Genomic DNA, 144,179 nt, shown 5'->3' with positions numbered 1-144,179 from the left:
AGTACAATTACCTTTACTCTACATTAACAAGTTAAGACATTATGACACACCTGTGTCTGATCTCCCACTGAATCAATTGACATTCACTTGACTTTCAATCAACCAAACAGGAACTACGTTGTCATAGTCACTGGATAAAAGGTATGTTTTCTTAATAACTACTTTTAAATACTTATTGTGACATTTATCACTACAAATGTTCTTGGAGCAAGGACCTTCACTCTTTCACCTTCGTTAATCAGAAAGTTATGAATGCAACTTTTGGTTACTTTATATTAGCAAAGCAACAATAACGTCTTTGCACCTGTCATTGCTTCTTGCCCATACTGTGGAGGGTAAAGTTTGCGTTGACAGCTCAGCCAGCCCACAGATGCAGAATGCTGTGTATACAAATATTCTATTAAAAGAACCTGGATTTAAATAAGAATTATTGTATAAGGCAATAGTTCTGAATTAGAGTCGCGAATGTGGTGCTGGTAAAGCACCACACTCTCAATTCTGATCTCCAGCAGCTGCAGTCCTCACTCACTCAAAAGTTCTGAATTAACTAATTTGGAGCTGTACAAGCTCCACTTAATCTGACAATGTAACACAGTCTTAGGGTGGAGAAACAGTTAGTTTTACACAAGATCCTAGTTCAGAAAGATGTGACATACCTGGCTGCTGACAATTATAAATTACTTTTAATGAATGTTTATTCTATCCATTGCCAAAATGCAAAGTGTAAAACAAGTGCCTCTTCTTCTTAAGACTTGATCAAACATTATTCTCTGCCACTGATAATTAGACGCTTAAACTCACACTCAGCATAGAAATGAAATCTATCCCCATTATATGCCTGCAGTGGTTGGTAACAAAAAAGTTCAACTAGAATGGTCAGGAGTAGGGAGACTATTATTTGAACACAAGACATACATATAAATAGACTGTTCCATATTATCATGCTCTATCATCTAAGATCTATTCCGCATTCAACATGCACATACATTTCTGATGCCACAATGTCAAACGGCCACATGTTCAGCATTTGTTATTATCACTGCAACATAAAGGGTTAATGTTAAAATATAAGTAAGATATTAATGTTGTCAATAATGTTAAATCACAGGGCTTTGAGAATTACTGAGCAACGGTTCTTTGCAGAAGCCTCACATTAAGTCTTATCCTTTGTATACTTAGAAGATAAGGTTCAAGAAAAGGTAATATTTCTGCATATGTCGAGAGCAGACAACAATTACTGACTATGATAACAGAGTGAGCTGATGCAGTGGAGGTTCTACCAATAGTTATGTAGACATTTTTAAAAATTAAAACATTTTTATAACTGCTTCACTCCTTAGAAACTGAGTAGTTGTTTTTCTCAGTATCTGTTTTTCTATTCAGGTACAGCAAGGCCTGAATCAGTGCACTGAACTTTAAAAAGCTGCCTTGCATCTACTACTGCAGACCGGAATATCTGAAGTCTTCATATCAGGCTGCTTCTATAGCAAGTCCTTTTGACATTCTCCCATTTTTACAGGTTGTAGAGAAGGAGGGTTGAGTGGAAGCATTGCCAGGCAGGTGCATTGGCACCTTCGCTGTGTCTGCTTCATCTGTCATTATGTCATTACAGGGTCAAGCATTCCTGCATATGCAGGAAGTCACCTTCATAGAGAAGAGCACACTTCCCAAAAAAGCCTTCGTATAAATCTAAACAGTGCTGAAGTCATATCTGGAACATACATCTACCACTGACATTCAAGGTAACTGTTAACTTGACCTTACAATCCACAGATTGCAAACAGTAGCAGGTAGTCCCATCATATTATAAAAGCAACAACATGCAGTTGCAGCATACAGAGAATACAGTTTTCCGTTGTGGTAAACATTTAGCAATACAATGGCAAAGAGGTTTTGGCATCATGCAGACATGAGACAGAACACAAGAAACCATCACCATTTGCAAGCCCTCTGAAGGAGGTAAATCTGCACAAATGACCGACCACTCCGTAAGACTTCTAAGACTGCCAATGATTAACAAAAAAAAACAAATGCCAAATTCTCACAATGCACAACAGTTATTTGTACACATGCCTCACACATTAAGCAAAAAGATAATTGCAGCCGTTTACCACAGGATCACATTAACTTTATGGAGTTTAGTCGACCTCATCTGAAAAAGTCTCGGAACAAAATAGGGTGTAATTCTTATTTTGTTCCTTATTTCCAAAGTACCCATCTTCATTTGTAAGTATCTCTCAAGACATCTCCATGGTTCTGTAGCTTCTATTTAATCTATTTAACTGTATATTGGAAAATGGTTGTTCCCAAGAGATTTCCTGTTTATCAATTGTTTGTGGATCAAGTGAGGTGGGGGGGGGCGGGGGGGGGGGTGTGGAGAGGAAGAGGAACAGCAGGAAATCTAGGAAGCAATCCTGCTTTACAGAGATGAGTAGAAATGTAAGAAGTCTCTCAGTCTCCACATTCTCTTTCCCGTGATGATCTTGCAAGGTTCGTTTTAGCATTATCGATAAAAAACCATTTCTAGTTTTTGATAATTGAGTCAAATAAACCATTTGTCACTGCAGGTGCTCCTACATCCCATACCCAGAAACAACTGGTTAAGTGTCAGCAGAATATTTTATAGAGGTTCACAGACTCATGGTGGGACTGAAACAAAAAGCAGAACACCCTGTGATTTATTATGTCAGAGTTGGAAGATTGCTGAACACCATCAATGAGTTAGAAAATTATGACTTCACTGCTTTGGTGGAAATATTTTCCATTTCTGTCGACAAAGAAGAAAGTTTAGAGACTGAGACCCTGAACAGTTGCAAGGAAATATAAAGAAAAGGCTAGTCAATGAAAAATACACCCCATTTAAAATTGTATCACAGCTTAGTGAAAAATTAGTGATAATAGATTGGAGTCTATAGTAAAATTCTCAGATAACTCAGAAGAGACAAGGTGAAGTGGAATATTTGACCTTGTTGTCCTCCATTGAAGAACCTCCATTTAACAATAATGAAAGTCAGAACTGAGGAAACAAACAATTGGTTTCACCATCCAACGAATAGGATTCTTGACCCTGCTCATGCATACAGTATAGAAATATGAGGTGAATCCAAAAAAGGTTCAAATCATTAAACAAGATATATGGTTCCATCCTTGATTACTTGTGAATAGTCAATAAGTTAAATAAGTCAATAAGTTAAGCTCTATGCTTAAACCTTGATGAATTGAAAACAAATACCCACTGAAACAGATGTATGACAGGGAGCATACAATTCCATGAATTTCACTACTAAGAAGAGAACAGTAGTGTCCAGGAACACAAGGTACTGTAAAGAAAATAACGCCATCTCAAACAGGAATGATGTCTTCTGCAAAGAGAATCCCAGATCATCAAGAAGATAATTTACGACCACTACCTTCTACTCAAGAAACAACCAATGTTCCAAGTCCAAAAAGATCACCTTCCGGGAAAATACTGAAACGTGTGCATTGTCTGAATTTGTGGAGACTTGGAGGGAGATTAGGCAGTGGTAAACATAATTATATAAATAAGGTATTATAATGATGTAGCTGAAGAAAAGATTGGAGGCAGGGACGCTAATTTGCATATGAATCTCTACTGGTCAAAAAGATTAACAGGTAATGAGCGTCATTAGCATCACCTACTGTGATAATAATATGAGGACTGGTAGAGAGAGTGACGACACAAGTAACTATGGGGGCTTGGTGGCTCAGTGATTAGCACTGCTGCCTCACAGTGCCAGGGACCCGGGTTTGATTCCACCCTCAGATGACTGCGTGGAAAATGCATGTTCTATCCATATCTTTGTGGGTTTCCTTTGGATTCTCCAGTTTCCTCCCACAGTACAAAGACATGCACATTAGGTAGACTGGCCATGCTAAGTTGCCCATAGTGTCCAGGGATGTGCAGGCTAGGTGGATTAGCCATGGGAAATGTGGGGATATACATATGGAGTAGGTCTGGGTGGGATGCTCTTTAGAAGGTCAATGTGGACTTGACGGGCCAGACGGCCTGCTTCCACTCTGTCTGCTTTCTAATATACAAATTTTGTGGGTGTCCAACCTTGGACTAGGTCCTCCAAAAAGACACTGTAATGATGTTTACCATTTCCTTCTAACATGTGAAGAGTTGCCAAGTTGTAATAAACCATACCTTGTTTGGAAGAAGAAATCCTTCTGGTTAGATCAGAAGGATTCTATTCTCATCTAAACCAGACCATGTGGTCCCTGGAGAAACACACAGCTAAGTGGTATTAGTGGCAACACATACAAAATGGGTCTGGAGACCAATTTGAAGTGACATCACTAGAGGCCTGAGAGCAGTCTACCATCCACTTCCTCAGTTAAAATTGGTGAGTACCCCAAGAGACAAAAGAGGCAAAACATACAAAATTTTCTCTCAAATATAAATCAATAAATAAGCAAACACTTCTGCAATAACACCATGCAACATAATGGCTATATACAGCAGGGTTATCAAATGTAATCAGAGCACACAAACAATTTATATCATCTTTTAAGCTTTGAAATTCTAGCATAATTGCTAAACTATATATAACCAAGCACATTCCTGTTGTTAAAACAAAAACGTCCATGTAGCAGGTATTCAAACCATATGATTACACTTGACAAACAAAATGTGATCCACTGGGAGAAAAAGTACCATTCAAATGAGCTTAAGTTGTTTTTTTAACTACAAATGTAAAATAAACGATTGCATCATATAACAATCACTTGAAAACATACAAAAACTCAAAACATCCCATTGATCAGAAGCACACATTGCTAGCATCATACTGGATATTTAATGTGTGCAATATTCCAATCTTATAGTTTTACATTTAGACCAGAGTTTCTGCTGAATGCAAACATATTGCTGAAATGTGTCAATAAAGGTACAAGAAGTGATTATTGTAATGATTTCAAAGTCTCAATTGAAACAATGCGAACTTATGAATTGTCATAAAGTGAGGAGATGTATCTCAAAAGCCCAACATTTTGGGTCTTCATTAAAAATAAAAATTAGGGCCTAATCATTGCTACTTTGATGAGAAATTAATGGTAAACATCTTCCGACAATACAACGTTCAACCACAGACAAACTCAGAAGCATGCACGGCAAGGGACCAGGATACCTTTGTTTTTTCCCTTACAAATGCCATCACTCGTTGCTTGGTTTGTTCCTCCTGTGTTTTGACAGACAGCTTTTCTAGCCGAACCAGATGCTTCTCCTGTGACCGACAATCAATGTGTGCATTAAGAAACCTCTGTCGTTGATCTTGAGCCTATTCAGGCATAAAAAAGATATAGATTCTGATGCTCATGAGTACCAAACATGGTACAAGAGTAATTGCTCTGTTGTTCAATGTTTTAACATAAAGCTTAACTGCACTATTAGTCCCCTTTCTTTTATCCTAGTAAACTGTACAAATGCAAATAATTCTTGCTGGTCTGTAGTGCTATTGACTGAAAGTACTTTCAGCTATTTTATATGCTCAATAAAAAGATTATTCACTGGACTTCTTGTAGAAGAAAAAAAAACAAAAAGGAGTTTATTAGTGGATCGCTCTATTCAAATTTTCTCAGTATTTTTCAATGAGTGCACCACCAATCCTTAATTCCAAATGATCCACATCCGTAATTCATAATTAAATTTGCAGCAAAAATACAGGAATGCAATAAAACAAGCAATGTACTAAATTGATATTTTTAAGGTAAGTTTCAATAGTCATTTGAAAATGGCAAGAATTATTTTGTTGTGGGGTGCTGAGAGATGACAGCACAATAACAGAGAGGGCTGAAATGACATTGTTATTTAGTTCTTAGCTCTGACCTGTTCCAGTGAAAGGCTGCCAACCATAATCACGTCATCTTGTACGCTCTCCTCGAACTGTTCAACATAAGGAGGGATCGTCTCACTCTCCACCTCCTGCCGCAGGCCCAATATATTGCTGTGAACTCCAGTGCTTTCACGCCCCATGCAAGCTCCAGTGGTTTCTGTCATTAGATACATGGAAAGTGCTCCTGAACACGTTACACCATGGCTTCTTTATGAATTTGACCTTTAGTTAGAGCGCTAGCCTCAAGAGCTCCACGTATTTAAAACAACCATTACATTTTCCCCTGTTAAATTCTTCACACAAAGTGCATTACATTGTACAAGATAGTTATGAAGTGATGTGGACTTGTTCTACGTATACAGGGGAGTAGAAATAAGCATTCTCTGAATAGACAGCAGAATCCTCGATAAAAACTGGGTTTAAAATTCACCTAAGAGGCTGAAATATTTTAAGGGGCATTGTTATCTCTCAAAAGTCACTGTACAATTCTTCCCTCTGTTTACAGATATTCATAATATAAAAACACAGGTCATGTTTTAGACTACACGAAGACAGCAATCTCAGAGCTCTGCTTGGTTGTGACATGTATTGCCATGGACATGGATAGAAAGCTGTAGGGCGGTGGACAGCAGCTATTATTGATATTGATTCCTCCTGCGCTGCTTCTAGGTACTCCTGTCAGAAGATTTGCTATCATGGATTTTTAACGAGCTCATTCTGGGGCAAATAGTGTGCGAGGTCCAAGAGCGGAGGCCACACTGGATCTGGTGCTTGATAATGAACCAGGCCAGGTCTTTGATTTAGTTGTAGGTGAGCACTTTGGAGAGAGTGACCATAATTCAGTTACGTTTAGTTTAGTGATAGAAAGGGATGGGTACAAGCCACAGGTCAAGAATTATCGATGGAGCAAGGGCAATTATAACGCGATTAGGCAAGAATTAGGACACAGAATGGGGTAGCAAAATGCAGGGGATGCAGACAATGGAAATGTGGAGCTGGTTTAAGGAACAGGTATTGCATGTCCTTCATAGGTATGTCCCTGTCAGGCAGGGAGGAAGTGATAATGTAAGGGAACCGTGGTTTACTACATAAATTGCACCTCTTATTAAGAAGAAGAAGGAGGCTTATGTGTTGATGAGGCAAAATGGTTCAGATGAGGCGATGGAGAGTTACAGATCAGCTAGGAAGGATTTAAAGAGAGCGTTAAGAAAAGCAAAGAGAGAACATAAACAGTCTTTGGCAAATAGAATAAAGCAGAATCCCAAAGCTTTCTATTGGTATGTGAGGAATAAAAGGATGATTAGGGTAGGAATAGGGCCAGTCAAAGACAGAAGTGGGAAGTTGAGTGTGGACCCTGTGGAGATTGGAGAGGTGCTAAATGAACATTTCTCATTGGTTTTCACTCATGAAAAGGAGAATATTGTAGAGGAGAAGAATGAGGTACGAGACATTAGACTAGAAAGGATCGAGGTTAGTTACGAACAGGTGTTACCAATTCTAGAAGGAGTGAAAGTAGACAAGTCCCCTGGATGGGATTTATCCGAGGATTCTCTGGGAAGCTAAGGAGGAGATAGCAGAGCCCTTGGCTTTGATAGTTGAGTGGTCATTGTCTACAGGTTTAGTACCAGAGGACTGGAGGATTGCAAATGTTGTGCCCTTGTTCAAGAAAGGCAGTAGAGAGGACCCAGGTAATTATAGATCAGTGAGCCTTACGTCTGTTGTAGGAAAGGTTTTGGAAAGGATTGTAAGAGGTAAGATTATAATCATGTTGCAAGTAACAATTTGATTTCAGATAGTCAACATGGTCTCATCAAGGGCAGGTCATGTCTCACAAACCTCATTGAGTTTTTTGAGAAGGTGACCAAGCATGAAGATGAGGGCAGGGCAGTTGATGTGATATACATGGACTTCAGTAAAGCCTTTGATAAGGTTCCACATGGTAGGTTGTTGGAGAAAATGCAGAGGAATGGAATTGAGGGTGATTTAGCAGTTTGGATTAGAAACTGGCTTTCCGAAAGAAGGCAGCGAGTGGCGGTTGATGGAAAATATTCAGCCTGGAGTATGGTTACTAGTGGTGTACCACAGGGATCTGTTTTGGGAACATTGCTGTTTAACATTTTTATAAATGACTTAGACGCAGGCATGGTGGATGGATTAGTAAATTTGCAGACGACACTAAAATCGGTGGAGTAGTGGACAATTTGGAAGAATGTTACAGGTTGCAGGGGGACTTGGATAAACTGCAGAATTGGGCTGAGAGGTGGCAAATGGAGTTCAATGCAGCTAAATGTGAGGTGATGCACTTTGGGAAGAATAACAGGAAGGCAGAGTACTGGGTCAATGGAAAGATTCTTGGTAGTGTGGATGTGCAGAGGGATCTTGGAGTCCATGTACATAGATTCCTGAAAGTTGCCACCCAGATGGATAGTGCTGTTAAGAAGGCATACGGTGTGTTAGGTTTCATTTGTAGAGGGATTGAGTTCCAGGGCCGCAATATCATGCTGCAACTATACAAAACGCTGGTGCGGCCACACTTGAAATATTATGTACAGTTCTGGTCCCCATTTTTCAGGAAGGATGTAGAATCATTGGAAAAGGTGCAGAGGAGATTTACCAGGATGTTGCCTGATCTGGAGGGAAGGTCTTATGAGGAAATGCTGAGAGATTTGGGTCTGTTCTCATTGGAAAGAAGAAAACTAAGAAGGGATTTGATAGAGACATACAAGATGATCAGAGGATTAGATAGGGTAGACAATGTAAGTCTTTTTCCTAGGAAGATGATGTCAGCTTGTACGAGAGGGCATAAGTACAAATTGAGGGATGGTAGATTTGAGACAGATGTCAGAGGCAGGTTCTTTACGCAGAGAGTGGTAAGGGCGTGGAATGCTCTACCTGCTAATGTAGTCAACTCAGCCACATTAGGGAGATTCAAACAATCCTTAGATAAGCACATGGATGATTTTGGGATAGTATAGGGGACAAGGTGAGAATAGTTCACAGGTCGGCGTAACATCGAGTGCCAAAGGGCCTGTTCTGCTTGTATTGTTCTATGTTCTATAGGTGACTGGCAACTTGCCTACCTAAACCTCATGTCTATACCCTTGGGTAAACTTTGTTGTCTTCGAAGTTACTGTTCAACTAATTTGTTAGGATCTTCTGCCTTCCTGACCATCAGAAGATGTGAAATATTCACACCATACCAATCAAAACTCTTGCTTCCAGTCAAAATCCTAGGGTATGGCTACTAGTGTGCACAACAAGCTACTTGACCTCAGTATGGAGTGTTGGATAATTGTAGAACACTGGTTGTCCCTACACACACTCCTCTTGATGTGATTCTGTAGCAAAGTGGGAGGTGAAGCGTACTAACTCCCACAAATACCTCATGTTTGTTTACTGATGTGCCATTTATTTCATGCATTCTTATTTCATGTTGAACAATGCCGGGTCCCAGTTAGATTTTGTATCCCTTAATTATTCAGAACAAATACAGGATTTGTACTTGAGCTGATCAGTGGAAAATAAAAGTTTTCTAAGACAGATAAACAGAAGGCATCTCCAATCCTTGGATGGGATAGGACTTGACAAGACACTGCCATCAACATAGCTTTCTTAACCACGAGATTCATAGTCTTCATCACTACCCACCTAAATAAACTTGAGGAGCATGAGACCAGTGTGGTGCACATTGCTGGTGTGACTGATACTAATAGACATGGCAAAGCAAGCAAAGGATTGCCCCTCTGAAGAACTGAGCGATTTCTGCAGAGCAGCTTTAATATATAATACTTCAGATGGGAGGTTATGGATGCTGCTTCTCCTGAAATTATCCAATGACACTAAGCTTTAAATGGTTTTCCGACCACGGTACACTTTAACAGGTACAACCAGCCCACTGGCACATTTCAAGAACAAGTTGGAGGATGATAACTGCAACAAACCATCACATCTAACCTCATTGTAAAAGGACTTTGAGCTTCTTAAACAACAGGTTGCTGAGCTCCTGAACTACAGCAGAATAAAAGCACACTGGCAATGACAATTTAATGCTCTGTGTTCATGATCTTTAAGCTGCTTTTTCCTAAAATATCCAATGACACCGATCAAGTAAAATTGGCCAAATGTTCTCATGCATTTGATTCTGATGAAAAGCCATGTACCATGCCTCCACAATCTAAAGCTAAATCGTACTGCAAGATGTCAAACACAAGCTGTTATTCTGTCACATTATTTGTATTTATACGAGAAATGGATTTCAGAGAAAGTAATTGTCTGATAGTCTTTGAAATGAGCTCAACACAGCATCTGGCATAATATCAAAATATAATTCTTTTTCAGATTACAGGATTATGACCTTCTTCCATTTCCTTTCCCAAGCACCCATCAAAAACAAAAAAAGGTGAATGATTTGTCAGCAACAATATTACAAATCCAAGCTCCAATTATATAAGATTTTGAACTTGCATGTGATGGAATGCAGTTTTATGACCAAATCTAAATACAGTATAGTACACCTATAAGGAATCATTTACACTGGAGGTGATTTTTACCAGTTGAAATATTTTCTGAACAAGGGAATACCAAAGAATAAAACACTAACGACCTTATCCTTCCTTCATTATAGAATGATACCTCTTTTACCTGCCATGGTTCCATCGGTAACATTCTTATCTCAGAGTCAGAAAATGATGTTACCATCCCACTCCACTGCAATTGTGATGGAGCACTTAGGACTCTCTTCTAAGAGGTACCGATTCTTTTGCTCAGCATGTTCCTATCATGTTGATGCCTGCTCTTTGGCAAGGGTTGCACAGAGAAATTCACTAAACCTCACCCCGATACAGTTTCCCTGAGATTTATTTGCACCTAATTAGAGGTAAGTCATGTCTTTAGCCCTTGAAAGCTCCAGAAAGTGGCATCACTGTGTTATGCCAAATTTGTACAAGACCACAGTTGGAATATTGTGTACAATTCTAGGCTCCACAATATAGCAAATGATTTAAATGCATTGGAGAGAGTGCAGAAGTGGTTTATGGCAATTGATCAAGGGATGAGAAAGTTCAGTTCTGAGAACTGGTTGGAGTGACCAGGTTGGAAAGTGGCTAAGAGAAGATCTGACAAAAGTTTTCCAAATCATGAGAGGTCTGGATAGGGCCAATAGAGTGAAATTGTCTCATTTGCAAAGTTTTGAGAATGAGATGGTACAGATTTAAAGTGATTTGCAAATGTAGGAAAAGTGATTTGAGAGAAAGCTATTTCTTACATGGAGTGATTTGGATTTGAAATGCACTGTCTGGATGTGTGGTGGAGACATGAGATGGGACTTACTATCATCTGTAAAATTAAGGTCAGCCAAAACCTGCTATAACTCACACCAAGTTCCTTCACCATCATCCATGTACTCACTGACGTTCATGGATTCCCAGTCAAGCATATCTTGATTATAAAATTCTCCTCTTGGTTTTCCAGTTCTTCCTTGTCCTCAACCATTCTGAACTCAGTAATCATTTCAAACCCACAATCTACCAGGATATCTGCACGCAACAATTAGCACCTCCTGGGCATCCCAGTTTTAATTCGTCCATAATTAGTGGCAATGCCTTCAGCTGCCTGGATCTTAAGCTCTAGAATATGTTTACTAGTCCTCTCTGACTTTCCTAACTATGACACTCTTTAAAACTACCATAATTGAACAAGTTTGTTGTGGACATCTGTCCTAATATTTCCTGTGATTTTTCTATCATATTTTGTTTTACAATGCCCCTGTGAAGCATTTCTGGACATTTGACTGTGTTAAAGGGTGCTGCGTATATTGAAGTTGGTTTTGTTTGGACCACCCTTTTTGTGTTTGCGGTTATGTTTTACTTGCATCACATTTACACACATCATACAGCGCACTGGGTTGCAAATGAGGAGTCAATACACAAGAGTTGGAATTTGGAAAGGAAAACCTCATAAAGATTATTTTGAACTGATTGTAAGACGCATGCGTGGCATTGCTTTTTGTTTTAAACAGTTCATAGCAGGGTGAGCTGTCAGCCAAGATTCTACCTGGTATGCCTTCCTCCAGGCTTTCTTCTTCATCTTCCAGAAGCTTCAGTAGTTTTAGATAGAAGTCCATGTCATCATTCTTGTCTGGTGCTGAAGAGCAAAAATAAATTAGCAAAGAACCTTTTGCAATAACCTGTGCCTCACCCCCCTGACTCCATCCTCCCCCAGCCCCCATGTATATCTGCCATATTTGTTTTCACCCATGTCAAACATAGTCTGATTTTATCTTCACTATTACCAATGACACAATACTAATGGGAATTCTTTGCCCTGGAGTTCAAATGTGTTATGATTATATACAGTTTAATGTTGCAACATTTTAATACCTGCATTCTTCTAAAGCATGCCAGCACTGTGCTCAAAACGTCAACACTAGAGCTGAGGCAAGTCATTCTTCCTGGATGTTTTGTGTGCAGATGTTTTTTTAAAAAAGTTATTTTTTTCAAAAATAATTGGCATGGTAGCCCTGCAATAATGTTATCAGATCCTCAAAGCATTCCTGGATAAAAGGAGTTTGCAACACCACAAAGAACTGTCTAGCATCCAGTGACCAATGTAATATTTAAGCAGGATTAAATTTAATTTAATTGTCCAGCCCATAATTCAGGGGACCTGAAGAGGAAAATTGCCCCACAGAAGCAGTCATGCTCCCCCAAACATTTTAAGTGACACAGTAGAAATTAATTTATATCACTTTTTATTTACTAAAGTGCATTCATGATCCAAACGCACAATTTAGCATTAATTGCAACAAATTATAGAATCAAGATGCACATAATTAGGCTGTCATCATACATAGGTCATGATTTGAGTTCTTTAATTAGAATGAGAAGCCGCCATATATCTTCATATTTAGTATAGGATGATGTAACCATACACTTGGATTTCAAACCTGTTGTTGCTCGTGTAATGCACAACCATTTTTACTTGTGGGTGCACAGTATTTAATAGACATGACAGGCTGGGAAGTTACCCTCAAGGCATTTTTGTACTTAATAATGGACAGAGGAAGTATACTAATGAAATCGAATACCTCTGGAAAATGTGCAATAAATTATGCTATCAGGAAAGAGATGGAAAAATGAAAGACATGTCCTTTTGGCAGAGCCCATTGGTAGCAGTATATAGAAAAAACAGTATAGCAAACTTTGATTTATGCAAATCACTCCCAGAACCTCAAGTTATTGTTTGTGACTAGAAGTACGACAACTGATATGGTAGTACAAAATGACCCCAGAGGAGAAACCATTTTCTTCTAAGTTTTATAAGGAATGTGATCAAAGCATGGAAACTGCAGCATGATGGTGCAGAAGTCACCCACTAATTATTAAACCTAGTTAACCACAATTATTCAAACTTATTACTCGGTTACATAGTATTTAAAACAAAGCACAGCTATTTAACTATTACCGTAAATGACAGCTTCTAATGCATCTACTAGTTTCACTATATCACAGCCTTACTTAATTTAATATTACTAGCCCCTATCCAACTCATTTCAGATTGCCATTTTGGCCCATCATAAACATTACAGAACTGGATGAAGAGTCAGGATTGTGTAGTCTAACTTTCCCAACAAGACCAGAGCAGCATGCAGCGCCATCCTCTCATAACATGGATTCAGCGTGGATATTTTTCTCGTGCAGGAGGAGATTTATGCGACACCCTGCTTTTCTACAGCTGAGCTGGGGATGCTTGATTCCAATTCTTGGCACCACTGACTGAAAACAATCCCAGCATGTGGAACAATTTCCAGCCATTTAAATTAAAATATATATCAATGGCCTTTAATGTTTAGTTTCATTTTGTTGCATACAGTCAAAATTTATCGATGACCGTGCCTGTGCACATCTTAAAGGGATGGCAGTTTGTGCACGGAGCGTTTGTCACCTGTGCAGCATTTTTTTATATTGTAATAAGGCCATGCATCCACACGGTTAGAAAGTAAGAAACAAGTTGCTGTTCTTTCCTCTGTCAATTACTGCATTCTGCAGTGCTATGAGTCTGAACCTCATCATGCAAGGCATTTTAATCCTAATTCCAAAATGTGTTTTTTTTTAGAAGCAGACTTTAAAAGGCAATACAGAGACAAAATAACTGTAGATGCAAATTGAGGAGAATTCTGTGCTGGACCAATGGGATATAACACCTAAAGTCTCAAAGAAACTGAACAGACTGATCTGTGATGTCTTGTGCTATAAAGGCACAAGGGGCTGTCAACCACTTTTTGACAACAAGCCACTTTCTATGGATTATGCCCCTAACTGCAGACACGTTGTGCATTTTCCCTTTGAAGAATGCACACAGACATGGGTTAAAAAAAACCCAGCTTCAACTCTACTGCAGTCTACGAGTAGGACTGAATATTCTCATGTGTACCAGCCCGTGTTTGAACTCTAGTATGCTGTGAAGGTCACCTGTCAGAAAACTATCTACTAATTAACCCAATGTGGCAGTTTAAAAACATTCTTTCAATCCTAGTCCTGCAAAGGGGCTCTATAAAATCAGGACTGAGGACCTTCAATCAGCTTACAAGACCAAGAATCTCAAAAATTAACATCAACACAACTAGCCACCTTTACTGTAACAGGATGGGACCATTTGCCACAGCAGACTCTCCACCGATGATTAGCCAGTGCCCTTTGTACATCGAGGACGCTTAGCCGGGGACCATTGGCCACTGAAGACGATTCGCCACCGCAAGTAAGTTGTATTTTTTTAATACTGATGGTAGCATTTACTTGTTTTAATAACCATTTATTTTTGTTAATAGATTTTTTAAAAATTCAACAACGTTTAAAATGTTAGAGAACAAACATATTTAAACTATATAAAATTGTCATTATATTGGTTAAGATAGTGTTTGTGTTGCATTGTTCTTGAATACGGTGAAAGAAATTGTTTGGAATATCTGAGAGGAATAGCGCATAACTATCAAATGAACTAAAATTTCATTGTTTAATATTAATGTGAGATTTTACTGCCATTATAAAGATTTTAAAAATATATTTCCTTTTTCTGGTTAAAGTTTGTAACTCATTTTTATATATAAACCAATAAAATGATATTTATTTTACCTCTTTTTTATCAATATGTAGTATGTAGTTGTCTAAATAAAGGGGACCGAGAAGTATGAAAGAATAGGTGGGAGGGAAAACAATCAGTACATATAAATATATATTTCCAGTGGCAAGTAATCTCCAGAGGTCAAACGATCCCAGTGGAGAAACACTGGTGGTGAACTGGCAGTGGCTAATCATCAGTGGCGAGTCTGCCGTGGTGAATCGTCACCGACCCTACTGTAATGGCAGTTACGTTCAACTATCTGCTATTCACAAATACTTCAGAGACTGATTCATATATCATATTTAAAAAATTTTCATCTTTTTGGATTCACCTCTTATTTCTAATCTGTGTGCATGTGCAGGGTCAAGAATCCTCCTGTGTCCTATGAAGACACTACTCTCTCAGACCTTGAGGATGGGAGCAACTTGATTTGCTGATTTAATTTATAAGTTTGAGGTAGAGCTTACTTTACATTTTTCAAGTGGCTGGTAGAGCAATTAAAATGGCCAGTCCAACATTGAGCAAGTTTTCAGGGAAAGGCCACAAGATTGGCTCCCTCTTGCCTGAGAAAAGTGCCACTGGTCATGAGGCAACAAAAAACAAGGCCACCTTAAGTGGGAACCAGTTGGTATACTGACAAAATTTCTATTCCCTCAGGAAACAGGTTGGACACATGAACCTGAAACTTGAAAGGCTTAAGCAGCTTGCTTTTGACCAGTGGGTACTAGCACTTATACAGAGATTTATAAACGCCTCAATGGAAAAATTTTCCATGAGCAGTGTAACAATTCCATTCCGATAAGAATCCACCTCAAGGAACAAAGTGTGACTTGGTCGAGACAGGCGTCCACAATGGCCGATGATTATGAGCTGATCCACAAGCCACTGTTTGAAACCCTCTCCTGGTCATCCCCTACCAACTGGAAAGGAGAGGGTGAGAGGGAACTGAGCACCCATGGTAGACAGGGAAATGCTGGGAGCCTTCCTCAAGACAGAAAGGATGCTGTTGAGAAGAGTGATGAGGTCAAGAAACCTGCCTGTGGCCATATGGGAAAAAAACCAGGAGAATTTCCTGGGGCAGACACAGCCTGTCTAGAGAATGGGAGCCAGTCAGATGGCATAGCTGACCAGGCCACAGCTGTGACCAGACTGTAGTTGCAAATACCTGCAAAGGTACTCCTAAGAGTGAGGATGAGATTAAATAAATCCCTGTCAGTTACTGAGAATTTCAGTCTCGAAAGGAACAGTAGCAACATTTCCACAGGGTGAGGTGATCAAGTGTGCAGTGATACTAAGGAATACCAGGACCAGCCAAACTCTACTGCTGCAAAAAAGCATGGCCTTCCTGCTAAAGACGGCGGTAAGTGCCAAGGTGCTGGAAAAAGTGATTAAAGATGGGTACATGCTCATTTCTTTATATTGGGTAAATTTGAAGTGCAGCCTGCTGTCAGGCCCAGTGGCTATGAGACTCATACCTAGTTTGCCTGTGGTCAGGACCGGTCTATTCAATAGCAACAACCTGCAGGATCAGAGGTCATATCATCCCCTGTGGTCTCTGCAAAGCATATTGACATCTCATAGAATCAAACTCAAGTCTCTGGCACTGTGAGGCAGCAGTACTAACCACTGAGCCACCATGCCATCCAAAGAAGTTTTATATTTAACTTAAGGTCAGGGACACCAAACAACTACAGGAGAAAGTACTTGAGCTGACCATGTTGTCATACAGTCCATGGCCAGGCAAGCTCAGAAAGTGGGACAGAGCTCGGACTGTGAGCAGAAGACCTTGTAGTCTGCTTCTTTGAAACCTTTTCCTGGAGTCTAGAAGTCCCCAAGGAGGTAAGAACTTCATTGGTAGCAGCCCAGCAAGCTGATCCACTGCTACAAAGCCCAACTCAGAGTGCTCACACTGAAGCTGGGGCAGAAGCTGCTCCTGAATGTTACTATAATAAAATGAGGTGCTGATGTGGAAATAGAGACCCTCTCATATACCTGCAAATGAGGTGGGGACAGTGATCTGCCAAGTGGTGGTGCTGTTGAGGTACCGTGGGGAAATATTATGGCTAGCACACAAACCTCCAGTGCCTGAGCACAAAACCCACACCTGCACCGCCTGATACTTTTACTGGTCCCAGCTCAGTAAAGATTTAGTGAGACTTTACAGAACCTGCCACAGTTGCCAGCTTGTGGGAAAACCCCAACCTGCAAAAAAACCTGCGCCGATGATCCCTGCGCTGGCATTCGGGGAACCACCTAACAAGGTGTTACTGAACCATGCTCAAACAAACTGGAGCTATTAATATAACCTTGCCAGCTTGAATGTCGCTAACCAGAGGCTGTTCCAGAGAACCATACTGTCTAAAACAGTGGAATAAAGGGGTCTTGCCCGAAACATCAATTCTCCTGCTCCTCAGATGCTGCCTGACCTGCTGTGCTTTTCCAGCAGCACACTCTTAACTCTTGTCTAAAACAGTGGCAATTGAATTGCACCAATTCTTCACTTGGTACAGCCTGCCCTTAAAGATCCAATTGGCTCAGGGCTCAGATTTCACATCCAAAATATTCCAGGAAGTTCTCAATAACCTGGGTGTGACCCAGTGGAAGTCTTCAGTCTCTCACCTGCGGTCACAGGGGGTGCTGGAATGGCATTATCAGATCCTAAAAACAACATCAGGATATACTGTCATGAGTATCCCCATGACTAGGATAAAGAATGGGACCTTCTGTTTTTTACTATAGGGAACTGACCCAATGAGTCCACTGGGTTCACACTATTTGGATTAATTTACAGGCATCAATGGTACAATTCCCTATTGTACCAGGGCGTTGAGGAAACAGACTAGAGAAACCGGAAGTCCTCATCCAGACAAGGGTGACCTAGTCACAAAAGGCGAGTTCACTAGGACCTTAGTTACCTATCTAGGACACATGATGGTTCAAGGATGAATACTGCCCAGGTCTGCATAGGTATAAACAATAGTACCTCATTCCCACAACAAACAGAAATTCATAAGGTTGCAGGAAATGTGTGTGTTCTACTGCATGTTTGTCCCATCCTCAGTACAGTGGCTGCACTACTGACAGACCTACGACAGAAAATAGCAATGGTCATATTGACTGAGAAATGCCAAACTGCTTTTGAAATGCCGAAGGCCTTTCTAATGACTGAGCCTCTACTTGTAACTGCAAATTTTGAACAAACATTTAATGTAGCCAGCAATGTGATACACCTGAGTAGGGCTCCTTCAGGGAAACAAATCCAGAGTAGGGACTCTAGTTGGGTACTTCTCCAACCAACTAAACAAATATCAAACCTGATACTACACTGCAAAGAAAGAAGCCCTCAATGCGTGACTGGCTCTTAAACACATTGAGATTTAGATTAGATTTCCTACAGGATGGAAACAGGCCCTTTGGCCCAATAAGTCCACACCAACCCTCCGAAGTCTAATCCACCCAGATCCATTCCTCTACCCTACATTTACCCGAACTAATGCACCTGAACACTATGGGCAATTTAACATAGCCAATTCATCTAACCTGCACATCTTTGGATTGTGGGAATAAACCAGAGCACCCAAGGGATACCCACACAAACATGGGGAGGATATGCAAACTCCAAACAGTCAGTTGCCCGAAGCGGAAATCAAACTCGTGTCCCTGGCGCTGTGAGGCAGCAGTGCTAACCACTGAACCACCGTGCTACCCAAAATGGGTACATAGTTTATATTGACCACAACCCATTAATTTTGTGGAAATGTTTAAGACCCAAAGGCTGGACTATTCCAATGAAGGGGATTTCCTTAACTGCACCTACTTAAAAGTCAACCACATTACCAAGAAATCAAATGTAATTGCAGACACCCTATCCACAATTCAAAGCAGTCCAGTTAGGATTGAAAAGGTAACATTGACTGAGGCTTTTGTTGGATAAATTCAACACTTTTTCAATGAAATTGAAATAAATCGGATTTCTTCAAAGCAAATATTACAATGTCAGGTCGGACCTCAAAATATTAAGGGTGTTTTAGGTCTTAATTCAAAAAATGCCTTTTTTAAAAAAAAGAGGACTGCAAGGGAGACAAAATAACTGCAGCTTTTAATTATTTGAAATGCTTTGTTGGACCAATAAGATGTTACACTTAAAAGTGTCACATAAAGTCCAGACAGACTGGACTGTGATTGTTTGTGACTACAAAGATAACAAGGGGCTAATAACCCACTTGCTCAATAGCAAGCCACCCCCTGTGGATTATATCCCAAACTGCAGATATACTTTGTAATGAAGAAAGGCTAGACAGGCTAAGTCAGTATCCTCTGGAGTTTAGAAGAGTCAGAGGTGACCTAACTGAAACATACAATGTCTGAGGAGACATGAGCAGGTGTAAGTGGAAAGGATGCTATCTTGTGGGTGAATCTGGAAGTAGGGGTCATAGTTTAAAAATAAGCAGACACCCATTCAAGACAAAGAGATGAGTTTTTTTATTTCTCTCAGATGGTTGTGAGTCATTGGAATTCCTTTTGACTAGAGGTAGTGGATGCGGAAGCTTTAAGCGTTTTTAAAGCTGAGGTAGATAGAGTCTTGATTTCCAAAGGAATAAAAGATTATCAGAGAGATTATGGAGAAATGTAGGGTTAATGTTAAAGTCAAATCTGATCATATTTTGTGAATGGTACAGCTGGGTTAAAGGGCTAATTCTCTCATTCCATGTTTGTACATTTGTACGTTTGTTCATAATGTTCCCTTTGAAGCATGTACAGAATCAGAGTTTAGATTACTTACAGTGTAGAAATAGGCCCTTCAGCCCAACATGTCCAGACCGACCTTCTAAAGAACAAGCCACCCATACGCATTCTCCTACATTCACCCCTTCACCTAACACTACGGGCAATTTAGCACGGCCAATTCACCTAACCTGCACATTTTTTTTGGACTGTGGGAGTAAACCGGAGCGCCCGGAGGAAACCCATGCAAACACGTGGAGAATGTGCAAACTCCAAACAGACAGTTGCGTGAGGCAGGGATTGAACCCGGGTCTCTGGCACTGTGAGGCAACAGTGCTAACCACTGAGCCACCATGTCACCCATAAGCCACCGTGTCACCCAGCTAATAAAAGGAATCAGGGCAAAGGAATTTCATTCAGCCTACAAAACCAAGAATGTCAAATATCAACAATCAACTCCGACTGTCAACGCAATGGATCATCTCCATTGTAGTCGTCACAACATTCAACTATCTGTTCTTCTCAAATAATTCACAGACTGTTTAGGTATTTTTTTATGTTTATCTTTTTGAACTCAACTCTTATTTAATCTGTGTTATGTTACCAAGTCTTCTCATGTTCAGTGATTAATAAACTCACTCTTTTTATGAATTCAAGAAAGCTGGCTCCATCTAAAATTGAAAAGCCAGTTTGAACTCTGTTGGCATGTATTGATGGGACTGAATGTTCTCACATCAGTCTGGGTTCAAACTTCAGTGTGTCAACTGAAAAGCTACCCCTCGGGATCCCTGTGTTGCAGGTGAAGGTACTCACTCACTCTACATGCTAGAAGCCAGCAGCCTGACAAAAGAAAGTCTCTTTCTCACTCCAAATGCTGCAACATAGTTAATAAAAGGAATCAGGGCAAAGGAATTTCATTCAGCTTACAAAACCAAGAATGTCAAATATCAACAATCAACTCCGACTGTCAACGCAATGGATCATCTCCATTGTAATAGCCACAATATTCAACTATCTGTTCTTCCCAAATAATTCACAGACTGTTCAAGTATCTTTTTTTTAATGTTTATCTTTTTGAACTCAACTCTTATTTAATCTGTGTTATGTTACCAAGTCTTCTCATGTTCAGTGGTTAATAAACTCACTCTTTATAGAAATTCAAGACAGCTGGCTCCATCTAAACAGTAGGTTCTTTTGGATTGGGAAAAAGATTGCAACCAATTGTTTGAATGGGTGAATAAAGTGGGCAAAGTTCAGCTTTTCTCATCTAGAAGTTCACAAAAAACCAAAACAACTGCAAATGCTTGAAATCAGAAACAAAAACAGAAATTGTTGGAAAGTTGTTAGATGCTGTCCGACCTGAGTTTTTCTAGTTTTTGTTTCTGGAAGTTTACAGTTTGGGGTTTCTGACCAGATCCATAATGAATTGGGGAGTCCTGCCTCAGATCTGATCACCAGAATTTTTCAGCTAATTATTCTTTGTCATGTCTCAGGAAAGCCATTTTTTTCTTCCAAATTTCAACGTCTGTAAGTTGCAGCTGCTTTTCAATGACCTCAGCCTGTATTTCTGAAAATCAAAATCAGCCAGAGAGCAATGTTACTTAGAAGAAGCGTAATCAGTATCATTAAACAGCAAATCAGATTTTCTGTTTGTCTTAAAGAAATCATCCTATTAGATCCAATGAATTAGTCAAAATCCTCTTAATGTTCAGAAATTTCTCAGACGATTTATCGGTTTTGTTCTCAGCCTGAAAGAATGAGATGGTGGTTAATTAATGCAACAAGAATTAAAATTTGGGCCAATTTCATTCATTTTTAATGCCACAGTTTTCTAAAACACCATCTAACAGCCTCGAGAAAATGGTCAAAGAGTTTCATAGGAAGACATCAAACACCTCAGTTTAATTTAAAACATGAAATGAATCCAATCATCAGTTTAGCTTAACATTAAATATATTAATATCAGACTACTAACACATAGCATGCTTTCAGTTATCTCACACATCTGAAGTGGCACATTGGAAATACACTTTCAGCATTAAGTTTTAATAAGAAAACAAGTTATGATCCTAAAACCGTAAAAGTAGGCTAGACCACAAACGGTCATTCCCATCTCATTAAAGTGATTTGAAGAGAATATAATGACAAGAAATTACATACTTAATTCACACTCATCTTCTGTGCTGACCTCTATCCTACACTGCCTTGGGTCTATTCCCTCATACATCTGTAGGTCAAAGTAATTTCTGCTGTATTCATTTCCTGTGGAAAGCACATGAAGTAAGGGTCACTGATTATTAGAAGCACATGAACCAAAATGTTAATTCTGAAACTGACACCAGTACAGCATGTCAGTTTTGCTACCTTGTAAGTTTTAGATTCTGTACTTAATGATTCTCACACTGCGTTCAAACTCAGTGCCCCATTTAGCAAAACAGGAACAGTCGGAGAAGACAATCTTTGAAAGCAGATCATAACTTGCAGGATGGAAATAAAAAGCCTCAAAGATGAGAAGGTTGAAAGGTTTGGTATATTCCTGCAGTTTTTTTTTCCAAGTAATTTTCTAACATCAATGATTTTCAGTAGAATCTATACCATTCCATTTGCACCTTATTGGTGTCTTTCACTTGCTTCATGGTCATTCAGTATTATTTCATAGGACACATTATTTTACTGGCAACTGTTTCCGCTGTGGCCTCAACAATTTCACCCTGAATTTATCAAAGATCAACTGTCTTTGGACAAGAGTCCTCTCGCCATCTTACAGACAGCGCCAGCTCTCAGATACCTCCTCCACCTTCCCCGGACCATGACCCAACAAAGGAACACCAGGCTACTGTGTCCACAATGGTCACTAACCTCATTTTATTTAGTGATCCCTGCCCTCCACTGCCTCCAAACTCATAGACCCCCAGCTCCATACAGCTCACTGCTACCTCCTTCCCAAAATCCATAACAGGACTGCCCAGGCAGACCCATTGTTTCTGCCTGCTCCTGCCCCACTGGCCTCATCTCTTCCTAGTTGGACTCAAGTCTCTTCCCCAGTCTCTTCCCATTTACATCCTCTGACACTTTATTTCTGTATCAGAATTTCCAGTTTGCGGGCTCCAGCCGCTTCCTCTCCACCATGGATGTGCAACCCCTTTACACATGCATCCCCCACCAGATGGTCTCAGAGCTCTCCGCTCCTTCCTGAAATAAAGATCTGAAATGACCCACTCACCACCACCTCCTCTGCCTGGCCCAGCATGCCCTCACCCTCAACAACTTCTCTTCTAACTCCTCTCACTCTCTTAAGTTTGGACGGGTGGCCATGGGTATCCACATAGGCCCCAGATATGCCTGTTTTTTCATGGGGTATTCCTTGTTCCAGTCCTATTCCAGCCAGCACCCACAACTCTTTCACCAGTATGTCGATGATATCATCAGTGCTACTTCCCTCTCTCATTCGGAATTGGAAAGGTTTTTGAAACTCACTTCCAATTTCCACCCATCCTCACCTTCACCTGGTCCATATCCGATTCCTCCCTTCCCTTCCTTGACACCTCTGTTTCCATTTCTATGGAGAGCTTGGCCACCAATATCCACTATAAAATTCACCAACTCCCACAATTATCTAGATTATACATCCTCACACCATGCGTCCTGGAAAGACTGTAGTCCATTCTCCCAGTTCCTCAGTCTCAGTCGCATCTGTTCTAATGATGCCAACATCAACATGGGGACCTCTGAAATGTCCGCCTTCTTCCCCAACCAAGGATTCTGCAGTGCTATGTTGGCAGGGCCCTCAATCCTGTCCAATCAATCATCCGGACTTCAGCCCTCACTTCATCTCTTCCCTTCCACAACAATGACAGGGTCTGCATTGTCCTCACCTACCATCCCACCAGCATCCATATCCAGAGGAACATTAGCTGGCATTACCACCACCTCCAGTTGGAAGCCATCACCAAATATATTCCTCTACCCTCCCCTTCCTTGTCCGCCTTCTGCAAGGACCATTCCCTCCAGACGCCCAGGTTCACTCCTCCTTCCCTCCCAACAATCTCCCACAGCTACATGGCACGTTATCCTGCAATCATAGAAGATGGAACATCGGTCCATTTACTTCCTCTCTCCTCAGTTTCCAAGTGCCCAAATATACCTTCCAGGTGAAGCAGAACTTTACCTGCACTTCACTTAATCTAGTCTACTGCATTAATTGACAATGTGATCTCATCTACACTGGGGAACTGAAGCATAGACTGGTTTACTGATACTTCACAGACTCCATTCTGTCCACAAAAAAAAAGACCCTATGCTTCCAATTGCCTGCTGCTTAAACACACCACCTTGTTCCATGGCTAACATCTCTGTCTCAGACTTGCTACAGTGCTCCAGCAAAGCTCAGCACAAGTTGGAAGAACAGCAATTCATTTTCCGCTTTGGAATTCTACAGCCTCTGGTCTCAATATAGAGTTCAACAATTTTAGGGCATGTGGTACCTTCTCCCCTGTCCTTACCCCAACCCTCTATCCCCCAACCCCCCCAACCTCCACCATTCCCCCCCCTCCCCCACCACGCACCAGGATTTGCTATCACATGGTCTTCCATTACACACAACCCATTGTTAGCTACAACAGTCCCCATTAGCAGCTATTCATTTTCCTCAGCTGACTGTTGGCCACTCCTTTATCCAACTGTTCTTCTTTCTCTTTGGACTCTATCTTCATGTATCATTTACTTACTACTCCCCTCCTCCCATCCTATCTTCTGTATAAAAAGCAACATTTCCATAACTGCCTCAGTTCTGCGGAAGAGTCACTGGACCCAAAATATTAACTCAGATTATTTTTGAATCCACAGATGCTGCCAGTCCTGCTGAGCTTTTCCAGCATTTGTATTTTTGCTTCAACTTTATTTTCACTGGAAGTAATGTTTCCTAGGTATGAGCACTTTACATTTGAAGTGAATGAGCTTCATGATTCGAGCATTCACTTTGTAATGGGCCCAGCTCTGCCAGACACCGCAACCAGAATGCCATCAAAATCCAAGCACAGTCTGACAAATGAATGGACCTGAGTCTCAGAATATTACTAACAACTACTTAGCCACTGAAAAGGTGAATTTGGTCCAGAATTAATTTTAATCTTTAAAACCACAAAAGACTGCTTTGTATCTGCAGTGCAACCATTATCTTTGTGGTTTAAAATATCTTGACCTTTCTCACTATGCTGAAATACAATTTAACTGATCACTTGAAGCTTATATAATGGAAGAACTACAACTGAAATCGTGCAGCTTGGGACACTATTGATCAGCTCTACACTTAGGCTGTACCTGGTTTCTTTACAAATATCATTCCAATATTACATTTCCCATTGTGTCCATGGCATGCCTCTGATATTAACTGGCTGCTGGAGAGATCTGAGCTCAATTTAGCATTTACCATGCTGCAGATCTCAAAACACTTCTCAATCTGATCACGCAAGCACTGAGCTGGGAGAGCAGCATGACGACATTGAGTCACCACGCTGGTGTCCCCTGGTTGCCTAGAGACATGCAGGGGCAGATCAAAGACAAATTTGGATTGTCAGGCCAGTAGCACTGTATTGGTTGGTGATAACAGTGGAACAAAAACACAGCAGAACTTTTAAAATTATGCGGCAAAGTTATTGTTTCCGAAAGGGCTCTTTGAGCAAATTGAGAGGAAAAAAAGTGGTCCCTGGGTCAACCAGGGCATGTAAGTATAATTTCCAAACTGTGACCTCTAAATATTGTACAAAAGCAGGTAGATGTAAACAACCACCAATTTTCACATATCAATAGCGCTTTTGAAGGTAAAGTGCATCAAATCTGTTATCCCACACAGCTGCATTCTGGACTCCAGTCACAAAATACATAGAAGCAGTAAATAAGGGTTGTAGAAGTCACGTTGCTATCAGGACTCAATAAAGAAAAACAAACCGAAAATCCAAATGTTTTTAAAACTTCATTTCTATATCTGTCAACGAGTAACAAGTGCTTCAGAGAGGCCAGGCGGCTAAATCCAGCTGGGAACTCCTTCAGTCTGTGTTCTAATCAAAGGCTTATGTACTGTAATAACACCACTAAGCTATTACATCTAGCACTGCTGTTCTTCCCAGTAGGAAACAACCCTTGCTGTCTCTGCTGCAAAACAAAACAGTCTGCTCTCCTAACGGCAGCCCTGCATACTTGCATTCAATTAAAACACCACTTATGTCTTCACCATATGCTGAGTGCTCACGTTACTGACTTAAGGATGGAGTGGCTTTTAATGCACACGCAATCGTTCATATTTTCTTTTAAGTACCATTTTGTATCTTTAATGGGAATTAATTATGTTAAAAATTAATGTTAACTTTTCAAAACATTTCTATTTCCTAATGGGAGCTTTAAAATTGCATCGTGAAATCATTGCATTTGAACAGTTCTGCATAGAATTCTCAGCTCAGATACAGGCCATTCAGTCCAACACTGTCTTCTTCCACCTAGCTGTTTGAAATTACTCTCCGTCACTCCAGGTTAACACAAGATGTGCTCATGGTCCTGCAAAAGCAATACAGAGAGCAATTTCACCCATTATTGTTGAGCACATATACACGCTACCCACAGCAAATTTAAGACTTTGCGTATAAAATAACTCATTTGTTACTGAGGCTGTTTTCATGAACTAACAGGTAAATGCAGGAAACCCAACAATGGGGTGGAGTGACTGGATGCAAATGCAATTTTGTAACAATGTTGGGAATGTACAAATAGTATCAAAAACCTAGGAATATTTTTAAATGTTCGAAAAGTTAATACGAAACTAAAACAAAATTTGGAGTCAAAGGACAATTTACATTCCTAACAACAACCTGATATTTTTGACCAAATATCCTGGAATAGTGCACCTTTAGAGAACACACTACAGCAATATGAGCAATTCTGAGAACAACTTTGGGGTTACCAAGAATCTATTCAGGTATCATATATTGGTGAAAGCAAATTTTCTCTTGCTTTGTGGTACATGCAGTGGTTTGGTGCAGACGTCTTTCAGATAATCTTTCTGAAATTCTCCATCTCTTCAATTGTTTTAGTGGCAATTTAAAAATAATATTTTGAATTGGTCCTATTACTTAGTAATCTGGGTGGTCTTCTCCACGCTATCATCGCTCTTAGAAGTGCAATAGCATGGGTGCAGTGAAATTGACTGAATGAGAACATTGTGGATTGAAACAGCACACATTCTGGAATGGAGCTGTCGTCTGCATTAAGTAACATGTTCTTGCAAGATTTAAAGGTCAATAGCAGCATCATGGGCCAGGCAGCATAAGAAGGTTTCTCCACCGCAAATGAGAAATTTGGTTGTCTTGGGAAAAGCATCAAATGCATCTGATGCATGACACTTGGCGATCCTGGTTTCACAGAAGCTGATGGAAAAGTGAGGTTGCAGGTAGCAGGGTGACATTTTTCTAACACTGACAGGAAGTTGAGCCAAAGAATAAAAGCAACAGCAGAAAATGGAGGAAGGCAACAGTGCCAATTCCAAAGCCTGGCATTTTGTGTTATTCATTCAGAGACCATAGGTGTCACTGGCTGGGCCAACAGCCATTGCCCATTCAGAGATGCCCATTCTAGTAAAAGTCCTACACACAATATCAGAATTGTTGCTTTAAATTGTTAATGCCTTAATTGTGAGTTGCTTGATAGCATTGGATGCCTGATAAAGTAACAGAGGAATTGGGTGAGAGCTGTATAGTTCATATTATGCATCAGTATTTTAAAACATATTTAATAAAGTACCATAAATTAGGCTGGTTAACAAAATTGAAACCCATGTAACAAATGAAGCAACATAAGAGATAGAAAATGTATTGTGCTGAACAGCTGTTGTTTTAACTGCAGTGAAATAGAGAGCAGAGTTCATTAATGGTCAATATTAGGACCCTTTACTTTTTGATGTGCTTTAGTGACCTGGACTTCAAGTTACAGAGAACAGTTTTGGAATTTGTAGAAGGCACAGAACAGGGAAGCACAGCAATCAAAATAGTAGGACACAGCCAGTCTACTGAAATGGCAGCAGGATGGGAAGGGGGAGGTATATTGCAGATAAAACACAGGGCAGGTGGATACATTTTGGTAGGAAGAAAGGAAAGACAAGACAAGGTTAACAGTCGAATTTTAAAAGGGTGTGCAAGAAGAGTGAGAACCGACTGTGCTTGTGCACAAATCTTTGAAGAAGGTGGAACAGGTTTTGCTTAAACAAAAGGCAGCTAGTAATGCACATTGGATCATGGGTTTTTAAATTGGAGACAGAGAACAAAATCCAGCGATCTACACCAAACCGATCTAAAACACTAGTAGTAAAAAGTGAGGTCTGCAGATGCTGGAGATCAGAGCTGAAAATGTGTTGCTGGTTAAAGTACAGCAGGTCAGGCAGCATCCAAGGAACAGGAAATTCGACGTTTCGGGCCAGAGCCCTTCATCAGGAATGAGGAGAATGTGCCAGGCAGGCTAAGATAAAAGGTAGGGAGGAGGGACTTGGGGGAGGGGCGATGGGGATGTGATAGGTGGAAGGAGGTCAAGGTGAAGGTGATAGGTTGGAGTGGGGTGGAGGCGGAGAGGTCAGGAAGAAGATTGCAGGTTAGGAGGGCGGTGCTGAGTTGAGGGAACCGACTGAGACAAGGTGGGGGGGGAGGGGAAATGAGGAAACTGGAGAAATTTGAGTTCATTCCTTGTGGTTGGAGGGTTCCCAGGCGGAAGATGAGGCGCTCTTCCTCCAGCCGTCGTGTTGTTATGTTCTGCCGATGGAGGAGTCCAAGGACCTGCATGTCCTCGGTGGAGTGGGAGGGAGAGTTAAAGTGTTGAGCCACGGGGTGGTTGGGTTGGTTGGTCCGGGCGTCCCAGAGGTGTTCCCTGAAGCGTTCCGCAAGTAAGCGGCCCGTCACTAGCGCAGCATGAGTTGGAAGAATGTGTCCAATCAGTCAACGACCCATCCCACCCCAGTTATACTCCCTTCCACCCTCTTCCATCAGCAGAAGATTTAAAAGTTTGAATACATGTACAAACAGATTGCCGAACAGCTTCTTCCCCACTGTTATCAGACTTTTGAATGGGCCTCTTAAACATGAATGCTGATGTCTCTCTGCTTTGGAGATGCCGGTGTTCGACTGGGGTGTATAAAGTTAAAGATCACACAACACCAGGTTATAGTCCAACAGGTTTAATTGGAAGCACACTAGCTTTTGGAGCGTCGCTCCTTCATCAGGTGATAGTGGAGGGCTCAATCCTAACACACAGAATTTATAGCAAAAATTTATAGTGTGATGCAATTGAAATTCTACATTGAAAAATTGATTGTCTGTTAAGCCTTTCATCTGTTAGAATACCGTGATAGTTTCACTTCTTTCATGTGTAAATCACGAAACCTTTTTTTAAAAAGTTGCATTCTCGGGTTAGCTGTTAACAATGGTGATAGCTAGACAATATGTTGAAGGAGTTGGCCCCGTGTTATCTGTCTATTCCATGACGTTTAGATTGATTCTAATCTAAAAAGTGAGATAACATGAATTCATGCAGTTTTTGAGCTCAAAGTTCTATATGAATACATGCAGTTTTTGAGCAAAACACAATGTAACCTTGCAAGTACAAATTCACCCCACAAAATATATGTTTGCATGTGGGTCTTTGTCTGTCTCTGTGTGTCTGCCTGGGTTGGGGGTTGCGAGTGTGAGAATGTGTGTGAGTGTGTGTGTGTGTGTGTGTGTGTGGTGAATGCAGAGAGTGTCTTAAGTCTGTGAGGGGTTGCATTGTGTGAGTGTGGGAGTGTGTGTGACTGTAAGGGTGTGTGTGGGTGTCTGTGTGCGTATCTGTGTGTATGTGTGTCTGTGTGTATAGGAGTGTCTGTGTGTGTGTAGGAGTATCAATGTGTGTGTATAGTGCAGTGGTGGTCACCTGTAATGTGACATGAACCCAAAGTCCCGGCTGAGGCCCTCCCTTTGGGTTACCGAACTTAGCTATCAGCCTCTGCTCGACCACTTTTCTCTGCTGCCTGTCCCGAAGTCCACCTTGGAGGATGGTCACCCAAAGGTCCGAGGCTGAATGTACTGGACCACTGACGTGTTCCCTAACTGGGGGGGAACACTCCTGTCTCTTGATTGTCATGCGGTGCCCATTCATCTGTTGTCGTAGCCTTTGCTCGGTTTCCCCAATGTACCATGCCTCCAGGCATCCTTGCCTGCAACGTATAAGGTAGACAACGTTGGCTGAGTCACATGAGTATCTGCCATGTACAAGGTGGGAGGTGCCCCACGCGTAATGGTGGTATCTATGTCCACACTCTGACACGTCTTGCAGCGCCTACCGTGGCAGGCTTATATGGAGTTGTCCTGAGAGCCGGGCAGCTTGCTACGAACAACGATCTGTTTGAGGTTTGGCGGTTGTTTAAAGGCAAGTAGTGGAGGTGTGGGGAAGGTCTTGGTGAGGTGTTGGTGGGCGACACAGTGGCACAGTGGTTAGCACTGCTGCCTCACAGCGTCTGAGACCCGGGTTCAATTCCCGACTCAGGTGACTGACTGTGTGGAGTTTGCACGTTCTCCCCGTGTCTGCGTGGGTTTCCTCCGGGTGCTCCGGTTTCCTCCCACAGTTCAAAGATGTGCGGGTCAGGTGAATTGGTCATGCTAAATTGCCCGTAGTGTTGGGTAAGGGGTAAATGTAGGGGTATGGGTGGGTTGCGCTTCGGTGGGTCGGTGTGGACTTGTTGGGCCGAAGGTCCTGTTTCCACACTGTAAGTCTAATCTAATCTAATCCTCACTGATAATGTGTTGCAGGTCACAAAGAACATGGCCTTCTCAACAGCTATAACACTGTTCTGTTACCCTGAGGCACTTGTATAGTATGATCTCCTTTAAGCACATAAGGCAACACTTTGGTACAGGCAACAGTAATGAATCAAATTAATTTTTTTAAAAAAGTCAAATCACATTTTATAAAAGGGACATGAAAACTTTGGAGACAGTACAGAACAGACTTATTAGAATAGCTGCAGGAAATGAGGGATTAAAATTACATGGATAGACTGCAGAACCATTGGATGGTTCTCCTTAGAGTGAATTTGATGTAAGTATTTGAAATAATGCAATGGTTATATAGAGTAAATAAGGAGAAACTGGTCAATGGCTGGTGGCTCGTTAACTTTAGCTAACAGATCTAAAGTGAATGGCAAAACAACCAGAGGTAACACGAGGAAATACATTTTACGCAAGTGGTTAGGACTTAGGGTGTAGGTTTGCTCGCTGAGCTGTAGGTTTGATATCCAGACGTTTCATTACCTGGCTAGGTAACATCATCAGTGGCGACCTCCAAGTGAAGCGAAGCTGTTGTCTCCTGCTTTCTATTTATATATTTGTCCTGGATGGGGTTCCTGGGGTTTGTAGTGATGTCATTTCCTGTTCATTTTCTGAGGGGTTGATAGATGGTATCGAGATCTATGTGTTTATTTATGACATTGTGGTCAGAGTGCCAGGCCTCTAGGAATTCTCTGGCATGTCTTTGCTTAGCCTGTCCCAGGATAGATGTGTTGTCCCAGTCGAAATGGTGGTTTTTTTCATCCGTATGTAGGATTATAAGGGAGAGAGGGTCATGTCTTTTTGTGGCTAGCTGGTGTTCGTGTATCCTGGTAGCTAACTTTCTTCCTGTTGTCCTACGTAGTGTTTGTGACAGTCCTTGCATGGAATTTTGTAGATGACGTTGGTTTTGTCCATGGGTTGTACTGGGTCTTTTAAGTTTGTTAGTTTTTGTTTAAGAGTGTTGGTGGGTTTGTGTGCTACTGGGATTCCGAGGGGTCTTAGCAGTCTGGCTGTCATTTCTGAAATTTCTTTGATGTATGATAAAGGTGGTTAGGGTTTCTGGCTGTGTTTGGTCTGCTTGTTGTGGTTTGTCCTTGAGGAATTTGCGGACTGTATTTTTTGAGTATCCATTCTTCTTGAATATGTTGTATAGGTGGTTCTCCTCTGTTTTCCGAAGTTCATCTGTGCTGCAGTGTGTGGTGGCTCATTGGAATAGTGTTCTGATACAGCTTCATTTGTGTGTGTTGGGATGGTTGCTGGTGTAGTTAAGTATTTGGTCAGTGTTCGTCAGTTTTCTGTATACGCAGGTTTGTAGTTCTCCGTTGTCCTTTCTTTCAACTGTGACGTCCAGGAATGCAAGTTTGTTGTCGGTTTCTTCCTCCTTGGTGAATTTTATGCCTGTGATGGTGTTGTAGATGATGTTAAATGTCTCTTCTATCTTGTTTCGTTTTGTGATGACAAAGGTGTCATCTACGTAGTGGGCCCAGATCTTTGGTTTGATGGTTGGTAGGGCTGTTTGTTCTAGTCTTTGCATTACCGCTTCCGCTATGAAGCCTGATAGCAGAGATCCCATGGGTGTGCCATTGGTTTGTTTGTAGATTATGTTGTTGAAGGCGAAGTGGGTGGTGAGGCACAGGTCCACTAGCTTCATGATGTTTTCGTTGGTTAGGACTTGGAATATAATGCATGCGAGGGACATGAAAACAGGTGCATTAGTAGCCTTTAAAAGAAGTTTGATAATCAGTAGAAGGATAATAATTGCAGTCACATTGGTAAAGAGTGGAGGTGAAATTAACTAGAGTACTTCTTGAAACAGATGGTACAGAGCTAGATGGACAAAATATCCTTTAAATGTGCTGCACTATGCATCTGCCTCACAGTTAGGGAAGCTAAATTGGTTCTCTCACCATTCATTCTCCAGGGTGAGGTGACCTACAATATCCATGAGATATTAGTGACAGGTAGAAATCCCTTTAAAGAGTAAACAGTGGAGCTCTGTATAAGGCAGGGAACAAATGGAAGTGAAGAGGGAAAATAGAAGGGCAGGTGACTCCTGTGGGCTTCAATTTGCAACTTGCCACTCTCCATTTATTCAATTGCATCTGATACTAAAATATTAACAAACTAAATAATGAAACCCTCCTCTCATTTCCGAAAGTAACATTAGTACAGTTCAGTACAGAGAAATCTCAATACATTTGTTTCTGAGATGCTAGGATTGTCTTATGATGAGAGATTATGTACATTAGGCCCATACTCTCTTCACTTAGAGGAATGAGAGGAGATCTCATTGAAAAATTCAATGTTCTGAAGGAGCTTAACGGTTGCTTCCCCTGTCTCAGGTATCTAGAACATAGAGATACAGTCCAAGGATAAAGGTTAACCATTTAGAATTGAGATGCAAAGAGGTTTCACCAATCAAAGGACTGTGAAGCTTTGATATTCTCTAACCCAAAAATGGTTGTGAATGCTCACCGAATATATTGAAGGCTGGAATAGGCAGACTTGCTGGAATAGGAAGCCTAGAGATAGCTGGGACAGTAGGTTGGCACATGAGATTGCTACATGAAAATATACAAAAAGGTAGACAGTCAAGCAATTTCCTATAGCAAGAAGTAAGGAAATGAAGCTGAGAAATAAACTTCATTGAATGCATAGAAAGTAGTGCTGGGCCCTTTAAGTCCATTTACACCCTCAGGGGATATAAACTTTCTATAGGTGTGACAGCTGCAAAATGTAAACAAGGCAGAAAAAACAAAGGAAAATACACATAAAACATCACAATATTATGGCCCCCATTATTAAAATTGTTGGGCAACGGTTGGGAATGCTGGCGAGCCAATTCTCTAAATGTTGTAAAATGCTGGACCCTGTCCACCTGAAGTCAGGCAGTAGAAGAAAAATCAAGGTTAATGGATTCCAGAATCCCCACAATGTGGAAGCAGACCATTCAGCCCATCGAGTCCACACCAACCCTCCAAAGAGCATCCCATCCAGCCCCATTCCCCCTACCCTATAATGCCGTATTTCCCAAGGCTAATCCATCTAGCCTGCACATCTCTGGACAATACTGGGCAATTTAAAATGGCCAATCCATCTAACCTGCACATCTTTGGACTGTGGGAGGAAACCCGAGCACCTGGAGGAAACTCATGCCGACAGAAGGACAACATGCAAACTCTACACCAACAGTCGCCCGAGGCTGGAATCAAATCTGGGTCCCTGGTGCTGTGAGGCAGCAGTGCTGATGAGTGAGCCACCATGCCCCCTGTGATTTGAATGGATCACTCATATTTCAGTGTTTAATGTTCACCATAAATAGAAAAACTCTTCCTTTTGCCTCAGGTGCTGAAACATAATTTGACTGATAGAGCTCTCTCGAAGATCCTCAAGTAGCACTGTCATTCTTACTTTGTGTCCTTTTTAAAACCAGGACCACAAGTATTAAGGCCTACAAAATCAGCTTTAATTGTCTGGCCACTGTGTCCACATGGGTGAACAAGGTGCTATTCTCTCAACAGTCAAATGGCCAGGGTTCCAGGGGAAGAGAAAGAAAATGCTTCAAGGACAATCTGAAGTTCTCACTGAAGCACAACAGCATTCAATTGAAAAGACTGGGAGAAATTTGCTACCAATCATTCAGAATGGCAATAATTTATCCATCAAACCGTATCATACTTCAAGATCTAACAGCTTTATAATGAGGCAGAATGGTGGCAGAGGAAGAAAGTAAAGGATTTAAAATCTTGCATTCTTGATCCCATTACCTCATGTGACCTTCTATCCCACATTCCCAAAATCAGCAGGTTGAATATTGACCTTTACAGCCACATGAAGACACATTGACAAAACTCACAACCGAGTTAACCTCCTCTGCAAATCAATAAATGGTTGGCATCAATGAATACTGTATTGGTCCTACTTTGTTTCATAGGGAGAAATACCAGGGAGACTTTTAGTTATTATAATTCCCATTTTAGAATCACAGAAATGTGTAACGTAAACACAGACATGATGCTTGCAACAGATCGTTGCTGGACAACCCACTACTAATCCCATTGACTTGGTTCTCCCCTACATTTAGGCGAAAGTGAGGACTGCAGATGCTGAAGATTAGAACCAAGAATTGGTGCTGGAAAAATACAGCAGATCAGGCAGCATCTGAGGAACAGGAGAACTGACGTTTTGGGCAAAAGCCTTTCAGGAATGAGACTGGGAGCCTCGGGAGTGGAGAGATAAATGGAAGGGGGGTGGGTTTTGGGGTGAGGCAGCTGAGAATGAGATAGGTGGGTGGAGGTGGGGGGGTAATGGTGATAGGTTTTTCTAGAGAGAAGAGAATGTCTCTCTTAAAAGCTGCTCCAGTGATCTCAAACTCAATCTTTTCCTAAAGCATGCAATGTTCCAATAACTCTGTGAATAAAGGAACGTCATCTCATCTGTCTCCACAAGTTCTTAGTAAATGTTCTAGATCAATAAGTCCTTATCATCAGATCCCCAAACTGAGGAAATACCACTTGCCCAGTCACTCCATCAAAATTCTTCATTTTTTAAACACTATACAAAATCTCATCTTAATATTCTCTGATCTGGCGAAAATAGTTCCAGGATATCTCAACTCTCTCATCATATCAGGATTTTTTTGAGATGGGGCTAGTTAGACCAAAAACCTAGATAGAAGAGCTTTGGGAGAGGTGTTTAAATCAGAGGCTCCTCAGTCAAGTATCTGGATCCCTGGGGGGTAGATGCAGAGAAGGCACTTAACTCCTGAACCTGGTTTCAGCTGAATACATGGGTTGATTCTATTTTGGTGCTTGTTTTCTGGTGCAGACTCAATGGGCTGCTCCTATGTCTAAGAGTCCAGGTTTTCACTAAAGGAGAAGTAATGTGTCACCAGTCACTCGATACTGGAGAAAGCATTTAAATTTCAAAAGCTGAATCTTAATGAGGCTCACAATCTCATTAACATATTTAACCTCATGGCACACCTTTTTGGATCAGGTTGATCACAATGAATTTCTTGCTCAGCTAGAGCAATGAGTAGAAACTTTAAGGACATGTTGCCAGTGTTGGAGGATTTGAGCTACAGGGAGAGGCTAGGGCTGTTTTCCCTGGAGCGTCAGAGGCTGAGGGGTGACCTTATAGAGGTTTACAAAATTATGAGGGGCATGGATAGGATAAATAGACAAAGTCTTTTCCCTGGAGTTGGGGAGTCCAGAACTAGAGGGCATAGGTTTAGGGTGAGAGGAGAAAGATATAAAAGAGACCTAAGGGGCAACTTTTTCATGCAGAGGGTGGTACATGTATGGAATGAGCTGCCAGAGGATGTGGTGGAGGCTGGTACAATTGCAACATTTAAAAGGTATTTGGATGGGTATATGAATAGGAAGGGTTTGGAGGGATATGGGCCGGGTGCTGGCAGGTGGGACTAGATTGGGTTGGGATATCTGGTCGGCATGGACGGGTTGGACCGAAGGGTCTGTTTCCATGATGTACATCTCTATGACTCTATGACGAGTTCGGAAGGGGAAGGAAAATTTCATTTCATTTCACCTCCTCCACAGCAGTGATCCCCAACCCCATCACCAAAGTCAACCAGCACCTGACAAAAACTCATTATTAAGTTCAAATTCAGCCGTGTACTTAGCATCTTTATTTATAAACGCAAAATGCTTTTGCCTTTTTTTTTGATATCTTTATCTACTCATATTTTACAGTGTTCTGTAGCCAACCGAGTACATGAACCCACACGCACAATCTCCCAGACTTAAATATTAAGGTAATCCGAAGATTAAATGCAACACTCAGAAAATGGATCCCAATACATGGGAAAAACACAACCTTGGGCAGACTCAAATGGAGAAGGCATCAAATGATTTTGTCACTGGAGCAAAACAGAATCAAGACTCCTTAGCAAAAGTGAGTGATGCCTTCCTCCATCCTTCCATCACTGACTTCACATCTAGAATTGCAAGCGGTCACACATGACACATCAACCGAGTTATTCACTATCATTAGTACCTTTCCACTGAAGGTGTACCTACTTTCTCATTTTCCTCTCAAAATATATTATCTCGCATTTCTTCCCACAAATCTACAATAACCCATCTGCCATTTTCTGTCCCATTCGCCTATGTCCATCTGAAGCCTTTGCTGTTAGCTGAATCCTCAACTGTTAGGTTTTGGCAAATGTTGATATTGGACTTTTTATGCCAAACTTCAAATCATCTATGGGTACCCAGAACAAAAGGAAAACTGAAATCCTTTAAAGATAAATAGATGGGAAGCATAAAGGCCATATGGACTGTACTAAAGGTAATCCGGAAGCTGACAGAGATAATAGAACAACAGGTACATACACATTCATAAAACTCAATTGCATTGCAGAAACCTGAAACACAATTTCCCAAAATACAGTCCCACAATAAGATTCTAATGGCTTCTTATTGAACTCTGCACTATTAGTATTCCCTTTTTTAAAAAAGACTTGAATTTCTATAGCACCTTTCATGACCACCAGATGTCTCAAAGCACTTTACAGCCAACAGAATACTTTTTGACATGTTGTCACTGTCGTAATGTAGGAGTTGCAGCAGACCAATTTGCACATAACACACTCCCACATAAACAGCAATGTGATAAAGAGCAAATCCTATGTTTTTGCGGCACTGATTGAAGAATACACGTCAGCCAGGACACCTTCCTCAAAATAATACTAGGAGATCATACCCAACTGAAAGGGAAACGGGGCCTTACTTTAAATCCTAATCCAAAGGTCAGTACTCTTGACAGTGCAACATTCCCTCAGTACTGCGCTACAGCTTCAGTACAGATTTTATAATTAAGTACTCAACAGCATCTTGAACACTCCCCAAGTCAAAGGAGTCAAGTATGGACAGCAGGCTGGAAAGTGGAGTTTAAGTCAAAGGTCAGTCATGACCATTGAATGGTGAAGCAGTTTCAATAGGCCGTATGGTTACACTCCTCGGTTCATACAAACCTTCAATCATATTTTGCCTAATATTGTGCAACATGGTTTCACCTCACAAACATTCAATTATTTTTCATAATATTATAATATTCTGATAACGGTAATTCAATTTAATGAACTCCACAGAACAACGCAGAGAAACACTGGGTTCTAACAACATCGCTGGGTAGATGTTACTTGCATTTTATTAAAACAGAGCAGCAATGTGCGAAAAAGACCAGCAAGAATAAAAAAACTCAGTTTCCCACTGGTAAAAGTATCATGTAATAATGTGGCCTTGCATCCAATATTAATGTGCTCTAACAATATTAGAAAATACTGACATTTTCAACTAGCTTCATTTATACTAAGTTTGTAGTTACATGGCCCCTCTGTAGCCACAGAGAATGGTTTGCAGCATCCATGGACATGAACCCCACTCCTTTCACACACGATAAAGCTCTGCCTGTGGGTACATACATCAAGTTCCATTCCTCGTCACTAAATCTAAGATTTCTCCACTGCACATACAGGTTCAGCCACTTTGTCAGAACATTTTTAAAATTGAGCTTAAGTTTCTACATTGCCCAGGAGGTCCAGTGAACTCCCAGAGTACTATTTCAACTCATCTTGACACAGTATTGGAGTTGTAGTCCATAAAATGTCAAGCCCAAGGGGTCTAACATTGCAACATCCTGAAATCAGATCAGATCTTGATTCTGGAGTGATATTGTCACATTTCACAGCACCACAAAGCTGACAGTATAAATGCAGCCTATAACTGTCACAGTATGAGATGACACTTATTCAATCTATCTTACTTGTGGGAATATTTATTGTATCACACCACTGTTAGTGACATACCTTCTATTTATCAGTCAGAAACACATTTACACTGCTGAGTATTATTTTCAAAGGGAAAATTTAATTGGATACAAGGAAAATAACAGAGATAGTATTTCTTGTCAGCCATCAGTTGTAACTAATTTCTCTTTTTGTCCTTCTTCAGATCAAAGACCAAACCGAAAGTCAGATCTGCTGAATAAAGGGTACTTGCGCCATCAAAAATGGCACAATGCATTAATTTGGCAGTTGTTTTATTAAAACTGGAGTTCCTTCCCAGCAGGAAGATGACTCCACTGCTTGGTGTACTTCTTAGCTTCCAGAAGGTCTGTGTTAGAGGAATATTGGAGATGGAAGTTTAAATCCTTAGAGGAAGAGAAAATATGTTGGACTATTTAAAATAAACATGAACAATTCATAAAATGGCCAGCTGGACATTATTTCTGCCAAATTCACTCCTTAATTGACTAAATGAAGCACTTCTGGATGAATCCAGCACTCATGTTTTATCAAAGCCTCAAATTTCAATAAACTAATCAAAGAGTATATGGAAAACATTTTCAAAGCATTTGCAAATGTGCTAGAGAATCACTCCACTGTATCATATCCAATTTTCATCCATGCAAGAACATGTGTGCTTAAGAGTTTTGTCAATGTAGGAGTTCACCTGTATAGTTTTGACATCAATCACCCACACTGTAAAATTGATCATTATCTCTTAGACTGGTGCTGAATGGTTTGAAATAATGTTTTTGATTTTTTGCAAAAGAAAGAGGCCCTAATGCAGCTTTCAAAAGCTGTTCAGACAATCTTCTAACATTAGACGTTCCTTATGCCAACATTAAAAGAATCTATTTGTTGATGGGGTGTGGGTTTTGCTGGCTAGGCCAGCACTTATTCCTCATCCCTATCTGTCATTGAGTGGGTGGGTAGTGAGCTTCTTGAACCACTGGAGTTTGTTAATGTGGGTACATCCACAGTGCTATTCAGGAAGGGAGTTTTACAATTTTGACCAGGCAACCTTTGAACGAAGAGTGATCCAGATACAAGACAAAACTTGGAGGGAGCCTGCAACACGTGACTTGGGAGGGGAACCAGCAGATGATGGTGTTACCATGTATTTGCTTCCCTTGTCCTTCTAAGGGGTAAATGTCATGGGTTTGAAAGGTAATGCAGATCTGGCATTGAGCATTTATAAGTGGTGCCCACTTCTGCCACAGTGTGTTAGTGATGGGGTGTAAATACAAAAGGTGGTGGATGGGATGCCAATTAAGCAAGCTGCTTTGTCCTTGATAGTATTGAGTTTGTCTGCGTCACTGGAACTGCCCTTATCCAGTCTAGTAGGAAGTACCCCCTCACAGTCCTGCCTTATAAAAGGTAGGTAACCCTCACAATGTTGACAGTAGGGATTCAGTGATGATAATGCTGTTGAATGTAAATGGGAGGTGGTTAGATTCTGTCTTGTGGTAGATGGTAATTACTATCCAGAAAATGGAGGAAAGAGATTAAGGAATGTATTACAGCAATATGCATAATACCACTGTTTCACACTATTTGTAGAAACATATGTAATTGAGCTATGAACAATTATTCAAATTAGCTTTGTCAATATTGTGTATACATCATTTATAGGAAGACTACTGTAATGTAATCAGTAAGGTACCTACTTTTGAGTATTATGTCAAGATCAGACTTATTAGATAATGGTATATCATAGAAAACATCTGTTAAGGATTACCTTTTGCTACTTTGGTTTCATTTTGCTGTTGGAAAAAGGATGTTTCTTTTTCATTATTCCATTTTAGCATGTGATTTTTTACTGACAGTTATGATGAACAGTACACATCTTCAAGTCAGCATGTCTGCCAGAATTCACAAACAGCTAAAGTGTAAAACCATGACAAATTTCACAGTGCACACTGACCGTTCTTAAAAGAGAGTAATTTCTCACAAGTATGATCTAAAACAATAGGCAGCATTCAGTCATGCCTTTTCTATTGCTTATGTTTCTCAAGGAAACATAAACATTTGAAAACTAAAAGGTCTTTTTGAAAAAAAAGTACATTTTTGATAGATTCCTAATCTGTAGATTAATATAGCTCATCAGATGACCTGTCACGGTTCAGCATATTTTCCTTTAGAAGGAGTAAGCCTTTTTAATCCAATGATTGCACTTTTTATCAGTTTGAGATGAACATTTTGGCAAAATAATTAAGGGATTTGGTCTGGAAATAAAGGAGAACTAAAGTAAGCTCTGTGATTAAGGTCATTTGAAAAGGTGTGTGAAGTTAAATGCAGCTATCTAAAGGGTTCCCACTTTCATCATCTCAATCACAAGGTGCTTTTTTAAAGAATTAGTTAAGAAGGCTGAAGGCAAGGTATTCAAGATCAAGTATGCTACTGGTCAATCTAAGGAAGCTTTTCTTCCATGTTTCCAAGTAGAATTCCTGAACATATCCCAAGTTCCAAATGATTTGCTCTCATTTTGCAAGTCGCAGAATGGGAACTTGTTCCAACATATGAAGTTGGAATGTGAGGTTTAGACACGGGAATGCAAGGTTTAGATCAAGAACAAAACTACTGTCAGTCACTGTGAGGATAATCAAGACTGAAGCCTCACCTCTTGCTTGATCATAGGTTTGGAGCAGGAGTTTTTGTCGGTGAACTGCAAGGGTGCCATTGTGTCTGTCATGTCTAATTTCTTTTTCTGTTGAATTATGATATGCTGAAAGGTTTCTGGTGCTGATGTTAAAAGCAGGATTTTCAATGCCTTCTGCAGCAGATCTGTTGTCTTTTACTGCATCCGTCAAAAAAAAACAAGGAGGTCAGGGTAGCACATTATGAGAAAGTACATTACAATGACAACCGGGAAAAATTTCTCCCCCTAATTCCTTTTACATTCCCTTATCAAATATGCAGACAAACACATCATCCTCAAATGTCACCAAAACACAATTAGGTTAAAATTAAATCTGAAGCTTAAAAAAATAAATGATTAAAATAATTACAAATTGCGCCCTGACATGCAAAAGCAAAATTTAGCCTACAGCCATTTGTCTGTAATTAGTTAATTAATCCTTACACAAATTATGAGCAATAACTCATCAAGCAAGGCTCACCCATCAGAAATTCAGCCGACTTTGATTTCTTCTGCTTAGTTTGCTTCTGAGCCTTCTGCTGGAACTTCTTGAGGGAAATTGTTAAATGAATAAATTAGCTCCAGAATGAAGATCATCATTTATGATCCACAACTAACGTCGTATTTTAAACACAGGACAACAAGGAAATGTCATTTAATTTACATCTCTGCTGAAGGGTCAAACATTAATTGAACAACAGGAGTGGAAAATTTATTTCAAAAATAGCCCCAAAAATAAAGTCCTTAATAATGAATACATAATGAAGGTCATTGGACTTCTTCAATCTGTTTTTTTTTATTTGTACAAATATATAAAGGCTTAACATTTAAAGTGTTCCAAATGTGTTAAGATTTTTAAATTGTGTGTTCCAACTGACTTGCTCGAAGGTTTTCTGGTTGGTTTTTTTGCATCTATTTCTTGGTGCCCGCAATTTGTAATTAATGAACCTTTAATCTGGTCATTGATCATTAAAGGCCACTTTCCATTATAATACTTCTGAATGCCTACTCAATATTCTACTTTCCCTTCAGCAGGCTCTGCAGAATTATTTGTGCGGCTGTTCCTTTCAGGCATGCATTGGAACTCAAATCACAAAAGTATTTCTGCCTCAGTGTTATTCTTCATTTCCAAAGCATCACAATGCTTCCAACCAATCGATGGTATCAGTTCCTAAACTCAGAATACACATTCAGCACACAGATTATTGCCTGGAACACAGACTGTGAACCATAAAAATGCACTGCTTCTGTACCAACTCCCAGTAGCTAGTGTTGAATGCTGTGATGCTATTGCTTAAGGTCTTTTAATAAGTTCTCTGTGTGGGCTTTTTATTTTTCCTGTTTTTTTTGGGGGGGTGGAAGCAATTTATAAAGCACTACTTAGAGAAATTTTCTGAAAGCTTGATAAGTGGCACACAGATGGGTCAAGATTACAATCTTTTAATTCCCTTCCATGGGTTGGAAGATTAGTACTTTCCTCATGTGGTTAGCTGCAAAAAGAATTTTAATATGCACTCTTCTGGCATTTTAACATATCAGATTTATCATTATAAATTTTTGAAATAAGCAACTACAAATATTCTTTGTGGTGAATAACATAACATACAAAATAAAAGCCAGTCAGAACGTTATTCATTTGATCATGCTTTGTCAGGTTGACTTTTCAAATACACAAGCTCCATTAAGCATACTTCTTCATCCAGTTTCCCTTTTATTGTCTTCAGACTACTGTCTCACCCAGTCGAGAACAGACATGGAATCATCAGCTTTTATCTCCATTCCATTACTGCCAGCCTCTCCAATTCTTAAAATATGCTTTGAGTCAGATGTACGTTGAACATAGCAATTCTTTAATCTTACACAAAGTGAACAAGCATGAAAGCTGACAAGCAAAAATCAAAACAGAAATGCACATAACTTCTGAGAGAGAAAGATGGGTTCCGTTTCTAGGTATCATTCTCATATTTGAGTATATTCCTGATCCCACACTTTCAGAATATTTTGTTCTTCATCAGGGCATATTTGTCAATGTGTATCCAATTGCTCTCTGTGCCACATCTTATGATATGTGCACAGTGCTTATACAGCAGCTCACTGATTAAGGTTAAATAAGCCTCTCAGTAACAATACCCAATGGTATGACCATGGTTTATCCACCTGCTTAAAGCTGCAACTCACAAGGAAGAATTTAGGGCCTCATCAAATGCTCAATGGAAATGTGTGCTCTATTGAAAGGATTCTGTTGCAAAATGGAAATCATACAAAACACTTCTACCCAACTCTCACAATGTTCCATAGCAACCATTATGGCATTCTAGGAAATAATTAATTCATTAATTAAAGCACTTTGAAATATTTTGAGGCGATATATAATTTATTCATACCTATATAAACAGAAATTACCTATCAGCTGTGAATGAATATTTAGAGATGCATTGGTACTGTAAATATAATGGTCATTAAAAATAAACACACGTCAAAAATTTCATCTATTTAAATGGAGACTTGAAATGTTAATTCTTAAGCATCTACTGGTTGCTAACTGGGAAACACATTACAGTAATCTCTGCTTTCTTATGTCTGCAATGATTTCATGGAGATATGAATTTATAAACAGAAAAAAAAGAACAGGAATAAATAGAACCCAAGAAACTTGCATCAAGGAACCAATAAAACAAATGTGTTAAACAGGAAACTGGTAATAAAATTCCAACAACCACTACAAAGAGAAATATTTGTTTGAAAGTTTAATGGCTTTAATGGTGGAACACCCATTGCACACAAATGATGGGTCTTGCAGTAATTTCAGTCATGGTATGGCATACCTTCTGACTATTTAGAAATAAAATACATGAGGGGGAAATGCTTGCTTTGTAACAAAAATTCGTTTATAACCAGTGACAAGTAAAATCTATGAAGTTTCTAAAAGAATGTGATTGTTGTCAAAAGGAATTTGGACACAACAATGGCATGTTCAGTTCTGGTTCCACTCAAAGCCATAGCTGAAGGCTTTGGGAAAGCTGCTGCAAGGCTGGTGGGCACAGACCAGCAAGGCAAGGAATTTTGCATACTGTACGGATCATCGCTCAGTTCAGGGCAGTCACATTGAATCTGCAATCAACCAATTGTGCTTCATGAAACCGTCAGCCCCAATTTATGTCTAACTGTTTTCTTCTGCCTTGCTGTAAACAAGCTCCGCTCTGAGCTGTCTGCACTGCCCTTATCTGCTTACAAAGATCACACGGACAGACCCTATCAACAGCTCAGGAGCACAACATAAAGTTACTGTTTCCCGACAGCAGTCCATGTGCAAATTGTAAGTCAAAGAGAAGAGTAACTTTGTAGTGGCATAAAAATTAATTCATTTGAGCCATCCATATCTTGGTTTCCAACCCAGGCTGGCAGGCCTTACATCAATAACATTGAATCAAATTAAGTTGCTCTAACTGTTTCTGCAAACAGAATTCTTGCACTAACAGGCAAAACATGTCAATCTGGATTCAGGTCAGTCAGTGAGTCAGAAACTAAGACACCTTTCTGTGTGGATAGAGTTTATTAACTGCTCAGTCTTACAGCTCCTTTCATACAACATTCCCATCTGTTTCCCCTTTACTTCTACACAGTTGAGTATTTAATATATTAACCCCAATCGTATGCCCAATAACTTGCTACGTTAATAAACCAATGCGAATGATTTCCATTACTGCTTTTGAGAATTAGTAGGAGAGGCAGTAGACCAAAGTTAGTTACATCTAAAGTTTTCGTCTGTCTTGATTTCAAAGCTTGCCTTCAAATGACTCCGGTTTCTCAGGTAACAGAGCATGGAGAGGTAGAGCACAGGCGGGTTTCTGCAATAACTTCACAGGGAACTTGCTACTCACAGCCACTCCCTTCAATCCTCCTCCACAAGACTATTCAACCTTCCTTTTGAGCATTAACTACTGTTTTGGCACATTAACAGAACTGACCATTTCATCCCCCAGTCAGAGAGCTACCCTGTCAGCATTTGTTTACAACCAGCCAATCAAATTAAAGTTTCATATGACTGTAAAACTAGTAAAGGTTTAGAGTGGTGCTGGAAAAGCACAGCAGGCCAGATAGCATCCGAACAGCAGGAAAATCGACGTTTCAGGCAGGAGCCCTTCATCAGGAATGATCCTTGGATGCTGCCTGGCCTACTGCTTTTCCAGCTCCACTCTAATCTTCAATCTAATCTCCAGCATCTGCAGTCCTCACTTTCACCCTGTAAAAACAGTTCAGCCCTCTCACGTGTCACAAGCACTTACAACAGATGCTGCACCCACCCAATTCACACAGAACTGGAAAATTGCCCTTCACACTCAAGACTACCTGCCCCCACCCCCATTCCTCTGAATGCCATTTGGAATTGGCCCTGTCTCACTAAAAGTGAGTCAGAATCTTATTAAATGAATCATATCCAACAAAATGTGAATCTTAGCTCAATAAGAGTGAGGCTCTTAAATCCAAAGCTTACCACACAATTGTCTCAGCTTATTAATTTTGAGTCTTTTTCCATTAAATGTGAGGCCTATCCTAACAAATATCAGCCCCATTTCACCAAATTTGAGGCTTATTTCACAAAATGTGAGGCCTACCTCACTAAGTACACTGAACAAAAGTAATCCAACAACAACTGATAGACGGAATTCACTGATTCTCTGTCAGGATAGAGATGTGGTCTTGGTGTGTTTTGGTTTCTTATTGAAATTGGGTGGTCAGCACTGCTACCTCTTGGCACCAGGAATCTGGGTTCAATTTCAGCCTCAGGCAACTGCCTGTGTGGAGTTTGCACGTTCTTCCTCTGTCTGCATGGGTACTCCAGTTTCCTCCTACAGTCCAAAGACATGCAGCTTAGGTGTATTGGCCATGCTAAATTGTCCACAGCAGACAGGCAGGAGGCTAGAAGAACACAGCAAGCCAGGCAGCAATCGGGATGTGGAGAAGTCAACGTTTCAGTGATAAATTGCCCATAGCGCCCAGGAATGTGCAGGCTAGGTTGATTCACCATGCTAAATATAGGGTTTCAAAGTTAGAGTGTCTGGGTGGGATGCTCTTTAAAGAGTTGGTGCAGACTTGAAAGGCCGAATGGCCTTTTTCCGCACTGTAGGGATTTTATGAAATTTCCTAAGGTAGACACAGAAAATAATGACAAACAGGCACTGCTGGAGAAATTCAACAGCATCTGTGGAGAGAAAGCAGAGCTAATGTTTCAAGTTAAGTAAAATCTTTCTTCAGAACAGGAAAAAGGAAACTGGCTGATCTTGTGATACTTTATGTGGTGCTTGAGCAAGACTACTTGCATTACCATTAGTCATGTTTCCTTGCACTTTGATGCACAATAGCAACATTATACAGTAATAATATAGTTAATGTATAAGGTATGCTGCTTAAACCACCTGCTGTCCTCAGTAACAGCAATCCCTGAACCACTTCCAATAGTCCCTTCAGTTTGTCTATAACAAATAAGGCCAAGTGAAGCATCAGAATTCTTGATCTGTTTGGGATTAAATGTACTTTCTTTTCAGGGCGCTGGTTGAGTGTGGATTCTGTGCCAAGACAATTAAGAATTCAGCAACATCTTTAGTGACAATTGCCAGACATATACGTTTTCCTCGGCAAGTCACAACTAGCACCATTTCATTCTTAACAAACCTTTTCAAAGCAACCAATTGCAAGATGCCAGCTTGAACAGGATATCAATTTAGGTGGTACACTCCACTTTTATCATAGCATAGTGCATATGCTATATGCACAGAATTGCAAGCAACACTGAGCGTTTCTTTAGATTGTTTGGAATATGATGTAATTCACAGTTAAGGGGCATAGTGACTCAGTGGCTAGCACTGCTGTTTCCCAGTGCCAGGGACCTGGGTTCAATTCCACTCTTGGGTGACTGCCTGTTAGGAATTTGCACATTCTCCCCAAGTCAGTGTGGGTTTCCTCCCACAGTCCAAAGATATGCAGATGAGATGGATTGGCCATGATGAATTGCCCATAGTGTCCATGGATGTGTAGATTAAAAATGGAAAATGCAGGGTTACAGGGATAGGGTGGCTATCTTTGGAGTGTTGGTGTAGACTTGATGGGCTGAATAGCCTGCTTCCACACTGTAGCGATTCAGTGGCTTTTTAACAGTGCTGTAGGCTGAAAGCCTAGTAAAGACGGTGGAGTGTTACTTTGGTCAGTACAGCAGCTGTGCAAAGCCACAACACACAAGCTGTATGTTTAGCTTTACTTGATCACAAAATATATGAATCTAACTCAAAGCACAACCCTATGCTAAAAGAACATTGTGGGTCCTGGACTAGAAAGTTGAAAAGTCCTGTTTTAGTACAAGCATTAATATAGCACATTGCAAACAATGTCTTCCCAACCTGTGAATATATTGCAATCCTTCACTGACACAAATGTCTGTGGAAAGTATATACAGTGTGAACTGTCAAAATCTTATTATTAATTTATGACCAAAATCAAAATGGCATTTATATCTCAGCACCTGCCAGTATTGAAATTAATGCTTCAAACCAGTTCCTTTATTGGCAATTCATATTGCCAATTTTTTTCTTACATTTTAATTGCCAGGATACGTTTTATGCATGTTTTAAGCACACTGGTGCACAACCAGTAATGCTACTTTGACTGTGAGCCCTTCCCTCACAATTCTAATAAACCTAAAGAAAAGATTCTGGTATTGGTGCTGATGTACTTCAGACTGAGAACAAAATTTAAAGGATGCAGCCATGCAAAATTCAGTACTTATGTAGTTGGTGGGAATATTTTTTGGCTTTTCCAAAAGCTGAGCAGGGGGACCAAGGCTTACATATAAAAAAAAGTGAAAGAAAACTTGAGATAAAAGGTAGGAAATAGAGTGCATGAACAAGTAGCTAAATTTCCCAGCTCTCTGACTCCTGTACAAGGATAGATAAATGGATTTGGCACTTTGAAGAGTAGATACAATGAGCAGTGGTATACCATTGCCCCAAGATGATAATGCATCTTAAGTGGAAAGTTGTGCAGGGGTGAGTAGGATGTGTTGGGAGAGGTGATGGGTTCCATTGTATGTATAACACCAACAGGATTTGGTACCACAGAAAATGAGAGTAGGAGTAGGCCATTTGGCCCTTCCAGTCTGCTCCACCATTCAATATGGTCATGGCTAATCATCCAATTCAGTATCCTGTTCTTGTCTACTCCCGACACCCTGTAACCTTTTGAAATATATTTAAATCCTTTGTGAAAACATTTAACATTTTGGCCTCAACCACTTCCTGTAGCAGAGAACTCCATAACCTCACCAGTCTCTGGGTGAAAGAATTTCTCCTCATCTCATTCCTAAATGGCCTACCCCATATCTTGAAACTGTGACCCCTGGTTCTGGACTCCCCGGTCAACTGAAACATCTTTCTTACACCTGGGGACGGGGAGTCCAGAACTAGAGGGCATAGGTTGAGAGTGAGAGGGAAAAGACATAAGAGAGACCCAAGGGGCAACTTTTTCACACAGAGGATGGTACGGGTATGGAATGAGGTGCCAGAGAAAGTGGTGGAGGCTAGTACAATTACAACATTTAAGAGGTATTTGGATGAGTATATGAATAGGAAGGGTTTGGAGGGATATGGGCCGGGTGCTGGCAGGCAGGACTAGATTGGGTTGGGATATTTGGTCGGCATGGACAGGTTGGACTGAGGGTCTGTTTCCATGCTGTACATCTCTATGACTCTATGACCTGATCCTGTTAAAGTTTTATAGTTTTCTAAGAGATCCACTCTCATATTAGTGACTCCAATCACTACAGTTCTAGCCCATCCAGTTTCTTCATATGTCAGTCATGCATCCCAGGGATCAGTCTGGTAAACTTTCATCACAATCCCTCTATAACCAGAATATCCTTCTTCACATATGGAGACCAAAACTGCACACAATATTTCAGGTGCACTCTCACCAAGGCCCTGTGTAACTGAAGTGAGACATCCCTGCTCCTTTACTCGAATCCACTCGCTATGAAGGAGAATTTACGAGTTGCCTCATTCACTGCCTGCTGCAGCTGTATGCTTACCTTCATAAATAATGTCTCTGGAGATGAATGCTGTTCTAACAGATCAATGATGGAACAACTAATGTTGATGTTCCCCAACTCTGGCATCCCAGTAACTGGTTTAGCAATGTTAATTGTTCGATCATAGAGCTGATGCCTGAATTGAGGTGCATCAAAGGGTCAGAGAATGTATAACATGTAGTAGAGCTGCTCCAGCCAATCCACCCTTTCTAATTCTGGAACCCATCACATTTGATTTTTGGACTGTTGTGTAGGTCAGAACACTGGCCCCCAATTTCAGCCAGCAATCCACACCGTGGTAGCTGTCAGCCAGGTCAACTGTAACCACACTGTCTTCAGGATTGGAGAATTGCTTCTAGCAGATAGCAGATGTGTAGTCTAAGTCAGAAGTCATACGTGCAGGATGAAGCAGGGACAGAGGTAGGAAACATGAGGAACGGGCAGCACATGGGCTGAAGGAGCAGGAATCCTGAATAGTGAGCTACAACACAATAGAAGCAACCGCAATGAAGACAGCAGCCTAAAGTCTCTGACATTGTTGAGGAAACAGTGAGAAGAATTGGAGCTGATACACCTCTGGAGACTAAGCAGTAGTTTCTGGACAGCAGTGAAAGCCTACCACCCCACACTATCTCCTCAAGTCTGAGAAGTCCTGAGGTGCAGGGGATACCGAACAAGATCTGGATCTAGTTCACTCATTCAAGACAAATTAGTATTACAATTCCACAAGTGCTCCTGCTCTCTAGCTTGTTTCTTTGCTCCATTTTAAATCCAGTTTTCACCTCAAACCCCCTTACCAAGATTGGGATTAGGGTTAAGAGAGAAAGGGTCAAGATCACTAACCATCTGTCAAGCTAAATACAAGGCATTCTCTGCTTCCACTGTTTAATAACCAAGTCTGCAACACAACTGACCTAAGACCAAGAGTTGAGCTCTCTAAACATTGTCTTGTAGTCATCCATTGTAAGATGTTCATTCCTTAAACAGAAACTTTTATATGAGTGTACTTACAAATTTGAAAAGAGGGGAAAAGATGATCACCATGCTTGAACTTTCATACATTCCATATGCTTTAATCTACGGATCCAATGCACATTCATACAGAAGCAAAAGGTAAAATGATATAAATGCACCTCATAAAACATGCCCTTTAGACAGCTCTTGTATTGTGCTAGGCTATTTGGTCTGAGAAGCAGTAGTTTCGCAGAACTGGCTGCAAGCCAACTGTGCAACAACAAGGGCTTACCATAAACTGACTGTCAAGAGATCTGCTTTTACTGAGTCATAGGGGTTTTATTTTCAGCTCGCCACACAAGGCTTTGCATTGCTAGGAACCAATGACACGAAGGTGGATTAATCATGCAAGGAAAGATCGCAATACCGAATATCCATCATGAAGACGAGAGCTTATCAATATTCTAAAAGGATCTCTGTAACACTCCTCAGCTTACTTGCAGTGTTGTTTGAGTGAACTCTTCAGCCTGAATTTCCCTACTACCTGGGTGCTTTTTCGAGGACCAGCTCATTCTGATTCACTTCCATGCCTTGCCTTTCGGGGTCACAAGCTCCAAGGTAGAAATATGGAGTTATAAAACTGTGTCTCACACCTTAAGACAGGCACACTTGCTCTCCCTGGTCTCCCCGTCTATTCGCATATAGTTCTAACTAAGGAATCGTGCTAAATTATGAGCCTCAAAAGGGTGTTAGGTGAAAAACCTTTTTATGAAGAACTGCTTTAACTCCTGTCACTGACAACCCAGAAACAGAATTCAGCTCCTGTTCCAGCCTCTAGACCATACACAGTCTCTCTATCTTATTACAGCATCATTGGGCAAGCTAAAGCAGCAGCTGTTGCATTGCTCCCAGCCCTCACCACTCCCCCTACCATTACCAACATTAATATGGTAGTCACCTCCCACTCCCCTTACCACCTCTCTTATTCTCCCCCTCCATTCCCCACCCTGGTTGCCCCATTGCACCCTCCCTTTCCAAATCATCTACAGTACGGAAGCAGGCCATTCAGTCCATACCAACCCTCCAAACAGAATCTCACCCCCTACCCTTTCATTCTACATTTCCCATGGCTAGCCTGCACATCCCTGGAAACGATGGGCAATTTAGCATGGTCAATCCAACTAACCTTCACACAGAGTCATAGAGATGTACAGCATGGAAATAGACCCTTCAGTCCAAACCGTCCATGCTGACCAGCTATCCCAACCCAATCTAATCCCACCAGCCAGCACCTGGCCCATTTCCCTCCAAACCCTTCCTATTCATATACCCATCCAAATGCCTCTTCAATGTTGCAATTGTACCAGCCTCCACCACATCCTCTAGCAGTTCATTCCATACATGTACCACCCTCTGCATGAAAAAGTTGCCCCTTAGGTCTCTTTTATATCTTTCCCCTCTCACATCTTTGGATTGTGGGAGGAAACCGGAGCGCCCGGAGGAAACTCACACAGACACGGGGAAAAGAAAGTCACCGGAGGTTGGAATCAAACCCAGGTTCCTGCACTGTGAGGCAGCAGTGCTAACCACTGAGCCACCAAGCCCCCTTCATTGTCAATTACTTCACATTCCAATTAATCTTATGAAACACTCCATGTTGTCTGCCACTGAGTGTGGCCCTGCCCTTACTGGGAGATTCTCTTGGTCACTGGTGTAACAACAATAAATGCATGTTGGAGACTGGAAAAATGAGCAGAAAAATCAGCATACATCTAATTTTTAGCATTCTTGGAATTAAATACTTCTGTGGAAAGATAGAGTGACAGGTGTTGTCAATGATCCAGTTTCTACTTGGCTGTATGAAGGGGAGAAAGTGACGCGACAACATTCTTCTTTACCAGATGGCATCTTGTTTATTCAAGGGTCAGGAGCCTCGGCTTTAGGCCATGATGTTGCTATTTGCAATTTGGAGAGGGCAAAGAAGCAGGCAGGCCTCACGTGTACCTCAGCTAAAAACCTGAACTATTGGTGTTATTCTGAACCACATGTCAACTAGCTAGTCAACTGAACAAACTCTTCCCAAACCAATATCCAGTGTTACTGTGCTTGTTCATTCTGACTGTGCTTTGGAAACTCCTATGCTGTGATGGTTTGTTGGCAGCTTTCGGAGCTCTACCTGTTGCACTGTATTTATCTATTTTAATTTCGTAGTATTCTTTTGTTATTATGTGAGATTAGCAGTTCAAAATTAAGTAATTCAATATCCCAGTGAAATGATCATCCATTGTGGCATCAAGCATATTTGAATTACTTAATTTTAAACTGCTATTCTTAGGTAAAAACTAAAGAATACTATGAAATTAAAATAGATAATACAGTGCAACAGGTAGAACTCCTAAAGCTGCCAACAAACCATCACAGCATAGGAGTTTTCAATGCACAATCAGAATGAACAAACATAGTAACACTGAAATAAACCACAAATCCCTTTACACTTTTTCAACATATCATTTATATAGACAGTATTATGTTCCTACATGCTTTGAAAATGCATTTTCTCTACATATTAATAAGAAACTTAAATAGCAGAGATTAAGACCGCCATTGAAACAATGGATAGGAATTTGGTACAACTGCATTCACATTTCAAAAGCTAGAGTTGCAAATAGTCCTGTCTACTCCACAATATCAATGGCCAATTCATTGTTTCCAGCTTTAATAATAAATACCAGTGTTGGCGTTGCACCATTTGTACCAAAAGTGCTCGGGAAAGGACCAATCTGCCAGAGTCACTGGTCTCGGAACCTACCTGCTCATATACTGTTTCTTCTTCCATTGGGAATTCAATTATCGTATACACTGCATTCGTTTATCCTACAGATCACAGAAATCCTACCTATAAATTAGAAAAAAAACAAAGTTATATTTACATTCAATAAGATTAAATTCTCCTTTCCATGTAGTTTTGTTAAACTCTTTTCAGGAAACTTCTTTTCTTCCTACATAGAGGCATTAATCATCTCATTATTCATAGAATCATATGGTATAGAAGATGCCTTTTGGCCCATTAAGTTGGCACCACAAACGTCTCTAGACCCACACTAGTCCCACTTTCCAGCACTAGGCCCATAGCCTTGGACGTTATGACATTTCAAATGTTCAACCCAGTCATTTTTAAAGTTTATGAGGTTCCCACCTCAACTACCCTCCCAGATGATGCATTCCAGGAATCTCTCTGGGGAGGAAATATATTTTCCTCAGATCCATTCTAAATCTCCTGCTTTGGCCTTGAAAGTATGCCCCTTGTTATTGAGCCTTCAACTAAGGGGAACAGCTGCTTTCTATCCACCCTGTCCCGGTCCCTGTCCCTCATAATCTTATACACCTCAATCACATCTCTCTCTGACCTTCTCTGCTCCAAAGAAAATAGCCCAAGTTTATCAAACCTTTCTTCATAGTTAAACAGCAACACCTTGATGAATCTCCTCTGCATCCTCTCCAGTCCAATCCTATCCTTCCTATAGTGTGGTGATCAGAATTGCGCACAGTATTCCAGCTGTGGCCTAACCAAAATCCTGTACAACTCCAACATAATCTCCCTGCTTTTATAACCTACTTGTTTGCCTGTTACTGCCGTGAGACTCACTGTTCTGTAATTCCCTGGTGTATCCCTACCAAACTTCCTGAAAAGTGGAGCATATGAGCTGTCCCTCAGTTTTTTGGCTTCTCCCCTACGCCTGGAGAGGAGTTAAAACTTTGTCAAATAATTTCCTCCCTCATTTCCCACAGCAACCTCGGATATAAATCTTGTGGACTGAGGGATTTGCCCATTTTTAAGTCCACCAAAAACCTCCAAACTTCCCTCACTTCCTATGTCAAACAGCTCAAGAGCCTCACAGTCCTTCGTCCCAAATGTGTACCTACATCCTCCTCTTTCAAAGCGATAGATGTGAAGTGCTTATTTAGTAATGCCCTACCAATGCCCTCCAGCTCCATGCACATTTTGCCGTCTTGGTCCCTATTAGGTCCTACTCTTTCCCTGGTTATTCTTTTCCCCTTGAAATACTTGGGATTCTACCTAGTCTTATCCTCCAATGTCTTCTTAGTTTTCTTAAGATCTCACTGTACTAGGGCATCCATTGATTTGCTCCCTTTGCACCTGATAACCGCATTTCCTTTCCTTCTTATTCAGTCCTGAATATTTCCAGACGGCCAGGGTTCTTTGATCTTGTTGCTCCTACAAGTCACACTAAAGAGTACATGTTGGGCCTTTACTCTTCATCTCCTGCTCCTCTGATGCTGCATGACCTGCTGTGTTTTACCAGCACCACACTCTCGACTCTGATCTCGAGCATCTGCAGTCCTCACTTTCTCCTAGTCAACACAAAGCAACCCTAAAATGAAGAGATCCCATGGCAATATTTTGAAGATGAGTCCAAGAGTTCTCTCCACAGTTCTGTCTAATCTTTACACCTCAACCAACATCTAAATTCTCATTACTGCACCGTTGATGTTTGTGGAACTTGCTGCATGCCAACTGGCTACATATTGCAGTTGTAAATGACTTCAAACAGTACCTTCCTTGACTGTGAAACACTTCGGGAAGCCCTGAGATCTTGAAAAGTGCTGCTTAAATACAGATATCTCCATTCAATGTAGAATCAGTGAAATTCTCTGTGAAATTCTTGAAATTGCAACTAGCTTGTATATATTCTACCAGGAAAGCTGTGTCAGGTGCACTCAAAAGGTATCTGGATATTCTCTGCAAATTGATGCAACATGTTACGTAATACTTAATGTATGTAATAGTTGGGAGACTTACAAATAGCCTCAATAATTGTAGGCTGAGGATCAAACAAAATAAGTAGGTTCTCCAAAGCCTTTTAAGAACACGAAATAAGTATGGCGTGCTGCAAATCAGAAACAAAAACAGAAATTGCTGGAAAAGCTCAGCAGGTGTGGCAGCATCTGTTCCTTAATCAACATGTAAGAATCAAATCCTTATCACACTGCTGTCTGTAGGAACTTGCTGTATATAAATTGACTGCTCAAATTCAAAAATTATGTTTGATGTGCTTCAGAAAGTTTTTAATTGGCTGTAAAGAGCTTTGAAATATGCTGAGGATCTGTTAGAGGTGAAAGTCTTTTTTTTGAATACATGGATAATGACTTCCATCAGGAATCCATGAACTACACTGAGTAAGGTTATGTTCAATGCCACACCAAAATCAGAGTTTGCACAGAAACTCATCATGAAACAGCGACCTGACTACCTAGACTGCCTGGAGAAGCATGCAGTGAAGTCATGGATTTTGCACTTCATTCTGAAAAAGGGGAGGATAGTTGAACTGCTTAGCAAAGAAGACTAAGACGTTGAGGAGTAGGATGAAGATGAAGCTTCGTTACTCTGTCATTGCATCACTTGTGAGGCCAGCATGTGTTGCCCATCAGTAATAAAAAGGTGACAGAATAATGTATGCTCTGAACATACAGGTGGTGAAGAGCAGAGGAGAAACAGGAGTCTTGCCTTAACAGCTCAATGAGATCACTGAATTCCTTCCAGATTGATGCAAGTGGATTTGATGTTCCTGGCATTTACCTACTCCCCCATCACTAACCACTGATTGCCACACAAGATGCCAAGGCACCCTTCTACCCTAAGGATAAAATGGTAATTCTTTCTTCCCAGGGAGCTTCTGTACCTAATAAATAGTGCAAGGAGAGCTGACAGCTTGCTATGCATATTAACATAAGGCACGCTTTCCAACTTTGTACATGCCTCTTTATCGAACGCCTGTTTTTAGCACAGCACCAATTTTGTCCCTGGCAATAACTCAGCCGTCGGGAAAAGACACACAAGAGAAGCTGCAAAAAGAAATGAAGAATCCAGAACACTTTATATTATTATTAATACCATCTAGGGCTCCTTAAAGAGCTTATGTTGCATTTTCTTTCCAACACAGCTACAAGCAGCAGCCCTGACTTTGGCAACAGTGTCAGAAGATAAATGAGGCAATGCTTCTACCTTTGCGGGATCAAGACCTGACCTAAAGAAATGCTTCTCCTCCTTATCTCTGGGAATGACTACTGGCTGCTGCACTTTTATTTCTGGCTACAGGCAGGCTGAGTAAGTAGATCCACAGGTACAGAGCGAAAATTATGGTCATCTACTTGCCAAGGTTTCTCAACCATCAGGGAATATTCAGCTGCCAGAAATGAAGACAATCTGTAAACCTACACCAGTTATTTAGGTACAATCTTGTACAAGCCCTCCATGACTTTAATCAGAAATGGAAAAATCCATCCAGCAACAATGACTTATATTCAGATAGTGCCTTCAGTACAATAAAACACTTAAGGCTTTCCATAGAAGTTGCATAAAACAAAAATAAAGCACTCAAACTCATAAGGGAGTATAACAGCAGATGGGAAAAAGCTTGGTAAAAGAGGTAGGTTTTTAAAGGAGCCTGTTTAAGAAAGAGAGCGAGGAAGGGAAGCAATTCCAGGGCTGAGGGCGAGGCAACTAAAGCCAATGGTGAAGCCATATTCAACAATGCTCAAGAGGCCAGAAGCACAGGGGCATAGAGCGCAGAGGGTTGTAAGGCTAGGGAAAGTGACTGAGTTGGGAAGATTTGCTGCCACGGAATTTTAAGACCAACGCATCACTTGACTGACCTCCGGTCGCCATTGTGTTCTGTTCTGACAACCAATGTGTGGGCAGTGAATGGACTGTTGGTGTGTACACATTTCCAGCAGCCCAGAGGGTGCTGGCTCTCCATGACATTGTTGAGATGTTGGTGCGGGAAAAGTACATTCATCAGGAGGGGATTCTAGATAAACGGCTTTTGCCCGAAATATCAATTTTCCTGCTCCTCAGATGCTGTCTGACTTGCTGTGCTTTTCCAGCAACACACTGTTGACTCTGATTGCCAGCATCTGCAGTCCTCACTTCCTCCATGACATTGATCAACCTATCTTGAAGGCAGCCATGCAGGATTTACAGCACAGATGCAGTTTCTGGGCTAGGAGGGCCACTATGTTCTATATGCCTCTTTGCTGCTCCGATTGCTCCCAAAATCACTGATGGCCAACCTGGCTCTCCTACCTGGGGCCTGAGCTAGTGCCTGGTCTCTGCAGTCCTAGGAAAGCCGAGACCTGGGCCATTTCTTCCTCAGCCAGCTGCAGAGCTATCACTCTGAGGTGCTCATCATATTGTCCAACACTCTCTGTGCCTAGGACATTCCTCCCCCCCCACCCCAAGGTGTGAGTATCTGAGCCAGTGTGTGGGCTGTAGGTGGCAGCCGAGCTGATGGTCCCTCAGAGGTCTTCGAACTCTGATCTTCAGAAGTTGAGGATAGCTCTTCGATGGGAGCTGGGTATTTCCCTGCAGTGGTCATGGGCAAGATAGTGAAACATGCAAGAGAAAGAGAAAGAAAGAGCGAAAAAGAGAGAAAGCGAGAGAGAAAGCGAGAGAGAAAGAAAGAAAGAGAAAGAAAGAAAGAGAAAGAAAGAAAGAAAGAGAAAGAAAAAGAGAAAGAGAGAGAGAGAGAAAGAGAGAGAGAGAGAGAGAGAGAGAAAAAAAGAAAAAAAAAGAGAGAGAGAGAGAGAGAGAGAGAGAGAGAGAGAGAGAGAGAAAGAAAGAAAGAAAGAAAGAAAGAAAGAAAGAAAGAAAAGAAAGAAAGAGAGAGAAAAAAAGAGAAAGAAAGAGAAAGAGAGAAAGAGAGAAAGAGAAAGAAAGGAGAGAATATCATGGCCAGTGGTTAGAAGTGGTGTGCAATGATTGAGACTGGCTGTGGGGTTAATGTGATAGTTGCTGTGGAACAAAGAGTGGTACATACACATTTGGCAGGGCATGAATATTTCTGCATTGCCATGACAGCAGTCCCAGTGTTCTCCTTTAAGAGTCAGGATATTGGGCACCACCCTACCTGAGGCTCTTTCTGTCCTGTTTTACATGAGCAAAATGAGTCCACTTAGTGAAATTACAGTGTGTGTGCTTGGCTGTGAATGTGGGCATGTGTGTGGGGGGGGGAACCCCAGAGAGAGAACGCAGGCTTAACGGTGCCTATTCAGGTGCACAACAGGCTTTGAAAAAAAAGGAGATGGACACAAGGAATGCCTGTATTTCACCAGATATCGGCTGAGTGGCAAAATATAGTGTGGGAACGGTATGTGGTACAATGGGGCAGAAATCAGACTTTAGAGACACTGAAGAGTAAGAGTAGGTAATTAATATGGCAAGTGAAACAGAAATTGCTGGAAAAGCTCAACAGGTCTGGCAACATCTGTGAGCAGAAATCAGAGTTAACATTTTGGGTCGAGTGACCTTTCCATATAACTGAAGCGTTAACTCCGATATCTCTCCAGATGCTGCCGGACCTGCTGATCTTTTCCAGCAATTTCCGTTTTGTTTCTGATTTACAGCACCCGCAGTTCTTTTGGTTCTTAACTAAGGAGGCAAGTTTGGTAAGATAGGGCCTCCGCCTCATGGTAAAATAAAACCCATGAAAAAACTTGCATAATTTGGACTGCTGAGAAAAAAAATCAGCCTAGAGTTTCTGTTGGTCTAACACAGAATGCACAACCTCTCCTCTGCCCTCATTGACATATCTCACTTCTCCAGAATTGAAAAATGTAAGGGTTCACTCCTGACTCATTCAACATGCTGCTTTGAAAGAGCAACAACCAGTCAGTCAGTCATTTAATTCCACAACACCAGCAGCCCCGGATTTCTGCAAAACCAGCCCAATTTAAAGCAATTCTGTAACACAAACATCAGAGTATAACAATTAAAATTGCAATTCACCGGCAGAGACTGAATAATGAGGTGTTAATTGTTCATCTAAATGAGTCAGTTCAAAAGATTAGCATTTATAAAGGTGTAAAAGAGCCATCATGTTCTGCTTTTTAAGTATGCATTATGGATTAAAAAGCTACAATGAAATTAGATGTTATACTTTCACAGAGCAGACTTCCCATAAAAATTCTCAGAGAGATTTTTTTTCAAATGTAAATGAGTATATACAAAGTGAAGAAGGCTGCAATACACAGGGCCTGAACACAGAGAAATATTGAGCATCTTGCTGATATAGTATTCAGCTAAAAGGTCATCAACATGTAACCTTGACTCAATTTCTCTCGCTACACAGGCTGCCTTACGTGTTGAGTAATTCCACCATTTCTGTTTTTATGCTTTATCAACCTGCTCCTGCTGATTTACACCATTGTGGTACATGCTGATTCAGTTAATCAATTGTGTGAAGAACAAGCAATACAATTTACAAAATGATAATACATGAGATTTTTCTCCCGTATTTAGTGCCTGCAGAAAATGAAGTGAAAGTCAAGCGTAGGTAATAAATCTGACATCATCACACTGATTAGATATTTTTTAACAGTGCAGAAAGCGTATTTTTTAATAAAGTATTCAATTATCCTAGAACTTACAAAATTATTCCTATCCAAATAAATCTTGTGCTCTTCATGAGAATGCCTTTCACATATCCATTATGCTCTTGAGGTAAAATGTTCTTCTCATTGCTAATCATATTTGGGAATTGAATCCTATTCAAGATCTGGGATCACAGTCTAGATTAAATAATCTCTTCATATCTGCTTTCACTGTATCATATACCTTTTCAGTTTTCTTGATCTCCAACGAAAGCCAAGCTTAATTCTTTGATCAGCCTTTCCTTGTCTCGAGGCCAAAATCTGGTGTACCAAACAGCTGGTGGGAGAACCTTCCCCACACAAACTGCACCAATTCAAAGACTGGAGGGTTCGAGTTATGGGAAGAGGCAGAATAGGATCGGGTTATTTTCTCTGGAACTTTGGAGGCTGAGGGGATGACCTTATAGAAGTTTATAAAGTCATGATGGAACATTGTCAGGATGAATAGCCAAGATCTTTTTCCAGGATAGGGGAGTCCAAGACTAGCGGACATAAGTTTAAGGTGAGAGGGGAAAGCTTTAAAAGGGACCTAAGTGTCAACATTTTGAGACAGAGGGTGGTGCATGTGGAATGTGTTGCCAGAGGACATGATGGAGACTGGCATCTGGATGGGCATACGAATAGAAAGTGTTTAGAAGGATATGGGCCAAATGCTGGTAAATGGGACTAGATTAATTTAGAATACCTGTTCGAGTTGGACCAAAGGCTGTACATGTCTATGACTCTATCCTCAAAGGTAACTTCAGATGAACAATGTTTGGTCAACCCTGTGAATTTTTTTAAATAAAAAAAAAATCCACCTCAAACACTTCAAATTCTGAAAAGAATATCTACTTCCAATCTATTCTCACATGTAAATAGCATTTCAGGATCAACAATGTATCACGGTCAAAAACAAAATTGCTGGAAAAACTCATCAAGTCTGGCAGCATCTGTGGGGAGAAATCAGAATTAATGTTTTGGGTCCAGTAACCCTTCCTCAGAACTGATGGTAGCTAGGAAAAAGTCTTTTATGCAAAAGGTTGGGGGAGTGGGGGGACGGTTGGACACACAAGAGAGAGGATTGCTATCAGGCTAGGAGAATGTATAGCTATTAATAGGGTACTGTTATGGCTATGGGTTGTGTGTAATAGCAGGCTATATGACAAGGTCTGGTGTGTGGGGGTTGAGATAAGGACATGGGAGAAGCTCAAGCCCTAAAGGTGTTGAACCTGAAATTGATTCCAGAAGGCTGTGGAGTTTCCAATTGGAAAATGAGGTGCTTCTCCACCAGATTGCGCTGAGTTTCACTGGAGCACTGCAGCAAGGCTGAGACAGAAATACTGGCCAGGCAACAACTTGATGTGATAAATTCACAGCAACTAGAAGCTCAGGGTCTTTTTTTGTAGACAGAACATAGGTGTTTTGCAAAGTGGTCACCCAGGGTTTCGGATGATTGTAATTCAGAGTGGGATAGGATGCATCAGCAAAGTTCTGGACGAATTGTAGTTGAACAAAGGTTGAGAGCATTGAAACAGCCAAATAACAAGATGGAAAAGTTAGGCTGGGGGTATAGAGATGGATGGTACTTTCAGACATGGATGTAAGCAAGTCTGTGATGGTCCAGACTTGACAGCTAAACCTAAAAACAAAACTTGATATGTTACCAAGACTACTCACCATTTGATTAAGTTTGACTGAATATCCAGCAAAGAAGACATTATGCGGAATCAGGGCTAAAATGCTGAATTTCCAACAGCAACTGAATCAGTTAACTCCAGTCTTATTAAAACTGAACAGCAAGCAATCCTGGCTAATCCATAATCTGACAGCAGTTGGCACTCAAGAAGGACAGCTTTGATCACTGCTTTTAATACCTTCTCCTTTGGTGTCCATACACATAATTTTTGACATTTTAGATTAGTTAGTAAAATAGAACTGCTTTTCACCAGCATTTTAGAACAGTTGCATCAAAGTTAAGAAATGAGTTCCAACATATCAAAAGTGTTTCATAAGCCAGGAGTGTCAAGAATAGCTTATGTAGCGGATGAAATAGTTAAATATTCATGGAGGAAGGGTCTGGATGGGAGTGCACAGTGTGCAGGGTAAGACCCTAATTCCTAAAGGAACTGGTCATTCAATGAAGTGATCATTACTAACACCAAATGGAAGATTTACACCACTGCCTGTCACTTCTTCAATGGGGAGTCAGTTAGCTTAGTTGATTGGATGGTTGGTTGGTCTGCAATGAGGACTGATATCAAGAGTGCAGGCTCAATTCCCACAGTAGCTGTGATTTTTAAAGGTCCTTTGACCTTCCTGACCTGAGCACTTACCTGAGGCATGGTGACCTTCTGGTTAAACTCACTACCAATTGTCTCACTCTAATTAGAGAGTAGCCCAATGGTCCTCTGATTTTGGTTACCATCCATTTAATTCAATTGATAGAAAAGTAGGGATTCCTATACCACAATTTCCCAAATATTACCCAGGGCAGTGTTTTCTAATCCTCTGTCCAGCAGTGGGAGTCCTTCTGAGAGCTTTAAGATGGCACAATGTTTAGCATTGCTACTTTACAGCACCATGGACCTGGGCTCGATTCCACTCTGAGTTGACTATCTCTGCACATTCTCCCAGTATCTGTGCGGGTCTGCTCTAGTTTCCTCCAAAGATGTGCAGGTTAGGCAGATTGGCTATGCTAAAGTGCCCACAGTGTCCAGGGATGTGTAGGTGAGGTGGATCAGCCATGGGAAATGCAGGGTTGCAGGGATACAGGTTCAGCATCCGAGAATGCTGAATTTCAGGAATTCATTCCTGATGAAGAGCTTTTGCCCAAAACGTTGATTTTCCTTCTGTTCAGATGCTGCCTGACTTGCTGTGCTTTTCCAGTATCACACTCTCCACATTACGTACAACTACCAAGTTATCTTTGCTTCTGAAGTTTTCACTTTTCCATCCAAAGGTCACAGGTTTTGTTAACCATCATAGTCATCAAACACTGATAATCAATTGGATGAAACCAGGATAGTGTGCTTTATTACTCTGCCCTCCCTTCACCTCACTATTCAATTCCATCCATTTGATGCAAATAAAGATTTGCATTTATATGTTGCCTATCATGGTCTCAGGAAGACACAAATTGCATCAAAGCCAACAAAGTACTTATTGAATTGGAGATTCTGTTGCAATGCAGGAAAAATGCCTAACTGCCACAAACAGTAATATGATAAGGAACTGATAAACTCTTCCTTTCAGTTGACATTGGGTTGAAAGATCAGTTTTGAGGATTACTCCTTTGCTCTTCTTCTAATGGAGCATATGACCTTTTGCATCCACCAGAATTTGCTTTGGTTTAACAACTCCTTGAAAGATATCATCTTGGAACTGCCACCCTAGATTTTGAAGTGAGCTTTGAACCCACAACCTTCAGACTCAAGGGTGTGTGTGTAAGTGAGTCATACGTTTCTCAAGGCAACCTTTCCTCTCTCTTTTACTTTCAGACTGTAGCTGACTAGTCCTTGAATGTAGCATCTAACACTTAACATCAGTCACTTCTTCATATGCATACTTTGAGGATATTGTACTGATCCACAATAGTTCACACACTATCACAAGTTTACACTCTGATCTGACCATTCCTATAACCACAATAAGATTGTGGTCCCTTCCTTTGCATCATTCTCCTTAGTCACAATTGCCCCATTTACTAATTTACTTCAACTAAATATTATTTTACAATTTGTTGCATCTTAATATTCTATTTTAACATGTCCTTTAAAATCTTTTGGTTTTGGTGTTGGTTCTTTTGGTTTTGCATTTTGTGTCTTTCTAAATGCCTTGCTCATTGAAATTTACTTAAAATGCCTGTCACTTAAATTAACTTACGCATACCTTAAACTTCTCTTATAAAACATATCATGCAATAATGTAGTACGTCTATCATTCTAACATGTTCTAAAATACTTTATGTTGGCACAATCAAACAAAATTTCACATCAAGCACAAGAGGTTGTCCAATAGCTCTTGAGGGTGGTATTGTGGGTCAGTGGTTAGCACTGCTACCTCTCAGTACTAGGGACTTGGGTTCAATTCCAGCCTTGGGTGACTGCCTGTATGTTTTGCCCATGTCTGTGTGGATTTCATCTGGGTGCTCTATATTCCTCCCACAGTGCAGGTTAAATGGATTGGCTGTGCTAAATTGCCCATTGTGTCTAGGGATGTGTAGGCTAGGTGGGAAGTGCAAGGATAGGATAGGAAAGTCAATCTGTTTGGGATGCCCTTTGGAGGGGTTGGTATGGACTTGATGGACTGAAGGGCCTGCTTCTACACTGTAAGGATTCTATGAAAAGCTTGGTCAAAGAAGAAGGTTTTAAGGAAGGATCAGTAGACAGGCAGAGAAGCTGTGCAGAGGGAATTCGAGAGTTAGGATCTCAGCAGCTAAAGGCACCACCACCAAAGGTAAATGAATTAACACTGGGAGTCCTGAAGTAGACCAGAATTTCCCATGCCTCTTCCATTGACAAAGCAAACAGCTCTTGATATGTTTGTTATTGAATTCAAAAACATAACCCCACCTGCAGGGCTAATTTTGCGATGTTGTATTTTTGTGAAGTATTAATTATACATGCATGTTAATTTTGCTTGTTAATAACAACCGTGTTGGTGTACAGCAGTGCTCACTTTTACAGCATAAATAAAACAATGCTTTCTAAGTCAACTTAGATGTTTTGAGTTCATCTGTTCTGAGACTGAAGTGAGGCATGTTTTGCTCAACAGACAGAAAGCATAACTTTCTTGCAAAATGACAGGAAAGTACATCCAATAATTGCTTAAGTAAATTGGTGAAAAACTGCTAATATTATTGGCTAAGGTTATGAGGTTCAACGTTTTCAACGGTGCATGTCCCAATTGTACAAAGAATAAAAAATGCGGACAGCTTACCATTTCATGAGTAAAGCACTTGACTATTTTTTTGTTGCTCGCTCTACCTCTCTCTTTCGCTCCTAGTTTTTAAAGATTTAACCAAACATCCTCCAAACTGAAAGCAGCAATATATACATTTGCAGGAACTAATACAGTGTAATCCAAATACACAGTGCACGCAAATTACTCAATTAATTTAGAATGGCGAAGGACGAGGTATAAAAAGATATTTTTCTCCTCCATCAACCTCCATTAGCGCCTCCCTGTTGTCCCACCACCGCCACTCACATGAACCCAGACCTTGCAACTAATTCTTAATCTTATACAGTCCTCTTAAAATATGTCTAATTGCCCCAGCGAGGTGCTGCACGGCTCTGCATCGTACATCCTCTCGACAGAGAACACGAAAGTTTTAATTGAGGATTGATTAAACACTACAATTTAAATAACCGTCACTTACAGGGTCTCCCTTTAGGGGTGATAATGCAAGGAACCACCACTTGCCTCGACACACTCCGAATCAACAGCAAGTCCGGCGTTGTCTCCTGCAGAAATGCCGAGATGGATTCGGTTTACCTGGGTCATAAAGACATTGGGAGTCTCCAGGTTACCGAATGAAATGCTCTGGGCACCCTGGTAACTGTGACGCCGATTTCTCCCCCCAGCCAGAAGCTCCTGTTTCAGTCTCTGAACCAGTCTCTTTTGGCAGGTGACCGAAAGCAAGCATTCAACACCAGTGCAAAGGGAGATCAGTCTTCATATATTCTTGTTTTATATAAAAAGAAGTAGTGGATTAAAATGCACGTGTGTATTTCCCCACTGTTATTCAACCATGTAGTAAGTACATGGTGATGAAAGCAGCTGGAAGCAATATCTGCCAAAATACTATGGATGTTGGAAATATGAAGGTAAAGTAGTGGAGTGAGTAGAAAGCCCATGTGTGTACGCTTGTTAGCACAGTACTACTTAAACAAGGATACATTTTGTCAGAACGTTTTGTCTTGCAGTTATCAGGATAAATGCAAGAATATAGAATTTCAAAGGGAAAAACAATTTATACTGCAGGAGAAACAGTGTGCATGGCAAATTTGAGTCAACTTGCCTCTATTGATATTTAAACAAAAGCTTTGGGGTAACTGCTCACTAGCACATTCTCCACGGCAACTTCCTGGCCAATGAGGGTGCACTTACCAACCAGTGTCTGGATTAGTGGTGCTGGAAGAGCACAGTAGTTCAGGCGGCATCCAAAGTGCATCAAAATCGACGTTTCGGGCAAAAGCCCTTCATCAGGAATAAAGGCGGTGAGCCTGAAGCGTGGAGAGATAAGCTAGAGGAGGGTGGGGGTGGGGAGAAAGTAGCATAGAGTCACTACATGGTTGAAGAGCTTCAGGGCAGAGGAAATGTCCTGGGAGTTGCAGTGGGAGAGGGACTCCCTGAGATTCTTGTAGAGAGAGGAGGAAAACTTCTTCAAGGCAGGCATCCTTGCAAGAGGATTCGCAGTAGGGTTAAAATCAACCAGTGGTAAAGGTTTGCCATATGAGTGTAGGGAGAACTGCTGTCAACTTGCAGTATATAGCTAAAACAGTCACATCTTCTCCACCCTCAGCCTCTGTATCCCAAGTTCATTCTCCTGCATTTATGTATCAGCCAATGTTTTACCAATGTATCATGAGTACTGTAAGACTTAGGATCATTTCTAATTATAAATATAGCTTTTAGCATTAGTAATTGTTACTTTGAGTATCTAATTATTAGTGTTTTGTAGTGATTTGATCGTCTGCATTTATAGACTCAATTCTAGCTGGCACTTGTTAACCCCATATGCAGAGACAAATAAAAGAGAGGAAGGCAGTAATTATTCAAGAAAATATTCGCTGGACTGGGGTTAAAAACAAATGTAAAACTGAAAGAATTGAGGATGCTGGAAATCAGAAACAAAACCAAGAACAGAAATTGCTGGAAAACTCAGCACGCCTGCCAGAATCTGTGGGAGAGAAATCGGAGTGAATGTTTCTGGTCCAATGACCCTTCTTCAGAAGTTCTGCAGCAAATTTTTTTTTTATTTTAAAAACAAATGTTTCTCCAGCTTTCTGTTGAAAGACAAGACTATCCACCTGCAATCATGTCTGAGCTTGCCAAAATGACTCACTTTTACCTTTAAGAAGCCCTGGACGTTTGTTCTAAGTGAAACTTAAACTTCAGCTTAACTTGTAAAAAAAAACTGGTCTGAGGTGGAAGAATGCAAAGGCAAAAGACAATGTCTTGTCAACAGCCTCGGATGAGAGGGGCTTGGCTAATGTTTACCACTGCAGTTTGACGTCCAAAGTGAGTGCCAGCATCACTATGAGTGACATACCTTCTAATACATACGTCAGGTGCTTGACAGGGTCAAGGTGTTGGATGGTCAGTGAAAGTCTGAAGTCGTGAAGAGGTCTTATTCAGTGGATAGACCACTCATGCATTCATGACGTCAGTTATTGATAATTGTGAATATATATTTGTAGTGACAAAGAACTCTTGATTAAAAAATACATTTTTCTGCACTGTTGTGTACCCAGAATATGACAGATCCCCGAATAATGTGATGCAGGCAAGGGTGGGACTCTACGGGACATCAAAATGTGGGGAGATTACATCACAGGGACAGACCGATGAACTGTGGCCTAGTAATATTTGACCCAAGAACAGTTTTGTCAGGAAAATATATAATTTCATCAAATGTTTGAAACAAGTTGTAATTATTTGAAAGGGACTTTTCAGAGCTTGCATTAATTGTAATGTGATCAGTGGAATTTTTCTTGACTAATTGGGTGGCATGGTGGCTCAGTGGTAAGTACTACTGCCTCACAGCACCAGGGACTCGGGTTCAATTCCAACCTTGGGTGATTGTCTGTGTGGAGTTTGCACAATCATCCTGTCTCTGCGCGGGTTTCCTCTGGCTACTCCGGTTTCCTCCCATTTTCAAAGCTGTGCAGGTCAGGTGAATTGGCCATGCTAAATGTGTAGGTTAAATGCATTAGTCAGGGGAAATGTAGAATAATAGGGTAGGGGAATGTATCTGGGTGGGTTACTCTTCAGAGAGTCGGTGTGGACTTGTTGGGCCAAATGGCCTGTTTCCATACTGTAGGGATTCTATGATTCTGTACTAATCCAAGTCATCTGTCCTGGAAGCAATATCAACAAGAGTAAAGTTCACATACAAAATCCATGTTGCTGGGGGACAAAGATGATACTGCTATATAAAAAAAGAACTGCTGCAGATGGGAGAACAGAAATAGCCACTTAGAAGGGACTGTGTAAACAGTTAAATAGGATCAAAGCTTTAAAAATGGTTAGAGCATATATTGACAATTAGACAATATTGCAGAGATACTTCATCCTTTTCCTAGTTGCTAAAACGGTTGAATGAAGTTCATTAAAGGAATCAAATAGAGGAATCTCTGCAGAATCTGTGGAATCAAGTTTGTCATGAACCTATGTACGAATGGCCTGCAGGCCAGTGCTGCTTGAGTGACATTTTATCAGAGATGTAATGGAGATACCACTGCAGGTGACTCGATGAACAAATGGATTGAGTGAGAAAAGTAAGTGATCTTACATTCCTGAGACTGAGTTGGAAATCCTGTGAAATTGCACTTGGTGCAATTTGAGCAGGGAGTCATGCAAATGCTTATAATCTCATTAGATAAATTGTTGTATTCAGTGTCAAGATTAGAGTGGTGCTGGAAAAGCACAGCAGGTCAGGCAACATCTGAGGAGCAGGAATGCTTCATCAGGCTCCTGCCTGAAACGTTGATTTTCCTGCTCCTTGGATGCTGCCTGACCTGTTCTGCTTTTCCAGCACGACTCTGATCTTGTCTCTGATCTCCAGTATCTGCAGTCCTCACTTTTGCCTAACTGTTGTATTGACTATAGTATATGCAATTTATAGTTCATACAGACTACACTTCACCCCTTAATTCATGCATAACTTAAGTGAATTCTGATTTTGTTAAAGTAGAAGCTACAAAAATATTAATCTTATTGGTAATCTCTTCACTTGACAGTCATTTGGTGAATTTGGATATTTTGGCATATGGCTCCCCCACCTTAGTTATCAGCTTGTACATTTCAATAAAATCCTCTCTCATCATTGTAAGCATCACTTAAATAAGCTCAGCCTTTAATGGTAGAGAAAGCTTCTTATCTCTTGAACCAACCTAATGAGAGTAAAACCAAAATTGGCATGGCCTGAGAAAATGATGAAGGATATTAGTCCCTAAAATTTCAGCAGTAAGTATAATGTTTCAACAATGCCAACAGAAAGAGTAGGGAGCTACTGAAATCTACCATAGTCAGCCTCTAACATCACTGCATTTATTTTCATTCATTCACTGGATGGGGATACCGCTGTCTAGGCCAGCATTTATTGCCCATCCCTAATTGCCCAGAGGGCAGTTAAGAGTCAACCACATTGTTGTGGGTCTGGAGTTACATATAGGTCTAAACAAAGTAAGGTTGGCAGTTTCTTTTCCTGAAGGCCATTTGTGAACCAGGTAGTTTTGTTTTATGGCAATCACAGTGGACTCAGTCATCATTAGACTCTTAATTCCAGATTTTTAAAATTTAGATTCCACCATCTGCCTGGCAAGACACAAACCCAAGTCCCCAGAACATTAACTGTATCTCTGGATTAATAGTCCAGCGATAATACAATGCAACCAGCATTTGGAACAGTTCAAGAAGGCAGCTCACCAACACTTTCTCAAGGGCAATTAGCAATGGATAATAAATATTGGCCTGGTCCGCATTGCCCACATCCCATAATAAATTTTAAAAACACACGAAAATGGCTATTGCAAATTCTCATCAGCTGCAGTTGCGCAGTAATTTTGTTTCTAACTACCCAAGTAGAAGGATTTTGCTCTTTTTCTAGAACATATTTTCTCTCAAGTTATAAATTGCAACATTTCCTTTTTGTCTCTATGGATAAATGATGTTTTTCATGCTCCACAGCATGTTCACCGTGACAGGGTAACTGTTTAAAAAGGGCAGCAAAAAGGTACAACATATTCCAGCAAGGTTGAATCCTCAGCAATTACTGAACTGTTTCCAGAAGTGGCAAATTCAGGGAGGACAAAGTGTCAAACTTAATATTTTTAAACCTAATTGTTTTCTCATCTAACCTCACAAAGTATCAAATGAACTAAAGATTGTTCACTGCCATAGATTGAGCAAGCACCTCATAAACATTTATATCAAGAATGGCCAAAGTGTGCATTTAAGGAGGAGGAACACAAGTAGGCCATTAGGCCCCTCACTCTGTTCTGTCATTTAGTAAGGGCATAGTTGATGTTTCACTTCAGTTTAAGTTTCCCACTTCATCCATATATAATCCCCAAATCATTCATATCCAAAAACAGTGTTTCTCACCAGACTAGCAAGCAGCCCTCCAAAACCTCTAGAACAATCCAGTGACTCATCAACATGGTAACACTCAGAATGCCATCTTGACATGGGAAGAAAACTTGAAGTAATGATAGAGAAAAGGAGAAAACCTCAAAACAAACTATCTTAGCAATTCAAACTGTGCGTCTGAACCCAAATATGAAAGCAAAATACTGTGGAATATGAGAATTTGGAATAAAACTCAGTAGGTGAGACAGTGATGCTGCATGACCAACTGAGTATTGCCAGCATTTTCTGATTTTATTTCACATCCAAACATTTAGTCATAGCCATTATTTATTCCACATTCCAGCCTGTTGATCATAACTCTTAACTCCCTTGTCAATTAAAAATCTGTTGAACTGAATATATTCAATGGCTAATTTACTCTGTGGAAGAGATTTCCAAACACGCTGAGTGAAGAAATTGCTCCTCATCTCTGTGCTAAATGGAGGACTTATTTTCATAAAGTATACTGTAGTACTAGATTACCGTTTTCATGGAGACAGACTCAGTACCCACCCTATCAAATCCCCTCATCTTGATTTTATTAAAATCAGCTCTTATTCTTTTAAACTCCAATAACCATAAGCCCAAACTACTGAGCCTTTCTTCATAAGGCAACCCCCTCATCAAAAATGTTGGATGAAAGGCAATGAAGTTTTGAACTGTGCTGTTATTCTGATCATTAAGTTAAAATATGTGTTAAAAATTTAAAGGTGTACATCAAGACCCATGTGGAAATGTAACTGTTGGTGCTAATGAATTACAGTGCAATTTCAGCCCTTCCCTTCAATGTGCTCAATAAAAAAAAATCACTGAACACATTAAAATGCTGGTGGGATGAATGTTCAATGTTTATTGCTGTGTGTTACACTTTTTTGATTTAGCAAACTCTATCTGAATCATAATTTCATCTCGGCTAAAGTGCCAACAAGTGCCCTAGTCATCTAGAAGCAGAGCTTCTCAAATAGATTGTATAGCAGATTCTTCAGTCTTGAAGGAATAGCAAAATGTTAGTCACATAACAATATGTTGGTCATGAAAGTTTTCAGCATTTTTTTTACAACATTTCACTGCCATATGGAGATGATTCTACCTGTCCACTGCCAATCTCCCAACTGAAATTTTACCCAACCCAGTCAGAGATGACCATGTGAGGCTCAAAATCTTTCAGATGTGGACTTGAAAGTGCTGATGGAACAAGCAAAGAGAAGGTAAGATAGAGTCCTGCACTGTCAGAAAAGAAAGTTGGTGAAAGCAACAGCTCATGTATGTGGGGCAAAGTGGGTATTGGTGCAGAGCACTCACTGTCTCTCACCATCAGGACAGGACACTATTTGGAAAAAAATTCAATGACTTTGGGAGGAAAGTTCTGCAGCATTAACTCATCATAACTTGTCTCTGCAATATCTGCCCACCTTCAAAAAGACAGAGGTCAGGAATATAACGGAATATCCTCCAGTTGTAAGGATGATTGCATTTCCAACAACACTCAAGAAACCTGACAGTATCCAAAAAAAGAGCATGGTTTTGAAAAGGTACTTGATTCACATACCATCCATCGCTTTCAACATTCACTCCCTGCACAACCAATGTAAGTGGTAACAGTGGGGACCATCTACGAAGTGCACTCCAATAACTCACCAAGGCTCCTTCAGTTGCACCTTCCAAACCTGCAATGTCTACCTCCTGGATGGTCAAGAGTGACAAAGTCATGGGAACACCATCAATTGAGAGTTCTCCTACAAACTACAAAGTATCCATCCTATTCTTTCAATGTTGCTGGATCAAAATCCTGGAATTACCTTATTGACAGCATAATGGGAGCACCTCCATCACATAGAGTGCACTGTTTCAAGAATATAGCTCATCACCAACTTCTCAAAAGAAATTAGAGTTGGGTATTAAATACTCATCCAGCCAGTAATGCCTACATCCATTAAAAAGAACAAAAATGACAAGGCATCATGTGCAGTTCATTGTGGTTCAATGGGTCTTCATCTCAATTTTCTTGGTGTTCAAAATCAATTTGTAGCTTATTCACTCTAATTGTGCAGGGTATTCAGAACCAACAAGTGTGGATTGGGAGAGCTGGGAGGAGATGATGAGGACAATAAAAATTGTGGACTTTTTTTTTAACAAGGCAAACCAAACTATTCACGTATTGGTTATGAAAAGACTTCTGGATGTATTACTGTCTTACCTACAGTATATCTACCAGATGGCCACATTTGCATACCTCAAAACACCAAAAACACAAGTATTCTTTTATTATTAATGCTAATTTGAATTTATTGAGACAGATTTTTCACAGCAGTTTTCAGTAAACTGTGTTTACAATGAGTGATTTGATGGAAAAAGACCTTTGTGTTCATATTACCTATTATATAATACAAAGCTGCTGCAGTAAGCCTACAAATACCTAGTAAATAATTTATTGCACAACTTGACAATATTTACAATATTCTCATGAATTATTCAAATACATTACTTACAACATGTTGTGTGCCACGAAGATCCAAAGCAGAAAGCAGCAGTTTTAACAAGATGGCAACAAGGTTTCAATATATTTATTAAAATGAGGTGTGGTGTGTTAAACTCAAAATAATTCTCAAAGCTCTAATGGCAATAAAATTTTATCAACATTTATTTTTGATTGGCAGGGGATACTAAATAGAAAAGGATGGCATTTTGTAATTTGAATACATATAAAGGTAAATATTACACTGTGCATGTGCGTGTATGTGTGTTACTTACAGTTTTATCCTAAATTATTTTCAAAACTGAATACAATATATTGTTTCCCAATAAAAATTAAATTTAATAAGACTGATCTTTATGATTTCCAGCAGATGTTTTTAGACTGTAACTCAAATGCAGTAAAGCACCCAAAGATACGACACCAAAGGGAGGGAGAAACAAATTAAATTTACATAAAAAGGGAGAGAATAAAGGAATTTTTTTTTAAATTTGAAAGAGGCAGACAGAAATGCGAAGTGGAAGACAAGAGTTGGAGTTGGAGTTGTGACTGAAGCTGATTGCTCATTAATGTTGGGGAAAACCCTCAGAATGACAGTAGATCAGGAAAAAACGTTTAAAATCATAAAACCTGAAGGTGCATCAGTAAAGATTAACAAGCCTAGGAGTAAATGGGCATCTGATTTTGGTACAAAGATTTCCAAATAATATGATGTCAGAACAAGGTTCTTGGGATCATCCTGTACCTGTTTGCTGTTTTTTTTAAGTGTTCAGATTGCCACAAATGTTATTACATGGCAGAGAATGCTGCTATTAAATGGTATAGTACTTGTACAAGATAAACTAATTGGGGTTTTACTATTTAGTTCACTGTAGTTGCAATGCATGCAGCATCACAGCATTTGAAAGAAACTTAAGCCTGTCAAGATGGTTAGAACATGCAGGTGATTGGCATACAATAGCAATAGTTTGACCATGTTATAAATTAATTGAATGCATGCCCTAATGTTTATCAACCAACCCAAAAGCAGCTTCTCATCCTTTTGGCATCACTGTGGGAATTAATTTCCTTTGAACTTGTGCTGTTTAATGTATTTTCATAACAAACATCTGTGTATGAACTGAACAAAATTTTTAACACACTGATTTTTGATGAGTTGATACTTGTGCTAAAATTAGCACTCAATGGAATTTTGTTAAAACAGTTTATTATGGATTATTAAAGCCAAATAACCTCCAATAATATACCTATTCTGTGAAGCTAATATAACAAAATCAGACAGGCCTTTATCTAAAATCTGTTCAAAGGTGTCCTTTGTCATTGCTTACATGGATGGAGTAAAATGCTGTTGATAATGACACCAGCATTTTATGCTAAGGTATTAGTCTGGTGCTCTGGTGTTTCCAAGTTTAGGTTAGCCCTTTAAGGCTAGCAAGTTGAATTTCTATCTTTGGACACACTTTAAGATTTAGAAACATCATGTGAGTTTGGGTATATGGGAGAACCCACGGAATGATTGTTTAAGCAACTGGGCCAGATGGAAACTGATCCATGTGAATCTAAGGTTTTAGATTCTCACCTAGCCGTTAAAACCTTAAGTCCAAAATCGGACTTTTTTTAACAAGACTTGATTTTCATTCTTGCCCTGCATTCCCAACTGTCACACCATTATCTATGTTCAAGGTTTGTGTTATCTGCTTGGAAGAGGTGGGTAATATCACAAAAATTCAAGAGAGTGAGGGGCAGAACTGAGTATGGTGGCCATCAACAAGGAGCGGGTGCCAGAAAAACTGAATGGCCTGAAAGTGGATAAATCACCTGGACAAGGATGGACTATACCCCAGAGTTCTAAGGAAGATAGCTGAAGAGATAGTGGAGGAGTTAATGGTGATCTTTCAGGAATCGCTAGAGTCAGGGAGAGCACCAAGGACTGGAAATCGATAACATGACACCCCTGTTTAAGGCAAAAGATGGAAAATTACAAATTGATTAGCCTAACCTCTGTCGTGGGTACAATCCTGGAATCCATTGTGAAGGATGAGATTTCAGAATACTGGGAAGTGTATGGTAAAATAAGGCAAAGTCAGCATGATTTCATCAAGGGGTGGTCATGCCTGACAAATCTGCTAGAATTCTTTGAGGAAGTAACGAACATGTTAGACCAGGGAGAACCAATGGATGCAATCGATCTGGATTTCAAGAAGGGCTTTGATAAGGTGCCGCACAGGATGCTGCTTTGTAAGATAAAGGCCCATGGTGTGAGAGGCAAGGTGGGCCCACACAGATAGAAGCTTGGCTGTCTGGCAGAAAGCAGGGAATGGGGATAAAAAGTGTATTCTCAGAAATGGCAACCGGTGATAAGAGGTGTTCCGCAGGGCTCAGTGTTGGGACCACAACTTTTCACTTTATACATTAATGATCTAGATGAAGGAACTGAGGGTATTCTGGCTAAGTTTGCAGACAATACAGAGGTAGGTAGAAGACAGGTAGCATTGAGGAGATGGGGAGGCTGCAGAAGGATTTGGACAGGTTAGGAGAGTGGGCAAAGAAGTAGCAGGTGGAGTACAATGTGGGAAAGTGTGTGGTCATGCACTTTGGTCAGAAGAATAGAGCCATGGACTAATTTCTAAATGGGGAGAAAATTCAGAAGTCTGAAGTGTAAAGAGACTTCGGGTTTCTAGTTCAGGATTCTCTCAAAGTAAACTTGCAGATTACATCAGTATTAGGAAGGTAAATGCAATGATGGCATTTATTTTGAGAGGACTTGAATACAAAAGCAGGGATGCACTTCTGAGGCTGTATAAGGCTCCGGTCAGACCACATTTGGAATATTGTGCGCAGTTTTGGATCCCATATCTCAGGAAGGATATATTGGCTCTGGAGCATGTTCACGAGAATAGTCCCAGGAATGAAAAGCTCAACATATAAGGAACTTTGAGGATGTTGGCTCTATACTCGATGGAGTTTAGAAGGATATGGGGGTGGAGAAGATCTAATTGAAGCATTCAGAATACTGAATGGCCTGGACAGAGTTAATGTTGGAAAGGTGTTTCCATTGGTAGGAGACACTAGGACCTAATGGTATAGCCTTAGAGTAGAGAAGACCTTTTAGAAAAGCAATAAGGAGAAACTTCTTCAACAAGAGAGTGGTGAATCTATGGAAGTCGCTGCCACAGAAGGCTATGGAAGCCAGGTTATTGAATATATTTAAGATGGAGATAGGTTCTTGATTAGAGCTGAAAATGTGTTGCTGGAAAAGCGCAGCAGGTCAGGCAGCATCCAAGGAGCAGGAGATTCGACGTTTCGGGCATAAGCCCTTCTTCCTGATCTGATCAGCTCTGATCTCCAGCATCTGCAGACCTCACTTTCTCCTCATAGGTTCGTGATTATCAAAGGGATCAGGGGTTATGGGGAGAAAGAGGGAGAATGGGATTGAGAAACTTATCATTGAATGGCGGAGCATACTCGATGGGCTGAATAGCCTAATTTCTGCTCCTATGCCTTATAGTCTTATGGACTTATGGTTCAGGGCCAGGGAAAATTCAGTGTGCTGTTTATTTTACATCCACATGTCAGAACAGTCTGGACCTCAGTCAAACATCTTTTATAAAGGATGGTTCCTCCAACAGCAGAAAAACAACTCAGTTATTCCATATGCTATTTAATCCCATTAAGCAAAGGGCCAACTTAAAATAAATTGCAAATAAAACATGTAAACCACACAAATCTAAATGTATTCATCCATAAAATTGTGTTTCATACCTCAAAATTAACAGTAAGTGTAGCTTCACACATTGCTGCATCACATATTTAGTTCATTGAAGTCTCATAAACAGAATTGAAAGAAGATTCAGTGAACATAGTATACTTGGAGTTTCAAAAGATTTTATGAATAATCCCCCAACGAAAATTGATTGGCAAAATTAAAGCACATGGACAAGGAGATAATGTTCTGACAAAGATTAAGAATTAGCTAACAAGCTGAAAACAGAAAATAGAAATAATTAGTCATTCTCATTGGCAAGTTCTATCTATGGGGTGCAGCAAAGGTCAGTGCTTGGGCGCCAACTGTTCAGAATGTTAATCGATGATTTTGAGTGTGGGGACCAAATGTGACATTTCCAAGTGTGCAGGTGACACAAACCCGGGTGAGAATGTGTGCTGTGAGAAAGTTGCAAATCTGCTTCAAGATAACATAAGCGCTAAGAGCTAGAGTAGGCAATTCAATCATTCCAGCCTGCTCCACGATTTAATATGAACACGGCTGACTTCAACTCCACTATCCTGCTCCTTCTCCATGACATGGAGGAATTGGACACACTTTATGAATTGGTAAGGATATGGTAGTTAGAATATAATATAAGAAATGTGGTCAACCACTTTGGTAGGAGAAACAGTTTTCTAAAAGTATTTCTTAAATGCCAAGAGATCAGAAATTGTACATGCGCAAAGGAACGTAGAAGTCCTCATAAATAAGTCACTAAAGACTAACATACAGGTGAAGACTGCAACTAGGAAAGTCAATAACGTATTAGCCTTCATTGCAAGAACATCTAAGTGTGACATGAAGTCGCACTTAAATGTATATACCTTGGTTCAACCTTACAGCAAGAAAGATATTATAGCCATGGATAGAGTGCAAGGAATTTTCACCAGACCTGTTCCTGGATGGCAGGAGTGTTCTCTGAAGAGAGATTAGGGAAACCGGACATATGTTCCCTCGAATTTCGAAGGTATGAGAAGTGATCTCATTTAAACTTACAAAATACTTAAAGGGTAGATTCAGGTAAGATGTTTCCCTTGATTGGGAAATCTAGAATTAGAGGACACAATTTTGAAATTAGGGGCAAGTCATTTGGGACCAAAATGATGATAATTCCTTTTTAATGGAGAAGGGTTGTGAACTTTTGGAATTGGCTGTGACAGAGGGCTGTAGAAAATCAGTCATTGAATATGTTTAAAGTAGAGATTAATAGATTTCTAAATACCAAAGATTTAAAGGCGATTGGGATCATGTGGGGAAAATGGCATTGAAGTGGATAAATTGGCCAAGATTGTTTGGAATGGTGGACCTAGCTCAACAAACTGAAAGGCCACCTGCTCCTATATTCTAATTTATTGTCTCAATCTTGTTCACCTAATGAACCAGTGGCTACAACCAATTAATCATATTTATCTTTCAAACAGATGAAGAGCCTACCATATTTGATATAAAATTCTAGTGACACACTTTGTGTTGAACCTTTACAAGGAAAGATCATTTTTCAATCCTAATGCTGCTGACCAGTCCCAATGCTGTAGAGGCAGTTTTTATTTTATTGTAGTGTACTATCTACAGGAGTGACACAAAATGAAAGTATTGGGATGCTGGCAATGTGGACTCCAAGCAAAAACAATCTGAAAATGCTCAACAGATCAGGCAACATCCATAGAAAGCAAAACAGAGTTAAGCTATTGAGTTGATGACCTGTAGTCAGAATTGAAAAAATGAGAGATGGCACCTATTTTTACATGGTTTTCTCTCAGGTTTCTTGCTCAAATCCTTTCACATTTCCAGGTTTCTTTTGTGTTCGTATGAAGGTTAAACTACCTGAAATGTTAACTCTTACTCTTTCCAGAGCCGACCTGTCAAATGTTTTGAACATTTGTGCCCACAAAAGTAGGTTTGATTTGTAACGAGCTTCAGGTTAACCAGTTTTGCTTATTACCAGTTGTCTCAAAGTCACTACTTGACTAGTTTTTGCATTATTGCTGATATTCTCAATGATTGAGGCAAATATTCATTATGAACAGAGAAATTGCTTTGGTGCATATGTAGCAATAATTAAGAAGGCTTCAGTTGCTCAATGCAATCTTTTTTTTACCTCCGCCAGGAGGATTTAATAATTCCATTGAAAGCTTCATAGTTTGGTCATTTGCTTTATCAATCACAGCACCTATTAAAATATTGCTGATAAAAGTAGTATCCATGGACTTTCTAATGTACAAAAAGTTTATCCTGGGAATACCTGAGCCCTCCAAACTTTGAAGGTCTTGGGTTCAATTTCTCATCAGCATAAAAGTAGCTGATATTCATTTAATTCCTACTGAAGAAAGTGGGACCTGTTTTATACTAGGGCAGAAACTGCCTTATAAAAAGGTAGGTACTGCCTTGTAGGATCTGAGCTAGACTGAGCTGCCAAATAGTTTTAAAAACCTATGGAAATTGAATCCCAGTTTTCCAGGTTAGCGTATTGATTTGTCTGGAATTTCCTTTCTTGCAGATCATATAGTTTTCATGGGATGGTTTCAGTATATCATTAGGAGCATAAGGTAAAGGAGGGCTGAAGAGAAGTCAACTACCATCCTTTATTGCATGTTAATCATATATATATATATATATATATACATATATATAAAAGCATGGTACAGCAGGGCTTATCAGAATCCACCTCATTCTGATCTCAATCCCATGTGATCTTGCATCACTTCACATATGGTAAGTAATTTTGTCAGAGGGTTGGTCTCAGGATATCAGGGACAATGCATCATGAAAGTGTGGGACATACTTGGGCACAGATCATTCTTTCCTTTCCATCATATATTTCACCCACAGAGAACCACGCATGGCCTGAGTGCCTTTGGGCTAGAGAGAGTAAAACCATCCAGGATTCTGTCTCCTGACTTTCATTAGATGTTCCACTAGAACTATGTTTGTGCAAAGGGTTTGTGAGCAAGTCATCAATTTGAGCTATACATCCTCAATTCTTAAATGCATTGCTGATACTCTCAAGAATCAAACATTCAAAGCAAGTGGGCCCCATGGAACTGTACCTTAGAGAACATCAAAATGTCAATAACATAGAGATAGATAGGTAGATAAAGCAATTGGTTAATCCATTATTGGGCATGGGTGGTCATGTGTATAACCAGATCAGTCATGGTTCTATTGAATGGCAGAGCAGGTTAGCAGGGCTGAGTGGTGTCTTCCTGTTCCTAATTTGTTTGCTTGGATGACTGGTAAAGGGTCAAACTGTACTGTATCATATTGGGTCTTGTCTGAAGAGCCTTTTTTTAAAATTGATGGCTGTATTATTCTTGTTTCTTTATTCGGCAGCTCACTGTGAGTCACTTCATATGGAGAAATTTTTTTTTATGGGCTCTCAGTTGAGAGTGCTGAGTGCGGAGCAATGGAAAGCCCAAAGCCAGACTTCTACAGAAGAAATGTGAGCTGTAGTCATTTGTTTGAAACTGAAGATAAGCTGACAGGATGGAAATTAGTGCATTTTTTATAAGGAGGTGGGAGAAAACCTGTGGAATTAATTTATGTTTTCAGTCTGATAGCTCTCATGTGGAGACCCGAGTTGATTTCAGGTCATTTCATTTCATTCCACACTCTGCGTTGGGATTCACCCCCGTCAGCAGAGCAATCAGTGAAAATCTTCACCCTTGTACTGCCTTTCAAAATTATTTAAACTTATTATTGCTATCAGCTGTCTGCAGTGCCCGTTGAAGGCAACAGAAGATTTCATTTAAATGTCATTAATATACCTCCTCAGACACTCACTCTTATTGACGAGACAGGCTTGTGTCAATCACTGATCCCTGGTCCAATTAAGCTCCTATTCCACCTGTACACAATTTACTTAAACTGTTTGGAGATGTCCAGCAAAGAGAATGGGGGTGGGGAGACATTGAGTCTTTTAATTAGACATGATATGCTCCTTGATGCTGAGGCCTCACCATACCGCAGGCATGTTTCAGAGCAGCTGAATCACTGAGGTTAAAATTTCCCTTTGTGGCTTCAGTAACAGGAGTATGAGTGTGTAGCTATGAAATTCTTTTGTCTGATTTTTTTTAATGGGCATTAACTTGTCTAATTCAAGATGGGTAGAAGAATTTCAGGGAGCCATTCAAATATACTGATATTGCACAAAGTGATTTGAAACTGAGGTGACAGAAAAATACATTGCTAATCTGTCAGTAGCTTTCTTCATACAGTTTACTGACTCCTTGTCTGAAACCACTCATGTAAGTTTGGGGGAGTGGGGGAACTCGCTAATACTGGTCAGCTTATCCAAGCTGCTTCTGTTTCTGTCAGAACTCCATTGGTGTTTGAATGCGGAAGGAATCACATCTAAGTTTGACTTAATCTTCAACAAATCCAAATGTGTTTTCTAGAAGCCACCTAATAGACATTAAAAGTTAAAATAATGTGTGAATGTTCCTCCCGTCTCAATTCACAGGTATTAAAGCCAATGTTGATTCCACCCTCTGACCTGGCTGAATGGCATAATTGTTCTATGACTTTGAACCAAAATCCTGTAAATGATCTCATGACAATTTGAACTTCCAGTATACAATAATGACTATACGTCCAAAATTTCTCTTTGACTATAAAGTGCTTCGGGACACAGAGGCCATGAAATAAAAGTTAGCTCCCTAATATTTTCTAATAACTACTTTTCCTTCTTTCCATGTGTGTGTGGATGTTATTTTACAGTAATCTGTGAGCATTAGATGTTATGTTTTTTTAAGATAGGTTTTTTTTTCTGGTTTTCTTTTAGCCAAGTCTAACTGATTGTTAATCAAACTTGGAATTTTCTAGGTCTAAACCATAGCAAGGATTGCAGTTCTCCAGTGAACCATCAAGGACTCTTGTGAGAGTCAGACATTGGAACAGGATTAGGTAATCAGTCTCTTTAGTATTGTCTGCCACTCAAGGCTATCATGTCTGCTGTGTAGCACACCTCTGTCCACCTGCTTTGACTAGATATACTCATGTCTATGGCCAGCAAAACCCTTTCAATCACAGATTTGTACTTATTCATTTGTTAGCATCTATCATGTTTTTTTCCTAGGCAAGAATGACATTGGTCTATCACCCTTTGCATAAAAAGGTGTTTGTTGACATCAGCACTGAATGGGTTTGACTTGGGCTTGACTTTAATTTCACTGTCCTATACTCCCCCACCAGAGGAATAGCTTTTTAACTCTCAGATTAATTTTTTTCTAAAAACCTCAATGAAATAAACTTTTGTATTTCAGGAAATATGTGTAATCCCTCCCTTAACCCACGGACTTCACAACATTCTGGTGCATTTGTTGCATTCCTTCAAATGCTACATATCCTTTCCAAGATGTAATGCACAGAATGGTATACATTCCAGATGTGGTCCAATCAAGCATGGCTGTACCAAAATTCCTCTCCCTTTTTTAATCCAACCTTCTTAATAAAAAGGCTAACATTCCACTTATCGGTTTGGTTGTTTTTGCACTTGGCTACTACAGCTTCATGTTTGCGATACACAGATTTTGAAATCACGTTGAACCTTTGTGGATATTGGTCATTTAAAAGAAATACTTGCATCTTTCCTTTGTTGATGCAGAATAAAATATCCCATGTGTCTGTTGAAATCCATTAGCGGCAGTTTTACTCACCAATGTAATCTATCAATATCTCTTGTAATTTATAACTATGCAACTAATCTCACCGGTAAGTTGGAACGTCTGGTTCACTAATGTGTTAAAGTCATTCATTAATGTATTGAGTAGTTGGAGCTCTAGTGCAGATCCTTGTGAGACAGCAATAGCCCTTTTCTTCCAATATGATTATGTACCCATTAGCCCTGATCTCTGTTTTCTACTATCTATTTAATCTCCTAACTAGGTCAACAATTTGCCTCAATCCCATAACCGTTAATTTTAGGTAACTGTCTTTTTATTTTGAACGTTAGTGAATGCCCTCTGAAAGTCCATATAAACCACATCCATATATGTTCATCAGTCTTCTGCTTTAATTACTTCCTCAAAAGGATTCACTTAGGTAATGTCTACAGAACTTACCTTTTATAAGTTCATAGTGGTTTTCTCTAATCAGCTCAAATTTCTCTAAGTACTCTGTCTTTAATTACAGATTCCAATAATTTCCCCATGACAGATGTTTGACGAACAGGATTAAAATTTCCTAGTTTCTCTCTTTCAACTTTTGTTTTTAAGTAACAAAGCGACATGTTCAATTTTCAAATCTGGAGAGGCATTTTCTGAATCAAAAGTGTTTTGCAAGATTTTGTCTAAACCTTCTTTAAAACCAGAGAGTGGAAACTATCAAATCCTCGTGATTTGTCATAATTTAGTACCATTAGCTTTTTTTTCTCATATTGTTTTCTTGCTTGTGTTAACTTTAGTTAGTTCCAGTATTTGATTCATTACTAATGCGCATGGAATGTCAGAAGTTTAAAACAGTCAAATTAACTACAGCTAACATGCGGCAGCATTTCATTGATGAAATGGAAAATTGAAAAATAAATTCAGATTAATAGTAAGTGAGGAACTATTTCATTAATTGCATCAATGCAATACAAAATAATAGATTTCATAAAATTATTTTCCTTTTTCTGCAACCCTCTGTTTATACAACATCACTGTAGTAATTACTACGTTGCTGCTTTAGTTGAGCAACTGTTATATATTAACATTGTACATAAATCAATATGTTTCATTTAGTGATGTGTCATTAGTAAATCGGGTATTGATGAGACGTTGACATAAAGCTAATTAATCTGAAGCCTCACTGTAGTATTCATATGTTTCCTTAATTATGTTGTTCATCTTAGTCCACCAGCATTGGCACACAGTTGCTATTGCATGGATTATGAAGTGACTTAGCTGTAAGTGTAACTTCCTTACATTAAATAAAAAATAAGTAAGTGCTCTTTCAGCCCTATGCAGGCATCAAAATAATCCTCAAAATACTAATAGTCCATTTCATGGATGTTTTATTTTCTTGCATAACGATCCTACATATTCATTAGAGGTACAGTAGTCCATCATATGTTGTTAGATTTGTATGCAAACAATATATTTTATCACTGTTTTCAGTCTTGGCCCAAACCCATAAATGATTATGCAAAGTTCTATTTGTGTTGGTAGGCAGCCAGAATGATATGACAGTGTATATATATTGTACCCATAGTAATTGTAACAACCATATCTCGATCATTACATTATTACATTCATCACACTGGATTAAGATTGAAAACACAAAACAGGCTGGTTTTTAAAAAAAATCTTTTTTGTTTAAAAATTACGTTAGCCTCGTGGGTATTTTTAGCCATAAAAGCAGCTGTGTGTTTCAAATTAGAAGGATGTCTGCCTTTTTTTAAACACTATGGTTCTTGTACAGTCTGCCCTCCCTATTCTCATCAAGACTATCCCCTCACAAAGAAACAGTTTATCCCAATGCAAACTCCATGGTTGCTAACAGCTCTGGAATCTTCCTTTTCTCTTTCTTCTGTTGAGAGGAAACTTAACTTCAAACAAAAACTAAGGCAAGAAATATTCATTCTCCAACAAACGTAGGGAACCAATCATGTGGGTTTCAAATTGCACAACTTTTAAAGTAATTTCATAAGTGAGATCAACTACTAAAAGGAGCTGGTCACAATCCTTCTGCAAGATTGATTCTTTAATGACCCTCAAATAGCTAATGACCTTCTTAAATAATAGAAACATCAAAAAAGTCTGTTCAATTAGCTGAGAAGCATACAATTTTTGTTGGAAATGGCAGAATGACAACTGAACGAGAAATCCATTTTAATGACAAAACCCTGGAATCTCAATGATTTAGAGACCTGGCTACATGTTCAGATGAAATTAATTAAAGAATAACATAGGGCTAAGGCACAATTAACGTATGACTCTAAAGTAACAACATTGGATACAGGCAGAAGAAAAGGAAATTAAAATCAGGCAAGAGAAAAGAATTTACAGTTATGCATGACCTTTGGATGTCCTTTACAACAATAAAAGCTTTTGGAATGTAGTCACTGTAGTAATGGAGGATATCTCTGTAGTGACATGGCATCTTTTCTGTCCATCTGAGGGAGAGGACAGATATTGGTTTCTAGTCTTATCAGAAACCCAATTGCATGGCACTCACACGGTACTACACTGAAGTGTCAGCCTCTGATATGTGATCCTGTCTGCTCTTGATACTCACCTATAACCACAGCCTGACATTTATTCATGAAGAAGATGAAGCTGTCGAAGCACTTCGTCAACTTTCGGCAGCTTGTCCAGGTTATTCAAATGTGGCTAGGGCCTAATATCAGGCCAGGCTCTTTTCAGATGTGCTTTGCAGCTGTATTCCAACCATTCCAAACTGTGTGTTGATGCATTTCAAATTCCAATTTTTATGTGGGTGCACTGTACTGTATAGGAAACTGCTCATGATAAAGGTTGCAGTTACTAATCCCTTGAAGAAAACTACAGAGCTGACTTAGTCCTGTGCAGTCAAGGAAAACTACTTCCTGGTCTAACTAGAAGAGCCTCTTGTAGTTATCATGATATGGTTACTTTCATCTCGTTACAGCTAGTATCTAGGAACTAGTTACAGGTTATGTTGAGAGGTTACAAAGACTATTTGGAGGACCAGATGTAGGGTCTCACTCCTTTGAGATGCAAAGCTGTTTTGCTCACTAATCCACAGGTCATTATCATAGTGAATGTGTGTTTTTGGCCTTTCAGACCTATATGAAATAGTCCCATCTCTCAGTGTCACCTCTTATCAATCCACTCACTCAAATATTCATGATCATCAATATAAGCAATTTCTCCTGTTTTCTTTCCTGCACTTTGTACATCTCCCTGTGGCCAGTTCATTCCACATGTACAGCTTTCTGCTTGCATCAGACCTCACTCATCTAGACTATGTCCAGTTACAAACAAAACAATGTGCATTTGACACAAACATTGAGTGATAAAGTCAAGGTAATCCATGGAGAAATAAAGGGTCTCAAATGAGATCGGCTGCCTTTCCTGACCATATTCAACCAAGGGTACTCCAAGAAATGAAGCAGTGTATAGTACATCCTTTGCTTATATATTTAATGGCTCACAAGAGTCTGCGATTGTCATAATGGACTGGAAGGGGGCTAATGTACCAATATTCAAAAGGGCAACTGGTCTGAACTGGAAAATTATAAACACATTAGTTTGACTTCGGTTGTAGGCAAGTTGCTGGAGGGGATCATTAGTGACATTCTGTATGACCACCAGGACAGAAAAAGCATCACTAAAGACTTTCAATATGACTCTGGGAAGAAAAAAACATTTATCTCTCAACGACCAAGATGAATGATTCTTGGGAATTCACTTGGTTGGTGAATAAAGGTGTTCAGTTCACATTACTATACAAGGTATCAGGCAGTAAGTTACTTTTTTTTTAGATTCCCTACAGTGCGGAGGCAGGCCCTTTGGCCCAACCAGTCCACACCAACTTCCCGAAGAGTAACCCACCCAGACCCATTTCCCTCTGACTAATGCACCTAGCACTATGGGCAATTTAGCATGGCCAATTCACCTACCCTGCACATCTTTGGATTGTGGGAGAAAACCAGACCACCCGGAGGAAACCCACGCCGACACGGGGAGAATGTGCAAACTCCACACAGTTGCCCGAGGCTGGAGTTGAGCCTGTGACCTTGGTTCTGTGAGGCAGCAGTGCTAACCACTGAGCCACCGTGCCATCCCTATCTTTATAAGATAGAGTTCTGTGGAACTGGAGAACATATTGTGTGTTGGATGAGAATTAGGTGCATTCTTTCTGGATAAAGATGGTTATTACTTACATTGTTCTACCTGCAGGAGGCTGGTCATCAATGGAGTCCCCAGGGGTTGGTGTTTGAAGTTTTGATCTTCATTATCTTGATTAAAAAATGAAAGAAGATGTTGGGATGACTACCCGAATAGAGATGGCAAATTGGCTTACATTTGTTAAATTTATATTTAATGTAGGCGATATACTGTTATCCACAATTAAACAACTAATTTGCCTTCACCTATGGATTGAGCCCTGGGTTGAAGAAGGGTGGGAATCCATTGTAATAAAATGGAAATCTATTCCAGGATATCTATTCCATGAATTATTCAATTCACCCCATTCATCCCCTAGAGCTACCTCTATTGAAGCTCATTTCTATCTTGTGTCTAACTCAAGTCTGAGTCAGGTCCATGCCAAACTCAATATCTTCTCTCATGTAAAAGATTTCTATCAACACCCTAGTCATTTTCTCATTGATTATGTACGGTATCTCTTTGAATCTATCTAATCTCACATCTGACTGATCACTCTGCTCATTTAGACTCCCAATTCAAGTTTGACAATTGGCACAATCCAATTAATTTAATTAACTTTCTAATTAAGTTACTGAATTTTACAAGAGTCCAATTGCACCAAGAGAGTTTCATAGAATATGGCTGACAATTCTTGTTTAAGTTAAAGTCGGTTCCTGACCTTCCCTCAGGAACGCTTGGTGAGCCATTCAGCCTCTCTAGTCTGTTCTAATTACAATGTAACAAATGGTTATGGACCAGACCAAGCTCCCTCAAAATATTTTAAGAAAATAGTCCAGACCTTAACTTTTCTTTATTTTAAAAGTAAGTGTCAGGCATTCTAATTTGATTGGTCAAACTACCAGACTTGAAACAAAACACACTTTATTCAGACACTATCACTAAAATACAGATAAAACAAAAAGAATTGACTTAACTGTAACTCTATTGAAATGCTTAACAAAATAATATATACAGATTAACTACTATTAATTAATTGTTTCAATATGGTAACATCCCAGAAACACATCCTTGACAAAGACAAAATAGATTGTCCAACATGTAATTCTAGCAGGAGGAAGAGAACCCCAGCTTTTAGCTGTAACAGAGAAAGAAATAAGAGCTTCCACATTCAGCTTCAAGACCCCAGCAATTGCTGAAGGCTAGAACTAAAAATCCTGGCTTTGTGGGAGCTTGACCCCACCCATTCTGTTGTCTAATTTTATTTTAAAACCCAAAGCCTCATAAACTGCTTACTTAGGTCAAATGAAGTCCAAATAGAGATGTACAGCATGAAAACAGACCTTTCGGTCCAACTCGTCCATACTGACCAGATATCCCAACTTAACCTAGTCTCACTTACCAGCACATGGCCCATATCCCTCCAAAACCTTCCTATTCAAATGGAGCAAACTGCTCGCCACTTCCGTCTCAACATTTCTTCATAAAAAATACCAGGACAAAAAAGACACCTCTTAAAGCCATAGTATCACCACAGTAGTAATCTTCTCCTTTTCCCCATATCCCTGTACACCATTTCTATCCAAATACTCATCCAATGCCTTCTTGAATCTGCCTCCACCACATTTGCAGGCAGTGCATTCCATTCCCTAACTACTGACTGTGTGAAAATGTTTTTTCTCACAAGGTTACCTCAGATTAGAATGACATCTTGATCAGATGGGCCAATGGGCTGAGAAGTGGCAGATGGAGTTTAATTTAGTTAAGTGTGAGGTGCTGCATTTTTGGAAAGCAAATCTTAGCAGGACTTATACACTTAATGATAAGGTCCTAGGGAGCGTTGCTGAACAAAGAGACCTTGAAGTGCAGGTTCATAGCTCCTTGAAAGTAGAGTTGCAGGTAAATAGGATAGTGAAGAAGGTATGCTTTCCCTTATTGGTCAGAAAATTGAGTATAGGAGTTGGGAAATAATGTAGTACCTGTACAGGTCATTGGTTAGGCCACTTTTGGAATATTGCATGCAATTCTGGTCTTCTTCCAATCAGAAGGCTGTTATGAAACTTGAAAGGGTTCAGAAAAGATCTACAAGGATGTTGCCAGGGTTGGAGGATTTGAGCTATAGGGAGAGGTTGAATAGACTGGGGCTGTTTTCCTTGGAGCATCGGAGGCTGAGGGGTGACCTTATAGAGGTTTATAAAATCATGAGAGGATAAATAGACAAAGTATTTTCCCTGAGATGGGGGAGTCCAGAACCAGAGGGCATAGGTTTGGGATGAAAGGGGAAAGATATAAAAGCGATCTAAGGGGCAACCTTTCCATGTAGAGGGTGGTACACGTATGAAATAAGCTGCCAGAGGAAGTGGTGGAGGCTGGTACAATTGCAACATTTGAAAAGTGTCTGGATGGGTATATGAATAGGAAGGGTTTGGAGGGATATGGGCTGAATGCTGACAAGTGAGACTAGATTGAGTTGGGATATCTGGTCAGCATGGACGAGTTGGACTGAAGGGTCAGTTTCCATGCTGTACATCTCTACTTGGACTTCATTTTAAACCTATGCCTTCTCAATTTTTTTTCCACTTTTACAAATGAAAACAAATTCTCCCTAATGACCTTTTCCAGCCTACGTTTGATTTTGAAAAGTAGGACAAATACTCAACTTCTCCAATCAGTCCCCATAACTGAGGTCTCACATTCCAGGAAACCTGTAACTCACTTTTGTACTCACTCCAATGTATCACATCTTTCCTATAAGTGTCGCCCCACTGTACACTGTACCCCAACTGAAGTCTAACAAATGTTTTATGCAAGATCAACATCACCTTCCTGCTCTTATATGCTATGCTACTATATTTAAGATTGAGAACACCGAATCCTTTAATAACTGCTGTCTCACCGACTTCAATGATCTGTGCACATATACAAACAGGTTCTTCTGCTCCTGCACCCTCTTTTGAAGTGTACCACTTATCTAAGATTGTCTTTCGATGTTCTTCTGACCAAAGTGCACCACCTCACACTACTCTCCGTTGAAAATCATCTGCCACAAAGCCACTCACTCCAACAATTTGTCAATGTCTTTTTGGAGTCACACTGTTCTTCTCACAGTTTACAATTTTTCCAAGTTCGGTTTTATCTGCAAACTTTGAAACTGTCCTCTGCATACCAAGATCCAGATTTATTAACATGTGTCAGGAAAAGCAAGGGTCCCAATTCTGACATCTAGGGATCTTCACTACAAACCTTCCTCCATCCTGAAAAATATCTATTGATCATCAGTCTCTGCCTTCTATCAGTCAGTCAATTTTGGATCCACATTCCTACTGTCACTTTTATCCTACGACTTCTGACTTACTTTGCAAGTCTGTTGCATGGCACTGTATTAAATACCTTCTGGAAATCCTTGCACACCACGTCAATAGTGTTACTCTCATCAACCCTTTCTGTTGCTTCTTCAAAAAACAGTTATATTTCTGAAATCTTATCCTCAAATAAAGAATCTGCATTATTATTTTACCAATCTTTTTCATCTAATTGATACATTTATGACAAACAGAAGAAAGCAACAGTTTCAATAAACTCAGTTGACTTGTTGCAACTTGAGAATTATATAATATTTGTTATATTTATACAACTGATGTATAATTTTTAAAACTTCATATGCACTTTAGGGTGACTTAATACTAATTTTATTCTTCTGTCTTTTCTGAAGTCATAGAAATGTCTTTATAGCAGTAAGTCAGTGATACAACTTAGGAAATTCTCTAAACATTAATTTTAATGCATCCAAAGCCAGCAAAACCACAATTTCCCACAGTGCTCCTTCTGAATGCCAGTGCCCATTGGGAGTACCAGATTGTAGAATCACCTCTTTCATGCAAACAAATCATTAGTTCGTTCCTTTGTTGAGACTGAATTTCGTTAGCAGAAATACAGAAATACTGAATTATTGCACTATGATGGTTCCATGTAAAAACAGTAAATTTTCTTGGAGGTTGCTCAGAGAATCATTGATAAATTCAATAACTAATTCAAGAGAAACTTCTTTGTCCAGACAAGAAAAGAAATGTTTGAAATATTTCTCACACATTAAGTGCTTAGAATTTAGATCCACTGCCAGATAGAGTTGTGAAAATGATTCAGTAGGACTCTTCACTGGAGGTCTTGTGGTGTAGTGGAATCAGTCCCATTACTGAACCAGAGACTCTCAGTTTAAGTCCCACCTGGGGCTTGATGACTGGGCGGAACGCACCCAAAGAGTTACAAAAGAGGTTTATTTATCAACCTGTACATCCCTCCACTACGTCAATGGCAGATGGTAAGGGCAGGAGAGCTTCCTGGTTAGCCCTCTGTTTTTTTTTCCTTTTTCAAAAACATATTATTATTTAAAAAATCTTTGTATATATAGTCACAAATGCAGTTGGGTTCTGTACAGCATCATATCAAGGCAAAAAAAAACAAATACTGGAGTCTGACTCTGTCAGCTCTCTGCAATGTACAATGGTAAATCACAGAAATATTTTCCCAGCATAACCACAGGCCAATGCAGACATCCGAGAGAGAATAGTACTCAAAGTACTTGAAGGAGTAAAGCTTTCAAGAGTGTGCAGGTAGTTTGAACTGGAATCCATTCCAAAAAAGCAGTAAAGATGCTATGGGCCAAACACTGTACAATTCTATATGTTCACTATTATGTCGATAGGGTTAGAGAAATTAACCTGGGAGGAGGCTCATAAGGAGCATTAATATTAGCATATTCCAGTTGGGGCAAATGACCTCTTCTCTGCTATAAATTCAACATAATTTATTTTAATTCCATGTTCTAGTCTGGTTTTAAAAAAAATCTTTTATGTGTAAGTAAATATTCAACACACCAGCTTTGTCTGTTTTGTCTAACCCAATGAATGTCCAACATTGACCTGATGGACCTTACCATTCCATTTTCAACGACTGATGAATTGTTCTAGGCTGCTCCCATTCCACCAATATTACGTAACTGGTATTGTATTTGAAATGTAATTAATTTATATATTTGGGATTAATGCCAATTTTCCAATATAGCAATATCAATGATCTAGGAAGAACACTGAGAAATCCCCCAACTTAATTGGTATGCTTTGATATATCCATGTGCAAGTTTCTGGTTGTGAATAAAATATCTACAACTGATTTATTATTTGGAAGCATTAGCTTTCAGAGTGCTGCTCCTTCGTCAGGTGACTGTGGAGTATAAGATCATAAGACACAGAATTTATAGCAATAGTTTAGTGTGATACAATTGAAATTATATATTGAAAAAGACCTGGATTATTTGTTAAGTATCTCATCTTTTACAATGACCATGTTGGTTTCAGTTCTCTCTCAAGTGAACTTTAACAATAGGTGCCATGTTGGCCCAGATAATGCATTGAAGGTGTGAGGTGCCCTGTGTCAGGTCGTCTGTGCCCCAATGTTCAAATTGATTCTAATCTAAAAAAGGGATTTAAAGAATCTGACATGGATTCATGCAGTTTTTGAGGAAAATAAAATGTAATTCTGCAAATAGAAATTCACCCCACAGGCTTATATATGTGTGTGTGTGTGTGTGTGTGTGAGAGTGTGGGGGGTGGGGGGGAGTCTCTGTGAGAGTGTATGTGTATGTGTATGTGTGTGAGTGTGAGTGTAAAGGGGTATAAATCTGTGAGGGGGTGCATGGGTGGTGTGGGTGGGAGTGTGGGTCTGTATGTGTGACCATTAGAGGGAGGGTCTGTGTGAGTGTATGGGTCCGTAGGTGTGTGTATGAGGGAGTGTATGTGACAGTGTGTAGTGCAGTGGGGTCACCTGTAGTGTGACATTAACCCAAGATCACATTTGAGGCCATCCCCATAGGTGCCGAACTTGGTTATCAGCCTCTGCTCAGCCACTTTGCATTGTTGCCTGTCCCAAGTCTGCCTTGAAGGACGGTCACCCAAAGGTCCAAGGTCGAATGTTCCGGACCGCAGAAGTGCTCTCCAAATGGGAGGGAACACGTCTGTCTGTTGATTTGTGCAGTGTCCATTCATCCACTTCCATGGTCTCTGCTTGATCTCGCCAGTGTACCATGCCTCAGGGCATCCTTGCCTGCAGCATATGAGATAGACAACACTGGCCAAGTCACAGCAGTACCTGCCATGTACATGGTGAGTGGTGTCCCACGTGTAATGGTTCTGGGATTTACATATGAAAGTGCTGAAACAAACATGGTCATTCTCAAAAACGAGACTTACCAAACAATCTAGGCCTTTTTCAACATACAATTTCAGTTACATCTCACCGAAAACCTTTGCTATAAATTCTGTGTCTTACGATCTCATACTCCACAACCAACTAAATGAAGGAGCAGCACTCCAAAAGCTAGTGCTTCCAAATAAACCTTTTGGACGATAGCCTGATTTTTAACTTTGTCCACCCAGTCCAATACCGGCACATCCAAATCATGATTTATTATTATAACTCTTGTTAACTTTATCTTATCTTTTCTTCCATATTTCACACAGTTTAGCTTCTGTTTCATTATGTTGGCATCACAGACTAATATCTACGTTCCACCAACATTTAAATGATCATTAGCCTCCTCATCATTTCCTTTACTTCAATTTTGCTGTTTTCCTCTTCACTACTACAGGTATTTCACTCTCTCTCCCAATCCCCACACTGCCCCAAGTTTTCTCTGCTCGCCTTGCTATTTCATGGGAGACCATGGATTGAGAATGTAAAGGTATGGGGTGGAAGAGAACAAAGTGAGATACAGCAGCAGATCAAAGAATTCAGCTAGGTGGTGGCAAAATATTAAAAATAAGACAGAGAATAGCAGCAGATGAAGAGATTTCAACCCTCACCTGTATAAACCATATGCTTCATCAGTGGGATGTGTTCCAGAGTTTGACAAGCACAGGTCTAAACATAATAGTAGCCTGAAGGCTCCTGCTTTGTTTATCTAATTAAACAAATGGCTTAGAATGAAGTATATAGATAAATATTTATGAAATGAATAATGGACCTGCCACTTGAAAGAGAGAGCGAGGGAGTGTGTGTGTCCAAGTATGCACATATGTGTGAGCTTATGTGCGCACACATGCCATTGAGTTTGCACATGCCTGTGTGTATGCGTGCATGCCTGTATGTATGTATGCATGTGCTTGTGGGCAGGTATGACTTGTGTGTGCATGTGTACTTGTATGTGCACTCATGTACGTCTGTGATTGTGTGAATGTTTCTCTGAAGATACTGCTAAAGTAAAATTGAAGTTGCTTGAAAATGTATCAAAAGTCACTGTTTCAAAATTATAAGTCTAGCTTGTTTACACTATCAGTGAGAATTCATATATATTTCTGTATCAAAATTATATAAGATGTTAATTCCCATAGTGGGTTTTTTTATTAACGCTTAAAGGATTAGGGTGTAGGTTTGCTCGCTGAGCTGTAGGTTTGATATCCAGACGTTTTATTACCTGGCTAGGTAACATCATCAGTGGCGACCTCCCAGTGAAGCGAAGCTGTTGTCTCCTGCTTTCTATTTATATCTTTCTCCTGGATGGGGTTCCTGGGGGTTTGTGGTGATGTCATTTCCTGTTGGTTTTCTGAGGGGTTGATAGATGGCATCTAGATCTATGTGCTTGTTTATGGCGTTGTGGTTGGAGTGCCAGGCCTCTCGGAATTCTCTGGCATGTCTTTGCTTAGCCTGTCCCAGGATAGATGTGTTGTACCGGTCAAAGGTTTGTATTAATGCTCCATATTAAACACATAAGCCAATAAGCTAGTTAATACTTTTTAGCAGATTCTGTATTTAACAGATAAACAGTTGCAGCAATATTTCCTATCTACCTAAATGGAACTCATTACAGGTAATCCATTAATTTCCATGAAAATGTCATGAATTTCTGTGCCTGGCTGTATGTGCATTTCTAGCAGTTCATCATGTGAGGTGCTGTCATTAATATAAATCTGTGAGAATTAAATGAAACTTTTCCAGTTAGTGGGTATTCATTATGAGAAATGAAGTGTGCAGTTCATCAACGCCTATGAAAACAAACGAACTTCCAAGTACTTGTGGCTCAAATAGCCATTGAACATCTATGAACTATTATGATTAGTAACTGACAATCTGTGCATTTTCATGAACCTACATTTTAAGGGTGACTTCATTTTGTTAAATTTATGCACTTTATTCAAAGCAATTTATTATGCAATAGTCCACATGATATTAGCTTAATATGTTGAAGTCACTTGGTCCCTGAAATGCCTGTCTGGAATATGTTGGAGGACTCATTTATGATTTTACATTCCTTGCAAGTCACCTCAGTCATTGAAAGCATGTTTAACAAATCCTGTGTCAAGCATGAACATGATGGCTGAATCGCCTTCTTTTCTGCATTGCATTTTTCTGTTTGTGTGTGGCAAACAGTATATGTGATCATATGCTTTTGAGAACTATTATGATTTAGATTAGATTACCTACAGTGTCAAAACAGGCCCTTCAGCCCAACAAGTCCACACCGACCCTCTGAAGAGAAACCCACCCCCCTCTATTTGATTAGATTAGATTACTTACAGTGTGGAAACAGGCCCTTCGGCCCAACAAGTCCACACCAACCCGCCGAAGCGTAACCCACCCAGACCTATTCCCCTACATTTACCCCTGCCCCTAACACTAAGGGCAATTCACCTGACCTGCACATTTTTGGACTGTGGGAGGAAACCGGAGCACCCGGAGGAAACCCACGCAGACACGGGGAGAATGTGCAAACTCCACACAGAGAGTCGCCTGAGGTGGCAATTAAACCCAGGTCTCTGGCGCTGTGAGGCAGCAGTGCTAACCACTGTGCCACCGTGCCGCCCACATGCCACCCATTTACCTCTGACTAATCCACCTAACACTACGGGCAATTTAGCATCGCCAATTCACCTAACCTGCACATCTTTGGACTGTGGGAGGGAACTGGAGCACCCGTGGACAAAACCCACACAGACATGGGGAGAATGTGCAAACTCCACACAGACAGTTGCCCTGGGAATTGAACCCAGGTGGTAAAAACAATGACTGCAGATGCTGGAAACCAGATTCTGGATCAGTGGTGCTGGAAGAGCACAGCAGTTCAGGCAGCATCCAAAGTGCAGCGAAATCGACGTTTCGGGCAAAAGCTATGAAGGGCTTTTGCCCGAAATGTCGATTTCGCTGCACTTTGGATGCTGCCTGAACTGCTGTGTTCTTCCAGCACCACTGATCCAGAAATTGAACCCAGGTCCCTGGCGCTGTGGGGCAGCAGTGCTAACCACTGAGCCACCGTGCCACCCCATTTACTAAGGTCTTGAGAAAGTAAACCATTGTTCTACTTCCATAATTAGAATTCATTCACCCACCACAACCAACAATAAAGATTATAGTATTATTACGTCAGTAACTATGGAGCAATTGGTCTATTCTGCTGCCAAGTATTCCCTATAACTGAATATCAAAGAGCAAGCATATTTAAATTAATCAAGTTATTTTATATAATTTGTATTCTTAAATGTGTCTTTTCACAGATGTTTTAAGTATCACAGTGTTATATTTACCTCTGTCCTTCAAAGTTATTCAATATTAACAAAGATAGCCCCGAAAGCTACTATTTTTTTCTTTGTTATTTCATGACATGCGACAAGGTCAGCATTTGTTACTCATCCATATTTGCCCTGAACTCTTAAACGAAGTGATTTGCTAGGCCACTTAAGAGTAACTCACATTACTGTGGGTTGAGAGTGTGGTGCTGGTAAAGCACAGCAGGTTGGGCAGTATCCGAGGATCAGGAAAATCAATGTTTCGGGCAAAAGCCCTTCATTAGGAATGAGGCTGGGAGCATAGAACATAGAACATAGAAGAGTACAGCCCTTTAGCCCACGATGTTGTGCCCAGATTTAATCCTAATGTAAAATATAGTAACTTAACCTACTCAGCCCTCAACTCACTGCTATCCATGTGCATGTCCAGCAGTCGCTTAAATGTCCCCAATGACTCTGCTCCCACCGCCACATCTGGCAACGCATTCCACACATTCACAACTCTCTCCGTAAAGAACCTATCTCCGACGTCTCCTTTATACCTTCCTCCTAATATCTTCAAACTATGACTTCTCGTACCAGTCAATCCTGCCCTGGGGAAAAGACTCTGGCTATTGACTCTATCTATTCCCCTCATTATTTTGTAAACCTCGATCAGGTCTCCTCTCTTCTTCCTTCTCTCCAGTGAGAAAAGTCCGAGCTTAATCAACCTCTCTTCATAAGGCAAGCCCTCCGGTCCAGGCAGCATCCTGGTAAACCTTCTTTGCACCCTCTCCAAAGCCTCTGTATCTTTCCTATAGTAGGGCGACCAGAACTGGACACAATATTCCAAGTGTGGTCTCACCAGGGACTTGTACAGCTGAAGCAAAACCTCGCGGCTCTTAAACTTGATCCCCCGTTGATGAAAGCCAAAACACCATATACTTTCTTAACAACCCTCTCCACTTGGGTAGCAACTTTGAGGGATCTATGTACTTGCACACCCAGATCCCTCTGTTCCTCCACACTGCCAAGAATCCTGTCCTTAATCCTATATTCAGCATTCAAGTTCGACCTTCCAAAATGCACCACTTCACATTTATCTAGGTTGAACTCCATCTGCCATTTCTCAGCCCAGCTCTGCATCCTGTCTACGTCGCGCTGCAGCCTGCAGTCGCCCTCTATACTATCAACGACACCTCCAACCTTTGTGTCATCTGCAAATTTACTAACCCACCCCTCAACCTCCTCATCCAAGTCATTTATAAAAGCTACAAAGGCCCAAGAACAGAGCCCTGCGCGGCCCCAATCAACACCGACCTCCAGGCAGAATACTTTCCATCTACAACCACTCTCTGCCTTCTGTCAGCCAGCCAATTCTGAATCCAGATAGCCAAATCTCCCTTATCCCATACCTCCTAACTTTATGAATGAGTCTACCATGGGGAACCTTAACAAATGCCTTGCTGAAGTCCATACACACCATATCCCCCGCTCAACCTTCGTCTTGATACCTCCTCAAAGAACTCAATAAGATTTGTGAGGCATGACCTGCCCCTCTGCAAATGTGTTGCTGGTCAAAGCACAGCAGGTTAGGCAGCATCTCAGGAATAGAGAATTCGACGTTTCGAGCATAAGCCCTTCATCAGGAATCCTGCCCCTCACAAAGCCATGCTGACTGCCTTTAATCGCACTATGCTTTGCCAAATAGTCATAAATCCTATCCCTCAGAATTCTTTCCAAAACTTTGCTGGCCACAGATATAAGACTGACTGGTCTGTATTACTCTTCTTGAAAAGAGGAACAACATTTGTTTCCTTCCAATCCTCCAGTACGACTCCTGTGGAGAGTGAGGAGGCAAATATTCTCGCCAGCGACTTAGCAACCTCCTTTCTCGCTTCCTGGAGCAGCCTAGGATAAATCTGGTCTGGCCCTTGGGACTTATCAATCTTAATGTTTTCCAAAATTTCTAGCACATCGACTTCATCAATCTTGATCTGATCAAGACTGTATCCCAGCTCCTTTAAGTTTTCATTTACAACAAGTTCCTTTTCTTTGGTGAAAACCAAAGCAAAAAAACTCATTTAGGGCTTCCCCTAACTGATCAGACTCCACACACAAGTTCCCTCCGCTATCCCTGATCGGTCCTACCTTCTCCCTGATCATTCTCTTATTTCTCACGTATGAGTAAAATGCCTTTGGGTTCTCCCTGAACCTTCTTGCCAAGCCTTTTTCATGCCCCCTCCTGGCTCTCCTCAGTCCATTTCTGAGCTCCTTTCTAGCTAGCCTGTAATCCACTAAAGCTGTGCTAGGTCTGTACTTCCTCCACCTTACCTAAGATGCCTTCTTCTTTTTGACGAGAAGTTCCTCTGTTCTCTTCATCCAAGATTCTTTAATCTTACCCCTTCTTATCTGTCTCAGAGGAACAAATTTGTGCATCACTCACAACAACTACTCCTTAAATAGTCTCCACATGTCTGCTGTGCCCTTTCTGTGGAACAATTGCTCCCAGTCTGTACTTCCCAACTCCTGTCTGATAGCATCATAATTTCCTTTTCCCCAATTAAATATCTTCCCTCGGTAACTGCTCCTTTCACTCACCGAGGCTATGCTAAATGTGAGGCAGTTGTGATCGCTTTAACCAAAGTGCTCTCCCACCGTGAGAACTGACACCTGTCCTGGCTCGTTGCCGAGCACCAAATCCAAAATGGCCTCTCCCCTCGACGGCCTGTCTACATACTGAGAAAGGAAACCCTCCTGAACACACCTGACAAAAACGGCTCCATCCAAACCATCTGCACTTAGGAGGTTCCAGTCAATATTGGGAAAGTTGAAATCACCCATAACAACAACTCTGCCACTTTTGCATTTTTCTAGAATCTGCTCGTCTATGAGATCTTCAATCTCTCTACTGCTATTAGGTGGTCTGTAGAAAACCCCCAATGCGGTGGCTGTCCCTTGCTGTTCCTAACTTCCACCCATACTGACTCAGTAGACAGAGCTAAAAATGTGTTGCTGGTTAAAGCACAGCAGGTCAGGCAGCATCCAAGGAACAGGAAATTTGACGTTTCGGGCCAGAGCCCTTCATCAGGCTCTGGCCCGAAACGTCGAATTTCCTGTTCCTTGGATGCTGCCTGACCTGCTGTGCTTTAATCAGCAACACATTTTTAGCTCTGATCTCCAGCAGCTGCAGACCTCACTTTTGACTCAGTAGACATACCTTCCTCAATGACCTTCGTTTCTGTAGCTGTGATGCACTCTCTGATTAGCAATGCTACGCCCCACCTCTTTTTCCATCCTCCATGTTCTTTCTAAATGTTCTAAACCATGGAACATCAAGCAACCATTCCTGCCCCTGTGAAACCCAGATCTCCGTTATGGCCACAACATCATAGCCCCAAGTACTGATCCATGCTCTAAGTTTGTCACTCTTATTTCCGACACTCCTTGCATTAAAGCAGACATATTTTAACCGATCCCTTTGTTTCATCGCGTGAGAAACCTACCTGATAGATTCAATATATCCTGTCACTGTCACATCTGCAACTGACCCCCTCTCAGACATATGGCTCTGATTCCCACCCTTCTGCCAAACTAGTTTAAACCCTTCTGAATCACACGAGCAAATCTCCCTCCCAGGAGATTTGTGCCCCTCCAGTTCAGGTGCAACCCGTCCTTCATGTACAGGTCCGACCTTCCCCAGAAGGATCCCAAAGCCCTCCCTCCTGCACCAGCTTCACAGTCACTTGTTAAGCTGCATTCGCTGACTGTTCCTATCATGGGGCACCGGTAGCAAACCTGAGATCACAACTCTACTCGTCCAGCTCTTCAGCTTCCAACCTAACTCTCTGTAGTCACTTTCCAGATCCTCAGTCCCTTTCCTGGCTATATCATTGGTGCCAATATGTACCACGATTTCTGGCTGCTCACCCTACCCCTTCAGAATCCTGTAAACCCAATCGGTGACATCCCAGACCCTGGTACCAGGGAGGCAACATACCTTCCGGGAGTCCCATTCCTGACCACAAAATCTCCTGTCAATCCGTCTAACTATTGAGTCCCCTACCACTAGTGATTTTCTATTTTCCCCCCCCCTTTCCCTCTGAGCCACAGTGCCAGAGACCTGACAACTGTGGCTTTCCCCTGGTAGGCCATCCCCACCAGCAGTATTCTTATTGCTGAGGGGAATGGCCACAGGGGATCCCTACTCTGACTGTCGGTTCCCTTTCCTCCCCCTGACAGTAACCCAACTGTCCTTATCCTGTGTCTGGGGAGTGATCACTCCCTGTACATCCTCTTAAATTCCCCCTCAGCCTCCCGGATGATTCTTTGAGCTCCAGCTCCAGTTCCCTAACTCGGTTTTCGAGGAGCTGGAGTTGGGTAAACTTCCCGCAGATGTAGTCAGCAGAGACATGTGAAGTGTCTCTCACCTGCTATATTCTGCAGGAGGAACATGCAACTGCCCTAACATCCATATATTGCTACTCTGAAAGCCTGCACAGAACTAAACAAAGGAAGAGAAGAAGAAAAAAAGAAAAACCTAAAAACTTACCTAGTTTACAGACTCTTAGTAAGGTTAGAGGAGATGGGTGGGAGGGAGGCCCTACAGTGTAGGATCTCGGGTTTAGATCTCACCCACTTAAAACCTTACCAGAAGTCCTTTGCTCCTCACTCACGCCTCTCGGCAAATGAAGGCCCCAACACCTGAAGTAAGTCTTTTAAACAGTTAGACTCACCTTTCCAGAAGTGCTGCACTCCTCCCTCACATCTATCGGCAAAATCTCTCCACCCCATGGCTCCCAGCCTCATTTCTGATGAAGGGCTCTTGCCGAAATGTTGATTCTCCTGCTTCTCTGATGCTGCCTGACCTGCTGTGCTTTTCCAGCACCACACTCTCAACTCTAATCTGCAGTCCTCACTTTTGCCACATTACTGTGGGTGTGCAGATCTATGAGCGAGGTGACTTGCAAGGAATGTAACATCATAAATCAGTCCTCCACCATATTCTGAAAAATCATTTTAGGGACCAAGTGACTCAAACATATTAAAATGATATCATGTGGACAATTGCATAACCAATTCCTTTGAATAAAAAGATTAAAGAGAATGACATCACCTTAAAGATGGCAGGTTTTCTTCCCTAAATGAGATTAGTGAACCAGATGGGTTTTTAAGATAGCCACTGGTAGTTGCTGTGGTCCAGCTTTCAATCCTATTTTGTATTGATTGTATTTAAATTCCACTAGCTGCCACAATATGATTTGAATCCAAGTTTTCTGTTACGTTCGTCTGTGTTTCTCGATTGAGTGTCATTGACACGACCACCACCATTACAACAGTGAACTATCAAAGACATGACATATAAGCATGTTAATCTTTAAGCAAATGTAATTTCAAGATTCCCATTTTATAATTTGTTAAATAGAATTTGAAGAAGTGTGCAAATGTATATAGCAATCCATCAGACTTTATCACCTTATTTATATTGTTACTATGAAATATATCGATTAGGGATCAACTTTTAGCTTCACTCAAACATTAGACTTATATTAATCTTTAACTTGTTGCTTCAAGTATTTTTTTAAACCATGTTTGTTATATTTGTTAATGGGCCTCAAATAGATTTTGAGATTTTATTCAAAGTGGGTTTTCACTTTGATAAGACATTACAGAAAGTCTTTTACTTTGCCTATACTCTTTGAAATGATTTTTTAAAAATTCTTATATCATCATTACCCCTCAAGCTTCAACCAAGCAATCTTTAGCTTTTGAAAATTTTCTGAGGTAATTGTAGGTGAAAAGTTGTATTTGTTTTACTTTTACTATTTGAGTTGGCTAACTGGACATGTTATAAACATCACAAACAAATCTGAAACTATTGGTAATGCAAGTAACCGCCTACAGTCTGACAATGTGTCTCACAGTGAGGGGTTAGGATCACAACAGACAGATCACTGTCATAAGCAATGCCATTAAGAAGAAACCATTGGGATGAAAATTACACAATCACAGTGAGCAGGGGACTGTAATTGTAGGTTAGATTTCAAAGCAATCTGAACTTTCACCAGCTGCAAAATTATCAAACAAAACACAATCCATGAGGTTTAACAAAATCTTTCCAATGTGTAACAAAAGAAAGATTGTGGGTCTGTAGGGAGGCAACTGGAGTTACAGCAGAGTCACAACTACCTCCCACCTCTAATGGTAATCCCACCTGAACCCCAACTGAATACTGAGGTGTGGAACTTGCTCATTTAGCGAGACTGTGCCCTGAGCCCATTTCCCATCTATCGTGGCTTTGTGAAAGTGGAGGGAATCTGCACTCACATAAGGCCATAGCAAAGGCCCTGTTCAAGATTTTGGTTATTCCAACGTACTGAATCACACTTACAACGGCACTTCAACAGAATGATCTTAGATTTCTGGTACCATTGTTTTCAAGATAATGTCTTGATGTCAATAAATCTTGAACAGCCTATTGTTCTATTATATTTGAACTGAAACACATTATGCAACTTTGTGGTGTATGCAGCAAGTCAGTATCATTGTGAAGCAGACTTGAAGGAGTGTACAGTAAATGAACATTATTGTGAAGCAGACCTGCATGAAAAGGTAGAGGGAGGAAAATACCAGGGGTAGAGGGTCCCTTCAACCTGTCTCTACTTATCAAATCTGAAGTATGACACTACAGGAAATCAGGAGAAAGGCACTGTTGATTATTTATTTTGTGTCTCTTTTGATTGGCTAAGTAATTTAAATCAGAAATCATTACTACAGCTGTGGACTACAGTTAAGAACTTCACTTCTAAAATTGTTAAAATTCAAATTAGTTAATTAAATAGAACAGAGACGGCTGGACAGGAGATGTGTTGCAGCTGTAGTATGTGGATGCTGGTGGATGCCAGTGTGACACACGGTGGCCACAAAAATTGTTGGCTGTTTGAAGAACTTTAACTCCCAGCTGAGGAGCAGGAATCTGAGCTACAGATATTGCGACACAATCAGGGAAGGAGAGCATGATCTGGACAATGCTTCAGGTAACAGTCACGTCTGCTAGATTAATTGCATCATTTGGTTTGTGACAGGATGGTGCAAGTGAGGCAGGTTTTAGGAAGCCAGAATTTAACGTCGAAGGAACCCCTGCCTGTACCTTATACCTAATGGAAAAGGTTCTTGGTCCAGGAGTGGATGAGGGTTCAGCCTGCAAAAAAGGTTGAGTAAGCTAAACAAAACACAGTGGTTCAGAATGCCATTCAAGTGGGGGAAGAAAGAGAAATGCAACAGTAATAGGAGATAACAGTTAGTAGAAATAGCTTTTTTTTGTTATTCACTCATGGATTATGGGTGTCACTGACCAGGCCAGCATTTATTGCCTGTCCCTAGTTAGAGTCATAGAATCGTAGAGATGTACAGCATGGAAACAGACACTTTGGTCCAACCCGTCCATGCCGACCAGATATTCCAACCCAATCTAGTCCCAACTGCCAGCACCCGGCACATATCCCTCCAAACCCATCCTATCAGATACCCATCCAAATGCCTCTTAAATGTTGCAATTGTACCAGCCTCCACCACATCCACTGGCAGCTCATTCCATACACGTACCACCCTCTGTATGAAAAAGTTGCCCTGTAGGTCTCTTTTATATCTTTCCCCTCTCACCCTAACCCTATGCCCTCTAGTTCTGGGCTCCCCACCCCAGGGAAAAGACTTTGCATATTTACCCTATCCATGACCCTCGTAATTTTGTAAACCTCCATAAGGTCACCCCTCAGCCTCCGACACTCCAGGGAAAACAGCTCCAGTCTGCTCAGCCTCTCCCTGTAGCTCAAATCCTCTAACCCTGATAACATCCTTGTAAATCTTTTCTGAACCCTTTCAGGTTTCACAACATCTTTCCGAAAGGAAGGAGACCAGAATTGCACACAATATTACAACAGTGGTCTAATCAATGTCCTGTACAGCCGCAACATCACCTCCCAACTCCTGTACTCAATCCTCTGACCAATAAAGGAAAGCATACCAAATGCCTTCTTCACTATCCTATCTACCTGCGACTCCACTTTCAAGGAGCTATGAACCTGCACTCCAAGATCTCTTTGTTCAGCATCACTCCCTACAATCTTAACATTAAGTCTATAAGTCCTGCTAAGATTTGCCTTCTCAAAATGCAGCACCTCACATTTACCTGAATTAAACTCCTACTGCCACCTCTCAGCCCATTGGCCCATCTGGTCAAGATCCTGTTGCAATCTGAGGTAACCCTCTTCGCTGTCCACTATGTCTCCAATGTTGGTATCATCTGCAAACTTACTAACTGTACCTCTTATGCTCACATCCAAATCATTTATGTAAATGACAAAAAGTAGAGGAGCAAGCATCGATCCTTGTGGCACTTCACTGGTCACAGGCCTCCAGTCTAAAAAACAACCCTTCACTACCACCCTCTGTCTTCTATGCCCCCCACCCCCTTTCTTGCCTCCCTTTCTAACCTTCCTGTAGCATTTGCTTCCTGGAACATTAAGCAGCCAGTCCTGCCCATCCCTGAGCCATGTTTCTGTAATTGCTATGATGTCCCAGTCCCATGTTCCTCACCATGTCCTGAGTTCATCTGCCTTCCCTGTTAGGCCCTTGCATTGAAATAGAGTGATATGTACTTCTTGTCAGATGTGGGAGTTTAAAGAGAGTTTAAGGGTTACTGCGGATTATGTCTGCCATAAATGCTGTTGGCTGCAAATCTTAGCAGATTGAATGGATCAGTTGGAGAGACAGTTAGAAGCAATGAGGAGTTTGCAACAGCAACAGTATGTGATGGATGGCAGTGAGAGGAAGGGGGAAAGTCTCAGATACAGTCACATAGATGGATTAACTCCAGGAAACGTAAGAGAGGTAGGCAGCTAGTGCAGGAGTCTTTTGTGGATATACCCATTTCAAATAGGTATGCTGTTTTGGAAAATGTAGTTGCTCTTGAGAAGATGTCGGTAAGCAGCATTCACAAATTGCTGCAGTCCATGTTCTGTAGGTTGACCCACACTGCCATTAGGAAGGAAATTCCAGTCCACACCGACCCTCCGAAGAGTAACCCATTCAGACCCATTTCCCTCTGACTAATACACCTAACACTATGGTCAATTCACCTGACCTGCACATCTTTGGATTGTGGGAGGAAACCAGACCACCCTGAGGGAACCCACGCAGACACAGGGAGAATGTGTAAACTCCATACAGACAGTCACCCGAGGCTGGAATCAAACCTGGGACCCTGGTGCTGTGAGGCAGCAGTGCTAACCACTGAGCCACCGTGTCACCCTAAATGTCACAGCTATAAGGTTTAGATTAGATTCCCTACACTGTGGAAACTGGCCCTTCGGCCCAACATGTCCTCACTGAACCTTCAAAGAGCAACCCACCTCCCTCTGACTAATGCACCCAACACTGGGAAATTTAGCATGGCCAATTCACCTTGCCTGCCCATCTTTGGACTGTGGGAGGAAACCCACGTAGACACAGGGAGAATGTGCAAACTCCACACAGACAGTCGCCCCTGAGGCTAGAATCAAACCCGGGACCCTGGTGCTGGGAGGCAACAGTGCTAACCACTGAATCACCCTGCTGCCTTTAGCCACCGTGATGCTCTTTAAATCAGGGATAGTTAAAGAATGATGATATATTTCCAAGTTGGGATAGTGGGTGGTTTGAAGGGAAACTTGTAGGAACACAGCAGTGTCCCTGTGGTATCTGCTGCCCTTGTCCTTCTCGATGGAAGGATTCATGAGTTTTGAAGGTCCTTTATAAAGATTGTTGAAAAATATCTACAGCGCACCTTGTAGCTAATATGCATTGCTGCGACACATGGGAGTGGATGCTTGTAGATGTGCTGCCAGTCAAATTATCTGCTTTGTCCTGAATGGTGTTAAATTACTTGAGTGTTTTTGGAGATGCATTCATCCAGACAAATGGGGAGTTTTCTATCACGCTCCAAATTTGTGCCTTGTGAATGTGGACAGGCATTTGGGAGTTAGGAGTTGAGTTACTCGCTGCAGTATTCCTAGACCCCGACTGGCTCTCGTAGCCATTGTATTTATATGGTGGGTTCAGTTCAGTTTCAGGTCAATGGTAACACTAAGAAAGTTGATGCAAGGTGGAGATTGAGAAATGGAGTATCAAAGGGACAGTGGTTAGATTGTCTCTTAATGGAGATGGTCATTGCCTTACATTTTAGTGGCACGAATGTTACTTGTCATTGTGTAGCCCCAGCCTGGATATTATTCAGGTCTTATTGCATTTGGACATGGATTGCTTCAATGGTGTTGAACATTATGCAGTCACCGGACACAACCTGACCTGGGTTTGATTGATTAGCACCACAATGCTGCACAGCCCTTTACATAACAATTGTCACTGCACTTCAAAGCAATTCATTTTCTGTGAAGAGACTTTCAAAATGATAAAGCCCGTTACACTGATACTACAACAGCTAAATCAGCAGCTCAGTTAACAAAGGATCAAAAACACAAAGGTACATGATTTTTCATGCCTTTGTTCTATGAAGTATTATGTCTGAGGCAAGACAAATACACTATCAATCTGGTCCCATTATTCCAACATAAAAATATTTTTCCAGTTAGCAGGATAACCAATTAAATACATTATCTATATCAGGTTTTAAACAAAAAAGATCTATCAACCTGGTTTCTTAGTAAGTAAATAGTCAAAACAGAAGTTATTCAACAAAGATATAAATATTGTATTGAATCTAGTCAGTAATATAGAAATACAAATACTTATCCCCATAAATAACCCCTCAATATACACACAAATGTTTCAGGAAAAGCAGATGAAATATAATGGATTTCTCTGTAGAGGTTTTCTGGAAAATACATAGTTTGGACAGTTAAATTTTCTTGAAGGCAAAAGAATAAAATAATGGATATTCTAGAGTCCATTGCCTCTAATGTTCTGGGTCATGTGGTCAAAAAACTCTTGTCTCTTGAAGTTTTGCAGTCTCTGAAGTCTTGAACTGCAGCAGTTCAATAAAGCAGCCACGACTGAATTGCGAAAAGAAAAGTTTCCTCAGGAAATACAGTCTTCAAGTGTACTTTCAGTCACTCTTTCAAAAGAATAACAAGGTTCTATCCAGAACTTATGCAGTGGGCTTTTATTTTCCGTAAAGGCAGAGATCAGCTTGTTCTTAGAGAGTTTCCCTCCAATCAAATGTTTCTTAGCAGGATTTTCTCTAAAAACAAGAACCTTCTGCAATTCAGCTTCTGTTTAAAAGTCCAACCAGGGTCTATAGCAAAGTAAGTGATTATCATTGTCATGTAATTCCTAATGAAGTCTCATTAAAATCTCCAATGTCCATAATGAATTTTCAATGACCTTTTCTGAAAAAAAAACACTCCAAGTATGTCCACAAAACTAAATAAATTTGTTTTTGCTCAATCATTCAAGCAATATTAAATATAATGTGTCTTCAAAAATGTTTTTGTTCATTGTAATAATGTGTCTGCTTTCAAAATGTTATCAGCCTACTGAAATGTCATGTATTGGTGTGCTCACAATGGTCCCCGTGGTAATTCTGGTTCTCTCCTCTCTATGCCAAGAGTGAATAGATGCATGTATCCTGCTCAGCTTTGACAGTTGTTTGGAATACAATCTGAAAAAGGGTGGAAAATACATTCTTCTGAACGACCATTAATACTGCAATTGTAATGCTATTCATTTACTCACATTGTAATCTTCCATTGTACTAACTGTCCTTGAAAGAAAAAAACTTGCATTCCTATGACTGTTATCCAACATTAACTGTAGTATGCCTTTAAGAGACTAGAATGTCAGCACCTGGAAATAATGAAAGATAAGTGCTCCTGCTTTACTCCCTCTCCATTTTCCACAGTTCCCAGCCAGCCAGAAATACCCCAGACTCATTTATAAACATCAAGGGGCTGATTTCCAGGTCATTAACCTCATTATCCAGCTTGAATTCAACTTGCATGAAACTGGACAATGGAAAACATCTCTTGCCATGTATAAATTGGAAATACCGGACTATATTTCTGCATATTCTTCAGCTGATTTTCCAATAAAATACCATCACGATCCCACAAAAAGAAAATTAAATCTTTGATGATTAAAGCAACTTTTATTATATATGAAGTCAACTGATTTGCGTTTTCCTTTTTTTATTATCACATTTGCTTCATAATTTTAATAGACTGAAGAATGTATTCTAACACAAAACTCAGTAAAACTGATCAGCTGTGAAGTGTTATTAGACAGGAAGGGAGTCAACACATCACATTTAATATAGACTGACAACAGCTCGCGTCTTCATCTAATAATGTTTGGATACCTAATGATTCTTTGAGAGATTTTGTCTTTGCATTTTAAAAAAGGCTGAAGAGCATTCTTTTTGTGGATTCTTTAATATTTAAAAATATATTGATCTCATCAATCTTAAATACTGTAGTCAGTAGTCCATGTTGTAAAAGCATAAAACCTGTTGAGACGGTAACTGTTGAGGATCCAATGGTTCAATGGGACAATGCTGAAGGAACCCAAGCTGAATAGAATGATCTCTTTCATTCTAATTCTAATGATGATGACATTCTAATGATCTCTGCCATTTGGATCAGCAGTAATCTCAGCAAGAGGAACATCAGAAATGACACACCTGATTAGGCTGCAACTATAGGGTTGTGTTGAATCCCAGTTGCTGCACTCTAGGAAGGTTTCTTGAAAGGTTGCAGAGGAGGCTTATCAGAAAGGTTCCAGAGATGAAGGATTTGAAAACGTTAGGAATGTCGTTCTTAGAGTCACAGAGATTGAGAAAAGATTTGATAGAAGGCTACAAGATCACTACAGATTGAGAAGTAAATCTGTTCCCATTACTTGATAGCTCAGGTACCAGGATGCACAGGTTTTAACTTTCAGGTTCTTGATGAGATGCAAAGGAGATAATGACTTGGAACTCATTTTCTCCAAGGTGAGATAAAGAAGGATTTGAAAAGAAAATTGGATGGGTAATAGAGGGAAATGAGCTGCCAGGTGTAGAGTGACAAAGGAGGAAAATGGGACGTATTAGATCACTTTACAATGAGCAGCATAGATTCAATGCTCAAAAGGACGCTTGCTGTGCCATGGGGAGACACAGTGACCTTTAAACATGATACGGGTGTTGGATGGGTCTGATGGGGCGGGATGCTGGTTTGCAAAAATTTTGCAACTATTTCTGGCAGCTTCTATTTTAACCAGTAAGGGAACATAGACAGGACTTGAATCAAAGAGAAAAGGAATCCAAACTCAGCAGGCTGGTTCAAACTTAGTGATGAGGTCAGTCAGACCTCATTTTGAGTATTGCATGGGTTTTATCCCATCATGTGGGAGTTATGAATTGATGGAGTAAACAGAGACAATCTTGAAGAGTGGATAAGGTTTTTAAATCATATTGATCTGCTGTATTTTAAATCCACAGTCTTTAAAATTATTTTTGAAATGCTACAGCTGTCAGTGATTGTTTTTAAAAAAAAATCTGATGGACTACATTGATCAACAGATGAGATGGTGTCTCATCGGTTTGGGCAGCTTCGATAAATCTCTTTGTTTGCATTTCTCCAAGCGCTCTCATAATAGGATTACTTGACTGAGTTTCAAAGGCAGGAGTTCCTGAGTTCACAGTTTGATTGACAACTTAATGAGGCTATTAAAGGATATGGGGTATGAATAGAAGTTTACCATGATGTTGCCCAGTATGGAAGGTTTGAGTTATAATGAAAGGCTGGATAGGCTAGGACGTTTTTCACTGGAACTTAGGAGGTTGAGCAGTGATCTTATGTAGGTTTATAAAATCATGAGGGGTATAAATAGGGTTAATGGTGTAGTTTCCCTAGGATGGAGGATTTCAAGACTAGAGGACAGATTTTTAAGGTGAGAGGAGAGATTTTTTTTTAAAAATCATGAGAGGGAATTTTTTACATGGAGGGTGATTTGCATGTGGAATGAACTTTCTGAGGAAGCGGTGAATGTGGAGATAGTCACAACATTTAAACAACACTTAAGTACATGAATAGGAAAGGTTTGGAAGGATATGGGCCAAGAGTAGGCAGGTGGGACTGGTTTAGTTTGGGATTACATTCAGCATGGACTGGTTGGACTGATGGGTCTGTTTCCATGCTGTATAACTCTATGACTCGAACAGCAGATGTCCTCACATTGATGTCCTCCTCGCTTCTATTTCTAGGGGTAGTCTGCATCATCCCAAAACCACCATTCACCATTCACACCTCCACCCAACTAATTCCCAGTTCTGTAGCTCACTATTCAAGGCACTTTTTTACAAAGGTGGGTCTAACAACGGCAAAAGTTGCTTTGTGATGAGGAGAAACAGCAGGGCAGACACGTGCCACATTGCTGACTGCTGCTGTAGACTGAACCAGTGAAGACGATTTTGCTATAATTTTGAGGTGCAATTATCAGAAGCACGTTCATTCTATAAAACATGAATGAGTTGTTCCAGGATGAAACAAGATCTCAAACAGTTTTAATCTAGATCCCAAATAATGGGAATTCATTTTATGTGTAATATAACTTAAATTCATAATGGTACCCTACTTTCAAGTCTAGATTAGAGTGGTGCTGGAAAAGCACAGCAGGTCAGGCAGCATCCGAAGAATAGGAAAATCGACACTTTGGGCAAAAGCCCTTCATCAGGAATGAAGGCAGGAAGCCTCTGGGGTTCTCTTCACCCTAGAGGCTCTGTGCCTTCATTCCTGATGAAGAGCTTCTGCCCAAAATGTCGATTTTCCTGCTCCTCAGAAACTGCTTGACCTGCTGTGTTTGTCCAGCACCACACTAACTTAGACTCTGATCTCCAGTATCTGCAGTCCTCACTTTTCCCTACTTTCAAGTGGTCATTCTTCTATTCTGCCAAGTTATTAGGTGCCTCCAATCAAAAGTCACTAAATTTCATTCTGTGTCACACTGACCAGGATGCATTGTCCCTCCTTGGTCCTTTTCAACCTCTCAGCAACATGGCCAACAAGACCATAATCATCCATCCTTTCTTCTATTGTCCTGCAGACTTTGGCTGCTCTTGTCTAGCTTCATGCTGTTACTATTAGGTCAGTATCTCCACAACGATCTCTTTTTTTGCTGCCACACCCTTATCTCCCAAGTCCCAAAGGCTATAAACTTTGACCCTTCCTTTTCCTTCCTATATACTTCCCCTTGATAACATCACTTTCCAACATAAGGATTTTTTTTTATAACATCTTCACCAAATCTTTGACCTGTCCACTGCCTCTGTGTGGTTGGACTCTGAGCAACAATCACTTTTCAATGAGCTGAAATCTCCTCTTGCTAAACATTTTGGGAGGCCAGATCATTGCCTTCAATCCCTGCAACAAACTCTACACCCCTGTGACTGTATGTAGTCTCTCTCCAATTAATCTCTCAGACTGAACTGGATTGTGCTATTCATCACCAGGAACTAAATTTCCATTCTGATACCTTCTTCAAAAGGATGTCTACTTTCATCTCGACCCTTGCCTCAGTCTACTTTTCATTGAAATCCTCATCTTAGGCTTTATATTCTTTTTATTTGAGGTTAAGTGTTCAAGGAGGTTGTGTCAATAATTGCTGTATTAGGTACAGGGCTAGCAGAATGTCGGGGTTCAAAAGGTTTGGACATTCCTCACCCTCCAATATTGTAAGTTCATGTTTGTGCATTTCACCAATTTTGAAGAATGAGAGCTGTGGGGGATTTTGTACAGGCAACCCATCTCTGATTGCTAAAGAAGAAGGAAAGATATACATTTTATAGGACCATCCATCACCTCAGAATGTCCCAAAATGTTTTGCCAACAACAAAGTATTACTGAAATGTAGTCAGGCTTATAAAGTAGAAAGCACAGCTGTCAAGTTGTGCACAGCAAACTCTCACAAATAATAAATGTTATAGTGGGGAAGAACCTCCTTTCTCTTGTGTTACATTTCTATGTAGCATTTTGTCTAGCTTCCACACACAATGTAACTGGCCCATCCAGGATTTAGGAATCGTAAAAACTTTTGACAGCTGTTCTCTAAATCTGATCCTGAAGCTCAAATTAACTTGACTATCATTGCTAATGTTCATTTAAACAGCTTTTTTCTAAAGATCAAGATGTGTTTACTGATGTTTCTATGAAAATTTGAGCTCAATTCCATAAATAGAGGTGCATAAATATGCATTTTATTTAAACTATCAAGTATGTATATTGGGTACCTACAGGCTCAGCATAGTATTTTGTTTCAATTATTGTAATGCAGAAAACAGAAACCACTCCAGTCTTTGTAAAATAATGGTATAAGTGCCAATTCTAGCCTTTTGATTTAGCACGTCAGCACTTGCATCATCCAGAAACAACATTAATAGGAGTGCCAGAACTTTGTCAAAAGTATTTATATTCATGATTTTACCAACCTACCTGGTAGGAATAGGGAAGTTCAATTCAGAAGCCTGTTTAACTTTGAATTCTCGTATCATATCACTAAGGTGGGAGTGTAAATAGGGCATCCAACCTCAAAAACATATGAATCCCAATGGGCAGGTCTTGTTAAAATTGAGCCCTATTACTTTTCACCAAAACACTTTATTTAATCCAGTGCTTGAGAGGAGCCAAAAATTTTACATGCTGAGTTAAACCGCTGACTTGGACCACATGCCACACAGGAGACTTCGCCAAACCCAGAACAACAGCAAAGGGAAATGGTGACTGCTGACAGAATTGTTGTTTTGCTCTTAGCTATGGACAGACAGTCAATTCAGTCACGGCTAAAACTACAAGTCAGGTTTAGGAGAAATTAGAAACAAAGACTTTTCTCTTCTGATTATTTGGAGGTCTGAATCTCCAGCTTATTACAGAATGCATTCAACTTTCATCCTATTAGAACTAACTAGGTTCTACAATCAACAGATATTTCATTCCATCAGTGTTGTGTCCAGCAGTGATGATATGGCAACCAGAGAAGGCCATTCAGTCACTTGAGCTGGTTCCATCATTCAATCAGATAATGGCTCAAGTTTTCCTTATTTGTTCATGGGATGAGGGCTGGTCTAGCTTTATTGCACATCTCCTATTGTGCTGGAAAAAGTGATGGTGAGCTGTTTTCATGAACTTTTGCCATTCTTAGGGTGTAATGACTGTGCTGTTATGGAAGGAGTTCCATAATTTTGACCCAACGACTATGAAGGAATGGTGATTTATTTCAAAATCAGTGTGTGGTGTGGCTTGGAAAGAAACTTTCAGGTGTGGAATCTATGTCTTAGCCCATCTTGCTATGCATCTGCGGCCTTTGGCCTTCTAAATGTTAGAGGACATGGGTTTGGAGCATTGTGGCATTGGAGAGCTGCTACCGTGCATTTTGTTGAAGGTTCACACTGCTTCCACAGTGCATCGTTGATGGGAAAGGAAATAAATGTTGAAGGTGGGGTGCCAACAAAGTCAGGCCTTGTTCCATGACACTAATAACCTTGCTTAAGTTTGATATCAATTTGAATCTTTTTTGTGGTTTATCCATTAATCAGACAACCACTCTTTAAAATCCAGAATCATGATAGTCTATGCACAGAACAATGCCAGCCATGCTTCAACCAGCTGATATTTGGAATTAATCTGGCTGTCCTACCTCTTTTCATAGTTCTACAGTATATATGCCTTGGCTTTGAATATGTATCCACATTTTTCTTAAATGATGCAGTGGTTTCTGCTTTGACCATTCACTGTGGCAAAGCTTTCTATTTCCAAGCAACCCTGTGTGTGAATTTCCCTTAACGTCCCTTCTCGTTTTCTTCCATTGTCACTGATCACAGAATATTCACTAAGCCAGATTCCTTCAGCATTTTAAAAACGGCTAAATTGCCTCTTAATATTTGATTCAATGGAAACTTCCATTGTGTTCCCTGTATAGTTTTTATTATCCCTCCTATAAAATAACTCCCAGAACTACGCACTTTATCTTAGAAATTTTATTGTTCCTGCCTCGTTCTTGTGTCCTTTGGTGTTTTTATAAAGCCACAAAATGTCATTGTTTTTTTCATGGTATTACAGTAATTGTAGCTTTAAAAACCCTTAAACTGTAAAAGTGTATGCCTACCTTTTAACTGGGTTTCTATTTTTAACAAATATTGTCCATGGTTTCTGACCTTCAGGAAACACCGAGAGGTAAAAGGAGGCGCAAAAAGGCTGCATCCAACAGATTTGTTATTATTGCATTGGTTGTCCATAATTATTTCTTGGAATATAGGTGTCACTGGCAAGGGTACCATTGTTGTCCATCCTAATTATTCAAGAACAGGGATAGTTGCTGGGCTATTTCAGAGGGCAATTAGAAGTGGTTCTTGAGTCACACTTAGGCCGGACTAGGTAAAGGCAGCAGATTTCCTTCTTTCGGAAGACATTAGGGTTTTTTTTATAGTGATCAATAATTGTTTCATTATCCCTATTACTGAGAGTTTTCAATTCTAGATTTTGTTAATCTAATTTAGTAGCTACCAAGATGACATTTGACCCCATACCCTTCAAGCAATAACATGGGCCTCTGCCTTACTAGTTTGGTGACATAACCACTACACCACCATCTGTCTCTATGACTATGGAGTGGGAGGAAGTAGAATTTTTTTTCCATGCCCAAGGAGCTTAGCCTGTTAACACTGAAAGGTTCCTCCTCAATCCTTTCTGTCTACAAAATTTTCGCAGAGGTCCCACAAATGACTGGTCACGACAACATTTCCAACCTATTACAACCAACTCCTGTGATCTGTCAGCTTCCCCAAATGATTGAACCATTCATGATAACTGCGACATCAATCCCCTCAACACTCACACAGCTACACCTTTCTCCACCACAGTCACCATCACCCCCCTTTTCCTGTGATCATCTCCTTGTGATGACTGCCGATGGGTCCCCACCTCCACATGACCATGCTCCCTCCATCCAACATACCTTCCCATCCTCTCCCCAGTCTGCTGACTTTACCTTGAAAACAACTTATGTAAACTTTTCAACTCCACATTTCACCCCAGTATCCAATGACGTCAATATATTTGCAAGTCTCAAGTCTTTCTATTTCAGCTACACCAATTTTCCAGAGTATTGATGCCTGTTCTTGCAAGTGAATGAGAAACTTACGTTTGCTGTTGAAGAAGTGACATTTACTGAATCAAAATAGGTTACATCAGATCATGTTCAAATGGGATTTGTCCAGGAAGCATTAATTCATTATAACTACAACGTGACACTTGATCCAGGAACGATCTGACCATTCCTTCACTGCCGTTACCTAATTCTGGAATATCCCACCCACTGCATTATATGGGTACCCACACAACCCCCTCAACACCTCTGGACTACAGCAGTTCAAGAAAGCAACACATCACCACCCACTCAAGGGCAATTGAGGAGGTTCACTAGGTTGATTCCAGAGTGGAGAGGGCTGGTTTATGAGCGGAGATTGAGTAGATTGGGACTATACTCATTGGAATTTGAAAGAACGAGGGAGAATCTTATAGAAACACATAAAATTATTAAGGGGATAGTTAAGAAACAATCAGGGAGGTTATGGGGTGAAACTAGAACAAGGTGGCATAGCCTCAAAATAAGCAGATTTCGGACTGAGTTGAGGAGGAACTTCTTCTCCCAAAGGGTTGTGAATCTGTGGCATTCCCTGCCCAGTGAAGTAGTTGAGGCTAGTGTGTTGAATATTTTAAGGCAAAGATAGATAGATTGTTGACCAGTAAAGGAATTAAGGGTTATGATGAGTGAATGGGTGAGGGGAGCTGAGTCCATGAAAAGATCAGCCATGATCTGATTGACTGGTGGAGCAGGTTCGAGAGGAGGAGTTGGCCTACTCCTACTCCTAGTTCTGCTGTTCTAATTAGGGATGATCAATAAATGTTGGCCTAGCCAGTGTTGCCCACATTCCCATGAATGAATGAAATAAAGGGCTGGGTATTCATTTTAAGAAAAAGTCTTAAAGGAGGTGGAGAGGCAGAAAGGTTTTGTGGGGAGGGGTGGTGTGAATTTCTGGAGTAACAGGTTACGTTGGCATTGGTGAGGAGAAAAGGGTGGGTGGCAGAGTTGAACGATGAAAAACTAGTTCCACCTTTTTAACAGACCATTTCCCTCCATCATATTGGCTGCCCATTTCATTGCTGGGCAGTTGGTCCACTGCATACAAATTGAAGATAAATTTTACAGCAGTGAAAACCTAATGCGAAAAGAATCAGTATTTTTGTTTTAGTTGCAATAATATTCGAATGGCAGTGGCTTTTATTCAAGGAGAGCACTTTCTGCTGACCTGTACAAATGTTTAATTACATGCCGTGTCAATAGCAACTGATGCTGACAGTATAAACATTTTAGTTGCAACTGCCTAAAGCTTGACTGTACATTACTTATTAACAAGATGTGGGCTGCAGCAATTATAACGTTTTCTCCTAATGTCCCCATTTATTGTGCCACAGCAGCAGGCCCTGATTCACAGTACACACAGACTGGAAATAACAGCTCTGGGACTTGAGAAGAACTGGCACTGGGCACGCTGTGTGGTTTCACTCAGATTGATGTGTACATATATATTTTTTTTAAAAAGATTATCTCTTCCCTTCGCAGGCAGGAAATCCTGAAGGTCAGAATTGCCACTGGGATAACCGTGGAACCTTGAAAATGATTGCACACAACGAAACAAAAGGGGAGCGAGTATATATAAATGTAACAATAACACAACTTGCTTTGCAGTTTGATTATTGTTTATAGATATGCTGAGCCAAGAATTAAACCATAGCCTTGAGGCAGCATAATTATTTACAGCTGAAGACTCATATCATTATCAGCATGTTCCTAATTGCTTGAAGTAATATCACTGTTAGTGGATTTAACAAGTTTCTTGATACTTGCGTAGAAAATCGTATTCCTGCGTCTGCGGAGGCGATTGCTTTAATTGTCAGTGTGGGATTTTGTCAATTTGTGACTTGTCGCTGGAGAGCAATCATTGTTTTCTCTTTTCACCGAGATAATGCGGAGTGGAGTGATATGTTTTGATTTGTGCTAATGCTTATCTAAAACCCCACCTTTGTTCAGAGCATAATAAACGGCATGTGATGAAAAGTTTGTTTCAGTGTAACCTGAATGCTGTGATGACTAATGCCTTGGGTATTTACTTAACATATGCTTTGTTATTTTCTTTTTAAAAAAAAGAAATGTGCGCACACACACACACACAAAGCGCCATTACCTGGCAGTAGACAGGCAACTCTTGATACAGTAAATGCAAGCTGCTGTCAAAACGAACCAGATTAGTCAATCCTTGTGGCAAGAGCAAATTTCAGATAATAGCTGAAGCGTGACCATTAGGATCACAGTGTGGTGTTTATGCATACACAGGAACAATGATGTGACCCAGCAATCAGGGAAAATTCATTCCGCCATCTTTCAAACTACTCCATGCTTAAAATTGTGGTTGGCTCACGTGGGTAAAACGAGATCAACTTTGGAATTCAGTGTGGTGATAGTAATTGCATTGTGTATTTTGCAAGTCTGTAAAGCCTACCCCTCCCTCTCCCCTTCCACTATGAAGACACGGCAGCCTAAAGCCTTTTGACAGGTACTACACCACAAGTTAATGCTACAGGGTTCTCCAACAGCTTTCTTCCGCAGCGAACATCTTTAAACGAGACAGCATTAGAATTGCTGAGTTTGTTTGGAAATTACTATCTCCCAGCGAGATTTTTTTTTGTTTGTGAGCGTTTCCTTGCCAGGAAAGTTTTTTTGCCCCTTTTAAAACACCGATTCGGATTCAACTGAATCACTGGATTCCTACTTCATTTCACAAGGTGGACGCACGCATCGGGATGTATTATCAAGGCTGACTGCACTGACTCAGGTGTGGAAGTGCCGGTGTTGGACTGGGATGGACAAAGTTAAAAATCACACAACACCAGGTTGTAGTCCAAGAGCTTTATTTGGAAGCACTAGCTTATTTGATTAAACGTGGGACAATTGAGAACATGGTGATAGTTTGCTTCTATCGAGGAGGCAACAGGATTATATTGTAAATCACGCTGAAATACGGGGGTAGAGATTGGTGTGCAGTTTGTTTCATTCTTTGTGAGAGATGTGGGCATGACTGGCATATATTGTCCATCGCTAACTGCCCTGAAGAAGGCGATCTGGATATTGAGTTGTCCTCTTGGCTTGCTCCAAATGGAAAGGGATTGATGCATCCACAGTGATGGTAGTAAGGGAGTTTCAGAATTTGACCCAGCAACTCTGAAGGGACAGTGACACATTTCCCAGTCAGGATGGTGAATGGCTTCATAGATTCCCTACAGTGTGGAAACAAGCCATTTGGCCCAACAAGTGCACAATGACCCTCCGAACAGTATCCCACCCAGACCCATTCCCCTGCTCAATTATCCAAATTTCAGATTATCCGAACAAGATCACAAGGTACTGATGCTTGGCTACTGTGTTATCAGACATTTGAATGTCTGAACATTCAATTATCCAAACAAAATACTCCCCGCCCTTGTTGTTTGGATATTCGAGGTTCCTCTGTACTCTACATATATCCCTGGCTAATGTACCTACCCTACACATTCCTGAGCACTATGGGCATATCTTTGGACTCTGGGAGGAAACCGGAGCACCTGGAGAAAACTCCTGCAGACACAGGGTGAATGTGCAAACCCCACACAGTCGCCTGAGGCTGGAATCAAACCTGGGTCCCTGGCGCTGTGAGGCAGCAGTGCTAACCACTGAGCCACCCCTGCCAGAAGTGAACTTGCAGGTGGGTGGTTTTCCAGCTAACTGCTGTTCTTCCAGAATGTGGAGCTCACAGGTTTGGAAGATGATGTTGGATGAATCTTGGTACATTGTTGCATCTTGTAGATGGTACACACTGTTGCCACTGTGGACTCATGGTGGAGGGAGTGAATATTGAAGGTGGTGGATGTGGTGCTAGTCCAGTGGGTTGATAAAGCGTAGCACTGGAAAAAGCACAGGAGGTCAGGCAGTATCTGAGGAGCAAGAACGTCGATATTTCATACAGGACCCTTCTTCAGGACTGGGGAAGAGGAAGGTGCTGAGAGATAAGTGGGGAGGGGCTAGGTAAATAGGATGGTGATAGGTGGGCAAAAATAGGAGGTGATGGTGATAGGCCAGTGGAAAGTGTGGAGCAGATAGATTGGAAAGAAGATGGACAGGTAGGACAGGTGAAGAGGGCAGATCTGAGTTGGAGGGTTGGACCTGGGGTGGGGTAGGGAGATATGGAAACTGGTGAATTCAACTATCATGCCATGTGGATGTAGACTCCCACGCCAGAATAAGAGGTGTTCTCCCCCCAGTTTGCGGTTGGCCTTGTATAGGCAGTGGAGGAGGCCCAGAATGGAAATGTCCTCAAAGGAGTGGGAGGGGGAGTTGAGGTGGATGACAACATGATGATGGAGTTGGTTGGTGTGCACGGACCAGAGATGTTACATGAAACATTCTACAAGTAGGCGCTCAGACTCCCTGATGTAGAGGAGACTCCGTCGAGTGCAATGGATGCAGCAAATGAGGTTCGAGGATATGTAAGTAAATCTCTGCCAGATTTGTAATGACCCTTTGGGGCCTTGGACTGAGGTGAGGGGGAAGATGTGAGTGCAGGTTTGCAGCTCTTACAGTGGCAGGGAAGGTGCCAGGTGTGGAGCGGGGTTTGGTGGGGAAGGTGGACTGAGCAAGGGAGTCGCAGAGAGGACAGGCCCTACAGAATGGCAGATATGGGTAGAGAGGGAAATACATATTTGGTGGTCGAGTCTGACTGTAGGTGGCAGAAAGATGATGCGCTGGATTTGGAGATTGGTGGAATGGCATGTGAGGATCAGGGGAATTCTATCATTGTTGAGGTCTGATGGGGGGGCGGTGTGAATAGTGCAAAGGTTCTTGATTATTGTTGGAGCTTGACTCACCTAAGCAGGTGGGGATATTCCATCATATTCTTGACTTGTGTCTTGTAGATGGCAAAAGGCATTGGGAAACAAGAAGCAAGTTACTCACCACAGAATTCCCAGCCTCTGACTTACTCTTGTAGCCAGATGTTTAAATAGTTGGTCCAGTTCAGTTTGTGGTCAATGGTAACCCCAAGGAATGTAAGTGATTCAGTGACTGAAATGACATGGAATGTGAAAAGGCAATAGCTAGATTCATCCTCATTTAACTGCCTAAAGGGGTAACAACTTTTCAGAAGATTTGGAGCTCAGGTTGAAGTTCTGGATGTAGGTTTGCTCACTGAGTTTGAAGGTTTGTTTTCAGACATTTTGTCACCATACTAGGTATCATCATCAGTGAGCCTCCGGATGAAACACTAGTGGTACGGCCGACTTTCTATTTATGTGTTTAGGTTTCTTGGGTTGGTGATGTCATTTCCTGTGGTGTTGTCATTTGCTGTTTTTTTTTCCTCGGGGATGGCAAAGGGGATCCAAGTCAATGTGTTTGTTGATAGAGTTCCGGTTGTAATTCCTAGAAGCATGGCATTCCAACCGGAACTCTATCAACAAACACATTGGTGATGAAATGTCCAAAGACAGTTCAGCAAGCAAACCTACATCCAGGGTAACAACTGATGAACAATTCACCCTCCAAACACGTCATTTATTTCAATTCCCCTTCTGCTCTGTGTCATTTTGGTAGGGTATCTAGGCATAATAATCTCCCTAATCATGAGTGTTGAGGGTCAATTTTCACTGATCCTTGTACTTCCTAATGAAGATATACATCCTGGACACAGATCAGCACCCACCCCATCCCTCCCATCCCACTCCTGATTTGTGCTTTGTAGTTAATGGACAGACTTTAGGCAGTCTGCAAATCAGTTACTTACTGCAGGATTCATAGCATTTGACCTACCTGCTGTTGTAAGCCACTGTTTTTATATGCTAACCCAGTTCAGTTCCTGGTCAATAGTAACCTTCAGGATATTAATAGTGGGAAATTCAGCAATTCAATATTTTCTTTTGTTGGAGATGATCATTGTCTAGCACTTGTTACTTACCCATTATTAGTTCAATCCTGGATATTGTGCATTTCCAAATCCTATGCATTTGGACATAGCACCTCAAACACCTGACACAATCTATGAGTGGTGCTGAATGCATACAATCATCAGTGACCATTCCCACCTCTGAGTTTATGATGCAAAGAAGATTCTTGGTGAAACGGTTGAAGATACACCACCCTGCGGAACTCCTGCAGATATGTCTTATAGCTAGAATGACTGACCTCCATCAAGAGTACTCCCCCAATTCCCATTTTCTCAGATCTTGCCAGGGGTCATTGGTGCCACACTCAGGAAATTCTGTCTTGATATCAACAACCTCTCACCTCCCCACTGGAGTTAAGCTCTTTTGTCCATGTTTGACCCAAGGTTAAAATGAGGTCAGGAGTTAGTGCAATGAAAGCAGTGAACAGGTTCTTGCTAAGCAATTACTACTTGATAGCATTGTCAATGACCCTTCCATTACTTTGCTAATAATCCAGTGTATACTGATGGGATGGTAATTGCCTGTGGTGGCTTTGTCCTGCTTTATGCCTTCATGAGCTATTCGAGCAATTTTCCACTTGCTGGACAAATGCCACTGTTGTAGCTGTACTGGAACAGCTTGGCGAAGGACATAGATTCATACAGTCAGTAAAAACCAATGCCTTTGAATTTACCTATATGATGCGTTCCATTTGGTTGGAGGGAAGGCAATGTTGAAATTAATAAAGGAAACCAAAATTAAGGTTTTTCTGATCATCTTGCAGATCTTACTTTTTTCTCTCTCTCTGTGGGATTCCCACCCAATAGCGAACCTTTTGAGCTAAGGTGAAATATTTCTTTATTTCCTGACTCACCATGCAGTTAATGCAATTATCTCACAGATTTAGCTATTTTCATCCCCTTATATCTTCTGGTTTCTGAAAACTAGGAATACCTAGCCAAATGAAAACTGGTAAAATGAAGACACGCAGCCTCATTTAAATATAAACATGCAACTCACTTATTGATCCTGGATTGGTCATCAATACTTCATCCCACCTCCAATAATATTAAAAATGAGCAGGTACTAAGTGGCGTGTGATCCTGTTTAAGGATTTTAGTTCTGGAATTACAAGCCCCAATCCCAAGCAAACCCATTTTCTGGGGTTAGAATTACGCCCTATAAATCAGAATAACATCCTTAGCTGTTAAGTGACCAGAGATAATTTTATTTTTAAAAAAGGAAGGCTTGCCTTTATTGAGTGGATTTTGTGAACGTACAATGTCAGACTAGTATTTAAGTAAATCACAGGCACACTTGTGTCATGATCATTGATTGTAATCTCTGATGAACATATCCAACTTTTAAATTCTGAAGTGATTTTACTTTATAAAGGACTGGAGAACAATCTGAAGTTGCAACCCCTGGTATCAAAGAGGCTTCACCTCCCCACCACCACCCCCCCCCCTCCCCCAACAAGAACAAGTATCTCTGATTGTGAATGTGATGGTGTAAAGAGAGACAACAATCTGAGCAAGAGACATGATTTGTGTTTTTTCCCTGTTAAGCACAGGGGTTATAAGCCAATTCAAACCTGTACTCATGGAAGAAAGTGTACTCGAGGTACTCATGTGTACTAACTTGAATTGAAGCGCTAGTATGCCATGAAGGATGAAGACCTACCCATTAATTACCCCTGCATTGCAACTAAAGGACCTTTTTGCTTATAGTGTTGGACCCCAGCTAGCCAGCAAGCTGGTCAAAAGGAAACAGGAATAAGAGAATTTCAAAATTCAAAATAAGAGAGCTGTAAAGCCAAGAATTTCAAAATCAATTGTTCAACTACCAGCGACAACGCAACCAGTTACAGCCACTGTCATGACCATAACGTTCATCTATCTACTCTTCACAAAGTACTCAGAGATTGAGATAGAGTTCTGACAGTGTGGAAGCAAGCCATTTGGTCCATCCAGTCCACACCAATCCTCCAAAAAGCATCCCACCCACCTACTGTATCACTGTAATCCTGCATTTCCCATGGCTATTCCAGCTAGCTTACACAGCCCAGGATGTTATGGGCAATTTAGCATGGCCAGTCTACCTAGCCTGTACATCTTTAGACTGTGGGAGGAAACCAGAGCACCTGGAGGAAACCCACACAGACATGGGGAGAATATGCAAACCCCACACACAGTCGCCTGAGGCTGGATTCAAACCTGGATCCCTGGCGCTGTGAGGCAGACATGTTAACAACTGAGCCACCATGCCACTTCTTTTTGGACTCACTTTTTATTCCTAATTTGTGTGTATGTGTCTTGCATTATTATTTCTTCTCACATTTAGTTACTAGTAAACTTGTTGAATTGATTCCTTTAAAAATATAAATTCCTTCGTTCTGGATGAAAGATGCACACAAGTGAGGGGATTTTTTTTTTGTAAATTAAACTTATTGCGAACAACCAAGAGGATGGGTGAATAAACAGAAATCAGTTCATCCCTTCTCACTTGGGAGCTTGATAATTTGGGGTATTTTATCTGAAATCACATTGAATTAAGCGACATTGCTGTGTAATGAAATGTGGTTAGAAATGTAGATTTGATTGAGAAATAAGTTTAACTAGTTAGATAGGACACACTCTGATACTGAAAACATTTAAAGATTCACGGAATAACCAGTGAAAACTCCAATGATGCTAGCTGGGAAAGAATATTACTCAAACAGGTCATGGAGACAGCATACATATGCTATTAATTAAGTTAGTACTCAGCACAGAAAGCAAAAAAAAGGTATAAACAACAGTAAAACTTTCGAAAAAGAGGCCTTGAAAGATAAATGGTAACATCATACCTGGGCATAGAACTTAAATGTTAATTACAGAGGAAATACTGTAAACATTCAACTGATAAGAGATGGCAAAGATCCTCATCATATGAATACCATTAGAAACCAGTTTAGCTTAATACCCATAAAGACAGAGAAATAAAACATTTTTGCTGGTAAACCTTCAACACTTATTTTTCAATGTTGAAAGAACAGAGAAGAGATAAAAGGAAAATACAAACAGATAACATGGCAAATAACTTGGACTAAATTAAAGGTCACAGCTTCGTGAAGGAATTTTTGTCGAAAGTTAAGGAAAGGTGATACACCATCACTTGAAAGTGGGAGGATCCTATAGTGAGGGTTAACACCCACATTTGCACAGCAGTAACGTCTGCCCATACAAAAATAAGACCCTTTCACGGAAACCTCAGATGTATTAGCGATGCTCAAGTAATATTTCTCAAAAGATATTTTGTCCCATTAGGAGAGGACATCTTACTTGCTCGAGGCTTTAAGACAAAACTTATAATAGTTGATGGATAGTCTATTCTTAAAGATTACTCAATATTTTATTTTTAGCTATTCTTAGCTATCCTTAAATATTCTTAGATGTTCTGGAATAATTGTAAATACCATCAAATTAAGTTCAATTAGTTTTGGTATTACGATTTTTTAAAACAGTTTTGTTGCAGTAGTTTATTTACTGTAGTATTTTCAAAGTTAATTTGTTCATGAAATTGTACAGTTAGCAAATTGACTCATTTAGTGTTTTTCTACTAAAAATGTCTACCTACTTAGGTGAAGAGGTAGATTTTATGAAGAGAGAAATCTTGGAACCTTAAACTATCTGGGATGTTAAGAAAACAGCTAAAATATATTAAAACTAAGCAGGTTGGCTGGAGGAAGGTAACATTCTTAGACAACTTCATCCCATATGGAATAATTATGTAAATCATACAAACCCTAAACTAAGTATTTGTGGAATTGTGGAATGGCTTAAACTCAATAAAAAACATCATCAGGAAATCTGAGTTCGGATTTAACATTTTAAAATAAGTGTTAAAAACTGTAAATCACTTGCCTAGGTCTGGTTGGAACAAATCTGGGCTCACAGCAACAATTTGAACCGACAGGTAAAAACAAATTAGAGTGGTAAATTGCCACTTTGAAACATTTTTTTCAAATGGTTAAGGAATTTCTTGAGTTTGCACTGCTATAGTACAGGGATGTCTACATTTGATGCCAGTGCATCCTAACAGAGAAATCATCATAAAGTCATACAGCATAGAAACTAGCCCTTCAGCCCACTATGTCTAAGCTGATCAACAAACACCAAACTAACTAATCCCATTTACTTGCACTTGGTGCATATCCTACTATTCCCTGACATTTTAAGTGCTCATCCAGACATTTCTTAAATGTTGTGAGAGTACCTGCTTCTACCAACACCCCTCTCAGGCTGCACATTTCTCCCCTCCTCTGGGTGAAAACAGAATTCTTGAATCTCCTCTAAAATACTTACCCCTCACCTTAAACTTATGTCCTTTGGTCTTACACATGTCTGCTATGGGGAAAAGATTTTCACGATCCACTCTATCTGTCCTTCTCATAATTTTGTACAATTCAATCGGATCCCTTCCCACCCCCCCCCCCCCACCCCACCCCTCCTCTGCTCCAGGAAAACATGCCCAGCCAATCCACTCTTTCCTCATAACTGAGATGTTTTATCCCAGACAACATCCCGGCGAATCTCCTCTGCACCCTTTCCAGTGCAATCATGTCCTTCCAAATGGGAAGTTACATTTGAAGACTTAAAAGTGATTCCCCTCAAACAGCTAAAAGGTTGAGTAAGGCGCTAAGGTTTAGAATTTCTTTCAAAAGCCAGAAAACCCAAAATTTTGAAAGAGGGCAATGGTTTACAGCAGGAAATCGAAGACAATGAAACAGATAAAGTCAAAATACTGTAGATGCTGGTAATCTGAACAAACATAAAGAATGTTGGAAAAACACAGCAGCTCTGGAAGAATCTGTGGAGACAGAAACATGAGTTAGTGTTTTGAGTCGAGTCTGACTCCACTCTGAAGAAGAACCATACCAGAGACTAGTATGACTCTGTTTCTCACTCCACAGATGCTACCAGCTAAGTTAATCTATCATCTTCTGTCTTTGAAACAGATACAGGAGCTATAGAACAATCAAAATTGGAGCAGTGAAAAATAGAGTTTCAAGGAAAAAAAGAGAAGGAAAGTCAAAGAGGGAGAAAAAGAAGGGAGAGAGAGAAATTGAAAAGAGTAAAGAGAGGAAAGAGAATATCAAGAAAAATGGCTGAAAAGTGAGTTTGAACTGAGACTGCTTGAGCTGGAGAGTATAAATCCTACTGTGTCCATTGACAGCATCACAATTCAGACTTGAGGATGGAGCCTGTTCAATATATTCCTAACTTTGAGGATACTGAAATAAAAGCCTTCTTTATCTATTTTGTGCAGGTAGAACAGAAGTTAAAATGGCCAGTCCAACACTGGCCTTTATTACTGCACAGGAAAAGGTCACAAGGTTTATCCCTTGCCTGAGGAAACTATCACTGGTTACAGGCAGTAAAACCATGCCAACTTAAGTGTACCATCAAAAACAATCTGAACGCTCAGGCCTGACCAGATGTATCTGGGCTGTGAAAGGCTTAAGCAGTTTGCTTTTGACCAGAAACCACTTAAAACAAAATTCTTAAAATGGTTCTCCCACAGGCCAAAAACTCCATTTCCTTCCCAAAAAAGATGCACCTCAAGGAACAGAGAGTGACTGGGTCAAGGCAGGCCATTGCAGTGGCTGATGGTTGAGATGATCCACAAAGCCTTCCCTAGTCACCATCCAACCAACTGGAAAGGACAGAAGTGGAGAGACTGATCGAGAACCGAGTACCCAAGAGAGAGAGGGAAATACCGGGAGCCCTATTCAGGACAGCAAAGGCGGGGATGAAAAGGTGAGGCCAGGAAGCCTGCACATTTCAACTACCAAAGGGAGGCCATGTCCAGGCCAACTGCTGGAGGCTCTGAAATGTACCAAGGCACATGCACCTGACACAGAGAAAGTGAGCCAGACAGTGTGCAAAGCAGACAGGCTGTGGCTCTGATTGTGGCTGCAAATTCCTGTAAAGGCACTCCTAAGTGTGTGATGAAGTTAAACAAATTCCTCAGGGTGCAGGCGAACCAGTCTGTAGTGTTACTGAGGGATATTGAGCCTGACTTTACTGCTGGCGAAAGGCATGACCTTGCCAATGAAGTTTGCAGTGTGCCGGTGCTGGGAATTGGAGGTCACATGCCCATCCCCCTTTACCAGGCACATCTGGACTGTGACCTTGTGTCAGGACCAGTGACCATGAGAACCTTCCTTGCTCCTCAGTATTGACCTGGCAGGATCAAAGATAATCAGTCCCCAGTAATCTTCAAGAAACCTGCTGAGGTCAGGAAGACAAAAAGGCTGGAAGAGAAAGTGCCTGGAACTTTCCCTTACTATGTGCTCACACAGTATATGGCAAGACAAGGTCACACTGAGGTGCCACTTCAAAGAGAAGACCCTCCGGTCTACAGTCTACTCTCGGAAAAAGATTTTCAATGTCGAGAAGACCCATAGGAGATAACAAATAAAACATCCCTTGGTGGCAGTGCAAAAAGCAGACCCACTGTTAAAAACACAAGCTCAACTACTCACACAGATGCCAAGGCAGAAGCAATCCCTGAATGCTACTATATGAAAAATTAGGAAATAGAGTTAGCCATATAGATCTCCATTGAGGAATAAGCAGTGATCCACCAGGTACTCATACCACTGAAGTACTGTAGGGCAATCCCATGAGCAGGTCATGGGATTCCAGTGGCAGGACATGTTGGTTTGTGCAAAAAGTCAAGCCCAGACCATGCAACATTTTTACTGGTGCCAGCTCCACAAGGATGTATTGAAGTTTTACAGAATCTGCTGCCAGGTTTTGGGACAATCCTACCCTGCATTAAAACCTGCCTTGATGATTTCTGCGCTGGCTTTCAGGGAGCCATTCAGCAAGGTGATAGTAGACTGTATAGGACCCAGTCTAAATCAAAAAGGAACTACTGGGATATTGCCAGCATTATGGAGTATGCTACCTATTCTCCTGAGAACCATATGCACTAAAACAGTGGCAAGACAGTTAACCCAATTCTTTATCCTGTATGGTCTGCCCTTCGGGATCCAGTCAGACCAGGGTTCAAACATACCAACGTGCCCCGCCACTGGCAGCTCAAATTTCATGTGCAAAATATTTCAGGAAGTCATGGGTAATCAGGGCATAATCCATCCAGCTGAAATGTTCACCTTCAGTCACAGGGCATGCTGGACCAGCACTATCAGACCCTAAAACCCATGATCAGAGCAGAGTGTGTTTGGTAGCGCCATGGCTGGGTAAAGAAATGCATTTTCTTCTTTCACCACCAGGGAGTCTATCAGGTCTAGTCCATTTGAATTAACTTACGGGAGCCACGTGGGAGGGCCTCTGAAACTAATCAAGGTGAGAATGTTAGAACTGAAGGAGGGGGATTCCTGTGGCATAGTGGTAGTGTCCCTACCTCTAGAAGGCCCAGTTCCAAGTCCCATCTGCTGCAGAAGCTTGTAATAACATCTCAGAGCAGGTTGATCAGAAAATATTTAGAACACGGCACGGTGGCACAGTGGTTAGTTCCCGACTCAGGCGACTGACTGTGTGGAGTTTGCATGTTCTCCCCGTGTTTGCGTGGGTTTCCTCTGGGTGCTCCAGTTTCCTCCCACAGTCCAAAGATGTGCAGGTCAGGTGAATTAGCCGTGTTAAATTGCCCGTAGTGTTAGGTAAAGGGGTAAATGTAGGGGAATGAATGGGTGGGTTGCGCTTCGGCGGGTCGGAGTAGACTTGTTGGGCTAAAGGGCCTGTTTCCACACAGTAAGTAATCTAATCTAACAGATACAGGAAGTCTTCATGTCTGAATATGTAGCAGAGCTCTGATGGTGATTCGATGTGACAGGAACAGAAATTATTGGACAAGCTCAGCAGGTCTGGCAGCCTCTATGAAGTGAAATCAGAGTTAATGTTTTGGGTCTGGTGACCCTTGAAGGGAGCAAAAATGTTCACACTGATTCCTCTGCACAGATGCAGCCAGACCTGCCGAGCTTTTCCAACATTTCTGTTTCTGATGTACAGCATCCGCAGTACTTTCATTTTCGAAGTGAAATGACCTATGAATACTTGAAAATCTCCTAATCAGTCAAGAAAAAGGGGAGACAAATATGACAGGCATAACCCTCTCAGCCTCGACACGGTAGAGAATGCAAAGGAGTTCAGGGAAATGATTTACTCGATTGAGATCCCAGATTAGGGGAAGAAAAAAGCAAAAGCTGTGTCATCAGCAATGCCACAGCTGAGAAGAGGGTGAGCAGTTATAGAGTCACTGCGTTATACAGCACGGAAACAGACCCTTCGGCCCAATTTGTCCAAGCTGACTAGGCTTCCCAACTAAACTAGTCTTATTTGTCTACATTGGCCCATATCTCTCTAAGGAGACAGTGAGGTCTGCAGATGCTGGAGATAGACATTTTGGGTCGGAAGCCTTCATCAGGAAAATCCTTTCTTCTTCTTCATTTCTCCTGATGAAGGGGTCCGGCCTGAAACATCAATTTTCCTGCTCCTCGGATGCTGCCTGACCTGCTGCACTTTTCCAGCAACATACTCTCAACCCATATCCCTCTAAACCTTTTCTGTTCATGTCCCTGCCCAAATATTTTTTAAATGTTATGACTGTATCTGCATCAACCACTTAACACTCTGTCCCATTGCCACTAACTTCAAGGACAGGGTATAGCAGTGGGGAGACATCAGAGGATGAGCAACCCCTACATTCTGGCTAAGCTGGAGAGAAATACAAGTAAATCGATTCTAGGAAGTGAGCAGAACTAACAAGGCTGCTCACTGCATTTAATAGCATATACCAACAAGCCAGGATGCACCATGCCAGTTCTATTTGATGTGTGGGCCTCTTTCATATCCCTATCAGCTAGGCCTAGAAAATTGGCTGAGGTTCGAGGGAGATTAACAACTTGCTGCAGCACCAAGTAATAAAGCCTAGCAGCAGTTGCTGGAGCACCCCAGTTATGCCCATGCCAGATGGCTCCATGGGGCTCTGCATTTCGTACCAAAAAACTAATGCACTGACTAGAGCCAACTCCTACCTAATACCCCAGCCGGAAGATTGCATAGATGGGCTAGTTGAAGCAGACTAGTTAGATTTACTTAAGTGGTATCGCCCAGGCAAAGGAACAATCCAGATTCATAATTCAGGGCAGGCTACACCAGTGTGGAGCTGTGCCATTCGGAATCTGAAATGACCCCCAGAAACCTTTCAATAGTTAAACCATCCAATAGTGGCAGTTGTATCTAGTTGCTGAGTGTACTCAACTTGCTAGCATACAGTGACACCAGGAAATCTTGCTGTGACCAAAACTGAGGGGACAGGTAATTCTGCATCACCCAGCAGCTTAACAACTTGGGGTTTCCTTGCTAAACTGTAATAAATTGGGGAATATCTGATCATGACCCTTGGCAGGATTTGCTATCCAATGTTATTGTTTTATATTAAAATAAGCCTCAAACGTATGGAATCTCACTTGGTTATTAGATAAAGTGATAAATTTCTTTGTCAGTAAATGAAAGTAAATTCAATAATAATCACAGATAAAAGTGTTCAAGTCTTTTTGTAATTATACATTTCCAATAGACATTCACAAATTATTGCAAATACTCCTGCAGCTAGTAGCAGAATGAATCATGTTTTGTTTCTTCCTTTTAATTTTAATTAAACATGTTACAGTTGACACAACATTTTCCGAGGTATCAATTTATTTGGAATTGGATTTCTCTTAACAGAAATATATATATATAGAAAAATATATATTTTTAAATTAGCTCAAGTTATATCATGTACTTTTCAAACTAATTAATAGCTTTGACATTTCCAAGCTTTTCTAACTAATTTCCTGCAATATTGTGCATTGTGGAAAGCTTCTTGTACGTCTCTCCTATTATAATTGCTTTTCTGTGTGCAGTGTACTCTATAAATTAGCTCAGTTGGCTGGATGGCTGATTTGCAAAGCAGCATGATGCCAACATTGGGGGTTCAATTCCTACAGTAACAGGTTACCATGAAGGGCTGACCTTCTCAATCTCTCTCACTTATCGCAAGCTGACCCTCAGGTTAAACCACCACCAATCATCTCTTTCTAATGAGAGGGCAGCTCTATGCTCAATTAGGACTTTTCCTCTATCTTTACTCTTTAAATCGTTCAGTTTCCTTACTGCCTTTCTGTTTAGTTTACACTTTCTGTGTCTCTTACTCTCCGACTTTCTCATTCTCAGTGGAATATAGGATGAGGAGGAGGCCAATTATCTCCTTGAGTCTCTTCCACCATTCAATGACATCATGGCTAATCTACGACCTAATTCCATATCCCCACCTTTGCCTCATATCCCTAGCATCTTTGTTTCACAGAAACCTATCCATTTTAATTTTAAAAACCTCAATTAATTATGCATTAGCATTTACATGAGAGAGCTCCAGTCATCTACCACATTCTCTCTCTCTCTGTACAGCTTTCACAGAAATACTCTCTTTCTTCTTCACAACTCTTTTTTTCCTTAGTCTCCCAGGTATTTTAATTTCTGATTTCTTCCTCGCCTCTGCCTGTTTCCTGTAATGTCTATCTCGCAACAGTTATACTGCCCTCATTCATAAACCTCTCCTGACATGCTCACTTCGTAACTTTTAGGGATCATATCAAGGAATGCAGCAAACATAGGAACATAGAAAGTAGGGGCAGGGGTAGGCCATTCAGCCCTTTGATTATCCAACTCAGTACCCTGTTCCTGTTTTCTCCCCATACCCTTTGATCCCATTAGCCTTAAGAATTAGCCTATCTCCTTCTGGAAAACATTTAACATTCTGGTCTCAGTCACATTCTGTGGCAGAAAATCCTATAGCTTGACCTCATCTCAGTCCTAAATGACCAACCACATATCCTTAGATTGCAACCTCTGGTTCTGGACACCATGGTCATCAGGAACATCCCTTTGCAATTACCTTGCCTGGACCTGCTCGAATTTTGGAGGTTTCTATGAGATTCCTCTAATTAGGACTGTAATCCTAACTGGTCCAGTTGCTTCTCATACATCAATCCTGCCATTCCAGGAATTCATCTGGTAAACCTTTGTTGCATTCCTCCCACAGCAAGAACATCCTTCCTCAGAGGAGATGATCAAATTATAGGATCCTTTGACTGGTGTGGATAACAGGGTCTCAGAATGCTCAGGTCAGAGGGTGGCTGGACCAAGACTGCTGTCAATTGGAACCCCCAGCAACACTGTCAAAGTCACTGCCATTCTCATAACTTTATGTCTTGATCTTTCCAAGCCTCTGCTAAACAAAGAGTAACTTTGTACTGATGCATTGATTGAGCAGTGGGATGAAAATTGCCTCCTTAATCACCCAAGAATATTCAATTGCCACAAGCAGGGACTTCAACTCCAAAGTACAGCAACCACTAAAAGAACTGCCATGTTGCTATGTCTTGTGGCAGTCTAATCTAAGCTCCCAATGATCTCATACCCAGAGTCAAAGTGATTGAGAGCTAGCTTGGACATAAAGGAATTCTGTTTTGAATGTGGTTGATGACCCTTGCCAGAAACCTAATCAGGAGGAAAGGAACAACACGGTGAAGGTCATATGACAATCCAATGTATTGCTCTACATGTAATCTGTAAACATCAGGGCCTGGATAGACCAAGACATGCCCTGCAGTACACGCCACTCAGCACAACAGCAAGGTTTAGACCTGCAGAAAGGAAAATGGCTTCAAGCACACAGCTTCCTCAGAATATTTCCAGGAGAAGAACAAAGACAAAGACGCAAGCCAGAAGGAGGCAGAGGAGGTGGGAGGAGTAGTGCACCACTGCCTGAAATGCCCTCAGTATTGAAAGGCTTGCTTCAGTCCCAGTAATTCACCCATTTCATGCAACAGCCACTTTGCTGTCATATCCAATGTCATTAACTCAAAGAATCATGTCTCCATTTCACAGCACCCCTTTGTCTGACATCAACTTATTACTTACCATTCATTATCATACAATTGAAAAGGCTACTTTCCAGCACTCCCCCTCACCCAACCAATATTCCTCTGCTATCTCTGCTTAGCTGCTGGTCATGTGCAGAATATGCAATATATGTCCCTCAGCCATTAGTCCTGGACTTAGAATGTGCCATTCAGTTGAGAACAAGGCTTTGCACTGAAACACTGACAAGTTTCAGACAGACCAAACAGCGTCTTTCACTGAGGTGAAGGCCCTGAACTTGTTGGTTGTCTTGATGTGCATCCCAGGGGACAGCACACAAGGAATAGTTGCACCAAGTATAAAGCTGCAATGGGGGTTTATGTGGGAGAAATTGAATGCCTGTGGGTATACGTAAGAGAAAGCAACATAAGATTATGGTGACTGAGGCAGTAGGAGGATAACATGCAGCATAAATGTGATTGTGGATCAGTTGGGACAAGTTGGCCCATTTCTGTGCAATAAGATATGTATAATTTTCTACAATTATTCCCCAGAAAGAAAGCACAAACTCAATCTCTGCACCTATTGTAGCTACATGTGGTCTCAGAACCTTTGGGGAAGCCCAGAAACACTGGGACAGCATTAGGGGTGAGGTGGAGTTCCTCTCCTATGTGCCTGGAAAGTGTCAGACATAAGGGAGGAGGACATACATGACACCAGGGCAGGGTGGGAGGACATACATGACCTAAGCATTTCACAAGGTGGGCATCGAAGGTGGCTGAGACCAATAAAAAGCTTAGACATTTCACCTTGAGACTCTGTTGCTTAAACAGATGTTATTCCTTAAAATAGTCAGTTACCAGCGTGTTGCTTTATCTGAATTAAACAATAGTTAATAGATCACTGTTTGAAATCTCACCAGGTTGCACAGTTTTTCTCAACACAATTGATCCGAAGATAGCTCAAACCAGTGAAAAGGACATCAAATGTGAAGCACAAACTGCATCCAGTGTAAATTGAGTACCTGATGCTTTGCATTCAGTTTTTGATTAAAATACTGACTTACTTAGAAGCTGACCCTCACCCCAAAACTCGTCTCCATGTTGAATGATCACTATGGCATGTTAACCACTAACTGGGTTTTTTTTTGTGACTTTTTGAGGAAGCTCTAAGAAAGGAAATTTGTTTTAAGGCACAAGGACACTGATTGTGATGTTCTAAAATCATTTTTTGACATTTACTAAGAAACTGACTGCTTTAATCCAACATAAATATTGTGTGACAAAAAGCAGAGGTTGCTGGAAGAGCTCAGCAGGTCTGGTAGCAACTGAGGAATTCTGACAAAGGGTCAACAGACCCGAAACTTTAGATTACTTACAGTGTGGAAACAGGCCCTTCGGCCCAACAAGTCCACACCGACCCACCGACCCGCAACCCACCCATACCCCTACATTTACCCCTTACCTAACACTACGGGCAATTTAGCATGGCCAATTCACCTGACCCGCACATCTTTGGAATGTGGGAGGAAACCGGAGCACCCGGAGGAAACCCACACAGACACGGGGAGAACGTGCAAACTCCACACAGTCAGTCGCCTGAGTCGGGAATGGAACCCGGGTCTCAGGCGCTGTGAGGCAGCAGTGCTAACCACTGTGCCACCGTGCTGCCCACTAACTCTGATTTCTCTGCAAAGATACGGCCAGACCTGCTGAGCTTTTCCAGCAACCTCTGTTTTTGTTTCTGATTTTATTCTTTTGGGTTTTTTTTGTAACAAATGTGTGGTTTTGCCTCGCGTTTCATCAAAACCATTTTAAATTACTTCAGATCTGGTTACCTACGGTATCTTAGGTAAACCACACCAGGTTACTACATTTTCGGGAATATCTATTTAAAGTGAAGAATTAAATAAACATTGCATTCTGAATGGCTGTCTTATTTGTGGCAAATTTTACAAACCACGATATACAATCTGAGGGGTAACTCCTAGGTTACAGCACTCGCTGCAAAACTCGGGCAGTTTTTAGCACAATTTGCACCTAGATCATTGATTACACCCAATATGAAAGTTCTACTCCCTGATATGCAATGGCAATGAAAATTACATGTGGAAGACACATCAATGTAAACAGTTTGGACATTTTAAGGTGGTACAAAATTATACATGTATAAAGGTAGGATGCATTTTATCTCCAATTCCCTTAAACCTGAAAATCTATGCATGATGTCAGATTTCTTTTCCTGCACATTAAATAATAATAATAAAATATTGCAAGACAGGAGATAATAGCAATCGGGACAGGTGCTTTGCAGAAATATGGTGATTTCTTGAGGGCTTTATTAGCTTGCCGTCTGTGCAGCAGTTGAGAGAAGGCTATAGCTGGCCAGACGCAGCTGTCAGGCCAACAGCTGCTGTTTTGGCCTGATTCTCCTTTTATTGCAGCACATTATGAGATTACCCAGGCAAATGCACCTCGAGCTGGCCAAATCTTTTCAGGCAGTTTTGTCAACAGTGATTCCTTCTACCTTAGAGGTACAAAGTGTGGGTCCGCCCTGGATGTTGCAGGTTGCCACAATAAAATAAAATTCGCATGCGACCATGATTCCCAAGCCAGTATACCGTCAGCTTACATACACCAGAGCAGCTTTGTGACCAGGACAGCTCTCTCACATTCAATTTGTGTTGTCTGTTATTTCTTCCATTATAAAGGATTTGATTATAATATTCTAATCATTTTAAACTACAAGCCTATAGTGACTGTCAGAATTCATGTTAAATAATCTGGCCTTTTTAACAATGAAAAGGAATCACCATAAAGGAAGATATGGTTCACTACATATTCATTCTACAACCTGAATGAAGAGCAATATTTGTACATTTCCTGTAGTCCTCAGTCACTTTCTTTTCCATAAACCAAAGTCTTGAGAAAGCCCATTAAAAGAGATTTTATTTAAATTCATTCGAAAGTGGAACATCTTCACATCAACATAGGGATGCGTTTCATAAAAAATATTAAGGCTTCCAAGTTTAATCCAGTCACCAATTTGAAAGCACTTCAGTATCTCCTTCACAACAATTAGGGATGAGTGTTAATGCAGGGGGAGACACTAACCGGTCAAGCTGTAAATATTGTAGCAAAAATGGGCACCTGTGCTAATAATCTTCACCACCAAGGGAAAAAAAATGTATGTTATGTTATCCAAGCGATGCTTCCTTCTCACTGGTTAATGGACAAGAACCAAAATACGTGACAACATAGAATAAAGGCACTCAGCCTATTTCTCTGCTGCTTTTCATTGCAGCAAATCAAAACCTCATTAAACCTTCTCCTCCATAACATTGTGCCTCCCTACATGTCTACTATTTTAAAAATTGCCAGAAGAAGATTAGAAGTTAAAGCTTTCGTCTGCAATGTAAGAACTAGATACTGATAATAAAACAGACATCATTTTATCAAGAATGAGAGGTGCTCATTGGTTGGGCCATAATTGGAATGAAGATGCAGCAAAAACAGTTAACTGTCAATTTTCAGTCTCAGACCAGGCAGGTAGTTTCTGATTGGTCAGGAAGTGACCATGTGGATGCAACAGTGATTAGCTATTTCCACAAATGTCTTTTGAAAAAGATTCAATGTACGTACTAATTCCTTTTGCCCACATAAAACAGGGTCCTACGTATTTCTGTGTGTAGCTTCAAACAGTGGGCCAAATGATGATTTAAAATTGGTTTCTGAATAACATAATCTAGATAACTTAATAAATGATTACCAATAGCAGAATCATATTTAATGGATATACTTTTCCAAGGCTTGCAAGAATAAACTGGTTGAGCACGAACAGCATGCTGCCCACTATGAATGGTCAACAGGATGTGTTTGATACACTCCGTCAATTATGTGAATGTACAACTTGCATACCTAGCATCACACAGCACCAGAACGCATACATAAATCACATTACTCACCCAAGAAGAAAGAATAATTGCCTTTACATTTGCTCCAATTGTACGGGGGGTGGGGGGGGGGGTTGGTCTAGGTAAGATGTTCTTCAGAGAGGCAGTGTGAATACAATGGGCCAAATGGCCTGCTTCCACACTGTAGGGACTCTATGATTCTTCTGTGAAAATGTTGTTTAACGCTTGTATTAACAAAAATAAGCTCAAGCTTAAATATCTCCTGAACTGGTCCTTAACTAATCTCATTTACCATAAAAAATTGAAATGTTGTGGCAGAGTACTTGACTATCACCCAGCCTGAATTGTATTGTGTGTGTTTTTTGTGGCTCTTAGGGCTCTTGCAATGGTAATAGGAATCAGAATGGCACGGGTTCAAGCCCAACTCGAGGTTCATGCCTAAAAGTCTAATCTGATACACTATAGGGGTGTGCACTGTTGGAGATGCTGTGTTTTGAATGGGATATTAAGTTGCATTGCTATGAGTTACAGAGAAGATCCCACAATGCTGTTTCAGAGATGATGAAGAACTGATAGAAAAGCAAAATTCTGTGGTTGCTTGAATTACTCAGCAAATACAACAGCATGTGTAGAATAGGAAACAGAATTAACATTTCAGTTCTGTCACCTTCCAGCTAGAGAGAAGCAGAGATTAACCTTTTTGTGGTGTTCAGGCCACAGGGAGTTAGAATGGTACAACTACAGTAACACAAGAATGTGGCTAAAGGACATGTGAGTGGCAGGATTGTAATATCTCCAACTGAACACAATGTGATGGAGTTAAGAGAGAAATGACAGAAAGGATAAAGTGACTGTTACAAAATAAAATTTGCCACCCTGATCCATGGTTGCGCTGTGACATCATGTGCATGTGCATTTGTGCAGTCAATTGACATAAGTTGGAGATACATGATGTCAAAATGCATCTGTGTCCTGTTCTCGCTCCTCTCATTTGATGTACAACATTCCTCATATTAATACACTTGAACACTGATATCTCCAGCAAAAATTGAGTATGAAAATATTTCACTTTTTAAAAAAAATTCAGTTATGATCTCTCTTAGCTCTGTATAACCAGTGACACGGCTCTGTCTTGTGATCTATTAGAAATCATAGGACCTTTTTCATGCTCAAAAAGTGTTTATTTCAGAAATTGCCTTTCAATACATCACCACTGACAACTAACTTTCTAATGGTATACAATTCATATATAAATATCATCTTTGGAATTTGTATTTCAAAATGGAAGCAGATAGGTGTTGCTTGTGTCTTTTTAAAATAGAGACCTAAATGCAGCCTTTGTCAAAAAGCAAGTGATTTCAGATTTTTAAAGTATTAATGGAAAGATGTTTATACTGCCTGATTTATTACAGTTGGGGTAAACATGTAGAACCATTCATTTTGTTTTCAGTTCAAAAGTAAATAAGATTGAGCAAGTTTTTAAAAAATGTTCAGAAAACATTGTAGTGGAGTTAGAGAACCAGAAATGTTTAGTTCATTTCAGAAACCACCAGGGTGGAATTCAGAAACATATATTTTCTTTCCATTTAGAAAACATCAGTTTGAGTTCAGAAGCAAGTTCAGTTTCTTCCTCAGGAAGGAGTTCAGAGCAATTCAGGGAACTAGTCACTTTGGCAAAAAGGTTTAACTTGTGAAGTTTCCAAAACATGAGAGTTTGGTTAAGAAATCTGCAGGTTATTAGAAATAAGAAAGTTTAAACTCTTAGATTTGTGGAGGTCATGTCAACAGACTTGGGATGGATTCATCAAATTACTTCCACAATCCATTGACAAAAAGCTGAAACAAGTCAGTTAAGTAGAAACACAAAATTGAAATAGGAGCATAATTCCTCTGTAACAGGTATTGGGAAACAGATTGAAGCTTTGATTTGTTGTGTTTTAAGATCTTTCTTCCACATTTAGTTAGCTTTTTTATTTCTTTTTTCTGCAGGCTCATGTGAACATGACTAACCATCAGTGACTAACCATCACATAAACAAACTAAACTAAAACAAATCAAGTCAGGTTTAATTCTGAAATCTGATTTGTCCAGTAGAACCATCAGGTGAGATCAACTAATTTACACCTTACCTCCAGAGTTGTGCATTAATTGCATTGCCACCTTCAGATTGTATGGACCTGTTGTGGTCCATAAACACAGCCAAGAAAGAAACCAAACCCATGGGGGAAGAAGTTACAATCAACTATTGTTGAACTCAATCTTAAATCCAAAAGAACCATCAAAGCATTGAATCACACAGTCCAAATGGACAACCCTTTATCCGAAATCCAAAAAGCTTCAAAGTCCGAAAGCTTTTCGTGAAGTTTTTTTCCCCATTAACAAGGTTGTTTGGCTTGCAAACAGTTAACCCAAGTCCACACCCACTCGATGCATGTCAGTCAGATGCGACATTGGGGGTGGGGTCAATAGTGTCACAGGGCCCATATTACTCATAGAGAGTCTGCTGTTCGGTAAGAATTTTTAAATATCACCATTAAACTGTCATTTATTCCGAAATTCAAAAAATTCTGAATTCCAAAAACCAGCAGGTCCCGAGCGTTTTGGATAAAGGATTGTGTACCTGGACAGGAGAGGCCCTTTGGACCATTGAATCTGCATTGCCAAAAATACATGACAACCTACACTATTCCACACTCAGCACATAGCCTTGAATGCTAGGACACTTCCAAGTGCTCATTCAAGTCATTTTTAAAGGTTGTGAGGTTTCCCACCTCAACGACCCTCCCAGATAGTGCATTCCAGATAACCACCACCCACTGGGTGAAAAAACTCGCCTCTAATCCCCTTTGAATCTGTGCCTTTTGCTTTAAAAGCACACCCCCTTGTTATTGACTTTGACTAAAAGGAATAGGTGCTTTCTATCCTTCCTATCCCTATCTCTCATAATCTTACACATCTCTGTCAGGTTCCCCCCTCAAATGCTCCACTCCAAAGAAACAATTCTGAGCTTATCCAGTCTTTTTTACTAGCCGAAATGCTCCTTCTCAGGCAACATCCAGGTGAATCTCCTTTGCATCATTCCTCCAGTACAATCACATCTTCCTAAAGTGACAAGCACTGCGTCCAGTACTCCAGCTATGGCCTAACCAAAGTTCTGTACAGCTCCAACACGACCTCTCTGCTCTTATAATCTATACATGACAGATAAAGGCATACACCTTCTCAACTACCCTTTTAACATACCCTGCCACCTTCAAGGATCTGTGGACAAGAACCCCAAGATCCCTCGGTTTCTCTGACATTCCGAGTACCTGGACATACATTGAGTGTTCCCTTATCTTGTTCCTCCTTCCAAAGGGTATCACCTCACATTGGTCCGATTTAAATTCCACCTGTCACTGACCGGCCCATCTGACCAATCTGTTTATATTAACCACTAACTTAACACCCCCTACTCACTGTCAACTACTCAGCCAATCTTTGTGTAATCCCCTTGTATTCTCATCAATATAATTTATGAATATGAAAAGCAAAGAGAGACCCAACACTGATCCCTGTGGTCTGCCACTGGACACAGGCTTCCAGTCACACAAACCGCGCTCTCTCACCGTCTTCTGTCTCCGGTCATTAAGCTAAGTTTGGAACAATTTGCCAAGTTACCCTGGATCCCATCAGTTTTTATCTTCTTTTCAGTTTCCCATGTGGGGCCTTGTCAAACACCTCGCTGAAATCCATACAAACTATATTTACTGCCCTACCTTCATCCAAACTATTGGTCACCCCATCTCCTTGAAAAATTCTACTTGATTTGTTAGGCATGACCTCCCTCTGACAAAGCCATGCTAATTATCCCTGATCAAACCTCGCCTCTCTAATTAATTTTTTTTCTTCATTACATTCTCCACTAGTTTCCCTACCATTGATGTGAGACGTCCGGGTCCACAGTTCCCTAGTCTATGTTGTCCATGCTTTGGACACTTTGGCCAATTTATGTCTCAAAAAAACTTTACTCAAGCACTTATGTCAGTTACGAAGACAAAGAGACCAGAATTTGGTTTGCAGTTCAACTTGATTTTATAAACAAAATATTCCTCATTAAAATCACTATATGACCACAATACTTCCTCTTTATCTAGTTCTATCTGTCTGAGAAAGGATATTACCCTCAATGATCCACATGTTGGAGCTGGGCTATTGGAATTCCCTTCCTCTCCGATGCAGGGCTGGCTCTCTCCCACAAAGGGGGGTCTTGCAGATCAGGGCTACTCTTCTCCTAGACCTTCTTGGGTTGCCAGGTGGGCTTCTGCCATGTGTTTGCTTTGTTCCCTTTGTACCTGTCATACTTTTCACATTTCCTTTCTATCTAGTCCTGAATATTTCTAGACATCTGTGGTTCTCTGGGCTTGTTGATCCTACATTTCACCCATAAAGGGAACATATTAGGCCTGTACTCCCCCATTACCTTTTTGAATGCTTCCCACTTTTCTGCTGCAGATATATGTTAAAGTTGCTGTTCCCAATCTGTTTAGGTCCTGCTTTATTAAAAACTTTTTTTTAGACCATCTTTCTCCTTTTCCATAATTTAAAATGTACAGTTTTGTAGTCACGATCACTGAAACATTCCCCCTCTGTCACCTTGAACACCTGTCTGATTTCATTCCCCAGAATTAGGTCCAACACTGAACTATCCCTTATAGGACCACCTACATAATGACATAAGAAGCTCGTCTGTGTACATTTCAAGAAATCTGCCCCCTTTAAACGCTTTATACTATGACTATCTCAATTAATATTGGGGTAGTTGAAATCCCTTAATCCAATTGCTCTATTATTGTTCTTACACACCTTAGTGAATTGATATATATCTGCACCTCAATTGCCCCTTTTCTCTTCCTAAATTACACCCAAAAAGCCTCATTTGATGACCCTTCCAAGGTATTGTTTCTCCTCACTGCAGTAACTGACGCACTAATGAATAATGCACACCATGTCTGCTTTTGCACCTTGCCTGAAGATTCTATTCCCCAGATTGTTACATTAGCAGTTTTGTCCCTCCCTCAACCACATCTCTGCAATGGCAACAACAATTCCATGTGTCAATTCAAACTCTTAGCTCATTTGTCTTACTTCTGGTTTTAAAAGTATAGGCCATAAGTCTCACTTGACTCCTTTGAGACACCACATAGCTGAATTCCCTCTGCCTTGGTTCCTTTTCTCGGGCATAAGTTTAGGGTGAGAGAGGAAAGATTTAAAAGGGAGCTAAGGGGCAACCTTTTTCACACAGAAGGTGATGCATGTATGCCACAGGAAGTGGTGGAGGCTGGTATAATCATAACATTTAAAAGGCATCTGGATGGGTTCATGAATAGAAAATGTTTAGAGGGATATAAGGTAAAAACAATGATTGCAGATGCTGGAAAACAAATTCTGGATCAGTGGTGCTGGAAGAGCACAGCAGTTCAGGCAGCATCCAACGAGCAGCGAAATCGATGCTTTGGGCAAAAGCCCTTCATCAGGAATAAAGGCAGTGAGCCTGAAGCGTGGAGAGATAACCTAGGGGAGGGTGGGGGTGGGGAGAGAGTAGCATAGAGTACAATGGGTGAGTGGGGGAGGAGATGAAGGTGATAGGTCAGGGAGAAGAGAGTGGAGTGGATAGGTGGAAAAGGAGCTAGGCAGGTCGGACAAGTCCGGACAAGTCATAGGGACAGTGCTGAGCTGGAAGTTTGAAACTAGGATGAGGTGGGGGAAGGGGAAATGAGGAAGCTGTTGAAGTCCACATTGATGCCCTGGGGTTGAAGATTCCCCGAGGCGGAAGATGAGGCGTTCTTCCTCCAGGCATCTGGTGGTGAGGGAGCGGCGGTGAAGGAGGCCCAGGACCTCCATGTCCTCGGCAGAATGGGAGGGGGAGTTGAAATGTTGGGCCACGGGGCGGTGTGGTTGATTGGTGCGAGTGTCTTGGAGATGTTCCCTAAAGCGCTCTGCTAGGAGGTGCCCAGTCTCCCCAATGTAGAGGAGACCGCATCAGGAGCAACGGATACAATAAATGATATTAGTGGATGTGCAGGTAAAACTTTGATGGAGAGGGATATGAGCCAAGTGCTGGCAAATGGAACTAGATTAATTGAAGATCTCTGGTCAGCATGGATGAGTTAGACTGAAGGATCTGTTTCTGTGTTGTACATCTCTATGACTCTATGATGTACTGTGACCTCTGCCCTTGCTGAACTATCACCAGGAAGCCCTCCCACAAGAATACTGGTCCCATTCTTGTTTGTGTGTAGACTGTCCCACTTGTGCAGGTCCCAACATTCCCAGAAACAGTCCCAGGGATCCAGGAATCTAACACCCTCCCTCCTGCATAAACTCTTGAACCATACATTCATCTACTCCATTCTGTACTCTGTACTCATTGGCATGTGGCACAGGAAGTAGCCCTGAGATTACAATGTTCAAGGTCCCACTTTATCATCTGTTGCTGAGCTCACTGCACTCATGATGCAAGACATCATCCCTCATTCCACCTGTATCAATGTTTTTATTGTGTACCATGACTCCTTTCTTAACATCCTCTCCCTTCAGGGTGCCTTGCAGTTGTTCAGTCACATCTCTGACCCTAGCACCAGGGAGGCAGCACACCATCCTGGAGTCACATCTACGGCCATAGAAACGCCTGTCTGTTGCCCTAACCAATGAATTCCTTGTCACTATCACTCCTCCTTTCTTCTTCTACCCCTCCTATAGAGTCAGGCTGCTTGCAGTGCCAGAAACCTGGCTCTGACTGCACTCCCTTGAGGCATCAGTACCTTCCTCAGCTTCCTGAATGGAAAACCGATTTGTGAGTGGAACCCCACGGTACTCTGTACTGTCTGCTTGATTCTCTTTGGTGTAGTCAGCTCTTCAAACACAGTACCCGCATAACTCACAGCCCCACAGATGTGCCACAGTCACAATTCAAGCCCCGAAACCAGAGTTCAAGTTTTGCACAATTGGGAGCACTTCCTGTAGACGTGGTCATCCTGGAAGCTGGTAGGGGTCCTTGACTTCACTTACGTGATAGGGCACACCTTCCACTCAGCTTCCCATTAACCTGCCATGATTTAAACTCCCTTAGTATTCCTTGAACTTCCTTAGTCTTATTAGCTAACTTTCTCCCTAAACACTTTTACATTTTTTTAAATAACTACAATTTAGGAGAGAGTTACTTCAGCTAGTTCTCTTACTAGCCAATCAGCTCACTGCTTTTCTGTGACACCAATCCGATATTTTTTCATTGAGAATAAATAAATTTAGACAATTTTTTTAATCCTCACCACACTGTGCATCTCCCCCACTGGCTTGCACCCCCAGGAGGCTCTGAAGTGAGTGATTGAAAGGTGAGTTCTGTTCCCTAAGCATACATTGAGATTCATTGAAACATTGCAGCAAATCCAGGAAAGAGAGTTAAAAATCACACTACACCAGGTTTTTCTCCAACCAGGTTTATTTGGAAGTATAAGCTTTCGGAGCACCGCTCCTTCGTCAGGTAGCTAGTGGAGCAGAATCATAGGACACAGAACTTATAACAAAAGATTATAGTGTCATACAACTGATGCAATGACACTATGATCTTTTACTATAAATTGTGAGTCCTATGATCCTGCCCCACTAGCTATCTGACGAAGGAGTGGCCCTCCAAAAGTTAGTGCCTCCAAATAAACCTTTTGGACTATAACCTGGTATTGTGTGACTTTTAACTTTGTCCACCCTGGTCCAACACCAGTTTCTCAACATCAGGAGTGAAAGGGCAGCAAGGAAAATTGAGATGACAGGCAATCGGTGTCACGCCTGCAGATTGAACAGAGATGTTCTGCAGTGCTTTCACCCAATCTGCATTTGGTTTCCCAATATAGAGGGACCACATATTCAGGGGTAAAAGCAATATATACAATTGAAAGAAACATAAGTAAGTCACTGTTTCA

This window comes from Hemiscyllium ocellatum, chromosome 4 (genome assembly GCF_020745735.1).
Source record: "Hemiscyllium ocellatum isolate sHemOce1 chromosome 4, sHemOce1.pat.X.cur, whole genome shotgun sequence".
NCBI lineage: Eukaryota > Metazoa > Chordata > Chondrichthyes > Orectolobiformes > Hemiscylliidae > Hemiscyllium > Hemiscyllium ocellatum.
This window is presented reverse-complemented; position numbering follows the sequence as displayed.